This window comes from Orcinus orca, chromosome 2, assembly GCF_937001465.1.
Source record: "Orcinus orca chromosome 2, mOrcOrc1.1, whole genome shotgun sequence".
NCBI lineage: Eukaryota > Metazoa > Chordata > Mammalia > Artiodactyla > Delphinidae > Orcinus > Orcinus orca.
The window spans coordinates 92,143,847-92,287,096 of NC_064560.1; the positions used below are offsets into that span (position 1 = coordinate 92,143,847).

The 143,250-nt window shown below is 51.2% G+C and overlaps 2 protein-coding genes across 2 annotated transcripts; one reads left to right on the top strand and one right to left on the bottom strand.

The window, feature by feature from the left end:
* Nucleotides 1–21,474: 21,474 nt before the first annotated feature.
* SMAD6 (SMAD family member 6) lies at nt 21,475–96,836 on the bottom strand. The gene is made up of 4 exons (XM_004276223.3): nt 94,925–96,836; nt 87,204–87,260; nt 83,265–83,342; nt 21,475–22,269 (listed from the first exon to the last, which is right to left on the bottom strand). The coding sequence occupies exons 1-4, from the start codon at nt 95,730–95,732 to the stop codon at nt 21,728–21,730; spliced, it is 1,485 nt and encodes a 494-aa protein (XP_004276271.1). The 5' UTR covers nt 95,733–96,836; the 3' UTR covers nt 21,475–21,727.
* A 24,063-nt stretch (nt 96,837–120,899) lies between these two features.
* LOC101287570 (adenylyltransferase and sulfurtransferase MOCS3-like) lies at nt 120,900–122,969 on the top strand. Its single transcript, XM_012535397.3, is given in 2 exon segments — nt 120,900–121,318; nt 121,321–122,969. Coding segments are annotated over 2 exon segments (1,365 nt in total). The 5' UTR covers nt 120,900–120,909; the 3' UTR covers nt 122,277–122,969.
* Nucleotides 122,970–143,250: the final 20,281 nt, after the last annotated feature.

A 143,250-nucleotide genomic window follows, 5' to 3' on the forward strand; every position in this document is an offset into this window, starting at 1 on the left:
TGATCTTTACCATGTGAACCTGGTAGGGTTCCTGGGGGTAAAACTCCTGAATGTATGGTAGGCCTAAGACTGGGCCTCTATTTGTTTTTTTGTTTGTTTTTGTTTTGTCTTTAATATTTATTTATTTTTATTTCTGGCTGCGTCGAGTCTTAGTTGTGGTACACGGGCCCTTCACTGCGGTGCATGCGCTTCTCTCTAGTTGTGGTGCACAGGCTAAGTAGTTGCAGCGTATGGGCTCCAGAGCAAGTGGGCTCCGTAGTTGTGGCTCACATGCTCAGTAGTTGTCGTGTGCGGGCTTAGTTGCCCCACAGCATATGGGATATTAGTTCCCCGACCAGGGATCGAACCCACGTCCCCTGCATTGGAAGACGGATTCTTAACCACTGGACCACCAGGGAGGTCCCCCCTATTAGTTTTTTTTTTTTTTTTTTCCCCCTATTAGTTTTTAACTTTCAAGCTAGTCCACACTCAGCTTCCAGCAGTTCATCAAAATTACTGTTTAATAATAATTAAAAAATAAAGAAAAATAAAGGTAATAAAATTAAAAATAATAATAAAAAAATAAAGAGGGAGGGAGGAAACTTTGGGAGGTGATGGATATGTTTACGGCATAGATTGTGGTGATGTTTTCATGGATGTATATGTATATACAAACTCATCAAGTTGTATACATTAAATATGTACAGCTTTTTGTATGTCAATCAGACCTCAAAAGAGCAGTTTTAAAAATTACCATTTAATGTAACCGACAAGGACTTAATCTCCAAAATATACAAACAGCTGATACAACTCAACAACAAAAAACCAAACAACCCAATCAAAAAATTGGCAGAAGATCTAAATAGACATTTCTCCAGAGAAGACATACAGATGGCCAACAAACACATGAAAAGATGCTTGACATCACTAATTATTAGAGAAAGGCAAATCAAAACTACAAAGAGGTATCACCTCACACCGGTCAGAATGGCCATCTAAAAATATCTACAAACAATAAATGCTGGAGAGGGTATGGAGAAAAGGGAACCCTCCTACACTGTTGGTGGGAATGTAAGTTGGTACAGCCACTGTGGAGAACAGTATGGAGGTTCCTTAAAAAACTAAAAATAGAACTACCATATGACCCAGCAATCCCACTCCTAGGGATATATCTGGAGAAAACCATAATTTGAAAGGGGGCATGCATGCTGATGTTCACTGCAGCACTATTTACAATAGCCAGGACATGGAAGCAACCTAAATGTCCATCGGCAGAGGAAGGGATAAAGAAGATGTGGTACAATGGAATATTACTCAGCCATAAAAAAGAATGAAATAGGGACTTCCCTGGTGGCGCAGTGGTTAGGAATCCACCTGACAATGCAGGGGACACGGGTTCGAGCCCTGGTCTGGGAAGATCCCACATGCCTTGGAGCAACTAAGCCCGTGCGCCACAACTACTGAGCCTGTGCTCCAGAGCCCGCAAGCCACAACTACTGAGCCCACGTGCCACAACTACTGAAGCCTGCGCGCCTAGAGCCCGTGCTCCACAACAAAAGAAGCCACCGCAATGAGAAGCCCACGCACCGCAACAAAGAGTAGCCCCCGCTCGCCACAACTACAGAAAAGCCCATGTGCAGCAACGAAGACCCAAGGCAGCCATAAATAAATAAATTTAAAAAAAAAAAAGAATGAAATAATGCCATCTACAGCAACATGGATGGACCTAGAGATTACCACACTAAGTGAAGTAAGTCAAAGAAAAACAAATACCAGATAATATCACTTAATGCGGAATCTAAAATGTAACACAAATGAACTTATCTACAAAACAGAAACAGACTCACAAACATGGGGAACAGACTTGTGGTTGCCAAGGGGGAGGGGTCTGGGAGAGGGGTGGAGCAGAATGTTGGGGCTGGCAGACGCACACTATCCGTATAGAATGGATAAACCACCAGGTCCTACTGTGTAGCACAGGGAACTACAATATATTCAATATCCTGTGATAAACCATAGAAGAAAAGAATATTAAAAAGAGCGTATGTATATATATGTATAACTGAATCACTTTGCTGTACAGCAGAACTTAACATTGTAAATCAACTGTATTTCAATAAAATTTTAAAAATTAAAAAAACTAAAAAAAAGAATATATATACATACATATGTATGGATATAACTGAATCACTTTGCTATATACCAGCAACTAACACAACACTGTAAATCAACTATACGTCAATTAAAATTTTTTTTTAATTAAAAAAATTACAATTTAAGTGTTCCTAACAGTTACTAGCTTTGGTAGCTTTTGCTGCCGGTAAGCTGATCTTGGCTGTGATTCTCTGTATCCACCTGCTTTTCCAGATTTCAGAGTGGCAGTCTGCCCTGGGACCTTTAATTCTCTGATGGATCTAAAAGTTGTTGACTTCCAGTTTGTTCAGCTTTTTCTTGTTGTGAGGATGGGAGGGACAACTTCCAAGTGCTTTATACGTGGGCGCTGAAACCAGAAGTGCCCCCTCCTGGGGTCTTAACAGATTGGCCAAAAGCCTGCCTTCCAGTCATGGAACAGAAGGAAGGGCAGACTGTTTTGGGGGCAGTGGGGGGCAAAGCCTGGAGCAGCTAACCTCACTACAGGTCCACTCAGAAGACCCTCCCTGTTCCTTGCAAGAGCGAGGTAACACCAGGGGAAACTGAGGTTCTGGGGAAAGAGTCGTGAACCACATCCCCAGGACGCATCTGCCTCCTCATCCCTCTGCCAACTCTGACCTTCTGGATCCCCCTATGTCCTTTGAGGGACCAGCTTGAGCTGTAGTGGAGGTGGAAGCATGGGGTCATGTGAAGTGTGTATGGGACTGAGGTCAGGCTGGCCAGTCAAACCCATCAAGCACTAGCTCTATCCTTCACTAAGTGTGACCTTGGGTTGGTCACTGCACTTCTGGGACCTCAATCCTTTCTGTAAGCTAATAACCGTACCTCCCTGGTACAACTGTGGAGAGGAGGGAAATGCCTGACACTGAGCCTGGCATATCACAGGTATCATACAAACACATTTCCTTCTTCCCCCCCACAGGAGCCCCTGTCACCTTCAGAAGCCAATCCAGTAGCCCTGCCTTGGCACTGACACCTCACAGGTCAGCCCCACCTTTCCTCCATCCCATTCCAGCCCAAGGGCCAGCCAGAGGAGGGAAAGAAGGCAGGCTGAAAGCAAGTAGCTACTGTTCATGGAGTTACGTACCAGGCACTGTTCCTAGTACTTTATGTGTATTCACAGATTTAATCTGCACACACAAAATTGTATGATCTAGGAAATATTGTTACCCTATTTTACGGAAAAGGAAAATCAAGGCACTGAGAAGTTTACAGCAGTAATCCCAGTAAGTGGCGGAGCCTGGGTTTGAACCCGGAGTGCACATTCTAGGAAGAGAGGGGAAAGGAGTGAAGATCCTGGAACCTGAGAAGCGGGCTCCTCAGAGGGAGAGTCCCTCCCACTGTATTACTGATACCTTGGCTGTGGGTTTTAAGGGCTGGAGGCTCCCTCCAGGGTCTTCAGGGGATGCTTGTGCTAACACGGGGGCTGGAGCCCCACAGGAGCTGGGCTGAGGCTGGTGCAGATCCCAGATCCTGTTCTCCTGTCCCTCTGTGTGGCAGGAAGAGGCTGGGGCACATGGCTGTGTGCCCCACCCCATGCTTCTTCAACCTGAATGTGCACACAAACCCAGAGGATCTTATTAAAATGCAGATTTGGATTCAGCAGGTCTGGGGCAGGATCCTAGATTCTGAATCTCTAACAGTCTCCTGGGGAAGTTAGATCCTGCTGTTCCAGGGACCACATCTGAAGAAACGAGATTCTATAGGACCCTGCATCTCAGGCCCATCTTCTTTCATCATTCTTATTTCTCACGCTCCACCTGCCTGATTCCCCCTGTACTCCCAGCTCTGGAGTGAGAGTTCTCCCCACCGCCACCTCTTATGAGGCAGGGCAGCCTCTGAAGGGCATTTATGAAAAAGCTACCCAGGGAAAGGTCAGCCCCGTAAACTAGTTCATCAACATGGGCCAAACGAGAGTTGGGCCCAGCATCTCCCATCACCTCTGAGGTCCCAGAACACTGGCTTCTGGCTGAAAAGCAGCACTTATGTCACCTGTAAGATGGAGAGGTGATGACAGCCTGAGCTCACAGGGTTGATGTGGGGATTAAATGAGTTAGCACGTGGAAAGCGGTTAGCCTGGAATCTGGCGCACAGGCGGCACTCCTTAAGCATTACCTCTGAATTTTGTCAATAAATAACCAGCAAATGTGGGTTTGAAGTTGACTTACCGATAATGAAGTGCAGCGGTCCTCAAACTTGAGTGTGCATCAGAATCACCTGGAGGGCTTGTTCAACCACAGATCTCTGGACTCCACCCCCCAGAGTTTCTGATTTAGTAGGGCTGGGGGGTGGGGGCTGAGAACCTGCATTTCTGACCAGTCCTCAGGTGATGCTGATCCAGGCGCCAATTTTGAGATCCTCTGATCTAGGGGAACTCCTGCCCCTGCCCCATGACGGGAAGCCTAGAGGCCAGGCCAGAGCTGGCAGTGCCAGGGCAGGGCAGGCCGAGAGGTAGGAGCCCTCCCGGCAGCCTGGGCTCCGAGGACACCAGAGAGGGGCTCATCTGAGGCCCAAGGCCCCTCCGCAGGCCTCTCCTCCAGGCCCGTTCCCTCCTGCCTGGCCCAGCGCCCCGGCCCTCCGAAGGCCCCTCCACCCGGCTCTGTTTGCATTCCTGGAGCCTGCGTCAGCCAGGGCAGCGGGCATGTCTATACGGGCAGGCCTGGCACAGTCCTGACAGCTGGCCCCGCGCTCCAGGCCTCCTGGGCAGGCGCTGCAGTGGCCACGCAGGGCTCACTTAGCAGCCCCAGTGACTCACGCTTCCTCCCAGATTCCGGGAAATGCTTTCCTCCTGTTGCTGCTGCTGCCTTTTTCTTGCTTAATGAGAAGTTCTCTGCAGACTTCCATGGCAACCTCAGGATGGGGAGGCAGGGGGAGAAGGTGGATAAATCCATTCCCAAGAGGGGCCCCAAGAATTCCCATCTCTCTCTCACACTCTCACACACACACACACTCTTGCCGGCCCTGGCCTGAGCCCCCAACCCACCATGGAGCTTTGGTCCAGGAGGGCCAGCGCCAGAAATGCTTGCTTTTATTAAAAAGGAATGGCCTCACAAAGGCACGACTGTAGGAAAGGTTGTAATTTGCCCAAATAAAACTTAATTTGATCCATGAAATAGCTGTGGTTTATTGTGTAATAGATGTGCTATGTGTTTCAATTTAATAGAAGCCAATATAATAAGGGGCCAGCTGGGGCCTCCAGAGGCCAGCCTCTTTCCCACCACGCACAGTAGGGCCACACAGCCCGCCCTGATGGCGGGACCTTCCGCCGAGAGAGGATGGAGAAGGGCTGGCCACAGACTCCTGGCCCAGACCACAGAGGCCTGTGGGAGAGACAGCCCAGGGACAGACGAGTAAGAGTGCTTGAAGACCAAAAAAAAAAAAAAGGGAAAGAAATAAAAACCACCCTTTTCCCAAAGCAAGGCTGCGAGTGTGTGAGTCTGAGGAGGGGTTGTGAAGGCTGAGTTACTTTCCTGTCCCCTGCTGGAGTGGCAGGGCCCCACCAGGAGCTGTGGGAGAAAGAAGGATGGGCCTGTCACCTGGCACGTGTAGGTGACATGTCTGTCACCTGGCACGTGCATCACCCTCTGGAGATGCCTTCAGGGATGGTCCCTGGGGAGTGGGTAGCTGGCTCAGCCCCCAGAGCCTTCGTGTGCAGGGTCGGGGTGAAGGGGAGGGAGAGCCAGGGGATAACGGGCTTACTTGGGTACGGTGGGGCCCCCAGAGATGAGCCAGTCAGCACCCCCTGCCCCCAGCCCACCCTTGCAGCCCAGAGAGGATAAGTGAGCTGCATAAGCTCAAATAGCCAGGGAGCAGCTCAGCTGGCTCTCGTTCCATAAACCCTTATGACACACTGGTGCTGGGTCCGGGACGGGGACGGGGACGGGTAGGGCGGGATGCCGGGCCGGTCTTACAGATGCCAGGAATGTTGACCAACTGACAGAAACCAGTAGAGAAGGGCAAGTGGGTAGAAGTAGCGGGATCTCACGTTCGTCAGCTCGGCATTGCTCTGAGCATGTCCTGTGCATTATCTCATTTAATCCTCTTGACAACCCTGTACAGCAAGGTATTGGTGGTCCCATGTTTCAAATGAGGAAATTGAGGCTGGGGTGGCTTGTCCAAAATCACAGTTACCCCTGGACCCTCTGCTGCCTTCTGCGGGTGGAGACAGCATCCAATTAGCTGCACCATCACCCCAATTCCCTACTCCTTTCTGGCTCCTGGGCTCTGATGCTAGGTCCAGGTTGCTCCTGATTCATTCTCCCCGGGACTGCCTCCCTAAAAAGACCTTTATTTGGCTCGGTGTGACCTTGGACAAACATCTGAGCCTCAGTTTTCTCATTTGTAAAATGGGAATAATTACACATACCCTACAAACACTGTTCTGGAGATTAAATGAGATACCATATAAAAAGCACCTAAGCCAGGGCTTGGCGTTCAGCAGATACTCCTTAAATCCAACTATTTCAAACAATTCCCACTGAGAATACCATACGCCAGGTACGTTTTGGAAATTAGTTTAGGAGGGAGAACCACCTAGCTTTGAATTCCAACTCTGCCATTTACTTCCTGAGTATCTGGACAGGTTATTTCACCTCCCTGAGTCTCAGTTTCACCATCTGTAAATTGGACACAACATTACCTGTTTCACAGGATGATGGGATAATTAAATGAGATAATAGATGGTGCTCAATAAACGATAGTTATTTCATCATCATCATCATTATTCTCTTCCTAAACTCTCTTCTATGGCATGGCCTCCAGCGTGTAGGAACAACAAGTCTAGTGCAATGCTGCCCCATAATCTTGCTTGAGCTGTGTCCCCTTTCCCTCAAAGACTTCTTAGTCTATCTGTGAACTAGGGTTTCTGCACTGAGGCTCTGAGAACCCTCTGTATCCTGAGCACACCAGAAACAAATCACACATGAATCCAATGACTGAAAGAACGGAAAGCAGTTACCCTGGAAGCATCTGCAGGACATGGTCTTCTGTTCTTCCAAGGAAATGTCCTCTTTTTGCCAAACCCACTGTTGGGCTGAGAAGGGTGGGTCTGTGGGCCATCCGGAGGGATAGGAGCCTTGTTCGTCAGGGTGGGGTCTCCCAGGAACAGTAGCCAGGAGGTCTTCTCTGAAAGTCAAATGAAAGGGGAGATGTACCCCATCACCTCTCTGGGAACTGTGGGCATGCTCCTCTCCTCCCCTCCTGTCCTGCCAGCTCCCACCTGTGCCTGTCAGATGGCAGCGAGGCCAGGAAGCCCAGTTAGAAAGCCATGCTGTGGCCTGGTCATCTAAAGCCACAGCATGAGGCTTATACGAGATCGGAGCCCTGGAGACTGTGACTCACCCGAGGTCACAGCAGATTGTGTGCGTGTGTGTGTATGTGTGTCCACATTTCCCATTATGTCTTGTCGAGTTCCCTTAATCTCAGGACCTTGCAGAGGTGCTACAGGGGTCAAGGGAGCCAGCTGAGCCAGTGGAAGTACACTATACAAATGTAAGCGTCATTTATTGTCATTTAATACAGTCAAACTTCAACTAAGCAGAACACTGGCAGATAGAAATGTTTAATTAAGACAACACCAAATCCCTTTGGTTCAACATTTACAGTGGAGAGTCTTTTTTATAATTATAATTTATAATAAAGTTTAATATAATAAAGATAATGCATGCTTATTGTAGAAAATTTGAAAAATGTGAGAATGTATTTTTAAAAAAAAAGAATGCAGAAACCACCCCTAAGTCCACAACCCAGAAATATTCACTGGTTACATTTTATATACATGTATATGCATTAATATCACAATATTGATATGTATGTATATAGTCAGCACTTTATATGTGCCAGGGACCGAATTCAGTGCTTACTGCATTATTTATGTGTATATATATGTAAATGAAGAATTTTACATATATGTAGATGTAAGCATGCTTTTTTCCATTTGGCATTATATCATAACTTTTCCAAATAATTGGAAATATTCTAAAACATGATAATTTTTCTTTATAAAAATAACACATGCTTACGGTAGGGTAAATAATTCAGAAAAATAGAAAGTGGAAAGAAAAAACTCTCCAAGTGCACTTTGATCTCCCCTCCCATTTTCTCAGGCACAAGCACCATTGACAATTAAACATGATTCTTAAAGGCTGCATAACATTTTGTCACATAGATGTACCATCATTTCTGTCATTCCTTATTTTTGGACAGTTAGACTGTTTTAGAAATTTTGCTGCCATAAAAAATGAGTATTTCTCAGGAAAGATCCCCAGAGGCAGAACTGCTGGAACAGAGGGCATAAACATTTTTAAGCCTTTTGATCCATATTGAGAAACTGATTTCCTGAAAACTGCCCCTGTTTGCAAGCCCTTCAGCATAGAAAGAGAACATTCATCTTATTCATCACACTTCATCTCAGCCCCGTTGAGCACTATTTGTTTTTTATAGTCCTGCCAAGGTGATAAGTGAAAAATAACATCTCGCAGTTTTAATTGAGGTTTTGTTTTCTAACGAGTTTAAACATATTCTTAGTCACTTACTTTTAAACATAAACTTAGTCACTGTTTTTCCTTTTGTTATTTTTCTTTTTGCGTCTGCTGCCCATTTATTTTTCTACTGAGGTTCTTAAATTTTTTTCTTTTTGATTTGCAAGTGCTCTTTACATATGTGTTGTTATTTTATATTTATGGGATGTTTTGATGTACAGAAGTTTCCAATTTTAAGCACACAAATATATACCTCTTTTTCTTTATTATTTCTTCCATTACTGCTGTGCTTAAAGAGACCCTTCCAAAAAAAAAAAGAGACCCTTCCCATCCAGAGATCAAAATCATGAACATTTTATTCTAGCTATTTCATAGTTTCATTGTTTTCACATTTTGCAGTCTCATCCATCTGGAATTTATTCTGCTCTATAGGGTGAGGTGAAAATGGAGCTATTCACTCTCCTCCCCTCCCCCCTCCTCTATCTCCTTGTTTTCCCCTGCACCACTCGTGAAGCAAACCTTCCTTTCTAGGGGACTCTATGAAGTGTAGCAGCCTTAGGCACTGGGCTGTCACCACCTGAAGACACCCCCAGTCCTCCAGCAATACCTTTAACGTATATACATCAGGCACCAGGGCTCTCTGTCCCCCACTGGGGACACAGAAACCACCACAGCACCATTACCACCCTCAAGCAGCTCACAAGTAGAGAGAAAACAGGCCAATCAACAGACAAGGACGGACATCTGGGTGCTGTGTGAGTCTCCGCAGGCAGGTTTACCTGGGCCAGGTGAAGGGATGGCTGTTAAGGGATGGGTCCCAGAGGAACTGAGAGTGAGCTGGAGCGTTGAGAAGTGAACATATTAAAGGACATAAAAGCACCCAACAAACAGGTGACCCAAGGGGGCCTGGGTGGGAGAAGATGATTCCCACCATCCATTTGTAACACATGTGTGTATCTCCTAATACATACATTAAACACTCATAAGGTGACTACTCTAAATGACAGGAAAGGAGTTTGACAATTAAGCACTGGAGCAGGTGAAGGGTATCTAGGAAGAGGGAAGAGCTGAAGCAAAGGCTTGGAGTCACAAATCAGTTTGGCCTATTTAGGGACCACTGTTGGTTCAGCCTCAGGAGCGTGAGGGGACCAAAAAGGGCCCGATACATCCCATAAGGGGCTTGGACTTTGATGGGCAGCCCATGGATGGCTTTAGGCAGAGGAATGACTTGCCAAGCTGCATTCTAGGAAGGTCCCTCTGGCCGCAGTGTAGCGAGGGGAAAAAAGGAGCTCCTGCAGGCCTGTGGAGGGACCCATTATAGGGAGGCTGTGGCAATGTCACAGAAAGATTACGATGTGCCAGAGCCATGGTGGTCTGGGGCTGCCCCTTCCAGCCTGGAAGTCTGTCCTTGAACAAGTTCAGCCTGTGCACACCTGGCCTTCAGTCACTATGAGATCCCACCCATGAGGGAGGGTTCTGGGCCCCCTCGGCCCAGGCCCCAGACTCAGCGTGCTTGGCTTCTCTGGGGGTGAAGGTCAAGGATATAAAAACCACGGAGCCCAAAGGCAACCAGAGTCTGAAGCAAGAGCAATCTCAATCGAACCCTAGCTCTATCCCTTACCTCCTGCGAGACCTTGGGCAAAGTACTGAGCTCTTCCTAGCCTCATTCTTCCATATATGTAAAATGGGACCGCCGTACCTATAAAAAGCGGTAGTGTGAGAGTCCAGTGTGAGCATTCCATTAGACCGTGTGTGTAAGGTCCTTGCCTGTGGGAGAGGCTCAGTTTATGTCAGTACAACACCACCGCCCTAAAGAAGACAAGTGTTTTAAAACGAGAGCTTAGAAAAGGCCCTGCTTAACCCAAAGGAATGTCCAGGATTTCAGGCACAGGAAGGCAGGTGGCATCACAGCCGACAAACTACAGCTTATAAAAGAACACTGGCCCAGTTTCTGTGTCTGACTAGCCCTTTCCACTCTGCTTTCTTTCCATCCCAGCCCTCTGTCGAGCCCTTACTCTCTCCTAAGTCACGTCTCAGACCACATCAATGCTCCCATCAGTACCTCTAGTTTTCCAAAGCACTTTCCTGCTCCTGAGTTCATTGGTTCCTTGCAACCATGCTGTCAAAGCAGGCCTTAGACCCATTTCACAGATGAAGAAACTGAGACCATCCCCATATGGGGAGGAGGTGTTAGTGAGCCCCTTGGTTACTCCATGCTCCCCTAGTCTTCTTAGCCTCCCAAGCATTGTGTCCACAGCCAGGGCACGGGCTGAGAGTCATGAAATGCTATGAGCCAGGGTCTGTGAGGCACCTGAAAGAATCCCAGTGCCTTGGCTGAGGGAAAGCTAGCGAGCACTGGAACAAGAATCAGACAGACCCAGTAACAACCCAGCACCACCAGTTGGCTGTGTGACCTTTAGGTGATCGCTTGACCTCTCAGAGCTTCTGGTTCTCATCTATAAAGCAGGCATCATCCCACAGATGCTGAAACACTGCCGTGGGCATGAAATGAGAGAACTAGTGGTGTATTAGTTATTTACTGCTGTGTAACAAATTGCCTTGTTTTTAGAGAGACTATCTCCCCGAACTAGTCAGTCCAACCTGTCCCGTTTGTCAGCACCACCAGTTAGATGGAATTTATCAGCCTGACCAGATGCCTGAGTGATGGGAGCAGACATTCAGAGGTGCTGACAGGTGTTCTGCATGGGAGGTGCAGCAGTTGGGGCTATCTCATGCTGTTTCTTATAACTTCTTGGTTTGGGAAGGTTAAGGGAAATGGCCATCAAATTATGGTCAGAGCTATCTGGCGGCAGATGGCTAACCAAGCAGTAAATTTAAGGCATGCGCATCAGTGTGGGAAGGTTGTACGGGGTGCTGTCCATCGTGAGGAAGATCCTGGTGTCCAAGGTGTTCCCTTCCCAGGTGCTGGGTTGCTGCTCTTCCTCCACTGCCAGAAAAGCTGCGTGTTCTCTCCCAGTGTCTATACTTTCATCTTTTCCCCACTCATCCCCTACTTGTACCCAGACCTTTCTCCCATAAGGGCCAGGTACGCTAGTGACAGGGCATTTTAATACAATTTAACCCGAATTCCATTTGAATCCCCTTTGGTCGGACTACCAAGCATAGGTTGCATTAACTAGGCTGGCCTTTCAGGGAAAGTAAGAAGTAGCCAGCCCAGGAATGGTTAGGGCAGAATCTCCATGTAAACCCCCACCCTTTTCATCCTGGTTATCACCCGGGAGGTGGCCCAGAGCGGATGGTCCCTTTCTGCGGGCAGCCACAATCAAAGACCAAACTGCCTTACTCAGGTGTATGGACCCAGTGGAGGGGAGGGAGATAAAGTTGGGAATGTTGACTTGACAAGACCATCCCTATGGATGGCAGGGAGCAGGGACAGTCATGAACACCTTGACCGACAGCCCACGGTCAAGTGCCTTCTGCAATACAGTTGCACCATTATTAAAGTGTAAATGGTCCCGAAAGCTGAAAACATGACCCAGATCAGTTTCAGGTGCCACGACGTTGAGGCCTGAATTGGCTGATCAGACTGGAAGAGCAACACCATAACCTGAAAATGTGTCAGCAGCAGGGAGGCACCCACCCACAGCCCCAAGACGGGGTCAAAGGTCCAGGGCAGTCAATCTCCCCAAAGCAGTCAGGACCCGTGCCCACTGCAAGACAGCCAGGTCAACTTTGGACGGCAGTCACAGGTCGGTGTGCAGTGTAGGAACACGGCAGCCTTTACTTGCTCAGGCCTCTGAGGGTAGTCGTGGGATGATAGGTCCAGGCAGCAGTGGGGGCAGCCTGGGTAGGGCAGGCATGCCAGTCGGTCTCATCAGAGAACAGACCTTTCCCGTAGGCGTCTGCAGGAGTAACCCACAAAGTTCAATCAGTAGGCTCAATTTGTCGTGACAGTTTGTGACCCTACGGAGAGGTGTCTTTAATCTGACAGCTTATAGTTTTCCAAGCAGTAGATGAAACAGCTAGGTCATTGGCTAAACCTCAGAGACAGTAAAACTATAGGAAGCTCCATCACGAGCAGTGTTGGCTGGAGCTGTGAGAACAGCCTTGAGATCTGCCCACTGAGGCAGAGCAGCTGCAGCTGCCCAGTAGACACATTGGGACAAACCCAACCTGCAGCAGTAAGAGCCCTGATACCTGTCCATCCTCCACCTATGGTTTCCTCTGGGAGTTTGTCTGTCTCGGGGAAATTTCCCCAAGAAGGTCAAAACTTCCTTGGAGCAGCTAGGACTCACAGACCTTTGACTGTCATCTCGGCCTGGATCTAAAGTTGGTGTGACAGACTGCAATGAGGGGCTGAGTCATCATCCTTCCCTAGCGAGTGTGACCTGTCCCACCCTCTTGTCTCCAAGTGAACGAGCCAAAGTTCTAAGAATCCTGCTGGTTTCTCCCCATAGCAGTGGTGAATTTCCCTCCTTTCTTGGCATAAGTGCCTGTCTCCCTAACTGCTATCTGAAAGGAAAGAGTGACCTCGGTCCACACAGGAGAAATCCTAGTGGTGGTTGTTTTCATGGGGGAGGAATGGAGGCGGAACACTAGACTGACGAGGAAGTCCCACCACCCGGAGAGTTAGCCACGACCAGGGCAGTGTTTTGGCAGCTGTCTTCAAACCTCCTTCCTAGTACTCAGGCTGCAACCACCTCCCCATTAAAAGGCCATAAAATAGAGGGCCATCTATTGCCCACTTGGCCATACAACTTGGGCAACCTATTTGCTAGTGATTTCCATGGACTTCCCTCAAAATCCCATTAATTGGCTTGCAAGCCCCTCCTTTTTCCTCTTTCAGAGAGCCATGTCTCTCTCAGCATCCCATCCTCATCACTGTCAAGATCTATGAAGGATGTGAGATTTTAGCCTATTTGTAAGACAATAAGTTAGCTTGCCCTGTTTCCTGAACGCTGGTGGAAGACATGAGACTCCTGGGCCAGAGAAAACAGACTTTTATTACTCACAGCACCACTGGCAACGTGAGCAATACTGGTTTTCTTGTGGTGCAAAGAGAGACAAGCGACGCCTTCACACTCAGTGGGGTGCTTTATAGGAGAGGAATCCTGAGCTTAGGGAACCCAAATCTTTTATAATGGGCAGTAAAATGATGGTGCTTTGCACAAGAGGGAGACACGATCTCTATCTTCTAAGTCTGTTGGCTATCATATATCCTTGAAGAGAGTCTAGAAGGCAGTCAGTGCCTCTGCTTGCAAGATTCTCAGAGAGACCCATGGAGAGCTGTCGCCCAACACTACAAACGTTCTCATCTGGTCCCTATGTGGTAGAGGATATCATCTGCATTTTACGTATGAGAGAATCACAGCCCAGAGGCAACCCATGAGAAGACCAGGTTCACAGAGACTGGAAAATGGTGGAGCCAAGATTCAAACATCCACACGCTTTCACTTTTCTCCAAAGCTGGCCCTGCATCTTCAGCAGCAGCAGCTCGGGCATAAGGCTTGATGGAGAAGGTGGCAAAATCTCGTGTTCAAAGATGATTTTCAGCGGCTCTGTGTCCCCTCTCGCCCCAGCCATGGCACATTCCAGAAGAGACTCACCTCAAAGGCCTTTGGCTTCTCCCGGTCGCTTGGGAGCCCACCCCTGAAGCCTAGACACTGTCACAGAAGGTGTTCGATGACATTGCCTGCTCCCTAGCGGGGCACCCCTGGAATCTCCAGGCTCAGAATCAGACAGAATGGGATCCCAAATACAAAAACTGACAATTCCTCAATTTAAAACCTTGGGAGCCTCAAGCTGGTCCTTCTTCCCTGTGAGTCGTGGCAGGGATACCCCTCAGCACAGCCAGGGCCTGGCAGAGATCCTGGCTGTGGGCCCGCATGGGGCCAAGTGGCCCCAAGGGTCAGACCTCAACCCCCTGGAGCCCCAGCGTGAGGAGAGCCTAGGAGCCAGCCAAGGCCTGTCACCAAGGCGCCACTTGGCTTTCTGGGGATCTGATGTGGTTTTTGACATGTATTGACATTATATGTTGGGCAACACAAAGCAGGGGATTCTTAAAGAGTCAAAATAGTTGTCGTCAGGTCCAGGAACAGCAACCATCCTCCCTCCATGGGTGGACGAGGAAAGGGAAGAGGGAGCAGGGGTGGGAGTGGGGTCACCATTGCCAAAGGGTCTGCTTCCAATACACACACTTCGAAAGCACCGATATGCTGCCCATTTTAGACAATTTAAGGAACTTGGCCAACATTCTATGGCCTATGGAGAAGATTTTTTTCCCCTTCTCTACAGAAACTTATGATAGATGTGTTTCTGTTGGAATGTTAAGGAAAGGACATCTTAGACTGCGTGCATGGACACAGTGTTGTTTATGTGTGTGTTTTTCTAGGCATTCCTTAAGCTCCATTTTGTGCACTGCTCAAAGATGAGAAATAGAAAGTGAAACTATTACAAATAAACATTTCCAATTAATTTGCTGGTTCAAACAAAACTGACCTCAAAAAGCTGGCAATAAACACTATTTTAAAAATTCAACAAATGCTAAATGTGACTACAAGCAGGCCCTATTCTAACTGCTTTACAAATATAAACCCATTTAATTTCATCTTCCTAACTATCCTAGGAGGTGTCCATTCTAACAAATAAGGAAACTGAGGCTCAGAGACCTTAGGTAACTTACCCAAGGTCACTTAGCTGGAGGCAGAGCTGGGCCTGGAGCCCTGGGAGTTGCCTCCAAAGCTTGTGTGCTCAGCAGCCATGGAAAGTCAAGGTCAGAACTGCTGCCATTCATTAGCAGGATTGCGGGTGAGGGAGGGTAGGAACACCAGCTCTGGAACCAGAGAGATCTGAGTGGGAATCCTCCATCTGATACTTCCTAGCTGTGTGACCTTGGGCAACGTACTTAACTCCACTGAGCCTCATCTATAAAACAGAAATAAGGATTAAATGAGATGATACAAAGTGTCTACTACATAACAAGTCCCTCAGTAAATGATAACTGTTATAATTATTGCTAAACAAAGTAAGGGTTCCGTTACTAGCAATTGTCTCAGCTCCTCTCAGCAGATCTAATAGGAAAGCCCACCCTAGATTCTGGAGTGAGCATCAGGGGCTCTCTAGAGCCCCTGGGCTCCCCCAAAAGGCACCATCAAGCCATCTGGTTTAGACCTTTCAGTTTTGAAGGGAAGTTAAAGCCCAGTAAGAGGGGTCTCTCCCAGCATCACTCAGCCAGGTCTCCCACGGTGCCCCTAGGAAGTCCAAGGAGGTCACATTAAAAACCATCCGTGTCCTCTACTCATCACATAAGCTCCCAGTCTCACCCTCAGAAACTCTAGGCATTTCATCTATACTCCACTAGCCTCGCTGTGACCTGCGTTGAAAACAGCAAGGCTGAGAGGCTGTTCTAGCCTTTATCCCGGGTGACAGTCAGCCTAGACTGGACACCCCCTTCCCCAGCATTCTCCACCAAACCCCCAACCAGGCCAAGGTGACACACAACTTCCCCTGGGTTATCCAGGTTGCCTGAAGTCAGCAAAGGCCTCACGATCCCGGGGTGAAGAATTATAAAACTTTGCCTCCATATGCCTTTTATTAAAAAGCATAGGGAAGGGCTTCCCTGGTGGCGCAGTGGTTGAGAGTCCGCCTGCCGATGCAGGGGACACGGGCTTGTGCCCTGGTCCGGGAAGATCCCACATGCCGCGGAGCGGCTGGGCCCGTGAGCCATGGCCGCTGAGCTGAGCCTGCGCATCCAGAGCCTGTACTCCGCAGCGGGAGAGGCCACGACAGTGAGAGGCCCGCGTACCGAAAAAAAAAGCATAGGGAACACAACAATGAGAATGCACTTAATGCCACAGATCTGCACACTGAAAGATGGTTAAAATGACAAATTTTATGTTATGTGTATTTTACCACAATAACACCACCAACAACAAAAGCATAGGGAAGATGAAAAAGTTCTAGGGATGGATGGTGGTGACAGTTGTACAACAATGCAAATGTACTTAATGCCACTGAGTTGTACCCTTAAAAATGATTAAACTGGTCAATTTTATGCTATATATATATATAAATATATATATATATTTTTTACCACAATTAAAAACAAACAAAACCAAAAACTGATCTGTGCCCCTACCCTTGCCTCTTGACTGCTTTGCTCAGGCTGATCCTGTCTTCACAGAAGCCTTTGCAGCATCTCTGAGAAATCAGCTCTGGAAGGAGCCCCAAGTCAAGGGTTTGGCCCCCATTGGCCACTGCCTTGGTGTGTGACCCTGGTCACCACCCTGACCTCTCTGAGCCTCAGTTCTATGACAGGGATGGAACTAGATGTCCTCTAAGGGCCCTCCCAGCTTAGCCATTCTCTGAGTCTGTGTTCTAAATCATCAAAGGAACACGCCATCAGGAATTCTTGCTACCACATCCCCAGGAGGGTAGAATAAGACTATAGGACCTGGGGCCTGAGGCTAGGGGAGGAGATGAGGGTTCTTAGGGGCCTGTAAGGAGAAGCTGGCTGGGGTTGTCATGGAGACACATGATACTAATAAACACACCCCCCTCTGGATGACCGCTCGTTCCTTTAGAGTTTATAAAACACACCCACATCTATTACCTCCATGACCCTTTCATTCCACAAACATCCAGGGAGCCTATCCTCTGTGCCCGGCACTGGGCTGGACCAGGGCCAGGGGGGCCAAAGGGACATAAGACATCTCTGGCTTCTAGGAGACTCCCAGGGAGGAGAGAGGGGACAGCGGCGTGGGCAGATCTTGGATTGGGCAGGAGGGAGCGTGGGCAGGCTCTCTGTATCCTGAGAGCACAGGCAGTCACCAGAGAGGTCACTGTCACTCGGAGGACTGACAGATTTGACAGTGACACCCACACTGTCAGATGTGGGTGCAGACCATGACTCGGTGAACAGTGGATTGGAGGGGGTGGGAGAGGGATGGAAGCCCAGTGAGAGGCCACAGCAGCTGTCAGGGGGAGGCCCTGGCGTCCCCAACAAGGGATGTCCCAGTGGCTCACCGACTATTCCTGCTGGGGAAACTGAGGTTCACACAGGTCAGCTGATGGCCCAAGGCAACAGCGACCTAGGAGATCTGGATTTCAGTCCTCATACCTGCTGAGCCCCTAACCCAGGTTTTCTTCACCAACCTGGGCTACCTTCCAGGCCCCAAGATAATACCAGGGGGCACTTGCTGACATCTTAACAGGCATTAATTCAGTTAATCCTCCTGACAACCCTAGGATGTAAACACTCTTATTGTGTTTTGGGTTTTTTTAAGACTTTTTTTTTTTGATGTGGACCATTTTTAAAGTCTTTATCGACCTCATTACAATATTGCTTCTGTTTTTTATGTTTTGTTTTTTTGGCCACAAGGCATGTGGGATCTTAGCTCCCTGACCAGGGATCGAACCGCACTCCCTGCCTTTGCAAGGCAAAGTCTTAAGCACTGGACCACCAGGGAAGTCCCAAATACTCTTCCTGTTATTCCAATGAGGCAACTCAGGCCCAGAGAGGTTAAGTATACAACTTGCCTCAGATCACCTATCTGGTAAGTAGCAGAGTCTAGATTAGAACAGGCAGCTGCAGCCAGAGGCAGCCAGAACAGCGAAGTCCCCTGAAATGTGTGTGTGGGACGGGAGCTCCCAGGACAGGTGGCGGGGGGATGGGGGGAGTTCACAGAGGTGAACAGAGGTGTGTGCGTGCCCTCCAGAGCACTGGGGGAATCCATGCCCAGACACAGAGGAAACAGCCAGACCAGGAGTCTCAAGACATGGGTGTTAGGCTCAGCTCTGCCCTGTACTTGCTGTGTGACCTCGGGCTCCTCATGGTCCTCTCTGAGCCTTGGGTTTTCTCACCTGAAGCATGAACACAAGATCTCCAGGCACCCCCTCTCCCAGCTGTGCTTCCCTCACTCGTAGATCCATCCGTCCACAGCCCCTACCCACAGACATTCCCAGAGGCTAAGCAGGGAAGGGACTGGACATGGGGGTGGGCTGTGAAGCTGAGAGGAAGGAGCAATGGAGGGACTAAGGCCTCTCAAAGAACCTAGTCAACAGAAGGAAATCCATTCCCTCTCCGCCCTCACCCCAGGCCTGGGCTTGGGTTTGGGGGCAGTAAGCCCCACCCACCTCGCTTCCCAGGGCCTGCAGGGACCAGGCTCCCACGACGCTCTCCAGAGACGGGGCCTTGTTTAGAAAGTGTCTTCTTTGGAGCCTGAGTCACTGGATCCCTGGGTGGTCTGGGGGAAACCACAGAGTTTCTGCCAGTACCACAACCGGGAAAGGGGGAGGACAGCAGGTCCCAGCGCCACTTGTGCCCTCAGCAACTCAGCCTGTTCTGTCTGGGACTTGGTTTCCCTGTGTGAACTGAGGGGCTAGAACTGGAGTCTCAGACCCCCACAAAGAAAGGCAGCCACCAGGCCTTCTTTCTTAACACTCGAGGCCACCTGAGGACCTTAGGGAGGTCCTCAGCCTCAGGACGGAGCAGGCCTTGGACCAAGATTGCTGCAAAGTTGAGGCCCCTGGGCCCCCAGAGTTCAGCCCTTCACGCTCACGGACCGTCCCCAAGGGGCAGGCCCACTCCAGCAAAGCCGACCACAACCAGCACATAAGAGGACACCCAGCCAACATCTGAGACAGAGGTTTATTCCTTCCCCCCCAGGGAGCTTGGGCAAATGACAGCATTTGTGTAAGCATCCATTCCTCCGTCTGGAAGAGGAGAATGGCAGAGAACACCCCCGCAGAGATTTCTGCGAAGACAGGATGCATCAAAGTCACTTCACGAGTAGGAAGGACCCACAAACAGTGAGTTAGTGTCAGTTGTCACTGACTTGAAAAGAAGACAGATACAGTGACTCCTTGCCCATCCTCACACAGCACAGCCCAGCTCTGCTCACTGCGCCCCAGGAGGATCAAGGCCTGGATAGTGGGGACAGCAGAAGGAGGAGGGCCTCCCGGGAAGCTCGGGTCTGAGGGTGGCAGAGTAGCGTGAAAGGGTCTGGGCTGGCCGGCTTGGGTATGGGGACAGAATTAGCAGGGGTGGGGAAGGAGTCCACTGGCATATAACTTTGGGAAACCAAGTGAAAGAGTGTAGTTCTTGGAGGATGTGGCGGCTGTGATTCCCACCTCCTGGCAGTCACACTCTTGTGTGGTTCCCCCACCCCTACCCCCCCCCCCACACACACACTGCAGCAAGAATGGTTTGTGTGATCAACAGAATATGGCAGAAGTGATGGCAGGACGCTTTTGAGATAAGGTTAGGAAAGACAGCAGCTTCACACTTGGTCTCTCTCTTTTGGATCAGTTGCCACGTCATGAGTCGTCCAATGGAGAGGCCTACGTGGCAAGGAACTGAGGCCTCCAGCCAACAGCCACGTGAGTGAGCTTGGAAGTGGGTCCTCCAGCCCCAGTTAAGCCTCAGATGACTACAGCCCTGGCAGACAGCTTGACTGCAGCCTCACGAGACCCTGAACCAGATCCACCCAGCTAAGCTACTCCTGCATTCCTGAACACGGAAACTGTGATAATAAATGTGAGTTGTTTCAAGCTGCCAAGTTTTCGGATCATTTATTACGCAGCAATAGATAACACACAGGACTTCTCAGAGCATTTAATAGGCTAATGTAAATCTCCAAGAAAGAAGATATACAATGTAACATTCCCCTTAGTTATCTGGCCAAGAAGGCCTTCTTTTTTGAGTTTTCTCGAGAGAGGAAACTGATTTAATTGATATGGCTCTGGTTAACTTCTAACCTTGATCTGTCTCATGAGCTTGTCATCTACCCTTCCAGAACCTTAACTTTTCCCTTTTATAGAGTAGAAAGAAACCACCTGCCTTTGCATCAATCATGACTACACTTCCAGATGGGCAGGTTCTGAGCTACTTGGTGGGGGGATGGGAGGGTAGCTTATCTAGGTCCTAAAAGGAGTTGCACCCTGGGGCTCAGGTGGCTTCTGTGAGGTGGTAGGTGGGTTCAAGACCCACCATCTCAGTCTTTCTTCCACAGGCCATTTCCCCAAAGTGGTGAGAATTAATATTTTCTAGCTTGCAGACAGCTCAGAGGTGAGAGGCATGGACCCAAGTCTTCCCCATCAGGCTGAGAGTTCCTCTAGGCCAGAGCATGAGCCTCCCCCATCAGACTGGAAGAGTTTACCTAGGATGGATGGCCCATGTACTCTCCCTCTTCCCCCTGAATCCTGTGGACACACTACAGCCATGGGTGGGAAGGAACAACAGAACCTTCTCTGGCCTTAAGAGCAAACATATGACCTTCCTCCCTTTTTTTTTTTTTAAAAATAAATTCATTTATTTATTTATGGCTGTGTTGGGTCTTCGTTTCTGTGCGAGGGCTTTCTCTAGTTGTGGCAGGCGGGGGCCACTCTTCATCGCGGTGAGCGGGCCTCTCACCGTTGCGGTCTCTCGTTGCAGAGCACAGGCTCCAGATGCGCAGGCTCAGTAGTTGTGGCCGACGGGCCTAGTTGCTCCACGGCATGTGGGATCCTCCCAGACCAGGGCTCGAACCCGTATCCCCTGCATTGGCAGGCAAACTCTCAACCACTGCGCCACCAGGGAAGCCCCCTTCCTCCCTTTTCAATGTAATTCCCTCTACTCTTTAACTGGTAAAAGATTGAAATCAAGTTTCGGGATGCCTGATGGGTCAGAAACCCACAGAAGCCCTGCATGTTCCTCTTTGTTAAAAAGAAGACAGTTTAAAAAAAAAAAAAACTATAATGCGAATACTTTATTATCAACGAGTGACTGGTATTAGCTTTTTGTCTGGGCATTAATATTTCAAAAACCATACACCAAACCCAGGCTCTTCCACCTAGCTCTGCTGTATCATTTTCTTTAAAAAAAAAACAAACAACAACAACAAAAAAAACCGTAAAGAAGAGGAAGGAGGAGAAGAAAGAAAATATATCTGTATTATAAGCCAAAGTGCGTCTTTCTTGTTTTGTCCATATACACACATTGCACCATACATAAATAATTACATTGTAAAAATGACTCCATAATTACAAGTATAATATATATTTCCATATAATATATAAAACTTTATATTAAATCTAGGTAGATGATATCTGGGGGGGTCGTCCGTGGGGGCTGTGTCTCTGGGCACGGGGCCCCCGTTGGCGGGGCGGGTGGCGGGCCGCTATCTGTGGTTGTTGAGGAGGATCTCAAGCCAGCAGGGGCAGGAGGTGATGAACTGCCGGGAGTAGCAGGGACCCCAGCCCTTGGCGAAGCTGATGCGGACGCTGTTGGGGTCGTAGGGGCCGTCGGCGGCGTCGGGCTCGGGCCCGTGCTGGAGCAGGCCGGAGCGCTCAAAGTCAAACACCTTGATGGAGTAGCCGGGGGGCACCTTGCGGACCACCAGGGCGCGGCCGCCGGGCGCGTCCAGCGTGGGGGAGTTGACGAAGATGGGGTGCTCGCCGCGGTTGTAGGCCCACACGCCGTCCGGCTCCTTGCTGAGCAGGATGCCGAAGCCGATCTTGCTGCGCGTGCGCCGCACCGACTCACTGCGCTGCTCCAGGTTGAGCTGGCCCAGGCAGAAGCCGCTGCCCTGAGGTAGGTCGTAGAAGATGCTGACGGCCTGGTCATACACCGCGTAGAGGCGGCCCACCCGTGTCCGGTGCTCCCAGTAGGCCACGCTGCACCAGTGGCTCGGCTTGGTGGCATCCGGAGACATGCTGGCGTCTGCAGGGCAAGCACAGGGCACGCGGGTGTTATTCCAGGGCAGCGGAAGCGGCACTGCCGCCTGGCCGGTGGGCTTTGAGGGGGGTCTCTGGCGCCCAACAGACATGGGGAGCACTACTGCGGGCCAGGCCGTCCTCAGCTTTAACCCACAGCAGGACCTCACCGCCCACCCCACCCCCAGACACACACGAAGGCAAGGCACCTACCGTGCCAGGTGCCTGTGGGTACCCAAACACGAACCACACCCGGCTCCTGCCTGTAGAATTTTACAAGCCAGCAGGAGAGGGACACACACCCACACACCCAAGGGAGGGACTGACTGGTGAGCATCTACATTGTTCCGGGTGCTGTGCTCTGCACTCCTCACTCCGCACGTGACTCACTGGGTCCTCCCATAACTGTGCGGAGGCCACCTTCTCACTTTACAGACGAGCTTCCGGGACTTGGCAGCCACCAAGCAGCCTGCCCAAGGCCACTCAGCCGGCGAGTGGCACCACCGGGATTTGAACCCGGTCAGTCCAGGCCTCAACCTGAACAGAGCGGGGTGAAGCTATCAGAGGGCATAAACCCTCCCTCAGAGGGGACTCAGGCATAGGAAGGCGCGGTGCGGTGGGGAATGTGGCCCCCAGGACCTCTTCCGGCCCAGAATGGGAATCGCGGCTGCCCGACGGCGCCCAGCCTCAGCCTGGAGCGTTACGCAGGGTCTCCCAGTAACCCCCACCCCCGGCCCCTCAAGTTGGCTCTCTGGGCAGGAAGTGCAGCTTTTCACCAGAACTGTAGCCACCTCTGTGAGACAGAGAAGCAGAGTGTCTCTAAGTGCAAAAGGAAATCGCTCCTCGAGGGCTCCAGTTTGCCAGCGGCTCCTCTCCGGGCCTCAGTTTCCCCACAGACGGCAAAGGGGTGGCCTGCATGATGACTGGGATCCCTCCGCACTCCAGCTTGGGGCATCTCTACATGTCTGCATGAATTTAACAATTTTCTGAGACCAGGCGTAATACCAGGTATAGGCAAGGGGCCCATCTTGAAGGGCAGCCCCCTCCTCACTGCTCTCGGGTGTGGCCGGCTTCTCAGATTCTGAAGCGTTTTGACATCTGGTCTCTCCTTTGAGCTCAGGGCTCTGACAAGCAGGTGGGCACCCATGACTGCCCGGTGGGGTTACGTGTTCCCACACAGGCCCCTGGCTGGGGCTTTTGCAGAGGGCGAAGGTCTGCTGGAGGCCTGATGAGGACGCACTGAGGCCCTTTATGGCTCGGCTTCTCCAAAAGAAACAGATTAAAGTCCAATCAGGGGCTTCCCTGGTGGCGCAGTGGTTGAGAGTCCGCCTGGCGATGCAGGGGACACGGGTTCGTGCCCCGGTCCGGGAAGATCCCACATGCCGCGGAGCGGCTGGGCCCGTGAGCCATGGCCGCTGAGCCTGCGCGTCCGGAGCCTGTGCTCCGCAACGGGAGAGGCCACAACAGTGAGAGGCCCGCGTATCGCCAAAAAAAAAAAAAAGTCCAATCAAACCTGAGGGAGAAAGCACTGCCAACAACTTCCGTCAGGAGCCTGGGTGAGGTCAGCTCTGTCTGCCTTCAGCCCAGCCCCGCCTAGAGGCCCCAGAGCAGCCGGGTGACAGGGCTCCTGACATTCTCTTCTGTGCTGGGAGGCCCACCTAGCAGGAAAATGTCCACCTGAGGGGCCTCCTGTGGGCTGCCTGCTCTGCTGTGGCCTGGGGCTGGGCACAGTCCCAAAGGGCATGCCCCTTGCCCTCTGCCTGGCATTAAGATCCCAGCCGCAGGTCCCCAGGCCAGCCCCTGAGGACATATCATTCTGTCTCACAGTCCCCATCCAGGCCCCTCGTGGTTCTAGCTGATGGCCGGGATGGGGGAAGAGGCCCTGCTCCCTGCCCTCAGCTGACTTGCCCCTTAGCCAGTGCGCAGAGAGACAGCTCTAGCCCGTGGTAGGTGACACAGCTGCGGGCACTAGGCCAGCCCCAGCAGGTGGACAGCTAGGAACAGCCCAAGCCATTGCCCCTTTCTCCATCCATCCATCCAGCACTGGTCTGAGAGTTTCCAAGAGCCAGGAGAGCGGCACCATCCCAGCCTGGCCGTGAAACTGCAACGCCAACCTTCTCACCGAGCGACAAGAACTCCGTTAGTGCACTAGGCACAGAGAGGCGGGGAAGCAAAGAAGCTATGCCTGGAGAATGTCGGGTGACAAGACAGACAACAGGCATCCCTGAGTGCCTTGCACGAGCCAGGCGCCTTCTTCACAATGGCCTTGGTCGCACCTGTTATCACCCCAGTTCACAGGTGTGGTAACTGAGGCCCACGGAGGTGCCAGAACCGGACAAGGGCACACGCTAGTGAGCCAGCATCAGTGCCAGGCCACACTCCCGAGGGCAGCTCTTCTCCGTACTCCGGGCAGACACCCCCCAAAACCCAGGCACCAAGCAAATGCCCCCCTTCTCGAAACCTCACCCCGTTTGTAACCACGACTGCTCTCGTGGTCTGTGAGTCCTAGAGGTGCTCGCCCACAAGCCGGTGAGTCACTGCCCACCCCAGAAATGAAAGGTCTTCATTCCCTGAAGACTCAGCCAGTCCCACTGAGCGAGGGAGTGCTGCCATCCCCTCCACCGATAAGCTCAGAGAGGCCACCCGAGTCATCAAGTGGCAGCTCCGCCCCCGGAGGGAGCCACGCTGTCGTAAAAGGCAGAGAAGCAGTTTAACAGTCAGGGGGTGGGGGTAATGGGATTGAGGGGGTGGGGTAATTTCTCCCTCCCAGCTCCTAAAAGGCTTTCAATTCAAGGCCAAGTGGGCCTTCCTGTCCCCCTCCTCTCAGTACCTCCCACCCCTGCCGAGCTAAATGCGCCCTCGCCCTCTACCCCCATCTCACAACACCTGTGTCCCCGGGCCTTGCCCCAGTCAGCGCTCTTCCCAGGGGGATGGGACCCTGTGAGTGGGGATGAACCCCAGCCCCTCACCCACCCACCCACCCCCCCCCGCCACCCTGGAGCTGCCCTAGGGCCCAGCCTGCCCCATCCGTGGCGCTCAGGGACACTCCCCGGGCCAGGCCTCACTTTCCGCGGCCTCTTTGGTTGAACAGACTGGGTAACAACTCATCAGGCCTGGGCTCCAGGCCACGTCTTCCAAATTCCAGGGGATGGACTGCCGCCTCTGAGAAGCCCTCTCTGACCTCTCCCTCCTGTGCGCCTAGAGCCTTAAATGCAGTCCCTCCCTTGGCCTGAGCAGGTGTCTGTGCCCCTGGCTGGCCTCAACTCTCAAGGAGGAAGGGGTGGGTCTTAGTCCTTTCTGCATCTGTCCCAAGTCTGCATGTATCGCCAGTGTGCTCTTGGAACACCTACAAGGGACGAAGGAAGGAAATAAAATAGATCCCAAGTGTTGGCACACTGCCCTCACCCCTACCCCCCACAGGAATCCTGCCCAGCAGGTGGGACCGATGCCCTCAGGCCCAAGGGGGTGCTGGGCAAGGACTAGGGTCTCAGGTCTGATCCTGAGAAAGCAGGCCGGCAGGTGAGCCCATCACCATGCTTGGGGCATCCCCGTCCCCACCTAGCTCTGAGGGTCTCTGGGCTCCAGAGCTGCAGGGTTCCCCCGGCATCATCTCATCCAGGGAGCGCCAATGCTTTGGGCTTTCACAAACCAATGCACTGTTTAATGGAGGGGTTGGGAATGTCATAAGGTTACCACGGTTTTATTTTGTCACATACAGACTTATTAAAAACCCCAAGACCATCTACTATCACTAGCACAAAAGAAAGTAATTTGATACTCACAAAATAGGTAGGACGTAAATCAGAAAATTTTAAATTAATACATTTAGATTATAAGAAGCTTTCTTATTTCTTGCACCATGGGCCAATGAGAACTTAGTCCGGAGGCTGGCCTGTGGGAACTATCAATTGAGTCCAATGTCCTTGTGCCTCCAAGATGGCACCTCCGGGGGTACCGGGTGACTTGCCCAAGGACACACAGCAGTGGGTGGCAGAAGTGGGACCAGAACTAGAGACCCCAGATTCTAACCTAATGCTTGTCACATGATCCAAAAGGTTTCCTAGTGAGACAGACCTAAGCTCTCACCACTGACTGGATAGGTGGCCATGAACAAGCCACTGAATGTCCCCAAGCCTCAGTCTCCCCATTTGTAAAACGGACTTACTCGTAACTGAGCGCCTCATTGCACAGTCCATCTTTGGATTTTCTGGCAACTCTGGCAGCAGACCAATCGGGAGCAGAAAGAAGCAGCTGTCTGTTTATCCGTCCCAGCGCTGGCCTAACCCTTCCAAGGCTAGGGCTCCTTAGGGGTGTCACGGGTCACGACCCAGGGTCACTCCCCAGCACGGGAAGTTACAATAGGACAATGGACGGCAATGCCCTTTGCAAACGGTAAGGTACTTTACAAATGTTAAGGTTTAGCTCCCAGCCCGGTACCTGAGATGCAAAGAGATGCTCAGTAAGCGAAGGAATGAAGGGTGAAGCAATGAATAACTGAACGTGGGGGACACAGATGAGTGCTCCTGGGGTTCTATTTACACACACACGCACCTGCGCACGTGCGCACGCGCGCACACACACACACACACACACACACACACACATATTCAGATCTCATGCCGTGTGTTCAGAACAAGCTGACCCACCCTCTTTGAGAAGGCAGGCACCCCCAAACCCAGGGTCACCTCTCCACTCCTCACAGACGCAGAGCCCCACCCGACCCACCACACCTCTCGTCTGCGGCCTGGGCTGCCACTCAGGCCGCGAGGGGATAGTCTCTTGCAGAAGATATTTTGCTTCTCGTGGCTCCAGGGCTGTGGTCCCGCCATCAGCCTAATTAGGAACCAGCTCCTTAATTGCAAATAAATACCGCGGAGTCAGACCCGAGTGAACAACATCAAAGATGACCGCGCTCTGACCGAAACTCCTGCTCACTACCCCCTGCTCAAGGCCTGGCCTAGTTCCCAGCCAGACTCTGGGTCCCAGCTGGAAGGGTTCCAGGGGAAGGGGGAGAGGAGAGGCGCGGTCTGGCGCGATGTCTGGGGCAGATCTGGTGGAGCGGCACCAGGCCGGGGGTCAGGAGGCCTGCAGCCCGGTGTCCAGCCTCCTGGCCCTGATCAGGCAGGCCATCTCCCTTCTCCTGGCCTCAGTCTTCCTTTCTGAACAATGAGCTCTACATTTCTGTGACTTCATGCATGTTCATAGCAGCTCTACTCGTAATCACCCAAACTTGGAAAGCAGCTCAGATGTCCATCAACAGGAGGATGGACGTTATGGACTAAATGTTTGCGTGTGCCCCCCCCCGCCCCAAATTCATGTTGGAAATCTTAAACCCCAATGTGATAGCATTAGAAGGTAGGGTCTTTGGGAAGTGATTAGGTCATGAACGGGATTAGTGCTCTTTAAAAGAGACCCCAGGGCTTCCCTGGTGGCGCAGTGGTTGAGAGTCCGCCTGCCGATGCAGGGGACACGGGTTCGTGCCCCGGTCCGGGAAGATCCCACATGCCGCAGAGAGGCTGGGCCCGTGAGCCATGGCCGCTGAGCCTGCACGTCCGGAGCCTGTGCTCCGCTACGGGAGAGGCCACAACAGTGAGAGGCCCGTGTACCGCAAAAAAAAAAAAGAGACCCCAGAGAGCTCCCTCATTCCACCGTGTGAGGACATAGCAAGAATACAGCCATTTATGAACCAGGAAATGGTTCTCACTAGACACCAGATCTACCGGCCCCTTGATCTTGGACTTCCCAGACTCCAAAACTGTGAGAAATAAATATGCATTATTTAAGCCACCAATTTATGGTATCGTTATTATAGCAGCCAAACAGACTATGATAATGGATAGACAAAAGTAAGCCTCATCCACACAGTGGAATACGACTCACCAATAAAAACGAACCAACTACTGAAACACACCACAATGTGGGTGAATCTCAGATGCACCCGGCTGAGTGAAAGAAGCCAGACACAGAAGACGTGCTGTGTGTTTCCATTGATACGAAATTCTTGAGTAGATAAAACTAACCCACAACGACAGAAATCAGAACAGGGATTACTTCTGGGGAGAGGGGATGAGGGAACTTTCTTGGGTGCTGGAAATGTTTGATATCTTGATTGGTACAGTGGGAACTCAGGTATAGACATTGTCAAAAATCATAACCTATGCACTAGAGAGCTGTGCATTTCATTGTACCTAGGGTGCCTTGAAAGAATTACAACGAAGATAGTGGAAATGTGCTGCTAGGCCAGCGCTCTGTGGCCATCCTGGAGTGGTCCCAGCAGGGCTCCCAGGTGGTCCAAGGGACAAGCCCTGTGTTTCCCGGCCAGAGAGGGGCGGCCTGGCCGCCTGGTGGCACCCACATTCCTGCCACCAGAGGGTGGTGATGCCTGCGGCGGGCAGGAGACTGGCCTGACAGTAGGTCCCCTGCACTGAAGCCGGCCCCTCCGACGGCTGGCGTTCCTTCCTCTCGGCCTCTCTGCCCAGCAAGGGTGCTTCGAGCCCAACGTGTAATTCTGTTGGGGTGCCGGGGCACCAAGGGGGCCAACTGCGTCTGGGGGAGGCAGGGAGAGCTGAAATCCCAAGCAAGCCTTTAGCTTCTTCAAATCAGCAGTTTTCTGTCAAAACAAAGGGCAGGAACGTTCCTGTGTGCTCCCCCGTGGGCCGCACGCTCCAAAAGCCTGAGCATACGCAATGCAGCTTGTTTTCCTTGTGATTCCCCCCTTTCCACTGGGCCAGACCGCCTTGGACTCACCCATCCTGGGAGGCAAACCAGAGACATGCCCAGATTAAAGTCTCCGATCCCTTAGACTCTAAGGAAGCTGGATGTGGAGGCTCAGAGCATTCGCAGGAAGCTGGACCCTGAGTCCCCGGGTCTCCAGGGCCTGGCTGGGCCGCTCATGCTCCTCCATGTTCAAAGCTTTTGCTGCTGCTTCACATCCCCTTGGGCCTTAGCAGCCTCCCTGCCTCTCCTGGGGCTGGCCCAGCCGCACCTCAATGAGCGATGAAACATGGGCAGACCCCATCGAGAGCTGGGAAGGGAGACTCAGAGACTCAGAGAAGTTAAGTGACTTGCCCAGGGTCACCCAGCAAGTTGGTGGCAGAGCCAGAGAGGAGCCTAGGGCTGGCTTTTCCAATCCCCTTTGCACAGGGCCCCACTGGGGCCTCCTACCCTCCTGGAAAACTCCTTTCTTCTGTCCCATGTCATGCCTGTGGCTTTAAGTTCCCATCCAACCAGCAGCTTTTTCATCTGAGGCTCCCAGGCCTGGGAGTAATTATGTGGCCCTGCATCTGGTTAACCTAACACCCCTTTAAAAGCCTTGTTTGCCCATTAGATAAGTAGTTTTTGTTATCAAACTAAAGAGGGGAAAAGAAGTTTCCACTTAACCTTCCTTTGTCATTTTAAGCTACAGAAATGGCTTCAGGTTTTGAAACAAGTCCAGAGATACAGCATTAATTAGAAGCTCTTTTTTTTTTTTTTCTTTGTTAAGGGAGGGGGAGACCAGTCCTTTATCCACTGGGATCCGGCAGTAAAAGCAGAGAAGGAATGTGCACAGGGCCATGTTAATGGTCAACAGCTTAGAACAAGCCTCTCCGCTGAACGCTTTCCAAAAGCAGGGCCCAGCTGACAGGAGTTTCCTCTTATTCGCTCCCACCTGGCCCTCCCCACCCCCACCTCAGCTCCAGCACCTTTGGCCCCCAGAGGAAGCCAGGCTTCCAAGAGGAAGTTCCTAATCGGTCATTACATCACGGGCGGTCTAGCCACCGCCACTGCCTGCACGGGGTCCACCTTGGGGGCTCTTTCAGCCGCTGGTCTCTGGGGCCAAGGACTGTGCTTTGCCACCACTTAGCAGACAGTCGACCAGCCTCTCTGCTCTGTGTGTGTGTGCGCGCGCGCGTGTTGTGTGTGGTGCAAAAGGAGAATGACAGCAAGGGGAGGAGGGAGGCCAGGAAATGCGTGATCCATGTGGCCAAAATTCATGATTCTGCAGATGCAAAAACTGAGGCCCAAAGAGGGAAGGGAACTTGCCAAGGTTACAGGGAAAATTTGCAATACAGGGGCTTCCCTGGTGGCGCAGTGGTTGAGCATCTGCCTGCCAATGCAGGGGACACGGGTTTGAGCCCTGGTCTGGGAAGATCCCACATGCCGCGGAGCAACTAGGCCCGTGAGCCACAACTACTGAGGCTGCGCGTCTGGAGCCTGTGCTCCGCAACAAGAGAGGCCACGACAGCGAGAGGCCCGCGCACCGCGATGAAGAGTGGCCCCCGCTTGCCACAACTAGAGAAAGCCCTTGCACAGAAACGAAGACCCAACACAGCCAAAAGTTAATTAATTAATTAATTAATTAAAGTACCCTTAATTTTAAGAAGGAAAGAGAATTCACAATACAGTGGCTAGGACCAGTTGGGTGTCTCCTGCACAGGGCCCGGAAGTAAAGCTGCCTGCATGTGAATCTCAGCTCTGCCACTCACTAGTGGTGAAATCTTGGGTAAGTGACTTCACCCCCTGGGCCTCAGTTTCCTAATCTGTAAAATGGGGATGCAATCAGAGTTTACTGCCTCGGGCTGCTGGGATTAATTTCAAGTGCATTGAGTAATCCCTGGTTCAAAATAAGCACTCCATAAGTAACAGCTATTATTTTTTACTAGTATTATTACCACCATCTTATCTCTATATGTTATTTGCATACATTATTTAATAGATTGACTCAGCCTGTATAGTTCATAAGGGTAGTCATATTAGGTAATAATAATACCTGCAATGTGCCAATGGAATTGAGAACCAAGGGGAAATAAGAGGAGGAGTACTAGTAGTAGTGATAATAACAATAAAATAAGGCAGCCAGTAGTAGTAGTAGTAATAATAGTAATGATGATGATTTACCAGCCAACATTTAATGAACCTTTACCAAGTGCCAAGCAGAGTATGAAGCACTTTAAATGCAGTATCTCAACATACTGTCAATCGTCTCAGTAATTCCCATTTTAAGAGGCAGCTGAGGCCTGAATGTCAGGTAGTGCGTCCACAGTCCTCAGCTAGGAAGTTGCAAAGCTGGGATTCAAGCTCACATCTATCTAGAGACAGGGGGCTTTGCATTACTCTCTCACGGTTGCAACCTATGGGCTGCAAACCTCCAGAGGCCTGCCGAGTAATGGTACAGGGACTGTGCTGTAATAACCCACCCGTGTCCACTCCAAGCTGGCACGTGGAGACTCTATAAAGACTGGATGTGAAAAGTGGCCCTTGGATGTGGCAATGTGGGGACCCCACCACACGCTGCCCACCTTCTAGGAAGACTGGGGTTTTTCAGAAACCATGCCATATAACAGCTATCTATGGTCCCCTATGCAGCCCCGCAAACACATACACTTTTTTGGTTTTTAAGTACAGTTTCTCCCATGCACTCCCACCACCCCTCCTCAACACAATGAGCATTTTCTAAATGCACTGCAATTAGGAAGGGTGACCTTGGGAAAGGGCTGCTGACCCTGGCTGAGTAACTGGAGTGTGGGAGCTGCCGGGTGCTCTGTGCTCGGCACCAAGTCCAGGAAGCAGAATCACCTCCATTCTCAGAGGACAGACCCCAGGGACAGAGGCCACACAGCAGTACAGCACGGGAACCCTGACCGACGGCCTCTGAGCCCAGCTCCTCTCTGCTGTGCCCTCGCTGCTGCCTCATCTGCTCCCTCTGCTCTTCTGGGGAGTCCATGGAACCCCTGCCCTGAGGGGTTTAGAGGGACGGGAGTATGAGGATAGTCAGTGGCCGCCCAGCTGAGTCGTAACTGGCCTTCTCTAGAGAGAGGCCTGCTGGGCCCGGCAGGAAGGCCTTTCTTCTGGCCTTGGTGCCCTGACCCCAGCCTCCTCGGCCCCAGGTCTCTGGTTGAACAAAGTGGCGGTCTGGGCTGAGGTGGGGAAGGTTTCCATTCATCTATCTTGTGCAGTAGTCAAAACAGATCCTGAAAAGACGAACTCCTCTTGTAACCCTGACATAAAACAAGCTTTCACCTGGGCCCTAATACACACAGGCCTGCTCAGTCTCCTCCACAGGTAGTTTCCCTGGCACCTACCAGGACCTAAGACTTCTATCAGCATCCTTCTCGCCCTGCCTCCCTGGCAAGATTGTTCCAGGTTCCCTGGGCCCAGTGGGCAGTGGCTTTTCTCCCCAGACCTCGGTGCTCTGTGGTCCAAGCGCCCTTCTTAAAACCACTCTGCAGACAGCTCCAGCTTCTGAGAGCCCCACGGAGGCAGCCATCAGATCACTCTCCATCAGAGTGAGAAACACTGACGAGAAACTCTACCCCAGAAACACTGGTGTGCCGGCCTGGCCTGGCCCCATGCTCCTAAAGGAAAGCCCAACACCCTAAGCCACCCAAGGAGGCAGGGCAGGGGAACCACTCAGACTTCTAACAGGGAACCAGGTCCAGGTGGGAGAATTCTGGTTCCCTGTGCCCTGGAAGGAAGGATGGTGAAAAGCATCTGTCTTTGAGGGGAGGGGAGAGCCGGCGATAAGCGGCTTATAAAATCAGCCCCACGTTTTCCAGAAGGAACCAGTTTCTGCAGCAAAAGGCTCTGAACTTTGCTCCCATTCCAGGTCTTCTTTTGTTTTATCACAGAGTCAGACTCTGAGTGTGTTTGTTTGTTTTCTTAGCCAGAGACCCCCTGGGATGGGAAAGCCTGGCTTTTCATATTGCCCCTGGAAAGATTCTAAAAACACAGTGTGCACGATAGTGAAGCTGGGTACCTCAGTCCCCAGGAAAGAGAAGGCGGGTGTGAGAAGGGAAGGGGCCCCCCAGTCCTCCCTGGCTGCGGGTCTGCCCTGCCGATGGCCAAACTCCTGAATTCACACAAGAACCAGGCCCCTGGCTGCTCTCTGGGTTCCTGTCTTGGCGGAGTTTGGGTTTTCACACCTTAGGCTTCAAGTGCCAAAGTTCACTGACTCAGCCCAAACTTGACTTCCCTGTTGAAGAAAATCGGCCCTTTGGGGGTTCAGATGGGGACAGCCTGGGCATGTGTCAGAGGTGCGTTGGGGGGCGCGATCTGTGGCAGTTGGCGGTGTGCTTCAAGGAAGCTCATTTGGGGGTACTTTCCTGCCCTGCAGCCTACCAGAGCTGGGGGAATTCAGGACAGCTCCGTTTCTCTTTTATTTCCCAAATACAATTTGAGTTTTATTGGCAAACCTCCTGCCTTAAACTTCTACTTGGACCCAATGTAAAGCCATAAAAGCAAAGTACCTTAAAACTGCCCTCAATGAGCCTGTCTCAGCAGCTCTGCGGGGCAGGAACCTGCCCTGGTGCAGAAACATCCCAGGGGAGGCACCCCTGCTACTGGGATCCCTTAGTTCCCTGTGCTTTGAACACCCCACTCTGTGTGTACTTTGTCCATCCCACTCTCTCTTGATCTGGAAGATTCCCTGAGACCACAGGCAGCAGAGAGGTGAACTAGTGCAGATCTTAACAGCTGGGTTACTGTGGGCAGGCGACTACGTCTCTGAGGGCCGGGACCAGCTACAGAATTTGGGGGGCCCAGTGCAACGTGAAAATGCAGGGCTCCTTGTTCAAAAAGTATTCAGAATTTCAGTGGTGAAAGCATAGCCTTAAATTGAGCTGAGGCCCCTTCTGAGCACGGGCCCTGAGTGGGGCACTCACTGGACACCCATGAAGCCAGCATAATAACTCACTCAAAGGGGTCAAGGGCAGGGGGCAGGTTCATGACGGGCCTAACAACGGTAACTAGCACTTGATGAACATGAGTTTCCTCCTCCCTTCCCCAAAGTTTGTCAGACTCTTACTCAACCGTCAAGACCCCGATGTCACCTCCTTTGAAAAGCCTTCCTCAGTCCCTGCGTCTGAACTGCACGGCCCCTCCTCCATGACACTCTTTGATGCCATCGTCAGGAGGGCGTGTGTCTCCACCGCACCCACCTGCAAGCTGGCTGGCCTGGCATGAGGCGTCACTCATCTCTGCCCCTCCTCCCCCTGAGACCTGGCACCCTGCCACCGGACCAGGGCGCTGTCAACAATGGGTGCTGAATGGAATTTCACATCCAAGAGCTGGGAGGGCACTTGGGAAATCATCGGGTTTTCCCCAGGTCTGAAAAAGATGCAGCAGCCGTACCGTTCCCATTGAACAGATGACACCACTGAGGCTCAGAAGCCAGGACACTGAGCGGGGGAGGGAGAAGCAGCATCCCTACTTCCTCATGATGCAGCCCCACCAATGGAATGCCGGATGAGCTCGCTATGTGCCACACTTGTTTCAGTGGCTCAAAAAAAAAAAAGCCTAAAGCCTACAGTTGTCTGGCAATGGGGGTGGATTTAATTTCTCAGACTCGCTAAGTCTATGAGGGTGAATGGAACAGGGAGCATGGCTGTCAACGGAAGAGCCAAAGAATAGGATGGGGAGCTGGTTCTCTTATTTGCAAAGCTCTCAAAAATACGCCTCATCTAACACCAGCCTGGTGTCGTTTACCAACGAGCCAGTACCATGTGACCTTTGCAAGTCAAATACACCTGCCTTATTTACATTAAAGATGCACTTTGGGATAAACACCCCCAAATTAAAGTCCCGGGGTGGGGGCACTCAAATTAAATCCTTGCATTAAATCCTTCCCTTAAAAATATCCTTTTGTAACACGAAGGTGCGTGATCCACACCTCTTTAGTGAACACAGGGTCCTACAGACTGGAGTTTCTTCAAGTGAGGGTTGCCTGGATCACATACATTTCTGGAACACACAAGAGTGCTTTATAATAAGCAAAAAGCTAATATTGACTGCAGAGACCATTAAGCCCCAATTAAATACTAATATCTGCTGTAAAGAGCACAGTAACATGAGCTTTAAAGGTTCCCTGCAAAAATGTTGCAAGATGACCTAGGGCTTGGCAGAAGCTCACGCCTGCGAGCCGGCCTCCTGTCTGTGGTTGTGCTCCTGCGTAAAACTGAAGCCGCTGAAGCTGCTCGGCACCTTCCGTGCCCAAGCTCCAAGCTGCCTGGAGAGGGATGGCTTGTTCGATATGGGGCTAGAGGTGCAGAGAAGGGAGCGCGCCAGGCGGTCCGTCCATCACATCAGGCCAGCGGGTGGACACAGCCCCGCAGACTTGCGCCCCATGCCTCAGCCCCAAGTCCAGGACCCGTTTCCAAAGCAGAAGGAGGCGAAGCTTGGTTCTCACAGCCCCTGTAGCCCAAGCCAAGAAGGTGGCTCTACCCCCATTGACAGTGATGGTAGAATACTGTTTCTAACCGTGGAAGGTTTTCCAATTCTCCAAGCCCATTTTAGGTTATGGCACATAAAGCCCAGACAGGTTGGGTGACTGCCCACAGGGGGTTAACGAGGAAGGAGGACCAGGGCTCATCCACGTCTTCGGAGGCCAAAGGTGCTCCTTCCACTGTCTGCGCGGTGCCCCACCCCCGCTCACCCCCGGCCAAGCATCTTGGGAAAATGAGTCATCAGCTCAGTAACAGTTTCTCAGAGTAATGCTTTAGTCTGTGTCCAGGTACACATGGGCACACGCTGCACGACTCAAGTCAATGCAGCGATAATGTGAGCGCAATTGTCACAACTGTCAACTGTGCTTCTGTTTAGTCTCCTATTCCCAAGGCTAACTTTTCAGCCAAGAGGGGCACAAGGCTTGTTTGCCATGATCCAATTCTTAATCCTTAATTGTCTTCTAGGAAAGACAAGGGGACCGGGGAGACCTATGGGCAGAACCCAACCGATGGCAATGCCCAAGTGCCTTCTAGAACTGCCTCCCCCTCCTGAGGGCTGTTTGCAGCCACAGGGACCTGTGTGATAAGGGGAGGAAGGAGTGCCTTTCCTGAATCATGGGGAAGCCTGAAGAGGCTCTTGGGGAAGGGAACTGAATAATCGTGTCTACCTTAGCAAGCAACACACACCTGGCATGCACGGGCTCGGCGAACATTAGCAGAGCTTTGCTAAGTAATGATCCTGCCATCGCTGGGTCGCTACCGAGGCCTCGTCTCCCGTCAGCCTGTGGGAATCCAGCTGCTATTGGCCACTGTCCGTCCACATACCCCGTCTCATTTAACCCTGAGAACAATCCTAGGAGGTGCAGAATCTTACAGAGGAGGAAATGGAGGTTAAGTCCCCTGCCCAAGGTCACAAAGCCAATTAGCCAGAATGTGAACCCAGGGGAGCCAGACTCCACACCCACTCTTCCTTCCATCCCTCCTTGCAGAGTGTGACCCAAGGGGCACTCAATTTGTAGCCTACACTGGTTCCCCCAGATAGTGCAGTCTCTCTCCCGGCCATCTCCTCCACTTGAGACCTGTACCTCCTCCGCCGCCGCTGGTGCCTGCCCCTCCGCGCCCCGCCCCCAGCCCCCCCCACCTCTACTGCCTCCCTTCCCCGTGGGCACAAATGACTCTGCGGGCCACCAGTGTCTGCTTTCCTGGAGCACATGCCCAAGTTGGGCCCACTAAGGAGGACCTGAAGTAATTCAGCCCATAAATCATGGCCATTGTGAATTTCCCTTTTAGCCACAGGCCAAGTCAAACTCTTCCTTCCCCCACTGTAGTTAACCACTCTGGGTTCACTGTATCTCTCGTGGCTGGCTCTGCCTGGCCGGGGGCCAGCGCTCAATTATTAATTAATCTGGGAGGTGCAGGTTGCATTCTTGGCCACCTAACCACTTCCTCCTCCGTCAGGAACTCACAGGCCAGGCCCTTTTAGTTACATCAAGCGTCTCACAACATCCCAGCCCTATCTTGTGGCCAGAGCTGCCAAGAAAGGACGCTTAAAACCAGAGTTAAAAATAACAGGAGAAAACCCAAACACCCAGAAGTCCCCTTTCCCAACTCCATCCCACAGAGCCAGCACTACCTGTGTGCAAAAGCAAAGCGTGCCTCAGCTGCTCAGGTGTGAAAGGGGACATCGCCTCCCATAACACACAAGCCGCTGCGTGCGTGTGTGCGTGTGTGCGTAGGAAGTGGGTGGCTGGGGAGCCCTCCCCTCTGAGAATTCTCACTAGCCAGAAAGAGAGACACCAAGACTTAAAACAAGCTAAGAGGCAATCCAGAGTCTGGGCACGGGAAGGTGCTGCCGCCGACATCACCTGCTCGCTTTATCCTCACTGGATGAAGGAAACTGATAGGCAGCTGCGTGAGCAGAAGGCAGGAGAGGCTCCAGCCGAGTTCAGGTTTAGTCAAGTGGTTCAGGCGACTTTGGGCGTGAGGAAGAGGATGGAAGTGTGAGCCTCTCCTTGTCTGGGTCAAGTCTATGGGAGGTCTTTGCATGGACAAACACCCCAAGAAATGTGGGGATCAAACAGAGCAAGGTGACCAACCTTGGTGTGAAAGGTAGCCCCCTGTGACAGTGAGGTCCAATTATGAAATCAGACCACGGCTCTCTTGAGATCGGTGCCGAAGCCTTGGGCCAAGTGGGACCACTAATTCCTGATTAGAAGTAATGCTGAAGGGTTGACGCCAATGCTACTGGGATGAATGTCAAAGGTGAGCTGTACGACCGGTGAAAGACAAAAATGATAGAGGGAACATCTCAGGTCATAAAAAGGGATAAACATCTGCTGTTGCTGGAAAGTATCCTTTGGTCACCTCCTCTCCTCCATCCCCCACTGGCCCCACACACACCCCACAGTATGTCAACCTCACCCGCAGTGTCCCAGTGTGTCCCGGTCAAGCTCCGGGGACTTAATCCCTTAGGGTGTAGTCTAGGAAAGCTCTTTGAAATCTCATGCTTTCTACTCCATGACATGTCTGCTTCCGATCAGATAAAACAAACGATTTGTCCCCCAAGCCTTCCTATAACATGGACATTCTGGGGAGGAAGGGACACTTTTGGTTTCCCTTACCCTGAGCACTGAGGCTCTTGGTTAAAGCATGCAAGCTAAATGATCGTGCACATACATCAAGTACCGTTCATTAGGACCCATAAATCCAGAGTTTGTAATAATTCCGAAAGCAGCTGGGTTGAAGTTAAAAAAAAAAAAGTTTTGATAAACAAATGCAAAATATAAATAAGGTTCAGGAGAACTGTTTATCCTACTAGCACTGTATAAACAACTGGCATACCAATTACAAATCGCTCTTATCTGTGCACTAAAGCAGATCTCCGAATGACCTCTAACGGAAAACATTATCCCCGGTTAGCATCACCGTCTATGGTATTCAAACATCACAAAATTTGGTTTCTAGACAGTAACCTTTCCAATCAGCCACCATCCAATCGCCTGAATTGATGAGTCCCCGAGTTGTCAGTGTTCCCTTTCTGTGCAACTGGAAAGGAGGCCACTTGGGCGACTGTACCTCCAGCACCCCCAGGTCCCTCAGCGGCCGTCCAGGAAGGAGAGGTAGCCCTTGGCTCCCACAGGCCAACATGCCACCCAGTTATTTCCGTGCCCATCTGAAAGAAGCAGCGTTTCCTAGGGCTGCTTTCCTAGGGTATGGCCAGGGGACCCAGCCAACTGGGGCGTTTCCACGTGAGAGAGGGTAGGGAGGGGCCCCACCCCATGTGGAAACCCCTCAGGCGTCAACTGCAGTAGGGGAACTCGGGATGTTTATGGCCTCCTTGGTGATGTCTAATGAGCCAGGCCCCATGTTTTCTCCCTGGGAGGAAGCGCACTTCACCTCCGGGGGGCGGGCTGTGGTGGTCACTGATGTTTTCTGAGAAGCAGGCAAGGTGAGGGGACCGCAGATTCAGCGCAGGGAGTCTGAGGTGGCAGGAAGAGGCCCGGGCAAGGCCGGGAAGCCGTCAAGCTGAGAGGGTGTGTTGGTCCTGGCCCGGGAGGACAGACTGTGAGGCCCCAGAGAGGCGGGCAGAGGGCCAAGCTGGAAACACCGGGGGCTGCTCCAGCCCGAGGACATGGCCCTGCCAAGTTGGGGAGGCGGCACTGACAGGCAAAAGGCAGATTCCGGCCAGGCGGGCTCGCAAGGCCACCGAGTCAGGAGCAGCCTCCTGCGTCTCTGGGCACGTGGGGGGAGCTGTGCCAAGAAGACCCGGAGCCGCCAGCCTCCCCGGGTGCCCCTGTCCCGGCGCTACCCCGGAGACCGCCCGCCTGCGGAGCCCAGAGGAAGGCAGAGCCCCTCCGAGGGGCACTGACCTCAGGCTCAGCCTCGAGGTCGGAAGATGGTCCTTCTCCCTGCACCTTCCATCTCCTAGTTCCAGAGCTGCCCAGCAGAGCCCCACTCCCGCCCCGAGACCACCGCTCTGCGGCTCCTGCCCTCTGCGCGTTCCAGACATCTTCTGGATCACCAAGACCCTGTGGGACCCACTGGGTGACGGAGCCCGCCTCAGAGGTGCTCCCTAGGCTAGCAGGGGCCTCTCCGCTACGCCCTGTGGGGAAGACTCATCTTGTGTCTTGTGGGGCAGGGAAGCCAGGTGTGCTGGCGGACGCTTTTTCTCCTCTCCCTACCAATTCCTTTGCACCCCCCTCCTTGGGCTTCACATACTGCTATCAGGTAAGACCAACAAAAATATGAAGGCTGGGACCTACCATACGCATGCATCTGCCCCCAGATGGACGTCCTGCCACAGACACCATGGCTTCTGTAGCTGACCCGCAGGTTGACCAGAAGGATCTTCACCCATATGTTTGGAATCTGGGCATCCACTTGGTTTAACCCTCTCCCTCCTCATGGCCTTTACCGTAAAACAGGCAGGCCGACTCACTTACTTATAAAGACCCACATCCTAGTAGGTCACTCACGCCAGTCTGCCATCTCTACCTTCCCAAGGTGCCCCTCCTGACCTCTCCCACCCAGCCACTGGAACATGCAGGGCCCCACCCTGAAACCCTGAAAGCAAATTCCCCGAGGGGAAAGAGTGGGAAGGATGTTTTCAAGAACCACTCGTTGTGGGTTTGGGGTCCAGCCAACAGAAGGGCCACGGAGAGGCAAGAGCAGTATTTGCTTACGAGGCAGGGCTCCGCTCTCACGCTCGTTAAATGCCTACTGTGTGTGAGGGTGCACCAACCCGGACTCCCTGGAAGAAGGAATAATCAATTCTGCAGCAAGGGGCGTGCTGGAGGCCGGAGGGAGGAGAGACTAACGGCGATGTCAAAGGAAATCAGAGAGGCTCTTGTTTCTGTAAACATCGCTGGTTCTGGTCAGTTCCAAGCTATTTAGTGGGCTACACACACATGTTTTTTCCCTCAAACCAAAAGAGCCCTCCCTAAGACTCCAGGCTCAGGGGAATTAAAGAAACAGCATCAACATTCTTTGCAGCTGGCCCACAGGAGGTGCGCACTGGCCCGGGCGTGTAACTAACTGCAAGCCTGCAGGAGAAGTCCCACTCCCTGTGAGTTCTGAGGGGCATTTCCCTGCTCCCAATTCAAAATGGTACCTGTCACTTGGGGAATCCACCCACCGCCCTGGTGGGTCGTGTGAATGTCTGAGAGTTGAGGGTGGGGGAGGCCATACCAGTCTTGGATTGGTAGAAACTCGGAAAATTATAGGGTGCTCTGGAACATACTGTCTAACAGCAAAAGCATGCTTATTTCAAAGAGAAACTTGGAGGAAGTAGGGGTATCTAAAGGATTCTTGGGGAGCTGCTCAGTGTCAGCGTTAGAACTTATTCAGCCCAACCTCCTCCCTTTACAGAAGAGGAAACCGAGGCTCAGAGAGCAGCAATCACTTGCTGGAGGTGAGGCAGCAGCAGAGCCGGGTCTCACAGCTAGCGCTCTCGTCTCTAAGGAATGACTTGGTTCTATCAATACCACTGGGCACAAGGAACAAATACTCCTGATGAGTCTGGCCAACATGAATTATTTTTGCAGAAGGGTCTGTTTGTTTGTTCTTGTGAGTTGCAGGGAGAGAGTCCTTCCTCGCATGGCTGTCAGAACAACTCCCCGCCTCTGCCTGAGGAGTGACCCGCCCTGGCTGGCCGGCACCACCACAGACTCTCAGGCAAAGGATGTGCGTTGCAAAAATGGGGCAAAGTTTCCTATTCTGAAGATAACATTGTAAGACACAGGAAGTCTCCGAGCAGAGCCTGAGTTTCCAGAAGGTCTCTGCACACCCATTCGCAACCACTTCCATTGTACAGGGTTCCTAGAGATTCGAGGCTGGGGGATGGGGCGGGGGGACAGTGCTGGGAAGGGGCAGCAACTGTGACTCAGGTTAGAGTCCAGAGAGGGCTTTTCAGGCTCACTGGGCCTCCCTGCAACGCAGACCCCTCTCCGAGGGCCGGCTTCTTCAACCGAAAAACAAAAGGGTTAAAAGAGCCAGTGTTTCCCCTGCTTTGGGCCCTTATGTCCAGATTCCCAGGCCCCGCCCCTGGAGATTCTGATTCACGGGTCCTGGGTGGAGCCCAGGAATCTATGTTTTTCACAAGATTTAAGAGGCCTCTCTTCTGGCTGATATGTCACTATCCCACGAGCAGAGGGTTCAGAAGCCTGGCACAGTAGTGAGAGAGCTGGCTTCCCCGAGGGAGGGATGACAGGGGCAGGAAGGAGACCAAACCAAATTGACTTCCTAGCATTACACGGACGTGGCGGTCCCAGTGCCGGGCCAGGAGACCAGCAGGGAAGGCGACACTCTGGAGCCGCCACGGATGGCCCTGACTCAGTGCACCTGGGCGTGTCTGAGGACAGGCCCTTGGGACAGCGTGCGCCTCCTCACGGGATCCAGCATCAAGGGCCTCGGCTCCAATCCCAGCTCTGCCACTTCCTAGCTGTGTATTAGGGACGAATGGCCTTAGTCTCTCTGGGCCTTGGGTTCCCCATATGTGAAATGGGATCAAGGGCAGCCAGGACAAAGAATCGTGGGACAGGGAACGACTGTGCTGGGAGCTGACATGTCCTGCCAGCTCACCATGTGCCAGGCACCTATTTCTCACAACAACCCTGGGGTGTAAATATTATTAATTGCCCATTTGATGGACAAGGAGGAAACTGAGGCCTCCTGACCCATCCAAGGTCACCCACTGGTAAGGGGTGGTGCTGGGATTCACAAAGAGGCAGTCCAACCTCTGCTCCTGCGAGGCAGGGGGCGTGCAGCAGGCAGGGAAGCGCTCTCTCCACAGATGCCCCCTTCCATGCACAAGCACTGCCCAGAGCCCCCATAGGGCACAATGCTGGTCTCCTGTGGGGCCAGGGGACCAGGCACACCTCTGCCCTTGGAGCTCCAAGCCAGGGGAAGAGAGGACAGGACCACCAAGAACATCGTAAATGAGGGGCAGTGAGGCAAAGAAGGTCGGGCCACCAAATCCTCCTAGGGAAGGAGGATGCTGACTGGTACCCCAGAGGGGTGGAAGGGGTGGGGAGGACGGCCAGGCGCTCCAGGGCTGAGGGACGGTCTGGGCGAAGGCACACGGGCAGAAGTCAAGGCGAAAGCAGTCTCCTAAGGCCAGATCACAGAACACGGAAGGGCTCATGGAGAAAAGAGAGTCTATAGGGGTTGGCTAGGGCTGAGCACCTGGGGTGTGTTGTGGGCATGGGTAGCCACGGGAAGGTGGTGGGCAAGGAGGGTCACGGCCTGACTGGTTCTCCACTGTTTCGTGGGCATACATCCCTACACCCCACAGACTACTAGCTCATTCAGGGTGGCGACCCCGCCTACAACTGGGTGTGATTAATACTGAGAGACAGGTGGCCATTATAAGTGGGAACTCTAGGACTACAGGAAGCACCCAATGCTGAAGATGCAGAGCTTTTTTTTACCTCATCTTGATTTGTCCAGCCCGTTTAGAGACAAGACAGACCACTCTAGTTTAAAAAATCCAAGGGGTGAGGCAGGGACCTGGCATGGTACAATGGGACAAGCACCTGTAAATACACAAATACACATATTGCAACATATTTGCAGTGTTGTTCACAAAGTTCTCTGTCTACTGGATCTGTCAGCTTCTGAAAGCACTGTGTTTTAAAGTCCCATTCTCCTGGGGGTTTGTCAAATTCCCTTTTTATTTCTATCTGTCTTTTCATTTAGAGATCTCAAAGCTATGTTGTTAGGTGTATAAAGATCCTTGATTATTATATCTCCCTGAGATATAATAATTTAGCTTTGATCTATGTCAGGCGTCAGCAAATGCCAGATGTGGCCCGCCACTTGTTCTGGGCACTACAGTTTTACTGGAACACAATCACAGGCATTGTGCTATATGCTGTCTGTGTATGCCACAATGGCAGAGTTGAGCAGTGGGACAGAGACCGAACAGCCCGCAAAGCCGAAAATATTTATCTGGCCCTTTACAGAAAAGTCTGCCAACCCTTGATCTTTGTAAAATTTGCCTCTTTGTTCCTTCTAATGCCCTTTTGTCTGGAATTATATTACCTCATATTAATACTGCCGCACTTACTTTCTCTCTGTTTAGCACTGACTTAGTGTATCTTTCCCCACCAGTTCTCTTCAGTTTCAACCTGCCTATATGATTTTGTTTAGATGTGTCTCTCCTGAAAATCCAGCATGTAGCTGGGTTTATAAAAACAGTCTGAGAGCTTTTGTGAAGTTTACTGTCACCAGCGTTCGGACTTGCCGTGTTTAAAAAATAATCTACTCTGTTTCGTTGCTGTTTTCATCCTGCTCAGCTTAAGAGTAGTTAACTGGACTTCCCTGGTGGTCCAGTGGTTAAGAATCCGCCTGCCAATGCACGGGACACGGGTTTGATCCCTGGTCCAGGAAGATCCCACATGCCACGGAGCAACTAAGCCCGTGCGCCACAACTACCGAGTCTGTGCTCTAGAGCCCACGTGCCACAACTACTGAGCCCACGCACTGCAACTACTGAAGCTCGCGCACTCTGGGGCCCACATGCCACAACTGCTGAGCCTGCGTGCTGTAACTACTGAAGCCCACATGCCTAGAGCTGGTGCTCCGCAACAAGAGAAGCCACCGCAATGAGAAGCCCGCATACCGCAACGAAGAGTAGCCCCCGCTCGCCAGGACTAGAGAAAGCCCGCGCGCAGCAACGAGGACCCAGCGTGGCAAAAAAAAAAAAAAAAAAAAAAAAAAAAAGGAGTAGTTAACTCTCAGGAGGAAAGTGGGATGGGGAAGAAAGGGAGACTTCTGCTTTACCAGTGTATTTCGAATGTTATATAAAGAGACTATAACTATATCGACTGTGTGATGACATGTTACTTTATACTTAGTAATAAAAAGGAGAGTGCTAAAGAACCCAGGGTCACGACTATAGAAGGATCTGTGTGATGAATTCTTCAGGCAACGGAAGTTCCAGACACACTTTCCTCCCACCATCTCCACCCGCAGACATACACAAAGACAACAACTTTATATAAACGGGGTCTGTATAATGTGGAGTAGGCTTCAAGGAGGGTCCCTGGCCCTCTCCATCATTTTAACCAGAAACCAGCCCCTCAGAGTCATGGGAAACTGCTTCTTGAGGTCACCCGGCCTGCCAAGGTGGCCGTCCCTCCCTCCCTGGCCCCAGCCCAGTCATCTCCACGTCTGTAGAGGGCCCGATCCCCAGTGCCCGGGTCCATCGCATTCCGCCCGCCCTCAGCTCTGTTGTCCTGCCAGCACTTCCTTCGCAGCTCAGTGGCCATTCCAGCATCCAGGGTGTGTGTGCGGAATGCAGTGATGGGGAAGGCCCAGCCCAGCGCCCTCCAGCACTGAACCGCTCCCCCACCCCACCCCACCCCCGACCCTGTGCTCCCAGCTGGCCCCACCTCCAGAATTTCCTTTAGCCCCCTCCAGCACACTCCAGAACACTAGAGCCAGGCGAACCCTCCAAGAGACTGGGGGCGAGGCCCTGAAAGGGGCCGGGATCAAGATGCACCAGCCCCCAACGTGGGGGCTCAGGCAAAGACCCATCCTCAGAGGGCTGGACCGCACATCGGGAGCCACCAGGAGTGATGCCCCGGATTCAGACTCTGCCCCTGGCAAGTCCCATGCCAGTCTGGGCCTCTGCCTGCTCTCTCCTGACTCCATGGGAGTCCCTGTCATTAAAGAAAGGGTGGCTGGAGGAGGTCCCCCATCGAAGGGAAGGGGTGTGTCCTGCTATGTCTGACCCGGATCCTGGTACCCACAGACACCAGGTTCACTCGCATGTCACACCTCTCCTCCCGTGTCTTCCCGTGGGGACCAGAGTTGGCAGTGTGTGAGGATGTTATAAAAGCATTCCCTGAACACCTGCTGGGCTTCAGGCCAGACCTTCTCACACCGACCTCCTCCATTAGATCCTGACAACAGCAGAGGAGACGAGGACTCTCACCGACACCGTACAGATGGGGAAACTGAGGCTTGGGGAGAGGAAGCAATTTACTCGGGTCACGGAAGACAGTCAAGCAGCAGAAGCCCTTCCCCACAACTCCAAGTCTCAGAACTCTTGGTGGGGTTTTTCTCCACTAGCCACAGTGCCTCAGGGAGACATGAAGCAGAACTTCCCTCCCAGCACATGAAGGTCAAGCCCAAGGCTCCTGGGGCCGGGGTGGTGGTGGTGAGTCTCTTCCTAGGGAGAAGAATCAGCCAAAATAGCCACAAGGCAAGAACCCCCTGCTCCCCACTCTCACCTGTGTCCAGAGAACCCAGCTGATGCCTCAAGTCACTATGCTCCTCATTTGCTGTGTGACTTTAGGCAAGTCACTTCCCCACTCTGAGCCTCCATTCCCTCCAAACAAGGGGGCTGGACTATAAGAAACTCTGATGCCCCTTCAGTCCAATTCCATCCATTACTAAACCTGATTGAGCCTCCTCTGGAAGAATCTGCTGTGTATGGGACCCCTCCCCTTTGTGGGTATGTGGGATGGAGGGGAGGGCAAACAGAGCAATGGAAAACAAATATTTTCAAGGATGGGAGTAAACACCACTGCTGGCATGGCAGCGCCGGTGGAGTTGCTGAACTAGAATCCTGAAACCGTTAAAAATAGGAAAAGAAACGGTACAGTTCACATATTTTGCAAAGCTAAGTTAAATCAACATCTGCAAAAAATATCCCCGTTAAACGGAATAGCAGGATTTCATTAAGTAAATTGCAAGTTGGCAAAAATTCTGAAAGAAAGGGGAAAAGCCACGGGCTGGCCTGTAATTTAAACCTTATTTTAACTGTGACAGCATGACTGCAAAGGGCTCCATTTCCAAACGAAAGGAAAAAAATAAAATAAAGCCTAAAAAAAAAAATTTTTTTTTTTTTTTGGGAAAAAGGGCCTCCTGCACGCCCAGGCATGCCCCTCCCCCTAGCTTCCAAGGACCCACAATATTTTCAGTAATTATAACATTACCTAGTTTTCCCATGGATATAACAAATGAGGGACAGAGAGAAGGGGGGGGTGTGGGGAAGAGGGAGGAAAAAGTGAGCACACAGACAAAGTCACCATTGTCACCTCTAATTAGGTTTTTTTTTTTTACCAAAATGGCTTGAAGCACAGAACTCTGGGAATCTTTTCCTTCCTCCAGGAGGCCTTTCTGTTTAACCCCACTGTGGGTTCCCCTGGCTGGGAGCCCCATGCAGAGGTGGAGGCCAAGCCCAGCCCTGCCCAGGGAGGGGGAGATTACCACCCGGACCCCACTGCGATGGCCCTGCCACTCACCCAGCCCCTCACCTTGGGCAGACTCCTCCTGCCCCGAGCCTCAGTTCCTCATCCCTAGAATGGGGTGGTAACAGCAGCTGTCCTGCCCAGGCTAGTGCTGGGAGATCAGTGGTGAGCATCTTGTAAGCCACAGAGAACCCACAAAGCCCAGGGACATGCTATGGGCTCTGCCACCTGGAGCCCAGGTAGGGCCGTTTCTACAGGTAAGCAGAAGGCTGCAGTGGCAATTTCACGGCCCTGGGGCGTCATCCAAGGATGACCTTAGCATAATAATATTCTCATCACAAGAGACTTGAGCCAGAAGAAATCATCTACTTAGTTCTGGTACAAAAAGGGGCACTGAGGCTCAGCAACAGTCAGTGACCATGGGTTGTTATTTCACGGAGGGTGGGGCCTCTGGGAAGCGTGGCCCTGCGGGCATGCTGACGAGGCCTACGAATCCATGAGGGCATGCTTGGGACCTTCCTGTGAGCAAACAAATTTCTGACAGCTTCCCAGTCTGGTGGTGACTCCTCAACATGAAGGTCACCCTCAGAGCTGGGCCATGGACCTCCACAGTCCTAAGGAGTTTTTGAAGAGTAAGGACAGCACTGGAACCAACAGAGACAGCCCCTTTCTGAACACGTTTGATGGGCTGCCGGAGTTTCCAGAAAATCCAAAGACAGACTGAATGAATGTGCAGTCCTTATATGCCCAGAGAGGGAAAGGGACTTGCCTAAGGTCACACAGCAGGCAAACAGCAGAGGGGGGACTCGGGACAAGAACAAGGCAGCCTATCCCTAGCTCCAAGTGAAGTCTTACCTCTTTGATGAGGTGAGACACACTGCACCCCCAAACCACAGAGCTCCCTCTTCCCTCCCCCAGCTCCTCACCGCTGCTCTGAAGGCAGCCATAAGGCTCATCTTGTCCTTTGCGCCCTCTTGTCTTAAATGGACTTTTTTTTTTTAATGAGATCTTTTTTTAACATGCGTTTTTTTTTCGTTTTTTTTATATTTAAGTATAGTTGATTTACAGTGTTGCAGGTGTACAGCAAAGTGACTCATATATATACACATACTCTTTTTCAGATTCTTTTCCATTATAGGTTATTACAAGATATTGAATATACTTCCCTGTGCTATACATTAGGTCGTGGTTGTTTTATCTGTTTTACATATAGTAGTGTGTATCTGTTAATCCCAAATTCCCAATTTATCCCTCTCCACCCCTTCACCTTTGGTAACCATAAATTGAGTCTACTGCTGTTCTGTAAATAAGTGCATTTGTATCATTAAATGGACTTTTAACCCCTGCGCTGTTACCTTAAGTTCACATGTGCCTTTTCTCTAAGCCTCAGTGAACCCACCTATAAAATGGGGATTATAATGAACTATACTCCTCCTATACCCAATGGTTGTAAGGATTATGGGAGACTCTATTAAAATGCCCAACTCTGTGCTGAACAGCTAGTAGGCACTTACTCTGCACAACCCTATAATGCCTAGCACAAAAGGTACCTACCTGGTAACATCATCACTGACGGACAGAAAATAAAATGGGCACGTGCATTTATTGAGCTCATACCAAGTACCACCGGTTGTACTTCACACGAGGGTTTGGGTGAATTGTGTGTGTGTGTGTGTGTGTGTGTTTGTGCGCCAGTGGAAGATAGGGAAGAAGTGAGTATGAACCCCTGCATATTGCAAACTGCAGCCAAGTCTCTCAGCAGTGCAATGAGCCAACTCCCCAGGCAGCGTCACCTGGAGCCGGGCAAACTCTGACCTTTTTGCAAGTGTGAGTTTGAGTGCGACCCCTGCCTTGATTTAAAGAGACCACAAGCAAGAGGCCGCTGTGTAAGAGTGACTGAGCGAGTCTGGAGAACACAAGAGTCAGATGGAGAGAGAGGAGGGATGAGAAATGCCCCCTTGTCTCCCAGGACCAGATAACAATATCGCCCATTCATGGAGCACTTCCTACATGCCTGTTATTAACTCAGGCCCCTGAGGTGGGGCTCCCATTATCCCCACTCTTACAGAGGAGGACAAATGAGCCCATGACCACCCACGGTGAGCGCGGTGGGGCTGACATTTGACCCCAGAGCTTCAATCCCCAAGCACCCCACGTGCTGCCTTTCAGGCCGTCTGATGGTGAAGGCAGGCAGTGCCAGGAAGCTGGGTGAGGAAACGGAGCCTCAGCATCACCTGGCTGGGGCTCTTTCCCTCAGCAAGACACATCCCCACAATTCTCCAAAAGACTAGCGAAACCCTTGCAGCAAGAGCAGAAAAAAATTCTAAGTTTCCTTCTCAAGTTCATGAGGCTCTTTGGGGTGGGGGGCCTGAGTTGTGTCAGGCGAGAAGCACATACTGGTTCCCATTAGCCATCCTATCATGGCGGAGGGCTGCAGGGTCCACCACAGTCACTCCCCACCAGGGATCACCAGGAGGTCTGGCCCAGCCCCTAATGCAGTGTGACTTTGAGCAAGTCACTTCCCTTCTCAGAGCCTCGGCTACCCCATCTGTGCAACGAAACCTTGAGTGAGGACCCCTGATGTTTCACACCCATTAGGAAGGATCCTTAAAAAAGGCCACCCACACAGCTGGGAGGGGGGCAGGCATGCGGAGGCCACTGTGGCCATACTTGCTTGCCCCTGATGGAGGTCGGAGGCCTCCTGAGGGAGCTGACGCAGGAGGGCAGAAGTGGAGAGATGGTGCCCGAGGGGCAGTGCTGAGGGGTCTGGGAGCAGGGAGGAACCCTGGGGGCTCCTTGGAGACGCCTGACTCACAGAAGGCCCAACTGTGCCCAGATCCCACAGCTAGGATGATACATGGGCAGGCTGGGGGATGAAACTGCTGGCACTGAGGTGGGCACTGGCATCGCCACTCCCAGCCTGGGCACATTGTCTTACAGGACCGCTCAGCCTCAGCACCTTTTGCAGATTTCAGATCCTGAAAGTGATGGGGAAGTCTGATTGGGCCTCGGGGCCTTTGTGGCAGTGACATGGGAGGCTTCGGAGAGGTGGAAGGTAGACAAGGGGCTTTAAAACCTGCTTCATGTGGCCCCAAATAAGCTACCTCTCCTCTCTGTCGCCCAATGACCTCGTCTGCCAAAAGAAAATAATTAAACGACCTTCCCAGGGCGGCCTGTTGTGAGAATTCAACAAGACAATACATGTAAAGCTCAGTGCATGTGGTACACGTTTGGCAAATGCTACGGTCATCCCCCTGCCCCTTCTCCCTGAAATGTGTCCCTCACTGTCCCCTGCCAGGGCTAAAGGTCACCTCCTCCATGAAGCCTTCACACACTTGCCTAGGCAACCCCCACTGGGATCCCAGAGCGATCTATTCACATCTTTATAAAAAAGATTTCTGTATGTGATTTTTAAATTAGGTGTCTGCTTCCATCAAACTGTGAGCATTGAGGGAAGAAGCTAGAGCTGGCAGGGTGATATGACCAGCTAGCCTAGGGAAAGAACTCAAAGCACAGAGGTGATGTGACTCCCTGTAGTGACACAGCAAGCCAAGCCAGAGGTGGCCCTGAAGCCCAGCCTTCTGGGCGCCAGCCTGGGGCTCTCTCCCAGAAGCCCTTCACCCCAAAGTGTCTATGGTCTGTCAGAAGGCAGGGAGGGCACCTCACAGTCAAGACTTCCGACACTGCCCCTGGCCGTCCTGACCCACTAAAATCTGTGTATGGCTGAAAGATCACTGCCCTGGGGATCTCAAGACCCCAGTAAGCTTCCCAAGGCTCAGCTACTGCAGCTTGAAAAGGGGCAATGCCTGTCTGCCCCTCAATGGGTTTCCTAAGGAGCAAGTGAAAAGCTGGGTTGTAAGCTGCATTTTTTTTAAAGGCACTATTAAATGTAAGGGATATTTATTATGTTTATAAGCAACTATAACAAAGCATACCTTACACGGCAGCTTCCTACGGAAGGAGGAGGAAGAAAGCATGCCAGCCACCTGGGACCTGGCTGAAGTCTGGTCGCCAAGAAGTCACTGTGACTCGGGGAAGTCACTGGTGTCTCTGGGACCGTTTCCTCTTCCCAACAAAACAAAGGTTTGGGCTGGCTGACCGCCAAAGCCCCTCTGGCACCAATAACCTGCTCTATGCCCAGCACGATCAAGGCGCTGAGGATGCAGCACGCACAAATCAGGGGCTCGAGTCCCAGGGAGCCCTGAGTACCTTGAGGCCAAGACCTGCTCGAGACAGGTGAGTACAGCCAGAGCACATGGCCGGCCTATCTCCTCCCCGCTCCCAGGCTGGCTTTGTGATTTGCTTTGACCTCGACACACACCTGTCATGTCGGGAAAACTGTGGCCCAGGGGGCTCAGGAGTCCCGGGTTCAGTCTTAATTCTTATGAGCCTCTGTTTCCTATCGTGAGAGGCGGTGACAGAACCCTTCCCGCCGGCCACCGCACGGCGTGTTGGAAGGGCTGCAGAAAGGCACGTGCTAACAGCCTGTGAGGGATGCGAGCGGGAGTGACCTTTTCTTGAGTATCTTTGTGCCAGGCAGCAGGCTGAGCACCGTACTTGGCTACCATTTAGGGCTCACGGTAAGTGGGCAAGGTGGGTTCAGTGGCTTCCCCAAGGCCATAGGGTACCGACTGGCCCTGCCTTCTGATTCTGGAGTAAGATGGTCTGAGCCCTCTATGCAGAGCTACAATCACCACCATCACCCGATCGCCACCATCCTCCTCCGACCCCCCGCAGAACAGAACTCAACAAGGTGCAGAGCACTTTCACCCAGAGAACCTCAAACACAGGGCCTGTCTCAGCGCTTCATCTCCAAAGGGCAGGGGCTTGTCGGGCTCTCCTTTGCTGAAAACAAACTTTGGTCAAGGTGGGGGTCTTGGGGCCACCGGCGGCCTGACACATGGAGGGTGTCCAACAAACACTGCTGGTGTTCTGCCCACGTCCCCTCAGCCTGCACCAGTTCAGGGCACGACCCAGCTTCTAAATGCCAGCACCTGCTCTTGTCCCAGGACGTGCCTGAGAGGTTGCTGGGGCCTTACTCTGCTTGAGAGCTGGAAGCACCAGGAACGAACACCCAAGGAACGGTGGATTGGAGCCCCAGCTCTCCCTCCCCTCGGCTGGGATAACTCTGAGGTGAGCTCCATATTGTCTCCCAAAGTCCCTAGCAGGATTCTGCTCCTACCCACAGAGGTAACTGGCTTCTGGCCTCCCCACCCTCTGTTCCTTCTCCACACTCCACTGACGTTTCCTGGGTCAACCCCCTGCCCCAATAAACCGTGCAATTGAATTTCTGTCTCAGGGTCTGCTCTGGGAACCCCCAAACTAAGAAAACCTTGCCTTGGCCCCAAACAAATCGTAGCTACGGTAGCTGTTCCCAGGCCCAAGTTCCTAGAGAGACGGGAAGTTCTGTGGGAACCAGAGTTGGGTCTCCTCTGCTTTGTGCCCCTACAGGAGGCCCCAGGCCAAGCTGCGGGGAGGGAGGTGCCCATAGATGGAGCGAAATGAACGTGAGATGGGTCATCACATGGAACACTCGTCCTTGTCCAGAGAAGGCCCCAGTCTAGCTGGGAAATAAGACATAAAACAGTTTGTGAAGCTGTTCACACAAAAAGAAGAGTGTGGTCCCAGGGGGTTTCCTAGGTGTCTAGATAAAGGTCACGAGTCTTACTGAGAGCTGACTTACCCAAGGTCACGTGGCTCTTCTGTCTAGGTGTGAAAACAGATTACAAGCTCCTCAAGGGCAGGGTTGAGAGAAGCCCTCTGTGTCCCCGCCACGGCAGCTCAGAGCGTGCCCTGGACGAGGTAGGGAATCAGTAAAGGGCCACTGGTTAATCTTTACGGAAAGACCAGGCGCCCCGGCCGCAGTGAACACTTGAGGAAGTACCCGTATGTGTGTCCCATGTGTACACACGAACCTCGGATGACAGCACCCAGCCAAGTCTGGAAGATGTGCTGCAGACCCATGGTCTCCCCTCGCTCTCTTGGACGCCAAACCCAATCTGTCAGCAGGCCCTGGCCGGTTCTGCCGTCCCGACATCTCAGAACCACTGTCCACACACAGAGACTGGACTCCAGGACTCGGCCTGGGGCCAGGACTTGGCCTGGGGCCAGGCCTCCTGGGGCAGGTATCAGCCCAGCCCACCTCCCACAATTAAAATTGTGAAGTCTCTAGACCCAAGAGGATGGAAGGAGGCAGCGTTCAGCAGGCCTGGTCCCAAGAGGTGCCCAGTGGTCACTGCGTCCCTGCCCTCTGGTTTCCTAGACCCGGAAGGGCCCTCAGGAGCTTCTATTCCAGGAATTTTTTTTTTTTTTTTGCAGTACGCGGGCCTCTCACTGTTGTGGCCTCTCCCGTCGTGGAGCACAGGCTCCGGACACACAGGCTCAGCGGCCATGGCTCACGGGCCCAGCCGCTCCGCGGCATGTGGGATCTTCCCGGACCGGGGCATGAACCCGTGTCCCCTGCATCAGCAGGCGGACTCTCAACCACTGCGCCACCAGGGAAGCCCCTATTCCGGGAATTTTTAACCAGGAAGGCACGAAGTGAGCAGCTGGGGAGCCCGCTGAATCAGACTGGCCATCAGGCGCGTGGACTGTGACAAAGACCTCCAGTCAGAGGCTCTAATCCAAGCCCCTCATTAAACAGAGGGGAAACTGAGTCTACGGGAGGGGCGGTGACGGACCCAGGGCTCCAAAGCTAAGACCAAGTCCCCGCAAGTAAAGCTTTTGGAAGAGCACATCCCACACAGGCCTCTCCCTATAGCTTTGCAAGGAAGCTCCTGTCCTGTCTCCTTTTCCCCGATGATCTCGAGCAAGAGTGAGTTAGGGTGCAGCAGGGAAGCGGAAAAACCTGGGGAGGGGGTGGGAGCGTGACCCCTCCCCCAAGGAGTCTTGCCATCTAATGAAGCAAAGAGAAAGGTTCAGGTGGCAGTTCAAACGCTTGCGTTTTAAAGATGAAAGTATGCGATTCAATTAAATGTTTAAGTAGTGTTTTCTCATACTAAATCACTGAATCGTTGGTGCATTCCTTGAATTTCTCAGGGCACTGTTCATTTTTATTTATTGTCGTAACCCAATGCCCTTAGCTGCGTGAATGGTGCTATTCGAAGGAAACTTGTTTTGCAACGGGGAAAGTTGTCCCAGGTCTCTTAAAAGGTTCATTATGTGCCTGGTAACTCCGTTCTATTAATAATCCCGGACTATATAGGCAGGGCTTACTTTCCATTTAGCATTATATTTTCCATAATTCTGTAAACAGCTCCTCCACACAAACCCTTTTGATATTCAATTCCTCCCTGTTTTTTTCCCCTAACCACTCTTCTCTCTGGGCCTACTCCTTATGAAAAGAAAAAAAAAAAAAAGATGGAAAGAAAGAAATCACCAAGCACACATATTTTTTCAATTAGGCCATGCTTGGTGCCAAAATATATGGATCCCACTAATAGCCATAAGTAATCTTAAGGTCTTTTCCCCAAATATTTTGATTATTTTACAAATCCCCCAAGGAATGTGCTCTTAGGGTGATTTATGGAGCCCAGGCAGGATTCATGATTCGGGCAGGGGGCAGCTGGCTGCAGCGGAGCAAGTTAGGATATGGGGGCAGCTGTGTGTGCCCCCCCCCAGACACCGCCTTGTGGGAGGGGAGAGGTGGGGGAACCAAGGGGCTCTCAGGGGGAAACTTTAGGCCATCTCTGCAGGGGTGAAAAGGGGGAGTTGGTGGCTCCTACACAGGACAGGTGGCTGCGGTCTGCCCTCTGGGGAAATGGTGGCTGGAGCAGAAGTCACCTCCACAGACATCCCCCATGTCTGAGGATCCCCAGGTCCCCTCTGTTTGCCGTGCATTCTCAGGTGGGGTGTTTTGTCCAACCTCTATCAAATTTACGCTGCTCACTTTTCAACTTTCACTAAGTATGCATGACTACGGGGGAAACCATGATGGCAAGGGAAAGCTAATCTGGAATTAAGAACTACTGTATCTGTGAATAATCTTCAGGTGAAGAAGCCATGCTGGTGGACAGATGAGGAGGTACCACTGGCCCAGTGGGCTCTGTCAACGGGGGCATCTCCAGCCCCCGACCATGAAACCTCTCTACTCCCAAGGGACAGCCAAGAAGATGGGGCCAGGGACCCTCAAAGACCAGCTGGGATCGGCAGGCTGGGTTCCCCGGCCAGAACTTCCCACTGACCAAAGGGGCCCAAATCAAGGACGAGCTTGTTAGCAGGGGCAGATGAGGCTCTCAAGTGAAGGGCAGGTATGGTGGCAAGGGTCAGGCCTTGGCAGCCAGAGGCGCAGGGCCCATCCACATCCCGACAGCAAACTGCGCAACTCCTGCCAAGCCTCAGTCTCCCCTCCTGCCAAGTGGAGCTAAGAAGCTCTGTCTTCCTGGCTGGATCCTCTCGTGCAAGATCTACTGGTTCAATTGGGTTGTTCTTTGTAAGTGGAAAATCAGGCCAGAAGGAATTTTGTATTAGGCCTGTTATACAAATAACTGATATAATAAACATCCAACTGCACAGCATTCCCCCAAAGTAGCTTAAATACCCCTTTCCCTTCCTTACGCGTTAAAATGAAATTAACCCTACAGAGCCAATGTCTTTGCATTCTGAAATCATCCTCCCAACTCTGAAGAATTCAGTTCCTCACACTGAAGTCTGACTCCAACGTCCCATGAAGCCACAGTGGGGGGACTTGCTGGATTCACTAGCGGGTCATCGTAACCGTTCACATCTGGAAGTGAGCCCTCTCTGCACTGCCTCCCGTCAGCTACCGTCAAACTGAACCTCGTCCTTGACTGGCCACCCGAGCAGTTTAATGATCACGCCCACCAAGGGCATGAAATCGGCCACAGCCAGAAGTGGCCGAGCCTCAGTTTGACAAAACTAAAGACATAAAAGCCTGGAAGTCGCTGTCTCAGCCTCCCACACAGCCAGAGGGTGTCCCCAAATGACGCTCTCCCTGAACAAGCGGATGACTCTTCATAAGCAGGTACGCGCAGATCCCAACCCCCAGCTACCCACCGCCAACACCAGGAACCCCCCACCCCAGCACAAGTCCAGAGAGGAACTTGGAGCCTCTGTGTCAGCAGCAGGAACAATAGGCTGAAGTCAGGGTCCTTGAGGATGTGGAACAAAGAGCTGGCTCGCCGGAAAGGGAGACCTTTAACTTCCAGAAATCACACACGTCCCATCCCACACGTTGTCCCGCGACCAGGAGAGAGCCCCAGGGTCACGTGGCCTTTGGAAGATCCCAGGTTTGTTGGGGCCAGAAAACCCCCAGGCTTGAAAACACGTAACAGGACAAGAGTCATCCCAGTTGCACAGCTGCTGGGGTCCCCGTCTCTCTGCATGTGCCCTGAAACCTTCACCTGTCTGAGGCCCCAGAGGGTGTGGGCAGAGGCTGGCGAGACCGGTGCCAGCCTGCCCTATCTCCCCCCACCTCCAGCACCTCCAGCTGATTCACCGGGAGCCTCGGCCTCTTATCAGGGCCCGCCAGCCAGGCACCAGCCCACATCCCCACTGGCTGCACCTTCCGCCTGGAGCACGCCTTTGTCTCTGGCTCCAAACTGGCTGCAGGAAGTGGGGCGCAAGGGAGGGGCAGGGGTGCCACAAGGCCCCGGAGGCACTGCAAGGGGCCTCCCCATCTGATGTCACATGATCCTCACCTAGAGACAGAGAAGCAGAGGTGGAAAAGAACTCAAGAGACCATCCACTCACGCTGTGTATGAGCAAGCTGAGGTCCAGAGAGGGAATGAGACTTGTCCAATGTCACACAGCAAGCTGGAGGCAGAGGCTGGGCTGGAGTCCCAGCTTTCCCAGCCTGACTGTCTGTCCTGTGCTAGGCCGCTGACAGGCCGGGTGCCCTGAGCAAGGGGCTTCGCTTTTCTTAGTGTCCTCACTCACAAAATGGATTCAGCACTCAGACCTTGAAGATTCAAGTCCAAGATGGGAAAGTGTTTTGCCGAAATAAAAGTGCCCTCCTGGAGTAGGAAGCCCTTCTCTTAGCCTGAGTAAAGGGGAAGTTTAGGGAAAGGAGTGCAGGGGAACAGAACAGGAGGGAAAAGGGAGTCACCAAAAGCTATTTTATTGCAGGGGCCCAGGAAGGGAGATGAGAGGAGATCGGAGTCAAGTTGAGGGGCAGAGGGCATGCCAGCCTGGGTGCTGCAAGAGGGGCCTCCCGGGTCAGTGGTGGGGCTGGACGGCCTGGGGCTGGAGCTCCGGACTTGAAAAGCAGGATGTTTGGCTGGGGCCTCTCCTCTCCAAATAAACAATCCACAACCTTATTCAAAACAGAGGGGCACACTGGGGAAGGGCCTGGTCACCTTATTTCCATATCCCCTCCCCAGGGGAGTGCCACCAGCTACCTCGAGGGCCCTCAGACCGGTGAGGTGGGAGGCAGCGGCAGGGACCAGGGTTGGGCAGCAGCTGCCACCCATCCAGAGGTCACCTGGGGACCCCCCATCTTGCTGGACGTGTGGGGCAAGAGTCTTGCCAACTGACACCCTCCTCGCTCCCATCCTAACCACGGGCACCCAGATTCCTGGCCTGAGAGCCAGAAAGGGGCCCCGAGAACAAAGTCTAGTCCCTCAAGAAACCGAGGTTCAGTCAGTGAGGCAACTGCCCCCAGTCACACAGGATCGGGGGCATGAAACTGGCACCCAGACTCCCTGTCCGGCACTTTCCAGCACCTACGAGAGGGGTGGGGGATGGAAGGCTCATCCATTTTCTTGTGGAGATCTGGACCAATCCTCCACCATGTTCTTGGATTCGCTTGTCCCCTGGAGCCTTGGTTCACCCAGCCGGTGTTTATAGAGAAGAGACATGGTTCTAGGCTCGGGGTGTAGCCAGCTGTGAACAAGACTCAAACCCTACTTCAAAGAGCTCATATCAGCTTCCGCTGGTAACAAGCTGCTTTTTGTTATTCAACAAACATTCACCGTAGGTCTAGTCCACGTGAGCCCCGAACCAGACGCCAAGGGCGGCCAAGGCACTGTGGCCCCACCCTTAGCCTGAACTTGTCACACGTCCTGCGCTCACGCTCCTGTGGCCTTTCAGGTAGTCATCATCTTCCCCATCCAGGTGGATGGGAAGCCACCTGAGACATGGACCAGGTCTTGGCTCTCTGCTCTGCTCCCAAATGGCTTGGCCAGAGGCAGGCCACAGAGCATCCACTCAAAAACTGGGAGTGGACTATTTACCAAATGCCTCCCTTCCTCCGGCAGGAAGTCGCTCCCAGCGCGGTGGTTTTTTTTTTTTTTTTTCCAACTCTTTCTGGGCTCGTGGTTTGGAAATAGCAAAGGGTTGTGAGTTACAAGATCCGGGCCCTCTCCTCCACCGCTGCTGGGAGAGAAAACGGATACAGCCTTTCCGGAGAGCACTCTGACCTTAAATGTGCATGGCCTTTGACCTAGCAGTCCCACTTCTAGGAATTTATCCTAAGGAAATACCCAGTGATGCGCACAAAGACGTATGTACGAGGACCCTTACCAGGAGGCAATGTTCCTGAAGTTAAAAAAACAATCATTGCAACAACCTAAATGTCCAGGCCCCGGGAGACTGGTAAGTAAATATGGTACATCCATGAAATGGAATGCTAAGCAGACATTAAAAAGCACACTGAATATGTGCTGAATTAAGCAAGTGTCCTCAATATTGCTAAGAGCAAAACAGAGCACTACAAACAGCTATATATACTTTTAATAAGTCCCTTCTTTTCATTTGGCAGTATGTACATCTATATATTCAGCAGATTTCTACTTCCCATTTTTTGCTAAGACAGAGGATGACATGAAAAATAATATTCCAAGCTAGTTAAATAATAATTTCCTTTCAGCGTGGTAGAGTTAAGGGTAATTTGTTTCTCCTTAGTGCTTTTGTTTTCTAAATGTTCTGCATTAATCATGTATTACTTTAAAAAAGGAAGAAAGAGGAAATGCTATTGGGGTGGGGCTTGGGCCATCTAATGTCTGTAGGAGCCTCCTTTGCTCATCTAACAAGGACATCAGTGACATTGATAGCTAGAAAGACAATACCTGCACAGGTGTCGTACATCCTCCCCATTCCACACTCACAAAAGCCCTTTCAGGTAGATACCCACTTTACAGATGCAGAAACTGACTCCATGCCAGCCCAGAGGCCTCTGCTCACCAAGCCCCACCACCAGCCACCCCAAGAGAACGCAGCCCACGTCAACCTTGTGGGATCGGCTGGGAGTGGGGGGTTGGGTGGGAAGCTGGGAAAAACCTGTGCCACCACAGAGCCACCAACGCTTCTAAGAGAGCAAACTCTCAGCTGCTACCTTCTCACTGCGCACTGCAGGGGACTCTCAGAATCCCACAGGGATAGGCCCTGCAGGGTCTCTGGCTGGTGGGCGCGTCCATTCACCCGCTCAGCCTTCTCTGGGCAGCTGCCACAGCAAGGCAGGAGTGACTCATAGAAGGGCAGGGCATGGTTATGTCCCGATGTGGAAACTGAGGCCCACAGAAGGAAAAGTCACACAGTCAGGGTGTGGCCTACCACATGCCGACCGTGGAGGGGCAGCCGCTCTGGAATGCAGGACTTCCAAGTGCAGGGGCTCCAGGGAAAAGAATTTCGGCGCTGAGGACTCAGGCAAGAACTCAGTAAACGCACCCACCCAAGGCCAGAAGCAGAGCCAGGTCTCAGGCCAGAGAGCCGAGTGGGCAGCCCAGAGGACAGGCCATGTCCACCGACCCACTGGACTTCCTTAAGTAAGGCTGGGGCTCCGGAAGGGGCACCAACGATGGACAGGGTCAGAAATGCCAGGCGCGACCTGAAAACCACCAGCTGCATCAAGGAGGGGGCGAAGAGCCCACCAGTCACTCCTTCCCCCGGGAAGGGTCAACCAGCAAGAGCATCGTGGCCGAGTCCCAATCTTGGGACCACCAATTACTGCCCAAAGGGCTGGCTGGACACCCCGTGGGGCGCTGAGACCACAGACGTTAGGGCTGCGGAGGACCCTGTGCGGGATCCTTTCCTGTCTGACTGTCCCATACAGAGTTCACAGGGCAAAGGCATCCACCATCTCCCCACCTGGACCCAAAGGAACCAGAAGGCCAGAGGAGATGGAGATTTTTTTTTTAATTTTTGTTATTTTTTAAATACGAATTATTTCCAGCCGGAAGGCAGAGCGAGGGGTGAGGGCCATTGGAGGCCTCTGGCCGCCGGCACCCAGCCAGCCTTGTAAATGTCTGGCAGCTGGAGGGAGACTCAGCTCATTGCTATCAAAATGAGCTCGTTACTGCTAATTTCCCTGGCTCACCAACGGATGTATCCAGTGTGTTCCTGAATCTTCAAAGACGTTTCCTAAGCCACCCTCAGGGGATCTGCCAAGAGTCATGGAGTGTAGGCGGAATTTCAGGGTGGCCTCAGTTTCCCCAACCAAAGTGTGGGCAGAAGAAAAGGGAACAAAGGTAGTTCATTCAACTGTAGCTGAGTCAACCACAGTCGAGGTCAACCATTCCCCATTGGGCTGCTCACTCCTGCGGGTTAGTGGGGAGACGGCAGGACAGTACAACCTCAAGGTGTCCACTCAAAACAACCCCACCACCCATCAAGCACCCAGCAGGCCCCCGGACAATACCAGGCACCTGGTGTATGTGATCTCTTTTCATTTACACAACAGCAAGGCAAACAGGACCTTATTACCACTCGCGTTTACAGACGAAGAAACCAAGACTCAGAGAGGTTAAAGAACTTGCCCCAAAGTACACAGCTAGTGAATACTAAGGCCTCCTCTAAAGCCAGTACTTTGCAAAGCAAGCAAGAAAAGAGACCAAGGGACTTCCCTGGTGGTCCAGTGGTTAAAACTCTGTGCTTCCACTGCAGGGGGCACAGGTTCAATCCCTGGTCAGGGAACTAAGATCCCACATGCTGCATGGAGCATCCAAAAAAAAAAAAAAAAAAAGAGGGCAGACGTGGCAGGGGCGACGGCCACCCTGTAAGCACAGACAATCTAGGCAGGATGTGCAAAGCATCCTCCTTCCTGGGAGTTGACAGAGGAGGGCAAACACCCATTGGCCACCCCAAGCTGGGGTGGCCTAAGAAGGCTTCCAAGAAGGTGACCTGGGAGAGCCACACTATTCGTGCTCAGGGCTGCCGAAGCTCAAAGGAGGGGGTGGTCGGCACCACCCGCTCGGAGGGTCCACCTCCTTGGGCCAGGCTCAAGCAGGGAGCAACACAGCCCAGAGAAGCGGTGGGTAAGCAGCAAGAGCCCTCCACACGCATGGGGTTCATCTTCCCACCTGGGAGGCCAGGTGTCCAGCTGATGATCGAGTGAATCAGCCCTGGGAGATCCATAGGCTGGAGGAGAAGGCCGCCGTCAGAAACAATGTTTACGGAAAGTGTTAACTAGGCAGGGAAATATTTACTGATGCTGAGGGGGGAAAGGCAGGATACAAAGTTGTATTTTTTTAACAGAAAAACAATTTAAACAGAATAAGCCAAAATGTTCCCAGCGGTTATCTCTGGCGGGGGAGGGTTACCTCTTTGCGCTTTTCTATGCTTTCCACATTTTCCATTAACGGGCCATATGCTTCTTTGAGAAACAAAAGCCAATGGGTGTGTTTTAAGTGAACCCAAACACCACCACTGCTGACCCCCAACCTCCTGTCCCCCATCCCTCTGTGCAGAGGATGAGGGAGCTGCTCTGGGAGACAGACAGGCCTGGCTGAGGCTCTCTCCTCCTGGAGGCCTTGGGAGTGAGGATCCGTGCCCTGGGAAGATGGACACATAATGCCACACGTTCCCCGGCCACCTCTAGTGTCCGAAAGGCTGCCGGGTTGAGCAATCCACACCTGGGTTCTGTCTGCAGCTAGGCGAGGGCCTTGGCTCCCCCCACAGGTGATACAGGACCAAGAGAGAGATGCCTGCGAGTGCAATGCATGGACTCAAAGACACCGCATCAATCGTCCCGGCGTGCACCGTCCACGAGCTTTGTCAAAGGAGTGGGTGCCCCACAAGCTGCTGAAGTGCCTGGGCTACTCCTTCTACGTTTCAGCCCCTCCACCTGAGCCTGTTCTCTGGTCCCAAATGGAGACCCTCACCCCACCCTACCCCCTGGAGGGGAAAATGGCAGAACTGCTCCCTGGAGCAAGCAGGGCTGTTCACAAACATTTGGAAGCCTTGGGTGGGGGGCAGGGGTGTGCAACACTGGAAAAGTGGTTCTAAATGACATTAGGTAAGAAGGGCAGAAAGGAAAATGTTCTCTTCTTTGCCACTGCACCGAGACGGCATGAAAATATACCCGGGAGACAAGACACTGAAAGACAGAGGGGAAACGGAGCATGGCAATTGTGTGAGGGTGATTTTTTTTTTTTCTATTTCTGAACTTCCTGGATTATCGTGAGGCTCGTTTTCATGCACCGCCACCCCCAATTTTCATGGGGGTGACATGAACAGATATATTTATGAGTGGTCCGTAGGCACCAACACCCAGTGTCCCATTCGGAGCCTGAGACAGCAATGTCCGCCCTGCCACACACGTTCATCCGTGCCCTCACCACTCTCTTTTGCCCACCTCCCTTGGACCCTTGGTCCTATCTGTCCCACAAGAAAGAGCGCTCCCTAAGGGCCAGTGGCTGTTTTATTTATATGTGTCCCCAGCCAGTGATGTGAAAATAGCCTCTCAGTCTGTATTTTCAACAGAATTTAACACAAGGCTTTAAAAAGCCATTCTCCTTTTGCGAGACAAAGGGATAGGGATGGTAGCATAACAATGTGAATGTATTTGATGCCACTGAATGGGACACTTAAAATGGTAAATTTTCTATTCTGTGTATTTTGCAACAATTTCTTTTTTTAAGCCATTCTTTTAATGCCAAAAGAGCAAGTACCTTAGGGCTCCCTCTCCTAAGTGGGGTCCTGGCTCCCCCTCCACCTCCCCAGCTCCTTCCTTAGCCCCCTTCGGGCCATGGCCCATCTCAAAAGTGGGGAGGCTGCGCTCCTCACTTCCGTGTTTATCCAGAGTGGAGTTCTGGGAAGCGAAGGCTCAGCCCAGGCTGGCTGGGGCCTGGCTCCAAGGCTCCAGGTTTGCCATAGGGGCCTTTTTCCACCTACCCAGGTCCAGAGCTGGCACTGCGCAACTTCCTGGCTCGCTTGCGTCTTTTTTTTTTTTTTTTCCTCCTTCAGGTCATTTAAACCTGTTTACCTTTGGGCTACGTGGGGCCCAGGCTCCAGGCAAACGAACTTAGGTACCAGCCAAGAGGAAGGGCGGGAAAGGGGGACCCTCCAAGGGGACAACGGGGTAAGGAAGAAAGTTGGAACCCCACTCCCTCTACAAAATCCTTCCTTCTCCCTTCAATTCAATACCCATTTACCAAGTTCCTCCCCATACCAGGCACTACCCTCGGACACGGAGTACCGAGCTAGCAGTGAAAGGGACCAGAAGACCCCTCATTCATCCCTGCTAAGACGTGAACTGCTATCACTGAGTCTGTGCCATGAGTCGATGAAGGATGGGATGACCAATTCTGCCATGGTGGCCAAGGCAGGCTCCAGAGAGGAAGTGACATGAGTTGGACCTTTGCAAGGAATCGGAGGAGTTGGCCAGGTGGACAAAGACGGCCTGGCGGTGCATTCCAAGCGGAGGGAGCAGCGAAGGCTTGGGGGCTGTGAAAGAGCCTAGCGTGCTGGTAGTTTGGGGTAGGGCCTGTGTGCCAGGCTGAACTTCTGCCTGCAGGTGGCTGGGAGCCGTGGGAGGATGCTGAATTGGGGAGGTGATGAATGGGGGCCCAGACTCCCTGCCTCACCCCAGCACATTCCTGGGCCCCAGCCAGGGCAGGCACCCTGGGTACTTTCCAGGTACCAGACCAAGGTTCCCTCTTGGTCTCGTGTATTCCTTTCCGCATTCGTGAATAATGAAAGCGGTGCGGCCCAGGCATCAATATTTTTCAAAGCTGCCCTGATTGATTCTAACTGGGCTCTGCTGTCAGGCAAGACCTTTTTGAGGCCCTAGCAAGATACTGCCTCCAAAAACCTTTTGTTAGTGCTGTACCCGTCCGGGATGAAAAATGTAAGCTTTGGTGTCTGCCCCACTTGAGTATGAATCTTAGCTTCACCACTTACAAGGTATGTGCCTAGGTAGGGTTGTCAGGTAAAATAACAATACAAGGTGCCCACTTAAAATCTGAATTTCAGATAAACCACGAATAACTTTTAGTTTAAGTATGTCCCAAATCAACTCCTCCATCTGCACCAGGGAAATAACCCAGGTGAAAGAAAGCGGTGATACGCTGAGCATAAACCCAGCACTCGCCGGGTGAAAGTTACCCTTTCCTTCCTTTCTTCTCAGAACCTGTCTCAGTAGAGATTCTTTTCCCATTATGAAAAATTTCAAGCATACAACAAAAGTAGAATAGTAATAAACTCCTATATACCCACGGAGTGGATGATGTTACGTGCCCCTCCCAGGTCCCCTTTGTCCCCAGCTACTGGGAGGTTTGGGCTGCTAATGGTTCGCAGGTGCCCCTTACTGGGAGAACTGTCCTGGTCAGGCGATTATAGTCCCCCCTCCCAGTGTGTGTGCGTGCATGCGTGCATACGTGTGTGTGTGTTTGTGTGTGCGCGCGCACACCCACCCACAGCCAATGAGTAACTGACACGGAAACAAAAGGCTGATCCCTTGCCTCAAGGTGTGACCAACTCTGGGGTGCAGTTCCCGCTCCAGAGCTCCCCGTGGACCAGGCTGAGGCTGGACTCCAGCTAAGCCCACATCCTTGCTGCCCCATTTTGCTTCCCTCACTCCCTTCTCCCGAGAACAAGCCCCCCAATAAGCTGCATGTGTCCAAATCCCCATCTCAGGCTCTGTTTCTCAGAGCCCCCCAACCTAAGCTAACTCTCACTCAGATTCAACAATTGTTAAGTTGCTACATTCAGCCCCTTTTACTTATTTGCTTGTTTGTTTCGGCTAAAGTACCTCCTATCATTTCCCCCTGCATCCTTCATTATGCATCTCTAAAAAAATGTGAGCAGTTAAGGTTCTGACTTTCCTTCCCTGATCTCCCTCCCAAAGGGGAAGGCCCTTGTGGGGGAGTCCTAACTCCCCGCAGTGCCAAGGGACAGAGACCAGAGGCCAACCAGGCGGGCACCAGGCCATTCTGGCTCCAGCCCAGCCCTGGACTCTGGCGTGGATTTGGTGGCCGGCAGACCACGGTCACCCCAGGTCCCACCTCCTTTGTGTGGTTCAAGAGCTCTGGGACAGTGTCCCAGCATCCTCTTGGGGATGCTGCCAGGGTTTAAGCATCTCTCTATTCTTAAAGAAGGGGATGGCAATGGAAAGGCCAACCCAGCCATGGCTATCTGCTGGCCAAAGCCCCTACCTGCCCTTCTACCTGGACCCTGGGCAGTCCCACCAACCAGGAGGCACAGCAGCAAGGGTCCACACTCTGCCATGCCAAGGAGTCTGCTATGCAGGAGGCAGCACGGATGGGGGGAAAGGCACACCAGGGTTTATTTTAACTGTGGTAAAATACACATAATAAAAGTTAACCGTTTTAACCATTTTTAAACATACAATTCAGTGGCATTAAGAACACTCGCAATGCTGTGCAGCCATGCCACTATCTAGTTCTAGATCTTCTCCATCACCCCAACGGAAACCTTATGCCCATTAGCAGCCCCTCGCCTCACCCCAGCTTCTGAGTTCAGAGAAAACTTGGGTTCAAGTCACAGCTCCTTCACTCGCTCCCTGTGTGACCCTGGCAGGTAAGTTCTGAAACCTCTCTGAGCCTCAATTTCTTCATCTGTAAAAATGGGACGAGGGGCTTCCCTGGTGGTGCAGTGGTTGAGAGTCCGCCTGCCAATGCAGGGGACACGGGTTCGAGCCCTAGTCTGGGAAGATCCCACATGCCGCGGAGCAACTAGGCCCGTGAGCCACAATTACTGAGCCTGTGCGTCTGGAGCCTGTGCTCCGCAACAAGAGAGGCCGTGATAGTGAGAGGCCCGCGCACCGCGATGAAGAGTGGCCCCTGCTTGCCGCAACTAGAGAAAGCCCTCGCACAGAAACGAAGACCCAACACAGCCATAAATTAATTAATTAATTAATTTTTAAAAAAGGGACGAGAACTCAAGGGAGGTGCCGGGAAAATCAAAGCTGATGGGGATAAGGTGCTGAGCTGCTCCTAGCACTGCTACATCCAGGCCAGGCTCTCTATGGCCGAGGATGCTCTTCCCCTCCACTGTCCTCTCCTCCCTGCTTGTACCCTTTAGGTTCCTGGGCTGTGTGCAGTGACGAAGGGAAGGAGGCTGCTTTCCTCTCCCGGAGGCAGGGCAACTGGAACGAGTACTCACGGGCTCCAGTGTTTTCCCTTCGCCATGCCCGGACCCGGTTCCAAACCAAAGAGTTACAAAGGCCTTTAAATTGCACACTCAGGGCGAGGTCAGCCAAAACCCGCATTTCCAAGCACCGTGCTTTTAAACGTTGAAAACAGCCAAACGTGAACTGGCCCCTTCTGAGGGTCACAGCTCCCAGCGGCCTCTTGGCGGCTGGCACTGATGGATGCCTCGCCAGCCTCTCCCTCCTTCCCGAAGGTGGAGTCACCTTCCCGTCACCACACTGGGCTGTCTTTCCCTGTCCAAATCAGGGGTGAGGGCCTGGGTCTGGGAAGAGGAGACCCGTCCTCTCATCAGCTATCGGGCAACCCCAGGCAAGTCCCCTGCCCCCTCCATTCTGCGAAATCAGGAGAGGGTTCCCTGAGGTAAGGACTCAGCTCTCTTGCCAAGCTCCCACCCTGTGGTTTCTGTGAACAGCAGGCTCAGGGCTGGAAAGGATCTCACCAGGTCATCCGATCCAGCTGTCTCCACGGCTTTCCATTTTACAGACAGGAAGCTGACACCCGAAGTCTGAGGCAACTCGCCCAAAATGTCACATCTGTCTTGGTAGGATAAATTCACACTTGACTACCTCAGGGAATGTCATGGGGGCAGAGGTGATGTTGCTGAGAGTCCAGGAGAAAAAACTTCTCCCCTTTGCAACTCTTCCTCTGAAACATGGCACCCAGCACCAAGCACCAAAGCCATTCAAACCCTATGCACACCAGGTCAATATGTAAGAGTTAATTGTATTTCTAGATACCAGTAATGAATAACCGGAAAATGTTTTACAATTTATAACAGCACCAAGAAACGTGAACTACGTTGGTATACGTTTAACAATCACGTGCACGATCCGTATTCCGAAAACTACAAAACACCAGGAGACAAATCAAATACCCAAATACATGGAGAGATACACCCTATTCATTGACTGGAAGACAGTATTTTCAAGATGTCAATTCTGCCCAAACTGATCTATAGATTTGATGCAATCCCAAACAAAATCCCAGCAGGATTTTGTAGAAATCAACAGCCGATTCTAAAATTAATATGGAAATGCAAATGCTTGGAACAGCCAAAACAACTCTAAAAAAAGAATGAAGCTGGAGGACTCATGCTACCCAATTTCAAAACTTACTATGAAGCTACAATAGTTAAGACAGTGCAGTATTGGTAAAAGGACAGACAATGAAACAGAACAGGGTCCAGAAAGAGAACACACATAAATGATCGACTGGTTTTTGACAAAGGGGCCAACATAATTTGGGTAAAGAGAAAGGGTAGTCTTTTCAACAAATGTTACTAGAACAATTGTACCTCCACAGGTGGAAAAAAAAAAAAGGAAAGAAAAAAGAAACTAGGCCCTTATCCCACACCTTGAACAAAAATCAACTCAACATGGACTATAAACCTAAATGTAAAACCAAAAACTATAAAACTTTTAGAAGAAAACATAGAAGAAAATCTTTGTTACCTTAGGTCTGGCAGGTTCTTCATACGGCACAAAAACATGAAAAGAAACAAATGACCGACTGGACTTCAGCAAAAATAAAAACTTCTGTTCTTCAAAAGACTCCATTATGAAAAGGAAAAGACAAGCCACAGACTGGGAGAAAACATTTACAAAACACATATCTTTTAAAGGATTTATAACCAATATATAAAGAACTCTCAAAACTCAATATAAAACCAATCAACCTAATATAAAAAATGTGCAAAGATCTGAACAGATGCTTCACCACAGATACAGATGGCAAATAAGCACATGAAAAGAAGTTCAACATCACTAGTCATTAGGAAAATGTGAATTAAAACCACAATGAGAGGGCTTCCCTAGTGGCACAGTGGTTAAGAATCCGCCTGCCAATGCAGGGGACACAGGTTCGAGCCCTGGTTTGGGAAGATCCCACATGCTGCGGAGCCTGTGCGCCACAGCTACTGAAGTCCACGTGCCACAACTACTGAGCCTGTGCTCTAGAGCCCGCGAGCCACAACTACTGAGCCCACGTGCCACAACTACTGAAGCCCGCGCGCCTAGAGCCCGTGCTCCGCAACAAGAAAAGCCACCGCAATGAGAAGCCCGTGCACCACAACAAAGAGTAGCCCCTGCTCACCACAACGAGGGAAAGCCCGCGTGCAGCAACTAAGACCCAAAGCAGCCAAAAATAAATAAATAAATTTATTTCCAAGAAAACCGAACACAATGAGATACCACTACACATCTATTAGAATAACTCAAAAACAAAATGACCATACCAAGGGCTGGTGAGGATGTGGAGTGACTGGAACTCTCATACGCTGCTGGTGAGATGGCTAAATGGTACAAACTTTGGAAAACAGTTTGGCAATTTTTTATAAAGTTAAACATACCTTCAGCCCTACACACAATAATCCCACTCCTGTATTTACTCAAGTGAATTGAAAACTTATGTTCACACAAAAACCTGAACACAAACGTTTGGAGCCAAAAACACTGGAAATAACCCAAATGTCCATCCATGCGACACCATGAATGAATCTCAAAGCATTATTCTGGGTTAAAGAAAAAGGTACAAAAGGCTACTTGCTACATGATTACATCTGTAGGATGTTCTGGAAAAGGCAAAACTAGAGAGAGAGAAAACACATGGGTGGTTGCCAGCAGCTGGGTAATGGGGTAAGGGCTGACCACAAAGGGGCACCAAGGAACTTTTGGGGGGTGATGGAAATGTTCTGTATCTTGATTATGTAATAATGTTACATAACTGTCAAAATTCACAGGACAGTCCGCTTTCAAACAGTTTTACTGTATGCAGACGGTATCTTAAAAAACCAAACCAGGGCTTCCCTGGTGGCGCAGTGGTTGAGAGTCCGCCTGCCGATGCAGGGGACGCCGGTTCGTGCCCCGGTCCGGGAGGATCCCACATGCCGTGGCCACGGGGCGGCTGGGCCAGTGAGCCATGGCCACTGGGCCTGCGCGTCCGGAGCCTGTGCTCCACAACGGGAGAGGCCACGGCAGTGAGAGGCCCGCGTACCGCAAAAAAAAAAAAAAAAAGAAAAAAGAAAAAAAAAACCAAACCAAACAAACCGCATGTAGTCTCACGAGGGTTCGTCTTGTTTCTCCAACCAGTCAGATAAATGTGAGGGTAATTCTGGCCCAGAGAGGTAAATTAACTTGTCCAAGGACACAAGCTCTGCAGTCAGGTGGATGTGTGTTCACAGCTCTGCCATTTATTAGCTTGTTGCCCCTGGGCAAAGTGCTTCTCCCATCTGAGCCTCAGTTTTCTCATGTGAAAAATGAGGGCAAGTAATAATAGAACCTGCCTTATTGGGACTGAATGAGCTTAAGGAATAAAAACACACGTTTTGCAGTACTCAAATTTTAGCCGTTATTATTACTTCTCCTACTGTTATTGTTATTATTATTGTCGAAGAGCAAGGACTGAGTTGCAGGGAATGACTTCAATCCACGTCCTCCTGCATGAGGTGTGCGATGCCAGGCACCAGGACCGCCAGTTTCCCTAAGGGGCAGAGGCAGGCCCAGGCCCTGCCCAGAAGGCATTCACAGTCTGGCTGGGGACAGCAGACAGACTCAGTGCAAAATCAACCCACAGCAAGAGAGTGGTGTACAGATGAAAACTACTGAAAGTTCAGAAAAGAGAGAAGCCACTCTGGACTACGTAATCCCCGAAGGCTTCCTGGAAAAGGAAGGATTTTACTGACAAGGACAAACCAGATATAATTAAATCAAAGGAGAGGCACCAGCGCCATCGGGAAAGGGAAGAACCAGAAAATCCCTCTACCCCTAACTTCTCCCCCACCCATCCCTGGCAAAAGGCATTTCCTCCCAGGGACCAGCCCTGGGCCAAGGGGAGGTACAGGCATGACAGCAGAAAGTCCGGGTATCATGCCGGGCACCCACATGTGTCCCCACATCTGGGCCAAAGGGTCCGATGAAGGGCTGCTCTGGGATGTGGGGCTTTCACTTTCTCCCCACTTTTTTCCAGGGACCTGAATTTGGGTTTGTCTGGGGAGTGTTTGCTTTAGCCCAAGTGTTTTTCCCGAAGCCCAGGTCCGCTCCCTCCCTGCCCCTCCTTGCCCGCGCGCGCGCGTCTGGAGCTCCGGGCCACGGGCGCCTTTGATGCGCCCCCTCTCCAGACTTCAATGTCGCTGTGTGCACGGCCCCTTTAATAAGTTATTTCCGTGGAAAACCCTGGTAACTCGGTCATGAATCAAGCCTATAAACACCTCCAACCCATCAAAGCACCCAAGTAAGGGAGGGGGCGGGTAGGGGAGGAAAATCTCTTACAGTAACTCACACACTGCTCCCTCAGAAAGGCCCAGCTGCCCGGCTGTCAGGGGCACTGCAGTGGCCAAGCCAGCCCACTGTAAAAGCGACATGTCCCCCAACCCTCCAGCCCAGGGATCCAAAGCCCCCGAGGACACTGCCCGTCTGTGTGTCCCCGGACGAGGCGAAAGTCCCGACCCAGCGCCCACAAGATTTACAGCCCGGAGAGGCAGACCCGACCGGCTGCTCCCGGGGTACAGGAATGTAATGTTTTGGCTACTGGTGAAAGGCCCAGTTTATTGGAAACACACTTCTTTTCCAATGTTTGGTTTCCTTTCACTCTTTTTTCCTTTTTGTTTTCCCAGAGTGCAGTGCCCAGGGTCTTCAGAAAGGATATGGACCTAGAATCCTGCCTGGGGGGAAGCGGGGAGGTGGGGAATGGGACATGAGGTCAGATGTCTGAGTGGTGGGCTGAGCCCCACCTCCATGTGGGCAGAGGCCTGGGCATGGAGTGGGGAGACCCCAGGTCTGGACCGGGCTCTGCCACCTGGGAGCTGTGGGGCCCAGGACCGGCACTGGCCCTCTCTGGTCTCATCTGTAAAATGGGTGGGATGAACCAAAACCCCCTTAAAAGTGTTTCTGACTGTCATGGTCTTGGACAACAGTCTGGTAAAGCATGGAATAAAGCTGACCACATGTTTGCTGGAGAGCCCGGCAATGCCACTTCCAGGTACATTACCCAAGAGAAGCATCTCCTTATGTCCACAGAAAGGCTTGTCCAAGAATATTTATTAGTAACATCACCAGTAGGAGCCAGAAACTGGGAACTGCCCAAGTGGCCATCAGGAGTAAAATGGATACATTAGCCTAGGAGAACCATGGCTGTGCCCATACAGTATTAGCCGGCAATGAATGCGTGATCACAGATGTTCACGATAGTACGGGATGAGCCTCACAACATCTGCTATGTTGAAGAAGAGCCCACAGGATTGGTGGTTGCCAAAGGTGGGGGTGGGGAAGAGTGGATGAAGGGGGTCAAAAGGTCCAGACTTCCAGTATTAAGACAGGCAAGTCCTGGAGATGTAATGTACAGCCTGGTGACTGTAGTTACCATTACAGTATTACATATTTGCAAGTTCCTAAGAGTAATCTTCGAAGTTCTCATCACGAGAAAAAAAACATTTGTCACTATGTGAGGTGATGGATGGTAACTAAATGTATATGGTAATCATTTCACAATATATACACACACATGTATCAAATCATTACCTTGTACACCTAAAACTAATACTATGCTATATGCCAATTATATCTCAATAAAAAAAGAAAACAGAAAAAGGAAGAGCCCTCAGTGTATGCTTCTGTTTATACCAACTCTAGAAAGAGGAAAACTAGTCAACAGTGTTCCAAGTCAAGATAGTGCCATGCAAACCTATTCTCTAAAGCACCTAGCAATCAAAAGTATTTCTGGGATGTACAGCCATGGCCCACCAGAGAAAAGTGTGGCCTTCCTTGAAGTGGTATTCAAGGCCCTCCCCTTGGGCCTCACTTCTTACTGCCCTGCCAGGATTGCTCCCCTTCCCAGAGCAAGCATCATCACATGGCCTTGCCTTTGCCCAGCATGTCCCTGGCCCTGGGGTGCCCTTTCCCCCTCCTGGTGACACACCCCCTGCCTCCTGACCCAGCCCCTCTCCCAGCATGCCCTGCAGGCACCCTGGAAAGCGGCTGTCTCCCAGCCCCGCACTATGCACTTAGGAAACAGCACTTTCCCTGACTCTCTAGGAAGCGGTTTTTTCCCCAATCTTCCCAGTTAGATTCTAAGTTTCTTGGCAAGGACCTTCCTTGGGTATTCGCTTCACACAATCCTATCCCTCATGCTAATACGTGGTTACCAATTCACTTAATTACCGCTTACAGAAAATTAAATGTCCCTCAGCTACCTATGGTACATATGGGATCTCCATGGCATCCACGAGGATGCCCAGGCCACTTGTCAGAAGTGGAGTGAGGCAAGGCTGCAAAAGGGAGGCTGAGTGAATTTTTTTTTAAATTTATTTATTTATTTTTGACTGTGTTGGGTCTTGGTTGCTGTGTGCAGGCTTTCTCTAGCTGCGGCGAGCGGGGGCTACCCTTCGTTGCGGTGTGCGGGCTTCTCATTGTGGTGGCTTCTCTTGTTGCGGAGCACAGACTCTAGGCGTGCGGTCTTCAGTAGCTGTGGCGTGCGGGCTCAGTAGCTGTGGCACACGGGTCAGTAGTTGTGGCTTGCGGGCTCTAGGCACGCAGGCTCAGTAGTTGTGGCGCACGGCTTAGTTGCTCCGCGGCACGTGGGGTCTTCCCGGACCAGGGTTCAAACCTGTGTTCCCTGCATTGGCAGGTGGATTCTTAATCACTGAGCCACCAGGAAGCCTGAGGCTAAGTGATTGAAATCACAGGTCTGTCTGGCTCCAAGGCCTGGGCTTTTCACCCTTGCCCTCTTGAGTTCACGAGCATCCCCTGTCATTCATATTCCTCACTCCACATCCTACTCCAAGGTCTAGAAGCAGACCTGGGCAGGGCTAAGTGGCTTATTTTATTTTTTTAGCAAAGCTGTTCAGACCCAAGGGAGGCAGCTGGGCAAGGAGAGGGACTCAGGGCTCAGGTGGGGCTGTCCCCCGCTTTCCTGAGCAACCACAGAGAGCACACTTTCCTGCACAAGATGAAAACGGCAATCTTCTCATGGAGGCACTGGTCAGACGCTTGCCTTTAGCTGAGTGTCTCTGAGCATCACTTTAACCACCTCCCAGACTCAGTTTTCTTCCCTGAAAACTGGAGGTCACAACTCCCACTTCACCAGGCTGTGCTGAGTAGGCACCTGGTGACTTTCAGAGGGAGGGTCAGACGTGACCTCACTGGTGCTCTCCCACCACTAACCCCCAGAACACGAGTGGTAGCTGATGGGACTAGAGCCGGGCAGCCAACTGCTTTAAGATGCCACACGCCCATCCCAGAAGTGACCAAGCTAAGGCTCCTGTCTTGAGGGGAAGATGGCCCAGATGCTCTAGATCCCTTCTAGGTCCATTTGGATCTGCGGTTCTTAGCCCTGGTTGCACATTAGAATCACCTGGGGAATTTTTAAAACCCTGATGCCCAGTCTCCCCCCAACCATTTCTAGAGTGGGGCCTGAGCTTTGTAAAAACTCTTCAGGGGACTCTAATGTGCAAAGAGGGTTGAGAACCAATGAGTGAGACCAAATGACCCATTTTACAGATAAAGAAGGCGAGTGGAAGCAGGTTGAGACCACCAAGAGATGTGGGACTGAGCCAGGACTGGGACCCGGGTCTCCTGGGCCCCCGGGCCAGCTGTGTCACTAACTTTCAACTCAGAGGAAGCCCCCAGGGCTCTGTCTGGCTTTGCCCTGAGAGGGAAGAGGGCAGGGAGCTAAGACACAGCTGGGCAGCCAGGTTGGAGGAGACGGGGTCTGTCTCCCCAAGCACCTGGACCCTCTCCTGCCCTCCTCGGCTCCTCTCCCAGGTCAAACAGCAGCAGAGGGCCCAGAAACAAGGCTCCCCCCAAACCAAATAGGGTCTCCTTGGGCTCGAGACAGACAACGTGAGCTGAGGGTCCGGGGATGTGGAGAAACCAGAGCCACTCTGTGAAATCTGTTCCATTTTGTTTTAAACTCTTTGGGGGGTGGCGGGCCTTCTGTGAATCACAAAACAATCCCAGCATCTACCGCATGCCAGGCCCTGAGCTGGGTGCTAGGTGGGGATGACCCAGGCCCTGCCCTCACAGCCAAGCCCGCCAAACCCCATTCCCAACGTCTGCCCCCTGAGAGCAGCCTTGTCTTGGAAACACCGTCGCCTCTTTTGCTGTAACCCTGCGGGTAGCTCTGGGAGTGACCCTGCACATCCCTCGGCTCAGCAGGGCAGAACTTGACCAGAGCAGATGTGCAGTTTCCGGAAGACCACACAGCTGCTGAGCGGAAGGCTGGGACCTAACACGGGGCTGGGGAGCGTGTCCCCTCAGTGCCGGACGTAAGGCGGTGGACAGGAGGGCTGGGGAATGTGGGTAGCATGTTGGGGGGGGGGGGACACAGTCTGGGACTTGCTGGGCACACACACCCTGACGTGAACAGCCTGCTGGGTGCCCCATTTCACCCCAAGAGGCTGGAGCTGGAGCCAGAGAAGCTGCACTCTGCCCCCATCCCTCTCCCAACACACCCCACTCACCACGTCTGCCCCAGCAAAGCCTCCTCCCCCAACTTCGCTGCTTCCCCGGGCTGCTCAGGAGCCATGCAGCTCCCGGCTCTGCCCCTTCCCTTCCCGATTTCAGGCTGTGTGACTGTGTGACGGGAGCCCACCTCTCCACCTTCTCCCCCCACCTGGCACAGAAGGCCTGGCAGCCCAGCTCCTCCCTGCTCTGTCCAGAGCTGGCGCTACCCTGGACGGCTCAGATGAAAACGGCTTCCAGGCTCCTATCTCTGAGTTCCCCCCTCTCCTTTTAAAGATCAATTAAAGCCTCGGCGATGATTCACCTTGCAGTCTGGGACAGTGCCTTTGATGTCTGCTCCAGACATGAGACCTCTGTTTTTCCAGAGACTTCTACCACGGGGTGAGGGTAGCGTCCCTCCCTCGGGCCAGGGCGGACCCTGCTTTGCAGAGGTGCCAGCCCCCCAGGCCTTACCCTCTCAGGCTGGGGGTGCCAGGCCCTGACTGGGGGAGGGGGGGTGGAGGGAGGAGGGGAGGGCATAGGGGAAGGGCCCGTGAACACCAGGAATTCTTTCCACAAAGGCAACTGGAAAAGCGATGCATCTCCACTTCCCTTGGCAGCCAAGGGCCACGGAGGGAGAATGTTTAATATAAAAACATCTGACAAAGTACCTTCGGGATATATTTTCTGCATCAAAGAAGGAGCTCTTGGCAACAGGTGCTCTACCCTGACAAGGAAACTTTCGAGCGCAGCTCCCAATTGTTACAGACACCCAGGGAAAGCGTGCCAGTGGGGACAGGAGGAGGGCGAGCCATGGGGCCCGGCAGACAGATGGTTGTGATTAGGCTGGATGCAACCAAGTGCATTTGCTGGAATTTCAGGTCTCCTCAGAAAACCTGCCGGTTCCCCCAGTGATGCAGGCCGCCCAAGGCAGAGTGAGGGGTAGGGGCCATCTGCCTCCAGCTCAGAGGCACACAGCCCTGGATGGGCACAGGGCTCCCCCTCAGCCCAGAAGCCCATCCACCCACCATCTCACTGATTTACTCATGTATTCATCCAGCAACCATCCGACCAGCAGAGTCTCTCTAGGACCCGGTGACAGTTGTTCATGGCGAATCTTGGGGACCCAGGAACACAAAAGCCCCCACAAAAGAAGAGCAAGAATCATTGGAGTACTGTATCTTCCAGGGGGCAGAGAGGGTACCTCGCCAGACCCTGAGGAACCCAACAGGGGCCAGACTGCCTGGGTCTGATCCCAGTTTCACCGCTTTCTAGCTGGGAGACATTAGGAAGTTACTTAAACTCTCTGAGCCACAGTTACTTCTCCTTTAATTTGGCTAATAAAAGTGGCGACTTCATAGAGTTGTTGGGAGGATTCATAAATCTGATTATTAAATGTGTTATGATCTGTCTTTATTTTTATGTGTTCTCCCTCTTTTCTAGATCTCTTTGTCCCAGGCAAAAATCCATTCATTCATTTATTTATCCCACGATGACCTCCGGCTATTGGCTAGGCCCTGTGCTGGATGCTAGGCAAGGTCCAGAGCCCCTTCAGTACCAAGTATATCCCAGAGGTCCTCTGGGCCCAGTATCCACTACCTCTCGGTTCCAGTCCATTCCTCCAGATTTAGGACATCTCTGGATTCATCTTACCCTATTCTCCATCTCTCACGTATTAACCTTCTAGCCACAAATAAACTCACAACACACAGTGCTATTTGCATACCTCTCTGCTTCTGTACAAGCTATTCATTCCTTCTATCCGACAGGCCATCTATATCCTGTTGTCCTCCTGGTGAACTCCTAGTCACCCTACAAAACCCAACTCAGAATCACTTTCTCCTTGAAGCTTTCCCTGAACACCTCATTCCCACCCCAACAGAGTCCCCTGCTCTTGTTTCTGTGCTGGTGCTAAGGCTTGCCCACATCTCCACAGCACTCAGCAAAATCATTCACCATTCTTTGCTTGTTGTCTACCTCTCCTCCTAGACTATCAGCTCCTAAAGGGGAAGGTCCTGGCTTTCTTCACTTTGTAGCAGCTGCACTGGCATGCAGTAGGCTCTTAATACATGTTCAGTACACTGACTTGTCACCCCAAAGCCTACGGTCAGAAAACACACCAGCCCTGGGATCCTTTGTCAGGGACCCTGGAGGATGTAAAAGCTGTGTGATCTCTGGTGAATCAGTCGCCTTCTCTGGGCCTTGGATTGTCATGGGTTAAGTGTACCCTCACTCTAGTCCCCAAGTTTTCATACTCTGGGACCAGGGCTGCCGGGGTAGGGGGCAGTACACCAACCCCCCTCCCTCTGCATGGCCTTGTCCCAGGCTGTAGTTTGGCTCTGAGACAATGATGAGAAGCTAAGATGCCGCAGGCCAAAAGCCCCAGCTCTCTGTACAACCCCTCAAGGCCTAGGAGCTGGTACCCTCCGCCTGGAACACATAAGCATCAAGGGGCCCCTGAGATCGGTGGCCCAATGGCCCCAATGTACAGCTGAGCAAACTGAGACTAGGGAGTGAGGAGCTTACCTGAGGTCACACCATAGGGTAAAGGGCAAGGCCAAGCCTGGAACCCACATAGGTGCACTGCTCACCACCCTACGTGCTTCTTGGCAAACCAAGTTGGCCAGGCCTCCTCCACAAATGCCTGGTCCTCTGTCATTCCTGCCTTTGACCCCCTCACTACCTCTCCTCCAGCTCCAAAAAACCAGCCCAGGAAGAACAGGTCCCCTGTGATATACCTGGGAGGTTTTAGGGAGGGAAGAAGGTTTTTTTTTTCTTTTGTTGACCAAAGCTAAAACAAAAACAAAAACACACGGCAGAGATATGATGCAAGGAACCAGAGCAGAGGTGAGTGTGCCCTCTCCCCACCCCCGCCCCAAGAGGAGGCAAGGAGTCTGGGGCTATTTCGGAATTGGAAATGGTAAGCTGGTCCCAAGAGCCCAGCGTTAGTCCTGCAACCCATCCACAAATTTCCAAGCTGGAGCCTGACCCAGTGGGTAGGCAGAGCAGGAGTGGGTCACACCCAAGACCACCTCTTAAACCATGGGGACCTACCTAGGTTCAAGGTGAGTAGTGTCAGGGCACCATCTGCCCCAAACTCCAGGTAAAACATCCTTCCTGCTCTCCAAAGCCAAATGGAACCCTCTTTTCAGCTAAAACTCAATCCCCCTGCCCTCCCACTCTCTCTTCTAAACCACTCACTCAACACGCGGCACCCCTAGACCCACAGGCTGTGAGCACTGCCACATGTTGGGACTGAGCACAGTCACGTGACAGCAATGTTATCCGGGACCTGCCTGTCACCCAGGTGCGATCAGTTGGTAAAAATTCACCAAGCTGGACACTTACTTGTGTACTCTGTATATTATAGCAGAAAGTTTTTTATTACCCAGGCCTTGGCCTCCTCATGCCTCGTCTCCCACTAACGTCAGGTACCTTGCTTCCCAACCCCTCTACCCTCCTTTGGTTTCTCAATATCAGGCTGTTTTCACACTTCCAGGCCTCTGCACTTGCTTTCCTTCTACGTGGACCGCATCTCCCACCCCCCAAACCTTGCCTCTTTGGTAGATTCCTATTCATTCTATAATACCCAATTGGATATCACCTCCTCCAGGGAGTCTTCCTGGGTCACCTCCCCACCATACCAAGAGTCAGTATGCCCTTCTTTCTCTTTACTGCCTCTTATTCCACTTCTCATTATTACTATTTGTGTCTTCACCTGTCTGTGAGTACCTTGAGGGCAGAGATGATGTAATTTTTATCTCTGCGCTTCCAGCCCAAGCACAGTGCCTGGCACACCATAATGGCCACACCTACCACATGTGTGCCAAGCCGTGGCTGATTCACTTGGCATCATTTCACTCTCACCATAAGGTGACACATTGTTATTTTCATCCTCATTTTACAGGTGAGAAAACCAAGGGTGGGAGTGGTTAAGCGGCTGCCCCAAAGCCCCACAATTAGGAAATGGCAGAGCCGGGACTTGAACCCAGGGCCCAAAGGTGCGCAGCCCATGCTCTTCAGCCCACCTTGCTAGAGAGGCTCAGCACACACTGAGGGAGCTGAATTGAGGACCTCGGAGAATGAGGAGCTCTAGGGTCGTTCTGGACCAGGGCCTCTGAGGCGAGCAAGCTTGGGTCCTAGAATCGGGAAGCAGCAGGAAATGATACTGCGCTAACTCACTCCTCTCCTGGCTTCTGTGAGCACTGACACACATCAGACAGCACTGACCACAAAGGGGAACCTCCTCAGGGACCACTGAGAGGAAAGGTGGCGGGTGGGTGGGCAGCATGGACCCATCTAGGTTATGGCCTGGCTCCACCTCCTATGCTTGCTGTGCGGCCCTCAGACGCCCTCCTAACCTCTCTGAGCCTCTGTTCCCAAACTCTGCCAATCTACAGAATGCACGAATCCTGGAGAATGATCTGTGCCCTTGAGGAGCTTAGAGTTTGGCTGGTGGAGGAAAGATACCCACATCCAGCTGAGCCCCCAACTCTCCACACTGTCCTGAGTAGCTCCTTTTCCTCCCCGGCCTTCTCTTCAAAGTGAGGGGCTCGCCCTCACTGACACTCTAAAGAAACCAGCCTGCTCCAAGGACTGAGATACTGGTACACACAACCAAAGTCAAACAAAGGGACTGTCTGGTCCCCATGACAGGCAGCTTACACCATGTCTTGCATACAGTGGGTACTTAATAAAGCACTTGAATGGTTATCCAATAGGCACTAGAATAGGATACTAGAGGGGAGTTACTGGTTCCTACAGAAGTCTGCCCAGTGCTCTACGCTCCAGCCCCACAGCACTGGAGTCAGGCAGGCCTGGCTTCTAAATGCAGCCCATCACCTTGGGCCCTGGTCAACTCCCAGAGCTCACTCAGCACCCAGCACTGAGCCTGGCCTAGCTCCTCCTACCTCATCCAGGGCAAAAAGCTCCTTGTGTCACGCTCATTCTCTTCTAGGCTGGAGCCAAGAGAACCCAGCCCTCAGAGAGGTCGTTCCCACGTGGCCCTTGATCCTGCAATTTCTTTGAATTATCGCATATCCTGCTTTTAATTTGCCAAGAAGAGTTGCCCACCAGCCACTCACACCTTAGTATGAATTTAACCAGCTAATCTTGCTTTCCTCCGCAAACTAAATCGAAATAAAGGGAATCGGGGGGGGGGGTCGGTTGGAGATGTTGCAGAGAGGAAGAGGATGCCCCTTAGACAGTCAAGGGGCAGCAGTTAGGCAAGGAAACCAGAGTGTCGAGGACCTGAAGTGAAGGCACCCCAAAAGGGGACTTCTAGGCTTTCAATTTTTCCAAATCCCACTGAAGACTCCAGGTGTAAGGGTCTTTACTTAGTGGAAGCTCCATGTTCTGGCCCCCTACTGGGTGATCTTGGTGAAGTCACTTGCCACCCTGAGCTTCAGTTTTCTTGTCTGTTTAGTGGGGATCACGTATCGACATTTGGAGCCGACGCAGAGATCAGATGAGAGGGTGTCAAGCATTCATCAGAAGGCTGAAACAAGACAGCCTCCTGTCCTGCTGCCCCCCACCCTGCCCACCGATGCCTCCTCAACTGCCCTGGCTGTGACTAAGCCTCAAAATCCCCCCATTTCCCCTAAAGTGGCCTCAGCAACAGGACGAGAAAGTGAAGCAGAGACCTTGGCGCTGGATAAAAATAGCCAGCCTCAGGTCGGGTGCTGGGATTGTCATTGTGCAAGACAAACAAGGGCAGCCTCCGTCCCGGAGCTGCAGACACCCTGCTCCAGCAACACCCATCCCAAGACGCTGAGAGAGGCCAGGCTCTCAGGGACAGCGCTGCCCACCCCCCACCCTCCAGGATGCAGGGAGACAGAGGGGGCTGCGGGTGGTCTCCGGGTGGTGGGCAAGCTTCACCCGGTGGGGACACGGAGAAGCACAGGGCCCTGTGCCTCTAGCCAGGCCCCAGCCCTGTCCCTAGTACTTCAATCAGGACAGGCTGTCCCTGGCCTCCTTTTGATCACTCCACCTGGCCAGGTGTGGCTCAGGGAGAAGGATGGGGATCCTTGCTGTGGAAGGCTGCGCAGTCACACCGCTCAGTCTCCCACCCCAAGCCTGCCACTTACAGTTTGGGAATCTGGGCAGCTGGCCTGGCCATGAGCCTCGGTTTCCTCACCTCTGAAACAGGGGGAATCAAATGTGTCTCGCTGGGTTGTGAAAAGGAGTCAGCGAGATGAAGAATGACCAGCAGTCAGCAAAGTGCTAAGTAGTGAATGTCAACGTTAAATAAATAAACGTCAGCATCAGCATCCTTACCATCTGTCCTTGAGCATCAAACGCCTGGTCTGTCCCAACGCATTCTACCTGCCTGTGCTCCTCAGCTTTCTGACCTCACCTCCTGCCCTGCCTCCCATCTTTGCAGGATGAGTCTTGCTTCACCATCCACTGAGACCCCTCTGGGCCTTCTTCTCACCCTGCAGGGCCTCCCTCCCTGAGCCTGTCCTCCAAGGTAACAGCCACCCACAGCCCCAGCTCTACACGCATCCAGGAGGCAGGGGCAGGGCCAACCCATCGGTCCTCGGATCCCCACGGCACAAGTAAGCTAGAAAAGCTGAACTGTGAGCCCGCAGAGTGGGAGGAGACCCACACCATCCCCGGGAGGGGCCTGGATGACTACAATGGGGAACGCCTACCAAGACCACCTGCAACCCAGACCAATCAACCCCCAAAAGGAAATCCCAAACTTCCTCCCCAGTTCCTTCAGTCCCTTAGAATCCCAAGGCAATGGAGGCCAGATTTTCTCATGAGAGCCACGCAATCCTCATCCACGGTAAAGAGCATCACAACAGGGCCTTCTCACCAGTCAGCACCAAAGGTCGCTCTGGGATAGCTGCATGGGAATCCCAAACACAGGCCCACTGGGCCCCGAAGGCAGCCCAACCTAATGGCCTCAGGGTCTCCGGAGACCTTCCAGCCTCCAGAGGGTGCTCTCTCCTGGGAACCGGAGGTAGGGAGGGGCCTCCTGCAGGTGCTCTGGGGTCTGCTCTCTCCAGCCTGTGTCACACACCAGGCCAGCTCTGGGATGACAGAGATCACATCTGAGGACACACCATGAACCCGTAAGGCACCTCCACACACGGCAGTTTCCGCCATTAACAATGAGGGGAAGAGATGATGAAAAACTACCCATCTGTCCATACAACCAACGCCAGCGCAATCCGTCTAAGTTAAATACACTCTGACGGTTGGCAGGGACATGGAATCTTGCATTCAGAAATACTTTTAAGCCTCTTGCTTCAAAATTGTATGTGGCTTCCAACCACGTAGGCACAGAGGAAGAAGAATGGATTAAAACGTCCACTTCTTGCGTTCATCTGGTTGGGTCTTTCAGGGAAAGACGTTTTAACAAGTAAGGCCAAAAGGCGGGGATGAAAACAAAGTGGGCCAATGAGAGGGGCCACCAGAGACCAGAAGGCAAGTGGGACCCAGAAGCCCTAGACCCCAGTACCAGCTGCGCCATAAGCTCTACTGTACCCCTGGGCAAGTCACTTCCTGCTCTGGTTTCTAGTTTCTCTATCTTCGAAACAGACGTACTCTTGTGATCTCCCACGGCTGTGATGGAACATGGAACGGATGGGGAAGGGCTCTGGACACGGGGACTGGACAGGCAGCACTGAGCAGCCAACACTGTGACACCCGTAGAGGCGTGGGAAGAGTATGGCAGGAATGACAGAGCTTCATGCGAAATAAGTTCACTGGAGGTACATCCAGCCCTTGCAGAGAAGTGGGGGACAGAACAGTGGTCAGAAGCACAGTGACATAGTGGCAAATGGCTCTGCTCCTACGCGACCCTGGGCAAGTCACTTTACTGCTCTTCTGAGATGATGCTTCTCAAGGGGCCCGAGTATAGGATGTGGCCCAAAGTAAACACTCAGTAGATAGCTACAATGACTGTTGTTGCCATTATGACAGGGTGTGGGGTCCGGGGAGGACGGCTCAGATGCAGGCAAACACAGGCCTTCTCAAAGCAGCCAACACAGGCTGCTGGGGAAGCATCTCCCGCCCGAGCGGCTGTCACCCAACGCAGCACAGAGCCAGGCCACAAGCCCCAGCTGTCCTCACAGCGCACCCTACCCGCCATGCTCCCAAAAGACCCCACAGATCTCAGCACTTGAGCCCCTCCTGGCCCTCGAAGCCCCCCGGGTCACCACCAACATGGCATTTCTCAAGGAAAGCTTGATTCAGGTGTTCCCCAGAACGTGAGGGTCCCTATTGCCAAGTCTTAAATGTGGGAAGTAGGGGAGGCTCCAAATCAGGGTTCTCTCTGCTTCCTAGCCCAGCACCCAGTGCTCAGGGAGAGACACGGAAACCACCAGCCTCTGGAAAACTCCTCGCTTGCTAGACTCTCCCCCATGATCGTTCTACCCACTCCATTTCCCCCTCTTCTGACCCTGCGCATCGGTCCTTCCCCAGAGCAGGGACAGAAGGAGAAACCCAAGAAGACAAACGTAAACAAACACGTCCATTTTGCTGCCTCTCAGCCAGCTTGGGGAGAGGATCCCTCGCAAAATCGGGATGGAGAACTGGGCTGGGTTTTTATCATGTCCACAAGAGAAAACTGGTCAGAGCATGGATTGCCAGGCACTTGAAAAGTTCTCATCCTTAGGCCTCATTCATACAGATTGTTCTTAACCCCAAGAACACCTGTGATGAAGACCCTGGCAGTCTTCTCCTCGAGGGGTGGGAGGCCCAGGGAAAAGAAAAGGAGGGGGGACATCAACAAGACCTCCGTCAGGCCCCTGCCACTTGTCCCCCTCCTATAAAGTTCAACACAATGGCAACATGCAGGGAAAAAAGAAATGCCAACCTGAGAATTCACCCGGAGCCGTGATGAGGGAGTTGGTGGCCTCCGTTTCAGTGTAAGACAATGTGGAATCAGACAGATCTACAGGAGGAAAGAGAAAGAGAACTTAAGTTGGCTGTGGGGGGTTCCTCTCGTCTTTCTCAAGGCAGCATGTCCCCCACAACTTTCTTCTGCCACTCCCCGCCCCAAGATCGCACGAGACCAGGCCAGCCAACCCTGGAACCCTTCTGGAAAATGCTGGCTGCTGCAGCCCTGGCACCTGAAGAAGTTTCAATTGCTCTGGCCACAGAAATAACCCAAGTTCAGGGGACCGAGCAAGTAGTAACTTGGAGCCTTCTTGGGTAAGGTTAAATTAAGCCCCTAAACAATTCATAGCTGCTGTACTTAATTACAACCATTAAAATTCTTGAAGTTGTTCCTTCTTGCTTCCTTCCTTCCTTCCTTCCTCCCTCTGGAGCTGGGGAAACTCTGTTTTAACAAGTTACCAGCCATCCTCACTCTGTCCCGCTTACGCCCCTCTAATTAAGGGCTCAAGCATTTGCTCCCAGATTAAATTTTTTCTCTCTCGCCTCCCCCACCCTCACATCCAAACCCACTCCCAGAGCAACTTTCAATGTCTAGACTATTTTTTTCTTTTCTTTTTTTTTTTCCAAGGCGTTCATTGTTGTTTAAATAGTTTTAAGTACCTCACATGGCGTGCGCTATTTGTTTTCCCCTGTCTGCAGTGCACTTAGATGGGGAAGGGAAATTCTTTTGCACGTTTTCTCTTGAACGCTGAGCTATTAGTGGGACAAGCGGATGCCTTGGGGGGCAGGCCGACTTGGAAAGTTTTTCCTGGGCCTCTGCCTCCGCTACCAGTAACGGGGTGCTGTCCCCGTTAAGGGACAGGTCTGTCCAGGAGATGGAAGGCATGTTCTTTCTGTGAGGCTTGTAGTATCTTTCATCTTCTCACCCAGCACAACCCAGATGTGGCTCGGCTGGTCCCACCTGGCTCAGGAGAGCCACTCCAAGCTGGGGAAGCCTGGCACAAAAACCGTTAGCCTAGGCCCTAGCTAGCTAGAATTCCATTCGATCCTGTAGGAATTTTTTCCTTCTACCACGTGGCCTGGGGAGCGGGAAGATGAAACCTTAAACAATTTGGCCTTTTTCTTTTTCTTTCTTTCTCGTCTCCCACTTGCCAGATGCTGACCGGGTGTTCCGGGTTTTATTTTGTTTTTTTGGTTTTATGTGATCACAGTGGCTTAGAAGTGAAATGACTTTTTGTTTATGAAAAACTAACAATGCAAGGAAAAGAAAATAATACAAAAAATAACTCGGGCTATTTATCGGGGCCTGAAAAAGTTATCTGCTGGTCAAATGTGTTTGGAGGAAAATAGGGACAGATGGAAAATCTCTTTAAAAGATGATAATAACCTCCGTGCTTAAGTGGGAACCTCTTTGCTTTTCAGACCTAATCTTCCCCAAGTGTTCAGGCCCCAAGTCTTGCTGCCACTTATTGTCCAAAGTAGCAACACCCCAGGCTGAACCCTGTTTCTTAGTGAACCGCTGTGGAGCCAACACAGACAGCTTGATGAACGTTCCAGGAGTGGGGGTGATGGGTGTTTTCCATCCTTCGCAGCTATAAGTCCCTGCCATGCACTCTCCAAAGGTTCACGTCTAGTGCTTCTAGTGAGGCCCTACGAGGCTGCTGTAGAAAAAGAACACTCCAACCTTGGTCACTGCTCGAGCCCCAAGGAAGAACCTCATCTGGAAGCCGGAGCCCCAGGTTCGAGTCCCGCTTCCACTCTTACTCAGCAAAATCAGGGGTCACCAGCTTTGCCTGCAAAGGGCCCCGTAGTGAATATTTTCAGCTTTGTGAGCTCTACAATCTCCATCCCAACTATCCACCTCTGCTGCTGTCCTGCGGAAGCGGCCACAGACAATACAGCTGGGTTCCAGCAGAACTTTGTTATGGACTCTGAAATTTGAATTTCATATAGTTTTCACATGTCACAAAAGACATGCTTCTGGTGTTTTTTTTTTTTTTTTCTTAACCGTTTTAAAAAGTAAAAACCACTCTTAGCTCAAGAGCCACACAAAAACAAATGGTGGCCTGTCGTTTTTGGACCCTTGAGCTGTATGACCACCAGCAAGTGTCACTTCCTCTTTCTCCGTCGCAGTTGTCCCATTTGTAAAATAACCGGGACACCTGCTGGTTTCCAAATGGTCACTTTGCCCCGCTGGATGGAGTCCTGATTTCTGTGGCTTTATCACCGGCTGACCCACGATTCCTTGGGGCAATGATCCTTGACATTCAAGCTCAGGTGCTACACTTACTAAGAATGTTTGAGGGTTTTCCTTTTCCTCTACTAGAATGAGGGATCTTCTAAGCGACTAGTGCAATTATGTTAACTTAAAAAATGCTGGGCTTCCCTGGTGGCGCAGTGGTTGAGAGTCCGCCTGCCGATGCAAGGGACACGGGTTCGTGCCCCGGTCCGGGAGGATCCCACATGCTGCGGAGAGGCTGGGCCTGTGAGCCATGGCCACTGAGCCTGCGCGTCCGGAGCCTGTGCTCCGCAACGGGAGAGGCCACAGCAGTGAGATGCCCGCGTACCGCAAAAAAGAAAAAAAAAGAAAAATGCTGAGACGGGCCTGGGAGGCAAGGATGGGGAACCGCTGAGCTGAACAGGGGCTGCTCTGGGTTTCCGCCTCAGCCCCAATGCTCATGAGCTGGGCGGTTCTCCCTGACCTTCGGCCTGATTCCTTGTCTACAAAGTGACAGGGTCCCACCAGATGATCACTCCAGTTCCCCGGAGAACTAAATGAAGCTCCTCCATCCACGGTATGACCGTACTTCAGGAAAAACAATGAGGAAGTTGCCATCGTTAAGCCACTGACTCATACACCGTCATGGGACAGCCTCTGTCCTCCTAGACTGAGAAGGACAAACTCCTGAAGGGACCCGGTGGGCACTCCTGTCTCCACAGGAGGGCCTGGAAGGAAAACTGGACTGGATGCCTCAGAGTTTATGACACTTAGAAGTGACCTCCCAGATGATGCTGACACACGCTACCGGGAAGAGGCCTTTACCAAAAACAAAACAAAACCCACTTTTTGTGGTCACTGGTGGAATGTGTCAGCATCAGTGCCACGCCATCTGACATTTAAAGCTCGAGGCCCACGGCAGCTGCCCACGGTCACAAAGTCACTCTCCCGGTACTATTCAGGCCATACTCACCCCACCACTGGGATTCTCCACTGGAGGAACCAGGAGGGCCAGGAAATGAGCCATTTCTACTTTTAAAACCACATGCATCTACCCCAGCGTACGGGCTGCTCATTTAGCCCCAAGGCTTTACAGAAAACACGTTCTACCTCTGAATGGGCCCTGCCCACAATGACACTACCACTGAGGGGTACCCTCCATGCCAGGGGCTTGGTGTACCAAGACACTTGCTTTCTAAACGTTCCAGCTGTTGTTTCTGCCCAGGTGAACTTCTTGGCTTAAAAGAAGGGGGGGAAACATATAGCTCGTCTCAACAGTGACCGTGCTCAGCCTATCTGTCATAGTGCTAATTAATACACACCAAAGGAGAACCACGTAAGGCTGGGAGGGAAGGAGAGGAAAAGAGACGGAAACATCAACCCACCAGCATCAACAAGATGTTGAAGCTGAAACCCATTCGTCTCCCACAGGCCCATGGTTAAAGGTCACAGAGAGGTTAATGATGAGCGAGGAATTTCAAGACGTAAATAGCTCGCTGCAAAGGCACTGCAAAGGCTGGGTCGGCTCTGGCCCAACCGGGGTTGTGTTTGTAAAACTTCACCCACCCCATTTCAAAGGCAACCAGGCTGGTGATCCCTCCCTCCCCTCCTTCTCTGGCCCTTCAGCACTGAGGCAGGGCCCTGTGGGAGCCTGGGAAGGAGGCACCTCCCCAAAGGTCAGAAGGAGGACACACTTACCCAGTGGCTTGTACTCGTCGCGAGGAGACAGCCGAGAGTAGGGGGGTGGTGGTGATTCTGGAAGACAGGAGACAACATGTCACTGCTGGGATGGGAGAGTTCACACATGGGGGTTCTACCTGCTTTTGATTATTGGTTTCCTCAAATAATAAACCCAGCTCCCAGGAACCCAGCACCTCTGCTGCCCCAGTCCCCTGGAACAGCACTGGCCAACAGGGAAAGCCACAAACTTGGGGTACAGACCTGGGCTCAATCCCTGCTCTGTCACCTTTGGCTGTGTGACCTCAGGCAAGTTACCTCACCTCTCTGAGCCTGTTTCCTCAGCTCTAAAATGGGGACAATAATCATAGAGACCTCCCAGGTTTGCCAGGAGGGCTAAAGGAAATAATGTATGTAAAATGCTCAATACAGCTCTTGGTACTGAAGAAAAATACCTCCACAAACAGTAACTATTGTTATTACAATGAGAGAAACAGGGGTACAGGGAAAGTCAAAGCTAAGGTGGCCTGTTAAAATACAGGATGCTTGGTTAAAGTTGAATTTTGGATATACATGGCATAAACTTTTAGCATAAGTATGTCCCTTGCAATATCTGGGACATACTTATACTAAAATATTATGTGCTGTTTACCTGAAATTCAAACTTAACAGGGAATTCTGTAATTTTCTTTGCTAAGTTTGGCAACTCTAGTCAGAACTGACTGACTGCAGAGGCCCACATAGACAGAGGAGCTCCCTTTCAAACAAACTACATTAGAGCAAATGACCTTCAGGGCAAGGAGGAGGACATGACTGGTTGGAACCCAGGAAGCCAAATCCAGCTCCCCCGATGGGAGACCTTAAACCAGTCACTGCCAGCTCTTGGCCTCAGTCTCCCCCTCTGTAAAGAGAAGGGGTGGTACACACAATCTCCGTGGCCTTCCAGATCAGACCCTCTGCGATTCTTTATTGTCTATGGTATTTTTCTTTGGGTTTCCTTTCATTTGCCTAAAATACTTGTCCTTAAAAACATATACTTTGTCTTCAGAAGAATTCCTTAGGCCTCTTGCTTTCTGGGAAGTAACAATTTGCTTAACTAAGTAACAATTTGCACGAATGAAATGACCCTTCATTTTCCTTAAAAGAAACTAAAGGCCATCAAATCGCAAACTAAAACAAACTCTCAGTGGTAGTAAAGTGGTAATAACTATTATTAGGCAGGTATCAGGAATGACACAAGGGGTAATAAGTGTTTTGCACAATTATAATAAGGCACAATTAGTCGCAGGAGCAGGCAGCTTCACCTCTTCCCCACCCCGGCTTTTCCAGCTAGAAATGACTTCAACAAAGTGAAGGCGCTGCAGTCTAAAAACAGGGAATCTTTTGTGGACTGGAGTTAGGGAGAAGGAAAATGAATCATGGATTAGCCACTGGGAGCGAAGCAAACATTTGCTGAATGTGTACCCTGTGTCTCTCTCTGTGCTGGGACCTTTCAATTTCATTCATTGTATTTTATTCTTTTGGACCTTAGGTACAGAGTGGTTAATCATGCTCATTGGGTGCCTATTTTCATTTTCTCCTTTCTTAAAAATAAATAAGATGACCATTATCATTCCCATTTCACAGATGAGAAGACTGACTTGCCCACTGTTCCCCAGCCAATCATGGTGGAGCTGGGCTTTGAGCCCAGGCCTGACTCTGCTCTACACCCCAATGAGACAGGCAGTCAAGAGGCACCCTATCTTCTACCCCTTCATCCCAGCTGGGTCTGGTACATCATATGCACAGAAAGTGTTCAGTAAACAGATGTGGACAAAGACAATGGTGACAAGGATAATGGTAAAGTTGGGGGCATCAGTGGACGAAAGTGTGGGGAAAGAGGACCTATGGGGCCAAAAGGGTGACCCAAAGGAGACCTCAAACAAGACTCAAGGAGGGGGGCTATTTGCCTTCAGTAGGAGCCCCCTTATCCACCAGTCTTGGAGGGGCTACAGACCAGACTCTCAGGACAAGAGGCAAAATACAGGTAGGGCTAGCGCTCCACAGGGAAAGAGAATTGAAGCCAATGCTCCCACTGTACAGAGGAGAAGACTGAGGCCTGAAGAGTAGAAGTGACTCCTTGAGGGCCAGACAGGGAGCTGGTGTAGAGGCAGAACCAGAGGCCAGGTATCCTGACCCCCAGCCTCATGTCCTTTCCACTACCCCACTAACTTATCAGAAGGTCTGCAACTCCTGTGTCCGGGTTCCTCTTGCAAACATCTAATTGGCTGAGGCCCAGGCCATACATAGTAGGGAGCTCTGGACATCTGCCCCCAGATCTGTCCCCCAAAGTGAAACCTGGCAGCAATGGGCTGTGGAAGCTGGAGTCAAGCCACTGTAATCAACCCCAGCATCTCTGCCTGGGGCTGCTTACCTGGGACCTGTAAAGGGGGGGCGGGGGGGGGGACGGGGGCGGGAAGCTCATGAAGATCCCCCTCACAGGAGCCGTCTGGGCCTTGAGTGACACCCACCACCCATGCCCACACCTGGGCTGGGGGCTCTAATGCATGAGTGAGACAGAAAGCAAATCTACAGACTTGGGACATCAGACACACCCGCCAGTGAGGAACTGCAAAGTTGTCAGGAGGGACTCTACCAGCACCCACACCCCCCTTCGTTCCAGCAAAACGATCTGCACAGAGATTGGAAGCACATCACTAACTTCCATCCTAGGCAAGTAAAAAAGAGACTGCACCCCAAGACACGGGGATTTAGAATGTCAGAGGTCCCCCCCAACTCAATTCCTTATTTTAACTGATGGGGCAAGTGGGGTGGAGGGAGGTAAAGGGCCCACCCAAGGCCACACAGGGAGGCAGGAGATGTTATCCTTCTTCAGCTGAACAAAGGGGGAGGCCAGTTCAGGACCAACAGCAAGTTACTTTTTAAAAAAAACAACAGAGTTATCATTCACATACCCTAAGATCTACTCTTTTAAAATATACAATTCAGTGGTTCTTAGTACATTCAGAGTTGTGAGACCAATACCACCAACTAATTACAGAACATTTTCATCACCCCAAAAGGAACCCTGCCCCATTCACAGTCAGTCCCTATTGCCCCAATTCCCAAACCTCAGGCAACCACAAATCTGCTGACTCTCCTCGCGGGCTTGCCTACTCTGGGCGTTTCACACAAATGGATCCCTACAGCAGAAGGCCTTTTGTGTCTGGCTTCTTTCACTTAGCATACTGGTTTCCAGGCTCTTCTATGCTGTCACTTCTATCGTACTTCATTCTTGTTTATGGCTGAATGGTATTCCACTGGGTGACTATAGCACACATTTTGTTTATCCATCTGTCAGCTAATGGACACTCGGACTGTTTCCCCCTTTTGGCTCTCAGGAATAACGCTGCTATGAACAACACTGAGGAAGCTTTAACTGGCACCTCGGCCTCCCTCCAACACATCCACCCTCCCTCCACAGATCTGGGAGGATGGAGCCCCAGGACATGAACTCAGGTGGGACAAAAGGTCCGAAGAGAAAGTGTAGGCTGCCTCCAGGCCCTCTGTCCACACTCCCGTCTTAGAAGCTATCTCAGTACTTAGAAAAGTTGTGTTGATTTCTAAATAATAACTTACGTTCTCTAAACTTTAAGGGGAGAACCCTTAGAGCCCTGCAGGCCTCTCAGAAAGAAATGATCATAGGCAGGAGGGAAGGAGGGAGGGAGGGAGGGAGGGAGAAAGAGAGATCAGAAACTCCAGCCCCCCCAGACAGCCAGCCTCAGGCATCAACTTCAGGAATCTCCTCCAACTTCCTTCAGAAGTGAGAGCAGTCAGCCAGGGGCCGAGTGTACCAGAAGGCTAGCGCTCAGCCCAATGCAGCTCAGGCTCTGGTTAGCCCCCAGGGGGGTACTTAGCCTTTCGGGATCTAGACCCTAATTCTAAAGCCAGAAGAGTTCACAGCCTCTCCCACTGCCTGGTAACCTTTCAGTTGAAGACATTACCTTCCACCCCGATCTGTGCAGCCTAGCATCTTGCTTTTAGGAAAGGTCCACGTGCCTCCCTGGGCCTCCCAGCTTTCACCCTCCCAAGGGGTGCCCTCCTGGGTGCCTTTCCCCTCCAGCCCCAGGACCTGAAGGCTCAACCCCAAGGCCCAGGGTGGGAAACACAGAAGAGAAGCTCCTGGTGCTTTAAGGCCGGCAGAGCCTAATTGCCCAGATTCCCCCGGCAGCCAGATAAACAGCGCGGCAGGCTGGCGCCGGCAAGAGGCACACTGCACATTATCACCCCTTCCTCACCTCCAAGGAGGAGCTCGGAGGAGCAGGGCGGGCAGGGCCCAGGGGCCGCCAGAGGGGCCGCCAGAGGAGCGGGGCGGGGGCTTGGAAGCCCAACTTGAAATTGATCTCATTTCAAAGGGATAATGCCAGGCCAAATAAAAGGAAAACTTTCTAGCCCATTCTAATTCCTATAGTCCTGGCCTGGGAACCCTGTGTTTTCCTAGGCGGCCTCCTCCAGTCGTTTAGAAGTTCTCTCTCGCTCCGTCTCTCTTTCCCTGGCGCAATTTGGATAATAGTAATTTACTGAATATAATTACAGAAAAAAAAAAAGTGGTGAAGCAAAGAGCAGGAGATTTATTCCAAAGTTAATGGATACTTTCGGGAGAAAGGATCTCTATAAACACAGGTTAGAACTGTGATTAAAGTATTTCTCCACATTTCCGTCCACATAGGCACCAAGCTCAGCGAACTGGCTTTTCCAGGGACAGAAAGATACACCAGAGGGAGGGAAAGCTAGGGCCTGACTCTCACGGGAGCGGGAAGCCCAGGGCAGAGCTGGGCACACAGGACCCCACTTTCTGAGACAAGCATGGGGGAGAGGGCAGGCCTGTGTCACCTGGAATCCTCCCAGCAGACCCTCAGAGATTCTGTTCACCACTCCCTCGCTTTACAGATGAGAAAAGAGGCCCAAAGAGGGGAATTGGCCCCAATGCCCCAAAGCAAGTTGAAAGATGGAGCAGGGTTTGCCCTGAGCAGCAGGGGGCCGCACTGCCCAGAAAGGGGCCGTCTCACTAGGGATCCCTGTGGGGGCCTGGGGGGCACTGGGGGGCCGGTGGGTGTCCCTCAGTTGGCCCGCTGGGTGTTCCAGCGTACTCTCTATGGGTGTACCTGCCCCAGTGCCCCAGCCCTCTCCCCCAGAGCCCGGGAAGGAGCAGTCTCCTTATCAGGACGCGCACGGCTGAGCTCCAGCTATGCACCCGCCCAGCTCCGGGAGCCAGGCTGGCGGCCAGGAGGCGGCGGTGGGGTGGACAGCAAAGGGCTCCCCCAGTCCTCAGTCCAGGCGGCCCAAGCCATCAGGCATGGGATGGAGCAAGAGGGTCAGCGTGGTGCCTACCGGAAACTCTTCCCAGACCACCAGTCCTCCCAACGGCCCCCGGGGTGGCTTGAACGGGGTGTGGGGGGGCGGGGCTTCGGCAAACGAAGTAGCAGGAGAACAGGCACAGTCCCTGCAACAGCGCCTCCTTCTGGGAGGAGGAGAGGAGTCACGTGCCAATGCTTAGTCTGGAATTTGAGGTGGAGAACGTTTCTAGAGCCGCCCGCACTGACCCACAGAGAGATTAAGAGGAGAGGTTACTCCTCGAAGGTCAAGTTGTCGATACCGGCCGGGCAGAGCCTAGGACCAGGTCTATGGGTCAGAACCATTCCACTGCAGTTTGCCCATCAACTTAAAACTGCTCAAGGCCACCAAACTCAAACCAAGACCCAAGCTGACTTATCCAAGGAGTATGGGCAGGGTGGGTCCTGCCTGTCTCCAGTTTTCTTTACCCCACCCCTTCCCACCCGAGCCTGCCTGGTACCCTGACTCCCAGCAGGCCCTCTCCTCCTCCCCCTCGACACCCACCTCCCCTTACCCATCCATCCTCCAAGGCCCCACTCCAGGTTAGAGCTGTGAGGCTCCTAGAGGTGCTCCTGTTACATGCACACCCCACAGTGCTCTGAGAGTTCAGACCCTCTGGCCTGGCCCTGCTCCCCCCATCTCTGTCCCAACTCTCCCCCGCCCCCCCCCCGAAGATTCTGTTTCCTGAGGGCATGGATCCTACTCATATTTCCACTCTCCCCACTACAGCACCCAGCATGCTGCCTGGCACAGAGTAAATGCTCAACAAATATTCCCTAGCAGACTGATGTGGTGAGAGAGAAAATGCCCAGCGGGGCCTTCTAGAAGAGCAGAGGGGCCCCCACCAATTCTCTCCTCCTGAAAACGGGACCAGGGACAGGGCAACCACAAACAGGGCCCTCCTCCTCAGAGGCAGGGAGGAGCCAGGGTGGAAGAGGAGAGAAAGCCACTTCCAGGGAAAGCTGTCAGAAGAAGAACAAGGAACACAGAAAGCCCGCAGAGGGCCACAGGCCAGCGACTGCCCAAAGCCCCTGAGAATCAGGCCTGGAGTCGACCATGCGGGGCGCAGGGCAGCCAGATCAATGCTGCCTCTCCCCACCCCAGCCCCCATCAGTGCTCTCTCTTCAGGAACCACCAGTGAGGCACCGTCCTTCCCCTCCAGCCACCACCCCAGACACCAACAAGACACCTGGGACCAATCCATGCTTCTAGCCCCACCCTCCCCTTCCATGCTGGGAGTCAGGAGACCTGTGTGATCTGACCCTCTTAAATGCCCCCAGGCTGGGTGCTGCCTCTCTCCAGAGGAGCCAGGCCAGAGGAACTCAGAGCCTGCCCAGGCCCAACAGTCTATAACCCTCAGAGAGTCCCATCCCTGCAGAACCCCCAGTGCCACTTAAGATGCATACACCCAGAAGATGCTACAGGCTAAAAATGTGTGATCCCTGCAGTGCAAGGGAAGGGGGCGCTGGGGGGTGTGTGTGAGGATGCAAGCTTCCGGCCTGCCTGGAGTCTCCTTCTGTCCTCACCTCTGCTACAGCACCCAGGGCCTGCTCAGGTAAGCAGGACTGGGTAGATGGTGTGTGCAGAAAAATCCCAAGAAGAGGACAAAGAAGGGGGGCAGTTCTCAAAAGTACTAAAATATCCAGCTTCCTTCCCTACCTAGACACCTCCAGGACCCTCAGCTCTCTAGAAAAGCTGGGCACAGGATTGAGAATGACGATGACAGAAGGTCCTGGCATTGGACACCCAAGGGATGCTGGCAACAATCAAGAGGCAAGAGAGCAAGAGGGTGGTCTCCACTCTGAGGAGGGTTACCCCGCAAAAGCTTTGCTCCTCAGTATAGACAGGAACAAGTAGGACAGTTTACAAACACTTTGGACTCTAGCCATGAACTGCCTACACCCAATTTCACGACATATATCTACCTGGATACGACAAAGCATAATATACCGTAGGTATAGGCATATGCACACAAATGCTACAGGCCCGGGCACGGACTGGGGGTAAATGGGCTTGGAGGAGGGGGGCGCTCAAGTCTTTGGCCTCTTCTAGACCTGCCCTCCTCTTCCACCGTCTGGAAAGCCGGAGCCTGCCTCAGGTCCCTTTAGCTGAAGAGAAAACTCCAACGCGCACCCTTCTGAGTTTGCCGGAGCCTTAAGACGAAGTTGCCGTGTGCGCCCACATCCCCACTCCCCGGCTTTCCTGCCAGCGTCAGGCGCCTCCACTGGGAGCTCCCAAGCTCCAGGGGCACCCGGGGGAGCACCCTCAGCTCCGCCCGCCCGCCCGCCAGAGGTGTCAAGGAGAGACAGGAGGCCGCGGAAGGGGGCGGGAAGGGAACCCCGAGGGCCCGCCGGGCGCGGCGCGCTCACCTGGCCCGCAGAGCCGGCTGAAGTGGTAGGGGTTGCAGCACACGGTGGGGCCGTCGGCGGCGGCGGCGAAGCTGTGGCAGCCGCACAGGGGCTTGAGCTCCACGGCGTGCTGCAGGTCGGGCCAGCGGAAGAGGCGGCCGAGCAGCAGCTGCGGCGGCGCGGGCTGGCCGCCCAGGCGGAGGTCGGCGCGCGGCACCAGCACGCAGCCGCCCGGCACGCCGCCGCGGGACTCCACCGCCTCCAGCAGCGTGTCCAGCGAGCGCTCCTTGAGCCGCTTCAGCAGCGAGTACGTGACCGTCTTGAGCTCCTGCTCGAGCAGCAGCAGCCGCGAGCGGGCTTCACGACTCCGCCCGCCGCCCGTCGGCTCCAGGGCCGCCCCGGCCAGGGGGTCGCCGGCGTCCCGGGGCGCGCCGGCGGCGTCCCGCTCCGAGAAAAGACAGCAGGTCACCGTCTCGCAATCACTTTCGGGCAGCCAGCCCCGGCCTCCCGGCTCCGCCACGTCCAGCGGGGAGCCCCCAGAGCCGGCCCCCGGCTCCGACATGGGCCTCGGGGGGCCCCCTGCGCGCCGGCGCCTCCCAGCGCCCTGGGCGCCTCGCTGTCCCACCGCGTCCCGGGGCCGCCTCAGGGCTACCGGGCGGACTTCGGGGCGGCCGCAGCCTCCGCCTTCTCGTGCCCGCGGGGCCGGCTCAGCTCGGCTGCCCACGCTCCCATCCTCGTCGCCGCCGCCGCCGCTGCCTTCCTCCCGGTCGGGGACCACACGACTTCGCCAAAGTCGCCGCACCAGCCCCGAGCGTTTGGACCTGAACATACGATATCCTTTGGCGCCGGGGGTGGGGGGGAGGCGGTCTCCGGTTACCGGGGGTCCGTTTCCTCAGCGAGGCGCCGGCTGCGCGAGCCGCAGCCCCACATGAAGCTCTGCCGCCGGGCGCCGTGCAGACCGCGCACAGCCTGTCGTCGAAGGGGCGCCGCAGGGCTGCAACATGAGGGAGCTCGCCAGGGCAGGACGGCGGGGAACGCGCGCACGCCGAGCCGCAGTCCGCGCTCGGCCCGCGACTACATGGACCCCGGCGCCCGGGCAGCTCAGCAACTCCAGCCCCGGCGCTTCAGAGGGACTGCAGACTGCGCGCCGCCAGCAAGACCCCGCATGGGCCGGAGAGCCTTCAAAAGTTACGCGGCTGGTCCATGAGCACAAAGCGCTCGCGCCGAACCCCCCAAATGTGTCTGGGAAGCCCTGCCTTTAAAACCCAAGCACTTCACTACATGGGCTTTTCCTGCAGGATCCGAAAGGCAGGCTTGTTGATACCCTCGACTTCCTTCTTACTCCCTGCAGAAAGAAAAAAAGAAAAAGAAAAAAAGGAAAGAAAGAAAAAGAAACCCGAAACAAAACCAAAATCCCTGGAATTGCATGCACGAAAAGCCAACTCCGTCTCAGGTCCCAGGCGCTAGATGCACTTGGAGCGAATTTCTCCAGAACGCGGGTGTCAACACATGAGTGGAAACTGTAAAAATCCCAAAGAGCTGCTGGGAATCCTTAATTAAAAATGCAATCCACCGAGGCAGAGGTCGTAGCCCGCCCCACGCTGCGCTCGGACGCCCCGGACGCTGCGGCTGCAGAGGTCGCCCCCCTCCCCCCTCCACAAAAAGTGCCTCCCGGTGGCCCCGTGGTCCCGGCGAGGTCTGGCGAGGCAGCGCCCGGCGGCTCTTTCTCTCGGCTCGTCTCCCTCGCTCGCTCCCCCGCTCGGCTCTCTCTTTTTTGTTCTCCTCAAACGCACACTGAGGGCCCCCGGAGGAGCGCCGCGGAGTCATTGGCTGCCTCCCATCATATGCCAGTCTAGACACTTTGGCGGCTCCGCGGCGCTGATTGTTGCGCAAACAAGGTTTCAAGTTTCTTAACTCTTAAAGGAGAACACGTCCCATTGCAGGGCCCGAGGCTCCGAGGGGCCGGCTCCCGGGGCGGGCCGAGCCCCGGCCCCCGCCCCACGCTTGCCCCAGCCCCCCCGCCTCGGGCCTGACAGCGCCCACGGCCTGCTCTCTGGCTCGCGTGCGCCGCGGGCACGGATGCGAGCGCGCGCTCGCACACACACACACACACACACACGCGGTTACACAAACCACGGGCGGGCTGCTCGAGGGCTCGGCGGACTCGCTAAGACTCGGACACAAACGGGGCGCTTTGCCTCTCCCTGGCTTGTGCACAAACTTACAAACACACATTGCACTTTAGAATTGGTACAAACCCCCATCCCAGGGAAGGCTAATAAAAATGGGTGTGCGTGTATGCTTTCCTGGCTTGCGTCTCTTGGGAGCAGGGGGCGGCTGATTTGTTGGAGTAGCGGGAGCTAGCGTGATAGCACGAGGTTTCCACACCCCCTGCGCGAAGTCAGGGGTTGGCCGCCCGGCCAACCGAGGGGCGTGGAATGCCTCGCGCAGCGGGATTCTAGGCTTGCTCGAGGTAGGGGAGTTGCAGAGGGTGGGGTAGAGGCGGAGAAGGTCTTCTCTCGGGCTCCTCTCGGTCGCCAAGTCTCTTTACCTCGGAGCTAGGCGGGCCGCCAGCCGTCCCGGGGCTGGGCGACTCCTCCACCCCCTTCCCTTCCCCAGTTTATTCTCTGCACCACGAAGAGGGATGTGGGTAGGGCTCGTGATTTCCCCAGCGACGTTTCACCATGGCAATGGGGGTGGGTTGGGGGGCCGGGGCCCGCCTGATCCGGGGCGAGCTGGTGGGAGCGCGGCGGCAGCAGCGAGCCGCCCGGCGAGGTAAGGGTTAAGGCCGCTCTTGCCCCTGGAGCCGGCGCGGCGGGGTACCTCCTCGGGCGCTCCTGCTAGTCCGAGGGTGGCAAAAGTTCAAGCTTGTAAAGTCGGGATTGGCCCCGCGCGGAGGGAAAAAAGGCCTGGTCCCCCCTCCCACCCCGGGCGCGGCGCCGATTGGCCGGGCCACTGAGCGGGCACCGCCCTCTCCCCGGCGCGCGGCGGCCCCGCCCCCGGCGTGGTGTCCCGCCCCTTTCCGGGCAAGAACCAGACCAGCACTGAATGAAAGAAATTCCGCTACTCTCATTGGCCCGCGGCTGGACGCCATTCCCCCCGCCGGGGCCGAGGGTTTGCAGGCGCGCGGGTCTCCCTCGGGAGTTCCCACGTGTGGGACTGGCCTTGTGAGCGTGCTGCGGTGCTAGTCCCCGGGCGGGCCCAAGTTGTGTGTGCGCTGGGGGAAGGCCGGTGTTTGCAGGAAGGACTTAGAACCCTTTGCTGAGCTTTACCTGGAGCCAGGTACTGTTCGCTCCGCTCCCTCTGGGAGAGGCGTTTACTCTCGCGAATGGAGGGCCGGACTGAGAAGCTTCCCAACCCTCATCCCCTTCTTCTTTGGCCCAATCAAAATAGCTGTCTTGGCCTCCGTTTGAAAAACGGAGATGATGATGCCTGCCCTGCCTTCTTCACAGAACCATGAGGATCCTAGGAGACAGTGCCTTTTAAGTGCACAAGTCCTAAGCAAACAGGGTGAATTTTCACAAGTGAACAAAACACCTGTGTAAGCAACACCTAGAGGACAACGGATCTTGTGGCCCCTTTTCAGTCACTTCTGACCCCTGGGGAAATGAATGCGTCTTAAAATGCAAGGAGAAACTTAATGTGATGTAAAGTGTTTTCTTTCATCAGGGTATCTGCTGGTTTGGCTGTGGATTACAATAATAGCTTGTGCTTACTATGGGCAAGGCTATGTTCCAAGCAAGCATTACAAAGATTTTAGTCATTCTCACAACAATCCTATTAGTACTATTATCTCCATTTCACAGATGAGGAAACTGAGAAACAGGAACTTACTCATTTAATTTGCCACTGAAATGAAGATAGTCTTGAAACTGCTAAGATACTAAAACCAGAGAGGCATAAACCAGTATGTGCTCTTACCCCAACAGCTAGAAAGTGGTGTGGGTCTGTGTTGCCGGAGCACACCCTTCAGGACACTGCTTTCCAAAATGTGGTCCACTGGACCTGCTGAATCAAAGTGTTGTGGGCTGAGGCCCCAGACTCCATATAACAACACTTTAGGGGTAGGCATGGTTATTCACCACTAATTTACATTAAAGGACACTGAGGCACAAAGACCTTAAGTAACTTGCACAAGCTTGTAGTTAGTGGCAGAGGTTGGATTTGAACCCATTGGCTAGGGGAAGAGGTATGTGTGTGTGAGGGGAAGCAAAAGGAAAAGGATAGTAGGTGGATGGATTACCTCTCAGGGCTTCCACAAATGCTCAGCACCCCTGGATGCAAATCTGTGAACTGTGACTCCTTCCCCCTCCATTCCCCCACACCTCCCTAAGGTACCAGGGCATCCCTTTCTGCAGGGTTCCTGGTGGAGCACCCTGAGGGATGTCAGGCCTGTGCTTGGGGCCTCAGGCCGAGGAGAGACTGAAGTAGGAAACTTCCTGGGGAGGGCTGCCTTCTTCCCTGGGCAGTAATTTGGACAAAGTTTGCCTTCTGCTCCTGCTCATCCAGAGATGTGGCATTGAGGGTGGGGTGCCATTAGGTGCCAGCTGGATGACACCTGAAGAGCATGAAAACCAGAGTCTAGTAGGCCTGAGTTCAGTACTGACCCTACTTAACCTCCCTCGCCTCTATAAGCCTCGGGGTTCTCATCTGTAAAATGGGAATAGGAATCATGCTACAGTTGGTTACCAAAGTTAAATGACATGAGGTCCCGGAGTCATCCCTCATTCCAGGAAGACCAAGTCTCAATGGAGATAGTATCTGGAAGAGAAGGATGGTGACAGTCAGTCCCACTGTCCTTGGATTCCAGGGCCCATCCAGCCTAGCGCCTGCCTGTGTTGTGACCACTAGAGGGTGTGTGTGGCAGTGCCCAGAGGGCAGGGCCTCAGAGCTTCAGCCTAGGGCACCCTCCTAAACTGCCCCTCTGGAGAACAAGCTCAAATTCCCTGAGGGTGCAGGAAAGGAGAAAGGTAGGGTCCCAGCTGCTGCTCCTCAGGTCTCTGCAGCCAGGTTATTCACAAAGTAACTCACAAAGAAATAACTCTAACCCCTGAGATTTAAATCTGCCCCCTCCCCATTATTCTAATATTCCCCCAAAGTACCCTGTGTTTTCTCACAGTTCATAAACCCATGCAACCCCGTGTCCATTCTCCTCTGCCTCTGGAATGTAAGCGCCACGTGGTTAGAGATGGTGAAACTGTCAGGCACAGGCCACCCACAGACCCACTGAGCGAGTCAGAAACAGGCCATTTGATGCCACTCTGTCTGTACCATCAAAGAAGCTAATTCACACAAGACAGCACCTGCCCTATTTCTTCTCCCCAGTCCTTAGCATAACACCTGTCACATAGCAGGCACTTAATATTTGTGACATGATTGGATTAAAACCCCTCACTTCACCAAGCTCCATGCTCATCATCATCCCATACCAAACACTTATACGCACTATCTCATCAAATCCCCCCAACAGCATAATGAGGAAGTTCTTATTCTTAAACAATCCATTTTTTTAGAGAAGGAAACAGAGAGGTTAAGTAATTTGTCTTTGGTCACACAGCCAACAAGTGGCAGAGATGGGACTTTAACCCCAGGCTGCTTGAGTTGAATGTTCATCTTCTGAATATCTGACCCTAGAAAAGAAAACATGGTCTTTTGCCCTTGGGATGTTTCCACATTATCTGGGAATTCACAAGGTATGAAACAGCAGAAATAATACAAGGCAGAACTTGCTTCTTGGTGGTGGGAAGAGGCAGGCTCTAGGGGCCACTGCTTATGAACAGAGGCATTACAGAGGGAGTCTGGGCCACCTCTTACTATGGTGAGATGAACTGGCAGGGAGACTGACTCATCCTAGCCCACTTCACAGAAAACGAATGGATAAACCAAGGCTTCACTTATTAACTCTCAGGAGAAATACTATAGGCCCAACTGGCTAAGTGGTATTGTCTGCCCCTTTAGAAAGTAAATCTAATTGGCCAACATGGTCCCAAATGGGGGAGCTGGGGTACCCTTTGGTGGCAGACAACCCTTCTGAGACTTTGATGAGTGCTTTGGACCCTTTCTCTCTTGAAAAATGCACATGTGCACGAATGGAACTTTGTATTCACCCACATGACATGTACTCATCGAGCTCCTATTGGGTGCCAAGCCATGTTCTAGGTGCTAGGGATCCTGCAGCAAGCAAAAACAAAAATTCCCGAGCTCAAGGAGTCTAGTGGGAGGACAGACAGACCATAAACAAAATCATCAGGTATCCAGCATCTTGGAAGATAAAGATGCCAAGGTTAAAAATGGAACAGAGAAGAGGAGACAGAAATGCCAGGAGAGGGTAGATGTGGTTCAGAAAAAGTGGTCAGGGAATGCTTCTCTGGGAAGGTGACATTTGAGCAAGGTCTTGATGGTGAAGGGAACCTCTCTGACACTATCTGGGGGAAGAATGTTCCAGGCTCAGAGAACAGCAAGTGCAAGGGTCCTGAGGTGGTAGCATGCCTGGCATGTCCCAGACCATCAAAGAGGTGATGAGATGGGAGAAATACTAGAGGGAGGGGGCATGCAGATTATAGGGTCACACAGGCCATTGGTGGGTCTTTGGCTTGTCCTCTGAGCTGGGAGCCCCTGGAGGTTCTGAGAGGGGGAGGGATATATCTGCCTTCTGTTTTAACTGGCTCCCCCTAGTTGCCATATGGAAAACAGACTGCAGGGGCAGGGCGGGGAGCGGGGCCTGGTGGGAGACTGTTGCAGTGGCCCAGGAGAAGCCATGCTGGCGTGGGAGAAGAGGTCAGATCCTGGACATATTGAAGATAGAACCAGCATGACTTACATTACATATTTGAGAGTGCGAAAGAACATCTGAACAGTGTAGACATGTTATTGACACTTATTTACTTAATTTTTAAAATCAGTTCACCACTTTTTTTTTTTTTTTTTTTTGCGGTACGCGGGCCTCTCACTGTTGTGGCCTCTCCCATTGCAGAGCACAGGCTCCGGACGAGCAGGCTCAGCGGCCACGGCTCACGGGCCCAGCCGCTCCGCGGCATGTGGGATCTTCCCGGACTGGGGCACGAACCCGTGTCCCCTGCATCGGCAGGCGGACTCTCAACCACTGCGCCACGAGGGAAGCCCCAGTTCACCACTTTTATTTAGCCTTGTCATAAGCAGTAATAGCCATGGAGTCACAGATGTGCTAGTTATATTTATCACTTTTAAATAAATACATAAAATAGAAAGTTTATCTGTGTATCACCTGAAATTATCCTAATATCCACCTGGATATATGCAATGTTGGGAACACCAGTTTAACCAATACCTACCCTCACCCACTTTTAGGCTTTTTTGTTTGTTTGCTTTTTCCTACACTCTCTCAGAGACAAGGATTTTTCCTGGTCCTGTCTATAATTATGGGACCTATTACCATAGCCCCTATGAATCAAATGCCGATTTTACTATTGCCACTCCAGGCAGCCTGTGCTTGGGTAGCACAGAGTAATGGTTCTTAACCATCACTTTATTGAACCAAACAGACCTTGGTGCAAATCCTGTTCAGCTACCTCTTAGCTGTGTGACCTTGGGCAACTTCCTTAATTTCCTACAACAACCCCCAATAGGGGCCTATTATTATTCCCAGGTTATGGGGAGCCTGAGACTTAACTGGTAATAATAATATTGGGAGATTGTTTTGAAGATTCAAATGCTTAGCCCAGTGTCTGGCACCTAATAAATGCTCAGTAAATGGGAGCTATTATTATTGAAATAAGCAAGGAGTTAGTTGTTACCAGGTTAAGCCATTCAACTAACAACCAACTAACCTCAGGGAGACTCAGTTTCCTCATCAATAAAATGGACCTGCTTGGGGACTTGCCTGGCAGTCTGGTGGTTAAGACTCCGCGCTTCCAGTGCAGGGGGTGTGAGTTCAATCCCTGGTTTGGGAACTAAGGTCCCACATGCTGCACGGCCAAAATTTTAAAAATAAATAAATAAATAATTTAAAAATTTAAAAAAAAAAAAAGGACCTGCTCGACTGTGGTAGGAGTTAAATAAGGTCCTGGCACACTGTAGGACTCAGCAGCTCCAGAGAATCGAGAGAAACTTCCCTTCTCAATGCTATTGGTCACACCCCTCGGGCTGCACTTAACCCTCCACTATCTAAATAGCCTAAATAGCTCAAAGCAGAATAGGGCAGGGAGGGGGGCCAGGGCAGATTCTAGAACCAGGAAAGGAGGGTGATTTGCCCAAGATCACAGTGCCGCTTGGAGGGAGCCGGAAGTTGATCTGAGGTTTTCCAGCTCCCAGGGCTCTTTGCCTCTTATCCCAGTGCTTAAAGCTTCTCATCCCAACTGCACAGTGTACACAGTACAGGAGGTAAAAGGGCAGCCTTGGGGTCAGACTGCCTAGTCTTAATCCTGGCTCTGCTGCTTCTAGGGTGGCCTCTGTCACTTTACCTTTAACTCCTCTCTGAGTTTCAGTTTCCCCGTCTGTAAAATAGGTTTAATAACAATAGTACGTACCTCAAAGGGTCATTGTATTGATTGAGATCATACATGCAAAGCATTTAGAGCCGCTACTGTTATTCTGCTCCTTGTGGATGTCATAGGAGACGGCAACGCCCTGCACATTATCAGGTTTCAGAAATACCAGGTGAATGAATGAACAGAGGCGTGGATGAGTGAAGTGCAGCAAGTCTCCTGGTGGTTAAGAGGGCTGAAGGCAGTTTACACAGAGACCAGGGTGAGGACTGTAGCTTTGCTGCAGTGAAACTGGATTGCCTGCATCCATCCTTCTCAAACTGGGCGGACCCCTCGAAATCAAAGGATTTTTCTGGAGGGCTAATTTGACTCAAAGCTGTTAGAAAAACTTACTTGTTTAAAAATAATTAATTTATTTATTTTTGGCTGCGTTGGGTCTTCGTTGCTGTGTGCGGGCTTTCTCTAGTTGTGGCGAGTGGGGGCTACTCCTTGTTGCAGTGCACGGGCTTCTCATTGCAGTGGCTTCTCTTTGTTGCGGAGCACAGGCCCTAGAGCACATGGGCTTCAGTAGTTGTGGCATGCAGGCTCAGTAGTTGTGGCTCACAGGCTCTAGAGCACAGGCTCAGTAGTTGTGGCACACGGGCTCAGTTGCTCCGCAGCGTGTGGGATCTTCCCGTGTCCCCTGCATTGGCCAGCGGATTCTTAACCACTGCGCCACCAGGGAAGTCCCGAGAAACTTACTTTATATTATATTTGTAATACATCCCATTTTAATGTTAAAGCTAACCTAGATATATCAGGGAATAGTATGCAAAATGGAGGCTTTTTTTTTTTATTTTTGCGGTACGCAGGCTTCTCACTGCTGTGGCCTCTCCCGTTGCGGAGCACAGGCTCCGGACGCGCAGGCTCAGCGGTCACGGCTCACGGGCCCAGCCGCTCCACGGCATGTGGGATCTTCCCGGACCGGGTCACGCACCCGCGTCCCCTGCATGGGCAGGCGGACTCTCAACCACTGCGTCACCGGGGAAGCCCGGAGGCGTTTTTTTGAACAGAGATGAGAGACTTCTAAAGAATGTCACAGTCATTGTGAGCAGCATCAGATCATGAGCCCCGGCCTGAGCCCAGGCCTCCTGGAGGAAGCTCACAACCCTCAGGAGCCCTCATTTCAGAGACAATGCCAGGGAATATGGCTCAGTTTGGTTCTTGGCTATAATTCAACTGCCTGTTTCTACACTTGCTATGGGCTAAAGGCCTTTAGTGCAGGGAGCCTGTCCTTCAGGGACTGGGAGTTTACTGGAAGAAACATTGGCATTCAATCATTCCTCCACACCACGGCCAGAGAGAGGCTTCTAGCATTTCTCTCACCATGAGGCTACCACATTGAGAACCCTTCAATGGAGCCCCATGACCAACAGATCAAAGAGTCACTTCCCAGCCCTGTTAGGTGCAGGTTCCATCTCATTTCCCCTCCCACCACATGGACCCTGAACAAGAGAAGGCCTGCTCCCCAGCACACCCCAAAGTTCCCCTGTGACACCTGGCCTTTGCACATGCTGGTTCACCTACCTGCAGTGCCCTTCCTTCTTTTCCTCCCAGCAAACATTTTCTTCCTCTTCCGAGTGACAGGCCCATGGCTGTCTTCCTTGCACTGCCCTGGCATCTGTCCAGCCCTCCTTCCCAGGGCTGCAAGTGATCTGTCCCAACCTGAGAGCCCCCGAAGAGCAAAGCCTGAGTGCTCCTCACCTCTGTACCCCTAGCCCAGCACCCAGGAGGTGGTCCAGAAATTGTTTGGGGAGGAGGGATTTAATTTAGATAAGTATGGCCACATTGGCCTCCCCATGGAGGTTGTACCAACTTCCCCTCCCTGCACAATGTCCACATCTCTTGACGCTGTGATTCCAGACATACAGATGTGCTTGCACATAGTGAAAAAAGTATATATACAGTTACTTAACGCACAACTGGAAGAGTGGGGAGTTATGCTCCGTAAGGTTACTTTATAACAGAGATTGGAAACAAACTTATCAATAGAGGATCTAGTTAAATCAATTATGGTATATCATCCAGCTGTTGAAAAAGAATGAGGCAGCCCTCAGTATGAAAAGATCAAAATATTAAGTGACCAAAAACAAACAACTCAGTGAAAAAATGGGCAGAAGACCTAAATACACATTTCTCCAAAGAAGACACCCAGATGGCCAACAGGCACACGAAAAGATGCTCAACGTCGCAAATTATTAGAGAAATGCAAATCAAAACCACAAAGAGGCTATCATCAAATGACTTTCATTAAAAAATCTACAACTAATAAATGCTGGAGAGGGTCTGGAGAAAAGGGAGCCCTCCTGCACTGTTGGTGGGAATGTAAATTGGTACAGACACTACGGAGGACAGTATGGAGGTTCCTTAAAAAACTAAAAATAGAACTACCATATGATCCAACAATCCCACTCCTGGGCATATATTTGGAAAAGATGAAAACTCTAATTCAAAAAGACACATGCACCCCAATGTTCATAGCAACATTATTTACAATAGCCAAGACATGGGAACAACCCAAGTGCCCATCAACAGATGACTGGTTTAAGATGTGATGTATGTATACACACACACACACACACACACACACACACACACACACACTGGAATATTACTCAGCCATAAAAAAGAAAGAAATATTGCCATTTATATCAACATGGATAGACCTAGAGAATATCATACTAAGTGTGGTCAGACAGAGAAAGACAAATTTTATATGATATCACTTATATGTGGAGTCTAAAAAATAACATAAATGAATCTATATACAAAACAGAAACAGACTCACAGACATAGAAAACAAACATGGTTACCAAAGGGGAAAGGGAGGGGGGAGGGATAAATTAGGAGTATGGGATTAACAGATACAAAACTACTGTACATAAAATAGATAAGCAACAGGATTTACTGTATAGCACAGAGAACTATCAATATATTAAATATCTTATAATAACCTATAAAGGGAAATAATCTCAACAACATATATATATGTTTTATATATATATATATATATATATATATATATATATAACTGGAAAAAACGACCTTAAGTGACTAACAACGTGTACAGTGTGCTACAATTTGGGTAAATGTTTTAAAAAACATATATGCTTGCATATGCATAAAATGTCTTTGGAAGGATCCATGGTAACCTGGGAAAGTTGGTTGTCTCTGGGGTGGTGGGAGTGACAGGGAAGCTGGAAACTGGGTAAGAGGGAGATTAACTTTTCAACACATACCTGTTTGGGGTTTTGTTTGCTTGTTTGTTTTCAGCCGTTCTATTAGATAGGTAATGCTCGCACATGGCACAAACTAAACAGGACCAAAGGTTCAGAGCAAAAGAAACCTCCCTCTCTCCCCTGCCTTCAGCCTTCTTCAGTACCTTCCGAATTTCTGCACCATGGGCTGAATTACCCATTCAATTAAATGGACAATTAAATCCAATATTTTAAAATAACAAATATATTATTAAAATAGTAATTTTTTGTTGAAGAAAGGGAAAAAATCCACAAAAGAATAGTTGATTGAAGTATTAAATAGATGAAACAGTTCAATAACCTGCAAAGCAGGACATAACTAAGTGACGAATAAAATGACAAAAATAAGAAGAGACAGAAGGGACTTCCCTGGTGGCGCAGTGGTTGGGAGTCCACCTGCCAATGCAGGGGACACGGGAAGATCCCACACGCTGCGGAGCAACTGAGCCCGTGCACCACAACTACTAAGCCTGTGCTCTAGAGCCCGCGAGCCACAACTACTGAGCCCACGTGCCGCAACTACAGAAGCCCATGTGCCTAGAGCCCATGCTCCACAACAAGAGAAGCCACTGCAATGAGAAGCCCGAGCACTGCAATGAAGAGGAGCCCCCACTCGCCACAACTAGAGAAAGCCCACGTACAGCAACGAAGACCCAATGCAGCCAAAAAGAATAATAATAAGAGAGAGAAGTAAGAACTGGCCATGCAGCAACCAAGACCCAACGCAGCCAAAAAGAATAAGAAGAAGAGATAGAAGAACTGGCCACACTGGGAAAAAGCATGCTGTCTTGTCCTGCTCTTGGCTTCCTGTGTGTACATTGTCTCTTCCCAGCCAGACCAGGACACACCTGTTGCTCTTGTTTACTTCCCAGAGCTCTCAGCATGCAGAGGTGTGTAATAAACATTTCTTGCCTCAATCCCCACTAGCACTGGCTGTGCTCTGGGAAGGGCTGGGGGACACAATGGTCAGTGCCTTCCAGGGCCCAGGACTGTGTGCAGGGCTGCATTGCGAATTCCATAGTCCCTAGACACTTTTGTCTTCATGGGTCCCTTCTTCCATAAAAAAATATTAAATAATATATTTTACAAGTATATTGGCATAAAGACAAGTGTAATCCAGGCTGGATTCATCGTTGTATGTTTATCATTATTATTTCTTTTCTTCTGATTTCAAACAAAATGAAAATTAAAGCATTTTGTAGGCCCCCTAAAATTACCGTGGGCCCTAGACACTGTGTCTGCTGTGCCTAATGGATCAATGGGCCCCAGGCCTGTGCCCTGGGCATGGCCGGTGCTCAGTAAACAGGCACTGCTTCCAGGAGCAGCCTGGCCAGGGAAATGCACGTGGGCTTTGGAGCCCTAAAGGCCTGGGTGTGATCCCAGCTCCAGCACTTACCCACTGAGGCTCTGAAGGCAATCACTAAGGCTTCCTGAGTTCTGTTTCCCTCCCTCCTGCTAAAATGCAGTGTTGTCATGAGGATTAGAAATAACATTAGATGCTTAATAAATGCCCAATATTATTAGCTGATTTGTCCCCGGGATGGAGCGGGTGCTGTGGAGGTGGACCAAGGACATGGCTGGAGTGGATGCCACCAACCCCAGCCAGGAGTCCTGGCCCCTTCAGAAGAAAAGGCAGAAGGAAGGCAGTGGGAGGAGGTGCAGCCACCTGGCCTTATATATACTCTTAGTATATATGTACTCTTAGTATAAGTCTGGAGCAGATAAAGAAAGATTAAAATTCAGAGCCAGGCCTCTGCTCAGGTATTCTCAGCCTTGACTGTGCATTAGAATCACCTGGGAGCTTAAAAAATACTAAAGCTCAATCCCTACCCCAGATCAATTAAATCAGAACACCTGATGTGGGGCTGGGTATTTTTTTTTTTAAAGCATCCCCAGGTGATTCTTATCCGGAGCAGGGCTGAGCATCCCCGTGGCCATTTCTGTGGGTGGAAGGAGTGAGCTGGGGAATGATCTGTCCCGTCCAGCAGACAGACTTCTCACCCTGACAACATCTAAGACCATGAACTCTTAGTGGTTGCCAGAGGTGGATTGAAAGTAGGGTAAAATTCACTTGTAGGAGGTACTTCCGAGGCCCCTCACCCAACAGAGTATTCTTTTTCTCTGGGACAGCCTCCCAAATCGCCTAGCTTCAGGCTGCACCAGCCTGGATCCACCCCTGTGGATGCCACTCTCGGCCCAGAACCTTGCTGGGTCCTGAGATGAAGGGAGCAGAGCATGCCCCCATCTGACAGGGGGATAACAAAGAAGACAGGGGACCTACCCCAGCAAGCACTGAGTGCGTTTCTCCAAGGGTGGGCTGCAGACCTCCTCCACCTGAAGACCTGAGTACTGTTCATCTGCCGTCCTGGGCCACCCAAGACCCACTGAATCAGCATCTCTGGGTTAGGCCAGAGGCTGCATTTTTCACATTCTCCAGAGGGGATTCTCATGCACAGGAACGTTTCTGAGTTAAGAGAGGACCTATATTCCATATCTTGATTTGGGAGAAGATTACACAGTGCACACATAGGTAAAAAATCACCAAGTTTGGGGGCTTCCCTGGTGGCGCAGTGGTTGAGAGTCTGTCTGCCGATGCAGGGGACATGTGTTCGTGCCCTGGTCCAGGAAGATCCCACATGTGGCGGAGCGGCTGGGCCTGTGAGCCATGGCTGCTGAGCCTGCGCGTCCGGAGCCTGTGCTCCGCAACGGGAGAGGCCACAACAGTGAGAGGCCGGTGTACAACAACAACAACAACAAAAATCACCAAGTTTTACACTTAAGATGTGTACTTTATGTGCCCAACTCAAGAACAAAAACAAAAGAGAACTAACCTACCATGTGCCTGGAGCTTTAGGAAGAAAAATCGGGGGAGGCTGCCTGGAAGAGGGCCTCTTTGAGGTAGGCTAGACAGGGAGAAGAGAAGGCAACAGGGCAGAGGGAGTTGGGAGGCCCATTGGGGAAGAGACTCTTGTAGCCACAGCAGTGGGGCAGGCAGGTAGGAATGGGAAAAGGGTTGTTTCTGAGGCCTTTTCAGGCAGCTGCCTCATCCCCACCCAGCAACAGGGTGTCCTTAGAGGCCCACAGGCCGCTGTGGTCAGCGTAGGTAGCCCATGTAAACTCCCAACTTGCCTCCAAGTGCATCCAGGTCTTTCTCCCCAACAAGACGGCATTGTTTGGGGCTCCAATGGAGGGCAAGAAAAACAGAGAGCCCAACTGTCCCTGTCATAATGGTATATAATTTATAATAATGTCAGCTATTAAAGGATTTTTGGTAATTAACTGACAGTGGTGTGCTATTTCACTGCATTTTTGCCTGTCATAATGATCTTGAACTTTGCAAGACGGTTTTGAACTTGCTCAAAATAAGTCCTGAATACAAAGAAGGGCGAGATCATTCCAAATAAGGGGTAAGAGACATTGGACAAAATGGGGCTGTTCTCCTCCCAGAAAGAGGGCTGAGCTGTACAGAACCAGAAAGATCTCAGGCCCACTGTCTTCCCAGGGAGCTATACAACCAGTAGAACGCCTGCCAGGCCACAGTGGTGAGTAAAGCAAGTCAGCTGTTTCAAAAGAGTGTATTAAGTTGCATTTTTTTCAATATACCTTGTTTGCACGATACACAGCTAAGAATATTTTTCTCTTCCCCAGAGAAATATGCTTCCACTCTCATTTTTCTTGAAGCACATGATTCTCTTGGTATAGTTTTTACTCTTTTGATTTTTAACAGAGACATAGTATAGGAAATATTTCTTTCTCCTCTTGATTCCACTAAGAAAAAAAAAAAAGTCAACACAAGCCCAGTGATAAATAGTAATTGACATGGAGTGCTGGAGAGGCATCAGGGAGTGGTGGGGTCTGTGGGAAACACATGAGCTCAGGCCCAGTGTGAGTGAGGCATCTGCTACTCCACTCCAGACAATCAGGACTGCAGGCCCCTGGCAGAGGCTGTTAAGTGCCAATGGCAACCTTGATTCTTCCCCTTTCTCTTTAATAGCAGAAAGATGATTTAATTTTAGCTGGGCAAATTTCATCCTGGGGAAAAAGACTACTTTGGCTTGAGCATAGTCACATGACTATGTCTATCCTCCCTTGCCCTTGGTATAGCCATGTGACTATCTAGACAATAAGTTGTAAGTAGAAGCTTTGTGCAGGAATTCTGGGAAGGCTGTATAAAGAGAGCTGACTCCCTTTTTGCCTTCAATTTTTCCTTCTCTGGCCTAGAGTGTGAATGTGATGGCTGGAGCCCTGGAAGCCACCATGGGCCACAAAGCAACCTTTGCAAATGGGAGCTATACACTGAAAACAACAGAGCGGAGAGAGAAGCCTAAAGCCCCTGATGGCTTTTTGAATCTACCTACCCAGTCCTGGGCTGCCTACTTATCTCCTGGCTCCTTCTATATGAGAAAGAAACATGTATCTTATGTAAGCCACTGTTATTTTGACATTTTCTGTTATAATCTGCCCAACTTAATCCTAATTAATACACCTGGGCTCACTGTCACCAGATAGTTCAACTTTTCAAATTTAGCCAGATTATACAGATTTGTATATGGCATAGATTGATGTCATACCTGTTGGAAACCTTATAAAATTATTTAAGATACTGAACAGGCCAAACAAATCATGTCTGAGCTGCATTCAGCCCAAGCCCCGCTCTGGCCTATACCATTGATGGTAGGTATTAAAACTGTTGATAAACAGTCAGTTCTTTCATTTCTGGGAACATAGTAGGATTGTACTTCTCGACCCAATTGAACTCAAATGTGTCCATGTGACTTCCTTTGGCCAACACTTCTGGGCAGGTGATTTAAGAGCCAGTGTGTGGTTTGCCATATTCTCTTTTCCCTGCTGCTGTCATTATGGAAGCATATCAACATGGAGCTTCCTACACAGCTGGATGGTTGAGTGACTTTGAAGAACAGACCACCCTGATAACTCACCATGCAGTACCTAAACATGGCTGTTGTAAAGCCACTGGAATTTGGGGGATGTTTGTTAGCACAGCATTATTTAGCTTATCCTGACTGATCTGCCATCTGCACCATAGATATTGATCAGTGGAATTTTATGAAGTCCTCCTTCAACGTTTTTCTCTGTGGCTGAAATTTCCCCATTTTTTTAGCCCTCTTACTCATTCTTTTTCTTTCATTTACTCTTTCATTCATTCATACATTTATACATCAAACACTGGGGGGGGGGGTAGGGAGATGCCCTCTATGTGGCAAGGCAAGTCACTGCTATCTGGGAGCTCACATTCTTCTTTTGATTGGGTTGCTTCTCTTGCCAATATCCCTTTGGACCCTTCCCAACCTCCCTCACACACAATCCAGAGGTGGAAAGGGATAGGAAGGGAGAGAGATGAAGTCCTTCGAGGGCAGCCTCTCAGGTCTAGGATTTGCATTAGTGTTTTCTGTTTTCCTTTCATCTAATTCAAACCTTAACACATCCAGTGAGAAAACCAAGTCTCAGAGAGGTTAATTAACTTGCCCAAAGTCACACAGTTAGAAAGCAGCAGACCTAGACCTGAAGCCAGTTCTGACAACCTGCAAGGCCTATGCCATCCAGCTACCCTATACCACCTGCCTCCATGGAAGTCTCTCTACTGTGGTCATTGCTACCACCAGGAGCCATCTGTAGCTACAGGGCAGCATAGCAGATAACAGCCCATTGCCCACTTCTGACTCTTTCTTTCATCACAGACCGAAAAGCATTTGAGGGCTTCCCTAGTGGCGCAGTGGTTAAGAATCCGCCTGCTAATGTAGGGGACACAGGTTTGAGCCCTGGTCCGGGAAGATCCCACATGCCACAGAGCAACTAAGCCCATGCACCACAACTACTGAGCCTGCACTCTAGAGCCTGCAAGCCACAACTACGGAGCCCGCGTGCCACAACTACTGAAGCCCACGCCTAAAGCCCATGCTCCACAACAAGAGAAGACACCGCAATGAGAAGCCCGTGCACCACAACAAAGAGTAGCCCCTGCTTGCTGCAACTAGAGAAAGCCTGCACGCAGCAATGAAGACCCAATGCAGCCAAAAATAAATAAATAAGATTTATTTAACAAAAAAAGAAAAGCATTTGAAACTCTATTGAATCTGATGCACACAGTATAAGCCTGTGGTCAGCAGAAGAAAACAGGAGGGTTTGGCCTGCAGTCTGTGGGAGCCAAGAATGCTTGCACACAGGCTTGGAGATGATAGATGGCAGCTGTGTCTATTAGGAAGCCTTGGGCTGCAAGTAACTGGAAAGCCAACTCAAAGTGGTTCAAACGATAAGAATCTTACTTCATTAAAAAAAAAAACAGAGCTAGAACAGATTCTCACAGCAGCTCTGCAATGTTGTCAAGGACCCAGTTCTTTCCATCTCTTTTCTCTTCTACCCTCTGTAGGTCAGTTTTACCTTAGACTGGTTTCCCTCACAGTTGCAAGATAGCTGCTGCAGTTCCAGGCATCACATCAGACACAGTGAGAAACAGCTCTCTTCTTGTCTCCTTCCTAAAAGTAAAGAACCTTTCTCCAGAAATTCCCTAGCAGATTCCCCTCAAATTTAATTTGCCAGAACGGAGCCACTGATTGACTTAAAGTAGAGAAATTTCATTTGCTATACTTCAACAAATTTTTTTTAAAAAGAAAAAAATTTCAACTGATAGGTGGCTGGATATCTTCCATTCATCCTTCCCCTTCTCCACCTTCTCTATGTCCTGGGAGGTTGATGTGTCTGGGCTGCAGCAACGGGCAACCTTGCTCTCTGACTCCCGGTTGGACCCAGCCAATAATGGACACCAGAAAGTGCTCCCAGAACAGGAAGAGGGAGCAGTCAGGGTATTTAATCTCCTGTGTCCTCCTTTCTCAGTCATCTGTATCTTCTACCAAAGCCCACAGCTCCTGCAATGCAGCCCTCTCCATACCAGGCACTCTCCTGGTTCTGGCTCCTGCTCCCTCCCTTGGGGTCTTCTCAGTCCTAGGGGGTGATAACAGCTCCCCACCATTGCTAGCCTCAGGCTACTTCACTACTCCTCTCACAATACCAAACCCTTCATGCGCCTTTGTAAATAGTCCTTTATCCATCTCTCTTGATTGCCCAGTCTGAATGTGCTATCCTCTACCTTTCCCTAGAGCTGATGATACACTGGGCTGGGGATAAATCTCCCTTTGCAGTATTGAATCACTGTCTCTGGGCCTCTTACCAGAAGGTCTTTTTAGCACTTGACCCTCTGTTCATCCCAAATAGCATGCATCTCCTTACCCCCCATGCTGACTTGCCCATCTCTGTCAATAGCACCACCAACCATTCAGTCACCCAGGATCAACACCTGGGTGTTGACTCCCACTTTCCCATTGCCCTGCCGCCAACCTAATCCAGAGCAGGTTCCATTGATTCTACCTCTGCTGTCTCCCATTCCTCACCCCTACCCAATTTCAGGCCTATCGCTGCTCATCTGCTCACTGACGGCAGCCTCCTAATGACCCCCTGCCTCCGATTCATGCCTTTCCCTGCTGCCACAGGAAACTTCCTTAACCACAGCTCTGATCATCTTAACCTTCTGCCCAAAAACCTGCTCCTGTTGCCTGCAAATTAACATCAAATTCCTCCTCATTCAGGCCCCTACCCAGCTTCTCAGCCTCAGTTCCTACTACATCCATAACCCACTGGCAATACAGGTTACATCAGTCAGCTATTGCTGGGTAAAAAAAAAAAAATCACCCCAAGACTCAGTAGCTTAAAACAACAACGTCTATTATTGCTAACAAGTCTAAGGTCAGCAGAACTTCTGCTGATCTGGGCCAGGGTCGGCTGATCTTGGCTTGGCTCACTCACATGTCTGCAAGCAGCAAACAGATTGGCTGGGGCCTAGCTGATCTGGGACAGCCTCGCTCACATGTCTGGTGGTTGTATGGCTGTCGGCTGGGTGAAAGGAAGTGACTGGGCCTGATGTCACTCAATCCAGCAGACAAGCCTAGTGGTATATTAGTTATCTGTTGCGGCATAACAAATTACACAGCTAAAACCAACAAACCTTTATTTTCTCAGTTTCTGTGGGTCAGGAATCCAAGTGCCACTTAGCTGGGTGTCTTTGACCCAGGGCCTCTCACAAGGCTACAGGCAAGGTATCAACTAGGACTTCAGTCATCTCAAGGCTCAAATAGGGGAGGATCTGCTTCTCAGCTCACTCCCGTGACTTTGGCGGGTCTCGGGTCCTCGCTGGCTTTTGACCAGAGACATCATATCCATGCCGTGTGGGCTCCTCCACAGGGCACTCACAGCACGGTGGCTGGATTCCCTCAAAGCAAGGCAGCAGGAGAGTAAGAAAAGGAGAGCAAGATGGAAGTCACACGGTCTTTTCATAACCTAATAGCGGAAGTGCCAACCCGTCTCTTTTGCTGTATTCTACTGATTAGAAGCGAGGCACTAGGCCCAGCCAACACCGTGGGGTTACAAAGGGCATTAATCCCAGGAGGTGGAGATTCTTGGGAGCCATTTTAGGGGCTGCCTGTCACACCTGGGCTTGGTCATAAACTGGTGGCAGGCTTCCAAGGACAGCAAGGTGAGTCCAGAAGTGTGCAAGGCTTCTTGAGGCCCAGGCTGGGAACCTGCATATGTTTGATCAAAGCAAGTCATAAGGCCAAGCACAGATTCAAGAGATGGGGAAGTAGACTCTATCTCTCGATGGGGAGAGCTGCCTAGTTACACTTCCAAGGGGATATGGACTAGGATGGAGAATTGTGTCTGTGTTTGCAAAGAACCACACAGGGTTTCCCACTGAACACAAAAATGCCTTGTGCTTTCTAGCCTAAAGGCCGCTGGGTATACAGTTTCCTCTTCCTGTGTGTCCTAGCCCCACCTCTGCCTATTATATCCTGCCAGTCTTCAAGGACCAACTCACATCCTGTATCAGTTTCCTTTTGCTGCTATAACAAATTACCACAAACTTAGTGGCTTAAAACAACTCAAATTTTATTACCTTATAGTTCAGGATGTCTGAACCACACGGGTGTCACTGGGCTAAAATCAGAGCACTGGCAGGGCTGCATACCTTCTGGAAGCTCTAAGGGAGAATCCATTTTCTTGCCTTTTCCAGCTTCTAGAGGCAGCCCACATTCCTTGGTTCATGGCCCCTTCATCCATCTTCAAAGCCAAGAAGTTTGTCACTCACATCACTCTGACAATGACTCTCTCTCCCTCCTTCCTCCACTTATAAGGACACTTGGGCTTCCCTGGTGGCGCAGTGGTTGAGAGTCCGCCTGCTGATGCAGGGGACACGGGTTTGTGCCCCAGTCCAGGAAGATCCCACATGCTGCGGAGCGGCTGGGCCCGTGAGCCATGGCCACTGAGCCTGCGCGTCTGGAGCCTGTGCTCCGCAATGGGAGAGGCCAGAACAGTGAGAAGCCCGTGTACCGCAAAAAAAAAAAAAAAAAGGACCCTTGCGATGGCATTGGCCCTACTGTGATAATCCAGGATAATCTCCCCATCTCAAGGTCAGCTGATTAGCAACCTGAATTCCCCTGTGCCACATAACCTGACACAGTCACAGGTTCCAAGGATTAGGACATGGTCGTCTTTGGTCCAGGGGAGCATTATTCTGTGTACCACTCCCTCTCCCACCCCCAGGAGCAATGGCAGCAGTATTTATTGAGCACTTACCATGTACCTGTCAGTGCACCCTCCCTGCCATCTCCACACCCCATCCCGCCCTCATCCATCTGAACAATCTCATCCACTCTTTACAACCCTATAAGGAAGGTTCTATCTAGTGGTCTCATTTTACAGACTCAAAGAAGTTAAGCAATTCCCCAAGCCTACCCAGCAAGTAAGGGCTGGATATTGGAGTTTGAACTCAAGTCTGTCCAACTCTGAAGCCAGAGTCCCAACCATATGTGTGTCCTATGAAGCCACCCAATCCCCTCCTCTGTGTTCCCATAGCTGAGTGGTCGGGCCTCTCTTTTTAAATGATACTCCGCTAAAGTTTCCACTTTCAGCAGGCCACCTCCCCACCTCAGCTGTCACAGTAATAAGAGTAGTTATTTAACGAAAATCTACCGTGTCTCAGACCCTTCACATACAACATCTCTGACACCCACTGCTAAGGCCGGTCCTGTTTCCACTTTCCACAGAAGGAAGCTGAGACTCAGAGAAGCAAGGGTCAGCCTCAGGAGTCATTAATGGCAGTTCTGGAAGTTGAACACAGGCCTAATTCCAGCCAGTTCCTGCCTCAGCCAGGCCACCTTTGCAGTTGTAAACGCCTGCTGCCTTTGTAAGCCAGGTAGAGACATATACATATCATTAGCTGGCTTTAAGGTGGCAGTGTAGTCCAGTGGTTAAATTGGAGATGCTGGAGTCATCCTGCTGGGGTTCCCAGCCCTCCCACTTTCTGCCTGTGTGACGTATGCAAGTCACTTAACCTGTGTCTGCCTCAATTTCCTCATCTGTAAAACGTATAATGATAGTACCTACCTCATAAGGGCTGTTGTGAAGAGTTAACATATCTCAAGTGCTTTTGATAGTCACTGCCACACAGCAAGCGCTATGTAAGTGGTGGCTTTTATTGCGGGGTGACCTGGTCAGCTGAGGGTCATGCAGAGCCCCTGCCCCAATGTCTGGTCACGTCATTGGTCCTCTGCTCCAGTCTTGTTAGGCATCTTTCTTCTGTGAAACTTTATGACCCCAAACTACCTAAATGGAAGGTTATCTGGAAGACCAAAAAAGATAAATGTTGAGAATACTTTATAAACTGTAGAGAGAAATGCCCAAGTTGGCTATCATTGACCTTTATGAAGTGCTTAACAATCAGACCAGGAAACCATAGACCCACCGGAAGACCCAGTGTCAGCCTTCTCAGTGTGGGCCCCAGGGGAACAGAGGGCCGGCAGCTGTCATATGTCCTCCTCCCTCCCATCTCCACACCCCATCCCGCCCTCATCCATCCTGGGGCTAGGAATGCGATGGTATCTCAGCAAACAGACAGTCTGTTCCCAGAGGAGATGGGGCCGCCCCCAGGAGGCCCCACTCTCCCAGCCACTGTAAACACAAGGGTCTGTCCTCTTTATCAGCCTGGCTCAGCGGCAGCGGAGACAGTCTGCCTGCTGGAGAGTCACTGCACAGCGATAAGCCGCGGGGCCCCTTGTTGGCTGCCCTCCTGGGGCTGCAGCCGAGCTGTGCCAGAATAGGAATCTTGGGGCTGTCCTGGCTCGGGGCCTAAACACCTCGTCCAGGGGCTGGGGGGCTGGATGCCTGTGCTCTGAGGATGTTAGCCACTCAGAGGAAGGAAGCAAAGGCCCAGAGCCGCCAAAGGGCCAGGGCACACAGTCTGCAAAGCCCCCAGGAGCTCCAAGACTGCTGACTCTTGTTAATTACATTGCTTTGCAAGATAGCTTTATCCTCCTCCTCCCTCATCATTGTCATCTTTACAGACCATACATATTGATGATGTTACCAAGCCCCATGTTTTCCAATCCACACTCCAGTCAAAGAATTAATACACATAAAGCACTTAGCACTGGGCTTGGTAAGGGCTCAGAGAAAGTCACCTTGCATAGGCACAGTGTAGTAGCGTTCTTGTGGTTCAGGCAACCCCCGGTCCCTTAAAATAATAACAGCTAATTTTATCCGGGACAGTCGTACCCATTATGTCCTCAGTTTCTCCACTGACTGGACGTGGGGAATACTGGAATGAACATCATTCCCATTTGACAGAGGAGGGAACTGAAGGGCCCAGAGAGGTGAAGTGATTTGCCTAAGCTGCACAGTCAGGACATGGCACAGCTGGGACCAGCCCCAAGCCCAGCCCAAGGAGTCAGGATAGAATCCTGGGAGCCCCAGGGGCTGGGGGCTGGGGGCTAAGGCCGCTCTCACTGAGTCTACAATCCAGCCATCACCATCACCATCACAGGGACTTCTGCTGCCTTCTCCCTTCTAAAGGCACCCCCTGCACCCCAACAGGTACCCTCTCCTAGCCAAGGGACCTCCAGGTGGCCTTTGATTCTCATGAATGGGTCCACCATCACCTTCCCCACAAACCAGCTGGGCCCTCGAACCTCCCCTCCCACACATCAACAGGCTCTGATTCTCAGGGTGACAGAGGAAAGGGATGGACACTGAGCTGGAAATTGGGACATACAGAATGGCTCCCCAGATGTCTCAAGTTTCCTCCAGGCCATGTCTTCTCCCTGTGCCCACCGGAGTGTCCCGCCTCCACCACCCACATGTCCACCAGATCCCACATCACAAGGTGGCCCTTTAGTCCACTGCTGTAGCCTCAGACCTCCGGCTACTGCCCCAGGCAAGGTCATGGCCCCTCTGCCACCTCCCCTGAACACCCAGCCTATCACCATCTTACCCACGGATACTTACTGAGTGTCTTCTCTGCACCAAGTACTCTTCCAGGCACTGGGGGGACAGCAGTGAACAAAACAGACAGGGTCCCTTCCCTCACGGAGCTTTCACTCTAATGAAGGAAGCGAGGGAAACAGACAGTTAAACAAAACAAATGAGTAAACTATAGGGCATTTTAAGTAAGATTTATTATAGATAACTTTACTATCATTGAAAATAAGGGCTTTGGTTAAAGAAAAAAAAAGGGATGGGTTTGGGGAGTGTGGGGTGGAGTTGCTGTTTAAATGGGGTGGTCACGTAGGCCCCCTTGAGAAGGTGACATTTGCTCAAAGAATTGAAGGAGGTAAGGGGGTCTACCTTAAGGATTCCGAGGAAGAGCATTCCAAGCAAAGGGAACAGCCAGGGTGAAGGCCCCTGTTTGAATCCATGTTGCCTTTTCTGTGCACCCACATTTTTCATCCCTTTATTTGGCCCTGAGCAGAGTCCAGGAGCATCAGAGGAAGTTGCTCACTTGGCCACCTGTCCTGCTGTACCAGGAGCTCCTTGGGACAGGGACCCTGTAACGGTCAAGTTCACAGTCACCTCAGACCCCACCCTGACATGTCCAGACACACAGACACAGACCCAGACCCTCATGCCCAGACATACACACCCAAACTTGTACACAGAGATCCACACACTATGCCAATAGAGAAGGCCTCAGTGATTGTCTATTGAGATGAACTGAGTGAAGAGGAAATCATAATTAAGTACACTCAGCCCCATCTAGTTTACAAAGGTCTCCCTTGTGCCTACTCTTTGAGCTTGAGAACTGGGTGGTTAAAAATAGTGAGGCTCTGGGGCTTCCCTGGTGGCGCAATGGTTGAGAGTCCACCTGCCGATGCAGGGGACACGGGTTCGTGCCCTGGTCTGGGAGGATCCCACACGCCGCGGAGCGGCTGGGCCCGCGAGCCATGGCCGCTGAGCCTGCGCGTCCGGAGCCTGTGCTCCGCAACGGGAGAGGCCACAACAGTGAGAGGCCCGCATACCGCAAAAAAAAAAAAAAAAAAAAAATAGTGAGGCTCAGAGAGACCAAGGTGAACGGGCTTGTCACTGGTATTTGCAATACTGGAACCCAGCTCTTCTGATTTCCATCCAATATATGTTTTCATTAAAAAAACAAAAAACTAAAAAATAGGTCAGATGTGAACATAGTACAAAATTCAAAATGTCCATAGAGGCAAGTGTCCCTCTTTTCCCCGCCATCCCCACACCCCCGCTCGGCACACAGCTTCCTCCCTATAGAGTCAGAGTGCACTTATCAATTTACTTCCAATGGAGACTTCGGCTCTCCTCTCTCTGTGAAGAGAATCTGCACTGCACATACATCTGACATTATGAAAACAGGCCAGGAGTCCCCACTCTGGAAGCATCTCCTCTTTGCTCCTAGAACCTAGGTTGTCTGGAGCCAGGCTTGGCATCCTCTTGGTTTCCCCAAACCCACAAGCCTCTTGGATCCATGACATGGTCACTGAATAGTTCACATCTTCGTCCCTGGGGATGATCCAATCATCATGAGGAACGCTTCGTCCTCAGAGAGAGGAAACGGATTGAGGGAGAAGAGGGAAGGAGTAGGAAGGGGCTTGGGAGGGGGAAGTTGGGCACTGCAGGAAATCACACTGTGCTGCAGTTTCTTTAAAAGTAGGCAGTGGTGCAGTGGTTGAGAGTCCGCCTGCCGATGCAGGGGACACGGGTTCGTGCCCCGGTCCGGGAAGATCCCACATGCTGCAGAGTGGCTGGGCCCGTGAGCCATGGCCGCTGAGCCTGCGTGTCCGGAGCCTGTGCTCCGCAACGGAAGAGGCCACAGCAGTGAGAGGCCCGCGTACTGCAAAAAAAAAAAAAAAACTAGGCCCCCGGACAACTTCCCAAAGAGGCTGCAATGGCGGCCAGGGAGGAGGTGCTCACTTTGGAGGCTGAAGTTGCCCAGCGTGAGGAGGAGCTGAGTTCCCTGAAGCAGAGGCTGGCGGCGGCTCTTCTGGCCGAGCAGGAGTCAGAGTGGTTGGTTCCGGTGTCTCCCCTGCCGCCGAAGGCCGCCCTGTCGCGAGATGAGAGTCTGCGCTACAGCCAGCAGCTCGTGCTGCCTGAGCTGGGCGTGCAGGCACAGCTGCGCCTGGCGACCGCGTCTGTGCTGGTCGTGGGCTGCGGGGGACTCGGCTGCCCACTGGCGCGGTACCTGGCAGCGGCCGCCATCGGCCGCCTGGGCCTTGTGGACTACGATGTAGTAGAAGTGAGCAACCTGGCCCGCCAGGTGCTGCACGGCGAGGCACTGGCCGACCAGGCCAAGTCTTTCCGGCCGCCGCTACACTGCGCCATCTCAATTCGGCGGTGGAGTGCGTGCCCTACGCCCAGGCGCTTACGTCAGCCACGGCGCTAGACCTGGTCGGCCGCTATGACGTGGTGGCTGATTGCTCCGACAACGTGCCCACTCGCTACCTGGTTAACGACGCCTGTGTGCTAACCGGCCGGCCCCTCGTGTCGGCCAGCGGCCTGCGCTTCGAGAGCCAACTCACAGTCTACCACTACAGCGGTGCGCCTTGCTATCGCTGCATGTTTCCGCAATCACCTCTGGCGGAGACGGTGACCAGCTGCGCGGATGGCGGGGTGCTTGGTGTGGTTACCGGGGTCCTGGGCTGCCTGCAGGCGCTGGAAGTGTTGAAGATCGCTGCAGGTCTGGGCCCCTCTTATAGTGGCAGCCTGTTGCTCTTTGATGCCCTCGGAGGTCATTTCCGCTGTATTCGGCTGCGGAGGCGCAGGCCCGACTGTGCAGCTTGCGGGGAGCGGCCCACTGTGACTGATCTGCAGGACTACGAAAGCTTCTGTGGCTCCTCAGCCACCGATAAGTGCCGCTCCCTACAGTTGCTGAGTCCGGAGGAGCGAATTTCTGTCGTCGACTATAAGCGACTTCTGGATTCCGGGTCACCCCACGTGTTGCTGGACGTCAGGCCTCCAGTGGAGGTGGACCTGTGTCGGTTGCCTCACTCCCTACACATCCCTTTGAAACGTTTGGAACAGAGGAATGCGGACAGCCTGAAACTCTTGGGAGAAGCAATCCGGGAAGGGAAGCAGGGCACACAGGAAGGGGCATCTCTCCCCATTTATGTGATCTGCAAACTGGGCAATGACTCCCAGAAAGCCGTGAAGATCCTGCAGTCCTGGACAGACTTAGACTCTTTAACATTTCGGGATGTTGTGGGAGGCCTCATGGCCTGGGCTGCCAAAATCGATGGAACGTTTCCGCAATACTGAGATGGCCGGTAGAGTCTGACCAGCGAAAGATGTGGGTTGTCATGTTACCTAAAATTTTTTTGCCTTTATGAATGTATTTGCATTTTTTTCAGTAATGTACAGAAGAGCCTGGGATTCTCCAATATCTGCGGATAGGTGGACTTCTTTTTATAAGGAGCTTTTTAATTGTAACTTACTGGGTGATGTAGCAGTTAAGGGGTTATAACACTGTTCCTCTGAACTGCCTTGTGTTTGCAGCACTTGGATGGTGTGTTGAACAGGTGGGATAGAATGTAAGTGACAGGACTTTGTGTTTTGAACTGCAGGTCATTTGCGTGTCCTGCCTTTTTTTTTTTTTTTAAATTCCCAATTAAAAAGCTCTTTAAAGTTGTCCATTTTATTGCTTGGAAAGCTGTCATACACTTACTGAATTGATCACGGATGATACAGTTAAGATAAGTTTATTGTTTACTAAGACATTCTTTGGGTGTTATTTCTAATGCAAATGATGGAACATGCCCTAGAGAAATCAGTGTTTAAAATGTAAATTGTTAAAACATTAAAATGAAAATTAGCTGGGAAGTGGTCATTCTATTAAATATTTTCAATTAATAGCCAAGTAAGATATTTACAGTCTAGCAAGATAGAAACCACCTTTGTAGCATGTCATTTTCTTTTATAAATTGCTGATCTTTTCTTAGACTTAACTTCAGGGTCCACCTTATGTTGGACATGTACAGAAATTTCTAAACTGTATGGTTTGTCTTGCTTTGGAATCTTCAAGTTCCAGGTCCCAGCCTTCTGCCCTCCCCTGTCCTTTTGTCCCTGTCCAACGTGTTATTTTTGTCTTTACTGTATGGCCAGAATGCCAAATACAATATTGAATTAAAGTGGAATAATGAACATTCTTCTCTCCTTTGCAGTTTCAGGTGAAGAACTTTGAATATTTGACCAATATTACTTGTTATTGCTTTACTGTAGATAAATACCTCCTATCAGATTAAATAAATTTCTGTATTAAAACAAAACAAAACAAAACAAAACTAGGCCCCCATTTAAGGACCTCTGGATTCTTCCCCAGAGGTTTCAAAGCTGATGGACCGTAAGTTCCCCATGAAAAGCATGGGGCTGGAGTCACTGGATGACCACCCCAACTGAACCCTAGCACAGTGCCCCAAACACACTCAACTACAACTGTGGTGTCCAGTGTATGCCTTGCCTTTACTAGGAGCAGATGAAAATGCATCAGCCATGGACCTGCTGCCAGGAGCTTACAGCCTAGGGGAGACACACACATACATCCCAGTGGGACAGTACTCAGGGAGCCTTGGGGGACCAAAGGATGCTGCTTCTCCTGGAATGAGTGAAGGAGAGAGAAGAAGGAATACACAGGAACCCCAGCGGAGGGGCCGACATATACAAAGAGCAGGGACACTTAAGAAATGCTAAGGGGAATTCTGGTTTTGGGCGGCAGAGTTCAAACAGGAAGGGTCAGTGGGGGCGGGTCAGAAGCAAAGGGCCTGGATGTCAAGCGGATGTGTTTGATTTTATTTTCTTAAGTGGAGGTTTTCAAGCAGGGTTATGGCAGGATCTGACTTGTGTATTATCTGGATCTCTCACAAACTGTGAGCAGTGTAGAGGATGGGGTGGAGGCTTCCAGGGCATGGGATATGAAGGTATGATTAAAGTCGAGCAGAGAAAATGTATTTATAATGCTTTATTTCTTAAATAGGGTGATGGGGACACTGTTTCTACTCTTTTTTATATGTCTGAAATAGTTCATAATGAAAAGGAAATTTTAAATAAAAAAGTGAATTAAAAAAGTCAGTGAATAAGCTCCAAGAGGGTGCAGATAACAACAGCTAATAATGAAGCTTGTTATGCTCTTAGTAAGACTGCTTAATAGGCACAATTTCCAGGACTTTCTAAGTATACAGTCATTTAACCCTCACAACCCTAGGAGGTGGGTGTTTTACTCCCCAGTTACAGATGAGGATAGGGAAATATAGAGAAGCTGAGTATCTTGCCCGAAGTCACCCAGTCAGTAGGATGGAAAGCAGCGATTCAGGGATTCATCACACTCTTCACCAAGGCTTGTATTACCACATGGCTCCTGTTCACTACCACATCCCCAGCACCTGGCACCTGGCCTGTAGTAAATTTTCGTTGAATGCATGCAGCCCAGAGAGGTTCAGCAAGTTCCCTTAGGCCACACAGCAGTGCCCTTCAAGATTATGCCCCCATGGGGAGCCCGGTTGTCCGGCTTCCGGTCCAGCGCTCCTTCCCCGACCTGGCCGCACCCCTTTCTGCCTCTCCTGTTCCTCCTCGCAGTCTCCAGTCCCAGCCATCCTGGGTCAGTATACCGGCGGCAGCCTAAGCCTGACTCAGCCAGACCAGCGGAGCGAGAGCCGCGTAGGACGAGGCTGCGGGGAGGCGGGGCCGCGGGGCCAGCAGTGGGCGGGGCTACGTGGGGGCAGGACCTGGGTGGGCGGGGTTAGGAGGGCTGCGCCGACGCCGGGCAGAGGCAGAACAGTCCTGAGCAGACAGGAAAGCACGGTCTTCTTATTCTGTCAACAGTGACTAGCTGTCACTCGCTCGCTCTAAGAGACCCCATTATGTGGAGCCTGTCTTTCAACCTCAAATGGCTGTGCTCTCTCAAGGGTCCAGGCCGGGTGGACCGGGAGGAGGTACCCAAGGAACCTTTAGGTGCAGAGCGCTGGGTGCCATGGAAATGGAGGGCCAACTGGGGAGCCATGGCAGGCTTCTGAGCAGTAAGGGGGTCGACAAACTTGAACCTGGACGATGACCGACCGTGGAGGGGCGGTAGGAAGCTGCCTCAGCCTACCCATACCCCTGCCTTCGTAACTCCATCCCTTGCCACACTTCCCTTGTTTTCTCCTGACCTTCTTGCTCTTCTTGGAACATTACAAACCCTTTCCCACCTCACGGCCTTTACCCTTGCTGTTCCCTTTGCTGGAAAAGGAGAAGGAGAAGAAGCAAACACTTGCAGCCCTTACTAACGTGCCAGGCACTTTCTAGGCACTTCACATGTATTAACTCATTTAATCCTCTCCACAACCCTATAGGTAAATACTATTCTTATCCCTATTGTGCAGGTGAGCAAACTGAGGCATAGAGAGAAGTGGCTTGTTCAAGGCCTCATGGTAGTGGCAGAGCTAGGACATGAAACTCTGGGATTCAACTCTTATTCCATTCAAATGGTTTGCCCGTCCCTTCACCATCCAGTATAAAAAAGCTTTCTGTGCAAACCTCCCACCAATGCTTACCCTCTGTGGTTTTCATCATGGGATTTGTGTCCCCTTGACATTCTGCATTTCTTTCTTGGTCTCTGTTATCTGAGTTGTCCATCAGATTGTGAGGTCTGCTGTGTGAAGGCAGGACTTTGTCTCATTCACAGCTGTAACCCTCACTCCCAGCACAGTGCCTGGAACATAGAGGAATTCATTAAAGTTTTGTTGAATGACTAAAGGAACAGGAGTGTGGATGTGAGATGGAGAAACTCAGCTCAAGGCTCCGTGGACCTCTATCCTTTCCTGAACCCCCGATCCCAAGAGAAAGGATCCTTCCCTCCTGCTTTGTGTTCCCCATCCCATCCTTGCACTTGTTAGCTCACACAAGTGTGTCTTCCCACTGGATTGTTCACCACCTAAAGACAGCAACTATGTCATAGTCATCTGAACAAAAATAATACTAATAATAACTCGCGTTTTGGTTTTTTTTTGGTTGCACCGGGTCTTAGTTGTGGCAGGCAGGCTCCTTAGTTGTGGCATATATGTGGGATCTAGTTCCCTGATCAGGGATCAAACCCGGGCCCCCTGCATTGGGAGTGCAGAGTCTTAACCACTGCACCACCAGGGAAGTCCCAGTATATATTTTTCTATCCTTTTACATTTTTTAAAAAATATTTATTTATTTATTTGGTTGTGCTGTCTTAGTTGCAGCAGGCGGGCTCCTAGGTTGCAGCCCACAGGCAGGCTTCTTAGTTGTGGTTTATCGGCTCCTTAGTTGTGGCATGCAAACTCTTAGTTGCAGCATGCATGTGGGATCTAGTTCCCTGATCCAGGATTGAACCCAGGCCCCCTGCATTGGGAGTGCAGAGTCTTAACCACTGCACCACCAGGGAAGTTCCTACCCTTTTACTTTTAAGCTATTTTTTTCTTTATATTTAAAGTGGGTTTCTTGTAAGCAGCAGATGGTTGGGTGTTGCTCTTTCTTTTCTTATTTTTTAAAAATTTAAACAGTGATATTTTATGTTAAAATTAAATAATAAAAGTAGTTGGGGAAACAAACATAGTTTGCGGGGGTCTTTCTCTTTTATCCAATCTGACAATCTCTGGCTTTATTTGGGGTGTTCACATTTAGTCACATTCAATGTGACTATTGGTAGGGTTGGGTTTAAACCTATCATTTTGCTATTTGCTTTCTAATTGTCCCAACTCTTATTTCTTCCCCTTTTTCCCCTTTTCTGTTTGGGTTTTTTTTTTTTTTGTATTAACTGTGTAGTTTTTTATGGTTCTATTCTATCTCCTTTTCTAGCTTATTAGATGTAACTCTTTTTGTGTGACGTTTTAGTGGTTTCTTTGGTGTACCTCTTTAATTTATCACAGTCTACCTTCAAATAATACTGTACCACTTTAGAGTACACAAATCTTATAATAGTATAATTACATTTGTCCAAGCCTTTGTGCTATTGTTGTCAGATATTTTGTTTAAATTTGTTACAAATTCAACAATACGTTGTAATTATTTTTCCTCTTAATATTCAATTATATTTAAATATATTAAGCAGTGATAACTGTAGTTACCATTTACAGTGCTCTTTATCCTTTGTGTAGATCTAGGTATCCGTCAGGCATCATTTTCCGTCTCTTGAAAAATTCTTGTAGGACAGATATAACTGGTGATGAATTCTTTTTATTTTTATGTGTCATAAAAAGTCTTTCCTTCATTTTTATTTTTGAAAGATGTTTTTGCTGGGTAGAGTTTTTTTTCTTTTTTCTTTTGATACTTTGAAGATGTTCCTGTTTTCTACCTTGCATCGTTCATAATTTAATATCTGCTGTAATCCTTAGCTTTGTTTCTCTGTATGTAATATGTCTTTTTTTCCTCTGGCTGCTTATAAATTTTTCCCTTAATCACTAGTTTTAAGCAACTTGATTCTGATGTGCTTTGGTTCAGTTTTCTTTATGTTTCTTTTGCTGGACTTTGTTGGATCTCTAGGTTTAGAGTTTTCATCATATTTGGAAAATTTTCAGACATTATTTTTTAAAATCATTTATCAGTGTCCTTCTCTGTTCTCCTTCAGAAATTTCAGTTGCATGTATATTTGGCTTCTTGAAATCACCCCCACAGTTCACTGATGCTCCATTTATTGTTCTTAATTCTTTTTCTTGCTGTGTTTCATTTCAGATAGTTTCCTTAACTATGTCTTCAAATTCACTATTCTTTTCTTCTATAACATCCATCTAATCTATCCTTAATCTTACACAGTACTTTTCTCATCTCACACATTGTAGTTTTCATCTTTAGAAATTTGATTTGGATTTTTTTGTCCTATATGTCTCTAATTAACATGTTCAATTGTTAGCTTCTTGAACTTACAGTATACCAGTATAATACCTGTTTTTATACACTTTCTTCATTATGCATTAATGACCCTCTCTTTGTTCTTTTGTGGTTTTGTTTTGTTTGGGTTTTTTTTTCTTTGTTTGGTTGGTTTTTTTGCCACACCGTGCAGCATGCAGGATCTTAGTTCCCCGACCAGGGATCAAACCCATGCCCCCTGCATTGGGAGTGTGCAGTCTTAACCACTGGACTTCCAGGGAAGTCCCGTGACCCTCTCTTCGTTGAGTGTTGGATTTTCCTTCTTTGTATGCCTGGTAATTTTGATGAGATGCTAAGCATTGTGACTTTTACCTTTTGGGGTAAAATCCTTTTGTATTTCTAAAATTATTCTTGAGATTAGTTCTGGGACATGGTTAAGTTACTTGGAAAGACTTGGATCCTTTTTTTTCTCTATTATTTTTTTTGGCTGCGTCGGGTCTTAGTTGCAGCACACAGGATCTTTCATTGAGGAATGTGGGATCTTTCATCGTGGTGCACGGGCTTCTCTCTAGTTGTGGTGTGTGAGTTTTCTCTCTCTAGTTGTGGCGCATGGGCTCCAGGGCGCGTGGGCTCTGTAGTTGTGGAGAGCGGGCTCCAGAGCACATGGGCTCTCTCATTGAGGCGCGCAATCTCAGTAGTTGTGGCATGAGGGCTTAGTTGCCCCACGGCATGTGGGATCTTAGTTCCCCGGCCAAGGATCGAACCCGTGTCCCCTGCATTGGAAGGTGGATTCTTTACCACTGGACCACCAGGGAAGTCCCTGGTAAAAGTTTGAAGAGTTTCTAGGTTTTGATTTTAAGCTTCATTAGGCAGGACAAAAGTAGCATTTAGTCCAGGGTTAAGTGTCCCCACTACTGAGATGAGACCTTTCACAGCACTCTAACTGATGTCCGGTTATGGGCATCTTATGATCCTTTACACTCTGGATTTTGGAAACAGGCACTATTCTGAGCCCTGTAGAGCTCCAGGTACTGCTCTCTCTAACCTTCTGGGGTTCTTTTCTGGCCTTGGGTAGCTTTCTCACACTGAATACTACAGGGAACTCTGACTTTCTCTCCTTATGTAGCTTTCTCCTCTCTAGTATTTTTCCCTGCAAATTCTAGCTACCTTGGCTTTTTTGGACTCTCAGCTCCATCTTCTCAAGATGACATCTGGGCTCTACATGAGTCACTCTCCCTTTGCTGTGGATGGAAATGCTCTCCAGGAAGTAAGCTGGGGCAATCATAGCTCATCTCGTTTGTTTTCCATCACTGTCCTCTATTGCCTTATATCCAACATCTTGAGAGTCACTGTTTTCTATACTTTGTCTGGTTTTTCGGTTGTTTCAGATGGCAGGGTAAATTCAGTTCCTGGATTTTTTTTAAAAAAAGTGAAAGTGTCAATAATCGGAATTTGAAATTGAAAACAAAAACAGTACTACTTAAAATAGCGTTTAAGGGAATTCCCTGGCAGTCCAGTGGTTAGGACTCTTTGCTCTCACTGCTGAGGGCCCAGGTTCAATCCCTAGTTGGGGAACTATCGATAAAACCCCACAAGCTGTGCAGTGCAGCCAAGAAAGAAAGAAAGAAATATAAATAAAATAAAATAGTGTTTAAACATTCTCTGACATAAATCGTACCAATGTTTTCTTAGGTCAGTCTCCCAAGGCAACAGAAATAAAAACAAAAATAAACAAATGGGACCTAATCAAACTTACAAGCTTTTGCACGGCAAAGGAAACCATAAAAAAATGAAAAGACAACCTATGGAATGAGAGAAAATATTTGCAAATGATGAGACAGACAAGGGTTTAATCTCCAAAATATCCAAACAGCTCATACAACTTAACAACAAAAAAAACAAACAGGGCTACCCTGGTGGCGCAGTGGTTGAGAGTCCGCCTGCCGATGCAGGGGACACGGGTTCGTGCCCTGGTCCGGGAGGATCCCACATGCCGCGGAGCGGCTGCGCCCGTGAGCCATGGCCGCTGGGCTTGCTCGTCCGGAGCCTGTGCTCCACAACGGGAGGGGCCGTGATGGTGAGAGGCCCGCGTACCGCAAAAAAAAAACAAAAAACAAAAAACCCAATCGAAAAACGGTCAGAAGACCTAAACAGACATTTCTCCAAAGAAGACATACAGATGGCCAGTAGGCACATGAAGAGGCTCAACATCACTAATTATTAGAGAAACGCAAATCAAAACTACAATGAGGTATCACCTCACGTCAGTCAGAATGGCCATCATTAAAAAGTCTACAAATAACAAATGCTGGAAAGGGTGTGGAGAAAAGGGAACCCTCCTACATTGTTGGTGGGAATGTAAGTTGGTGCAGCCACCGTGGAAAACAATATGGAGGTTCCTCAGAAAACTAAAAATAGAATTACCATATGATCCAGCAATCCCACTCCTGGGCACACACCTGGACAAAACTATAATTCAAAAAGATACGTGCACCCCAATATTCATAGCAGCACTATTCACAATAGCCAAGATATGGAAACAACCTAAACGTCCATCAACTGATGAATGGATAAAGAAGATGTGGTACATATATACAATGGAATACTACTCAGCCATAAAAAAGAACAACATAATGGCATTTGCAGCAACATGGATGCAACTAGAAGCTATCATACTAAGTGAAGTAAGTCAGAAAGAGAAAGACAAATACCATATGACATCACTTATATGTGGAATCTAAAATATGGCACAAATGAACCTATCTACAAAACAGAAACAGACTCACAGACATAGAGAACAGACTTGTGGTTGCCAAGGGGGAGGGGAGTAGGCGTGGGAAGGACTGGGAGTTTGGGATTAGCAGACGTAAACTATTATATACATAGGATGGATAAACAACAAGGTCCTACTGTATAGCACAGGGAACTATATTCAGTATCCTGTGATAGACCATAACGGAAAAGAATATTAAAAAAAGAACGTCTGTATGTGTATAACTGAGTCACTTTGCTGTAGGGCAGAGACTGGCACAACACTATAAATCAATTAAACTTCAATTAAATTTTTTTAAAATTAAACATAAAACAGCGTTTAGAAATATGAAATACAGATAAATCTGACAAAAGCTGTGCAAGATCTGTAGAGTGAAAAATACAAAACATTGCTAAGAGGAAATTAAAGCATATATAAACGAATGGAGAGCTATACCATCTTCATGTATCAGAAGACTCAACATTTCTAAGATGTCAATTCTATCCAGATTGACATATATTCTCTGCAATCCCAATCAAAATTCTAGCAGGCATTTTTTTGTTGAAATTGACAAGCTGATTCTAAAATTCATACAGAAATGCAAAGGACCTAAAATAGCCAAGACAATTTTGAAAAAGAAAACAAAGTTGGAGGATTTACACTGCCTTCCCTCAAGACTTATTGCACAGTAATCAATGCACTGTAGTATTGCCCTCAAGATAGAGATCAATGAAGCAGTATAGAATCCAGAAATAGACCTCATGTAAACGATCAATTGATCTTTTGACAAATGTTCCAAGGTAATTCAATGGGGAAACAAGAGTCTTTTCAACAAATGGTACCGGAATAAATGGATATCTATATGCAAAAATAAAAACAGAACTTTAATCCATACCTTGCACCATATATAAAAACTAACTCAAAATGGATCATAGACCTAAATGTAAAACTTAATACTATAAAACTTTAGAAGAAAACATAGGAGAAAATCTTTGTGACCTTAGATTAGGCAAAGATTTCTTAGATACTCATTAAAAACACAATTGATACAAGAAAAAAATGATAAGTTGAACTTCATCAATGTAAGAACTTCTGCTCTTTGAAAGGCACTAGTAAGAGAATGAAAAGATAAGCCACAGCCTGGCAGAAAACACTTGCAAATCAGATATTTGATAAAGGACTTATACCCAAAACATATATAGAACTCTCAAAACTCAATAATGAGAACATAAATAACCCAATTTAAAAATGGGCAAATGATCTGAACAGACACTTCACCAAAGAAGATATGCAGATAGCAAATAAGCAAGTGAAAAGATGCTCAATATCGTTAGTCACTAGGGAAATGTAAATTAAAACCACAATGAGATTATCGCTACACACCTATTAGAAAGTCTAAAACAAAAAAGACCAATCATACCAAGTGTTGGCAAGGATGTGGAACAACTGGGATTCTCTTTACACTGCTGGTTGGAATGAAAATAGTACAACCTCAGTGGAAAATAGTTTAGCAGTTTCTTTAAAAAGTTGAACATACATCTACTATATGACTTAGTCTTCCATTCCTTGGGTATTTACCCAAGAGTAATGAAAGCTTATGTTCATACAAAGACTTGAACACAAATGTTCACAGAAGTTTTATTTATAAGAGTAAAAACGTGGAAACATCCCAAATGCCCATCAGCAGATGGATTAACAAATTGTGGGAATGGAACACTCAACAATAAAAAGGAATGAACGACTGATATACACACAATATAGATGAGTCTCAAAATACTTGTGCTGAGTGCAAGAAGCCTTACACCCAAGAATACATACTGTCTGACTCCATTTATATACAATTCTTGAAAATGCAAACTAATGTAAGTGACTTGAAGCAGATCAGTGGCTGCCTGGGGACTGAGGTAGGGGGTGGGGAGACAGGGAGAGAGGGAAGGATTACAAAGTGGCAGGAGGAAACATTTGGCAGTGATGGACATGTTCATTTTCTTGATTATGGTGATGGTTTCATGACTGTAAACATATGTCAAAACTTATCACGTTGTACACTGTAAGTACATGCAATTTCTTGCATGTGAACCACATCTCAACAGAGCTGTTTTTAAAACATGAAAGAAAGAAACACAGAGATAAGTCTGACCTCGACTCTGCTTCTAGCACCCTGATGGGGAGGGGGAGGAGGGCTGTGCATTGTAACCTAATCAAAGGCTGAGGCTGGAGGGTGAAGCTGGAAGGGCGGAGTTTAAGCACAGAGCAAGGGCGGGAATCTGAGCTGGAGACACAGAGCCTTCTGAGTTCCTGAAGTCACCCTCCCACGTGAGAGGCTGGCTCTGCCTTATCTCGAATGCCTTCTCCTCCAACATTCTTTCATCCTAAGATGTTTCCAGCCAAAAAAGACTTCCTGAAATTGGGCAGGGCAGCCTGAGGAGGCAAGAACAATAGCAGAGCCCCAAGTATGTGGCCAGGCTCTCTTGCACACTTTATCGTGTTTAGCCCTCCCATCACCCCAGTATGAGCTAGTTATCGCAGTCCTATTTTACTAATAAAGAAACTGGGGCGGGGTGGGGATGGGAAGCAGAGGCTGAGAAAGGTGAAATGACTACTGCTCTGAGGATAAGAGCTGACAGCATCCCCTCCCCCGAGGCACAGCACGCTCGTGGGTGTTACACACACACACACACACACACACACACATACACACAAGGGCTCGAGGACCAGTGGTTGAGGGGCCCTTTGAAGCCTTTTCTCAACCTCAGGCACTCTTATTTTTGAAATCCCACCCCACTCCGTATAAGGCATAGTAAATCAATAGATCCTATAGTGATTATGATTTTTAGTGTGCTTATTCATTTTATTTGCAGTGTTTTGTTGCATTTGAGAGCCAAAATATGTTCTTTTCCCCAGTTTCGAACATTTTCTTAAGCTCTAAGTTCTAAGGGCAAAGTGGCCCTATTTGTTGGGGGTGTGATGAGGGTAGTAGCTTTGTGGAGGTGAAGACCCAGGAAGAGGCTCTGGGCTCCAGTACAGGCGTGCCTGGCTCCTGGGGACAGCGGGGGCAGTGGGGGCAGTGCTGCCAGGAAGCCTGGCTTGGCACGCAAGCTCTGGAGTCAGTTGTCTGGTCCACATCCTGGCTCCACTGCCACTCCTGTGTGACCTGGGCAATGTCATCTTACCTCTCTGAGCCTCACTTTCTTCTTCTGTGAAGTTGGGATCCTAATACCTACCCGACAGGGTCAATGACTGTAACATGTCTGGTTGGATGGTATTCAAGGTCCTTTGCTTGTCTCACATGGAGACATGTGAGGACTCAAAAACTAATGTCTGAACAGGTGCCAGAAATCTTGTTCTGTCGGCCATTTAGGCACCCCCTGGACTCCGGCTGATTTCCTTTGGAGTCATCTTACCTTATCAAGTCACAAGTCCCTGAGTCACCCCCAGCCCTGCGGCCAGCTCCCCGGCTGTCCCTGCCATGCTTCCTGTGGCCCTCCTCCGCCCACCCCATATTGTTCCTTGCCCCACCACATTCAGGGACGTTTTGTCTCCCTGGGCCTGGCGACTGTGAGCCGCTGGGAACAGGAACTGCTTAGAGGCCCCTGGTCATTCCCAGGAAGTCCACGTGGAATGCAAGTGGACGTGTCTAGCGGCAGGCCTGTCTGCTCAGCCTGGCCTCCAGCTTCTAGCCACTGCCTCCCCGCCCCCGGCCCCCATGCCAGAGGGTGGTAACAAGATCAGAACAAGGGACACCAGCCTGGCCTTGGGCCCCCCTCTGAGCCTTTAGAGTCACAATGTCACCCACCATTCTATCAGGGTCCTGGATGTGCCATTAAGGTTTCTGGATCTGGAGAGGTCTAGGGCCTGGGGGATGGGCCAGGCAGCCTGAGCACTGGAGGGAAGGGGACCATATGTATTTGCAACACATATATAAGTGCATCAATATTTTAACCACTGGTATGGCCATGCCCACACAAGCCAGCTGAAGGTCAGCCCTGCAGGTTCAATCCCCTCTGCCTACTCAAGGTGACACCCCTTCCAGGAAGTCCTCTCTGACTACACCAGCCAGTATTAGGGGTCCTTTCCAGTGGCCGTGCTTACCCCTATCGTGGCACTTGTCACATCATGACCCCCAACACCTATTCCCTTATCTGTCTGTCCCTTGAGATATCCTGGGGAGAGGAGTTCAGGCTGTCTTTCCCATCTTTACCTCAATGAAAAGGGCTGCACTTTTATGTTAAATGAATAAAAGGCATTATATATGTCCAGAACCCATCAGGGCTGGGTTTACATCCCTGCCGTCCCCTCATAGTTATGTGTTCTTTGGTCTCTGTAAACCACCTTGTGCCTCAGTTTCCTCCTCTGACAAATGGGGTTACCAGTGGCTGCCTAAAGCATCAGTTGGAACCATTTGGGCAAAGTGTCCGTCTTTCTCTTTTTACTAACCCTTAGATGAAGCTTGAGCGACCACCTGTCACAGGCCCAGACAGAGAGGTAGCTTTGGCTTTCTGGTTAGAGGTCTCCTGAGAGACCTCACCTGAAATTGGCTGCTGCCCAATCCCCTCCCCCTCTGCTAAATGCAAGCCCCATGCCCCCTTTGTGAACTCCCAGGCCTTGAATTGTGCCACTGACGTATGTGCTACACTGTCATCATCATGGGAACAGCTTACATTTACAAGAGCTTTGGGGTCACAAATCCGATCTTTATCTCCACAAGCACCTTGTAACATCAATCATGGGAGTCTCCCATTGGACAGATGAGAAAACTGAGGTTCCCAGAGTCCCACAGCATGAACTACGTGTAGATAACTAAGAGTGCTCAAAGATCCTGCTCACACGCTTTTGCATTTGACCTGAAGGAAAGCCCAAAGTAAATGGAATGATTCCCTAATGGTGGGATTTCAGGCCAAAAAAGTGGGATAGGAAATTGAGGGATGGCAAGGGGGCTTTCCCAGGCTTTTGAAACCCTATCCCACAGGTGATCCCGCCCCCTCTACCTGTAGTTAGACTTGGAAAAGCAAACAAACATCTATCCCTTGCTGCCTCCCTGGCCAAGGGAGGATGCAGGGAGAAACTTGGCCCTGGGTCTGTACCGAGCTGGCTCTCCACCCTTCGTTTTTGTAAGTTCAGGCAGAAGAAGAGGCTGGGAGAAAAATCTGCTACTAATAAGGAAATCAATTAGTTGGTGTGCGTGTCACGAAATGCTTCAATAAAAATCTGCCTTTCGGGGATTTTTTCCTCCCCCTTTAGTTTTTTCCCCCAAAGAGACCTGGCTGGGGCCAGAATGTGTTTCCAGCGCCCTCCCATCAGAGGGTGGTGACGCTGCTGTGTCTGGAGCTGATTACAAGAGGGATATGCTCTGGTGCCATGCTGGCATCATGGGTGCCTATGGGGTCCCCTCCTCTACCTGGCCTGACTACACCCATGGGCATTCAAGGAGGAGGGGTCGTACCCACCCCGTGTGCTGATCAACCAGGCTTAGTAGAGGCTTCACGGCCCTCCAATACACACAATGACACCCACACAGTCATTCCAGATCTCTCACACATATACACACACACACACACGTCCACATACACACATAAATCTCTCACAATAACATACTCACAGACACACAAATTGCACCCAGACCCACATGTCACAACCCACATACATGTACACACACAATTACACACATCCACTCAGCCCCGAATACACACATACACATTCATAATCATCCTTCTCCATACACATACATAATCCCACACACACACACTCCAATCACACACACCCAGACACAATCACGCACACATAATCCGTCTACTCTCACACATGCAGTTATACCCACATACTCACCATCCCCCACATCCAATCACACACCTAACCACACACAGCCACTCACATAATCACACACACACACCTAATTGCCTACAATCATGCCCACAATCACATGCATATACTTGACGTGAGAGTCCAAGAATATCTGAGCTAGGATGGAACGTCCAAGTCCTCATTTCCAACCTCCCCTCACATTACCAGTGGGGAAACTGAGGCCCAGAGAGAAAGCATGAATTGCACAAATGTGCCTCTCTATCCTTTCCCACCTGGTGAAAGATGTCTTGGGATGAGAAATATTGACCAGGGGATCCAAGGCTGAGAGAAGGCAGGAAAGAGAAACTCACAGGGAGCCCAGCCCCCAAAGAACATCAACTAAATCTTCTAATAAGGAAATGTAAAAATAATAATCAGGAAGGAATCCACACAGCCCCGTCATTCCCCTGAGCCCTGCCCAGCCTGGAGAATAGCAAGTGCTAAGACCGCGGGCTTGCTTACTGGGGAGACAGATCAGGCTTCCTGAAACAGGCTCTTAATGGCTGTGCCATTCATTTGCTGGGTGACCTAGGGCAAGGTAATTCATCTCTCTGAGCCTCAGTTTTCTTAATTATAAAATGGGAATAAAACTGACCTCAAAGAGTTGGAGGAAGGAATAATGTCTCCAGAGCATCGAGCACTGTACCTGGCAGGTAGCAGGTACTCAATCCATCCTAATTCCTTTACTCAGACCACGTTCCTGCCATGTGATCTGTGTGAGTCCCTTCCCTCTCTAGCCTCCCCATCTAAAGGGATCTCTAAGGCCAAATAGTAATGAGCTTCTTGGCCGAGCTGAGCAGGCCTAGGTGGTAACCCAGGCGATGGTCTGGAACTTGCCCCTGAGACCCCCGGCCTCCAGGTTCGAGGGGAGCAGGGCTATTGCCCCTCAGACAGAAGGCTCTGAGGGGAACTCAGCCTTTGTCAGACCCTGCCTGGGGAGGCTGGTATTTGAAATATTCTTCTGAACAGTTAAGAGACGCTGGGAGGTCTCAGGGTAAGCTGGGAGGAGGGATGCAGTTGCCTAGGAAACCATGTGTTTTCACTTTTCTGAGAGAGGGGGCACCCGAAGAGGAAGGGCCTGGGGTGCACACAAGTGGAGGGGAATGGGGGTAAGTTGAGGGGGAAGGGAGGAAGCCAGCCGACAAGGGGCTCAGTGAGAGGCTGGAGGGAAACATTTATGGGCCCCAAATGCCTGTGGGCAAACGGCAGACCCAGAACCACCAAAATGATCGCCAAAAATACAGATTCCTAGGCCCTGCCTAGGACTCACTAAGTAGGAGGGCAGGAAGTTGGACAGGGAGATGAAAGTCTGCCTTATTAACCAGCTCCTGGATTGGGAACATCAGGAGGATATCAGGGGTGTCAAATTAGGAAGAAGGACCACGGGGCTAAGCCTGGCCCCTCTAGGACCTGGGTGTTCTCATTCATAAAAATAGGGCGGGAGGAGGGCAGGACAAACAGAATCAAAGGCCTCTCCATAACTCCAATCCCCCGAGGCTCTGGCAGGAAGGCAGCAGCCTAGGCTTTTGCAACAGGATGGTCTGGGTTCAAAATCCGGTTCTCCCAGTTACTGATGTGGTCTTGCCCCAGTCATTTGCCTGAGCTGCTGTTTGCTTGACTATAAGATGGGTATAAACCTGCTATTATTATTTATCTTTTTTGTGTGTGGTAATGTAACAGTCATGTAATATGAAACCTGTTCTTCTGTCCTTGCCTTGGGGTGTAAGAAGCTCCTCAATCTGGCTCCTTTCATCTCTACCTCGCCCAGCCCCCCTCCATCTTTCCACTGCTGGGCCTCCAGGTCTTTGCCTGTGCTGGGCCCTCTGCCTTCCGCCTCTCTACCGTCTTCCTCTTAACCACCCCAGGTGTTCCCTAGCTTCTCTCCCCACCACAACCCACCCCCGGACTCCACAATGCCTGCTCCATCCCTGCTGGAATTCTTCACCACTGCCTCTCAGCTCTGCATACCCCTGGTTGACACATGGCATTGGCAGTGGGCAGGGGGTCCGTTGTTGGCTGCATGAAATCTGTACTCAGACTCTCCTTCAGGTGTCCCCTGCAGGGCTGACCTCACTTACAGCCCCAGAGAGCAGGTTAGACCACCTGCCCCCATCCCAAGTGTCTTTACCTGCAACCTCCTGGGTTACTTTGGTTAACTGCAGCAGGGAGGGGGCAGAGAGGTGCCTTCTTGTTCTGCTTTCATGTGTAAGGTTCCCGTTCCCCCATGACCTAGGGGCCAAAGGTGGTCTTGGGTGGCACCTTAGAGAGACAGGAGGATTTCTGTAAGCTAAGATGAAGAGGGCATTCTAAGCAGAGGAAGCAACCGGAGCAAGGGGGTGGGTGTGCTGAGAACAGAAAGACCTGCTAGGAGAGGGGACCCAGCTATCTCCATCCCCACTGCTGAAAGAACCCAGCCATTTTTGCTATGTCAGGGCCTGGGCCCCTGCAGACCTCACTGGTGGTTGGCACACTGAGGGGCTCAGCTGGCCCTGCCTCTTTGCCATTGGCACCCAGCCACTGGGAGAAGAATGACTTTCCAGACCCGGTATGGGGAAGATCCTGATGGGGGTCGTGGGAGTGGCTTTGGGCCTGTTGTGTTCTCTGGGCCCCGAGTATCTCTTCTATAAAATGGGGATGGGGCAATCTCCCAAAAAGCCCCTCCCGGCTCCAAGTTGGCCAGTTCCTCCCACAGCCGCTGCCAAGGGGGCGTTTAGGGCCTCCCTGCCCGCTCAGAGGCCCCTCCACCCATCAGCAGCCCCATCTCCCATACCCTCCCCGGGCCCAAGGGGCTGGGGACAGGCGGGGCCCCTTGCTCTGCTCTGGGACACCGCCACCCCAGCTTTGCCCTCGGGGAGCCCAAAGGGACCGGCCCGCCAGCGTGGAGCCGGGAGAGCGGGAGCCGGTGGGGGGAGAGGCCGGCCAGCCCGGGGCCGACGGCGGGAGACAGCGCGGAGACAGGGCGCGATAAAGCGGCGGCTCCGCGGGCGGCCCCTCCCCGGCCCCGCCGGGTCAAGAAAACCGAACTCCAGCGTCCGGCGGCGGCGGCAGGCGGCGGGCAGGCGGGCGCGGGGAGGGCTGGCAGGGCGGGAGGCTGGGCGGGTGCGGTGCACAGGACTCCCTCAGTGGTCTCACTCTGTTAGGACCCTGCCCCCGCCTCCGAGGCTGGGGGGTCCACCCTACAGCATCCCACTGGGACAGGCCGGGGACAGGGGTCTCACTCTTGCGGATAGTGGGGTCCAGGAACTAGGGCGGGCAGGGGTCGCGAGGAACTTTGAATGGAGGGGCCCGAAGCCAGGAGGTCCTAGCACCCCACTGCCAGCAGGCTGTCCTCAACTGGGGGAAGGAGGGACTGGGGTCGAGAGAGCAGTCAGATTGGGGTGGGAGTCGGGAGTGGACTCTTTCTGCCCTGGGGGACTCCCCATCCTGAAATGATGCTCGATGGGACCTCCCCCAACCCAATAGGGGTGCACTTTAAGACTGTGGAGGTTGGCAAGTGTCTGGTTATCAGCACTGACTGACCACACACTGTGGCCAACAGTTATTATCATTATTATCCTTTGAAATAGACTGAGAGACATGGCTTGACGAAGGCCCCTGTCCCCTCCAAGGATCACGCTCCATCCTTGTACAAGTTCTTGCTCAATAGGCTGCCCTTGCTTCCTATCTTTCTTTTCATCCTTTTGTATGTGTTTTCATTCATTAATACACATTCATTCAAATTTACCAGGCACTTACTCCATGCCAGGCACTGTGCTGGTGTCGCAATCTATGGAGGACACAGCAGAACTGGCCTCTGCCCCCCACAGTACGTCACATTCTAAAGAGAAAGACAGATAAAGAGCACAATTAAAAACTTATTTGGAGCTGTGAGGAGTATTTCGCAGTGGGGTACAGTGTATGCGAAACAGGAGAACTGCCCTACTTTGGAGCGGGGCGAGGGGTTCAGGGACACTTCCTTTAGAAGGCAGTTTGCCCAGAGATCCGATGACTGGGCAGACCCAGGAGAAGACGGCAAGGGTGTGGGCCATAGGGATCTCCCATGTGGAGGTGCTGAAGCTGGGGTGGGGGACCTCAAAGGTCGGAGAAGCTTGAAACATGCCCCCTTTTCAGAGCAGGGGCCCCAAACATGAATGGGGAGGGGGCAGAGGCCAAAAGGCATCAAAGACTGGTGGTCCATGGTCAGGACGGTGATGGGATGGCAGAGAGCATTAGAAATCTGGGAGCGCCATGACTTGGGTGTGTTTTTAAGAGCGCTTTGGCCACCGTGTGGTGAATGAACTCGAGGGGTGAGGACAGAGTAGGGAGACCAGACAGGAGGCTGTGGTAGGTGCCCGTGAAAGAGATGCCAGGGGCTTGGCCTCAGCTGGTCCATCCAGCTTCTGCCTCATCCCTCCATTGAGTTACTTTTGACAAGTTCATAGGTGACCTCCACGTAGCCAAACCCCACGTGGTCCTCTGTGCTGGCCACTCCCTCCCTGAATGCCTCCCCTGGGCATCCTGACACGCTGGCTTCAGGCTCACTTTCCTCTCCCCGCTCTGTCAAGGCCGCCGCACCCATGCTCACGGACTCAACCACCGCCTGGACACAAATGACTTTCATACATTTTCCCCCTCAGCTCCAGATACCTTTGTCTGCTGCACAGTGGACACCCCACCTGGCTTTCCTTGGTCTCCCTGAAGGCATCCTGCCCGCAGAGGACCTGTTTCGATTCTCCTGCATCCCCCCCCAGCCAGACAGCCAGAAACTTAGAGTCCTCCTTGACCCCTCTTACTTTCTCTCTCTCTCTCTCTCTCTCTCTCTCCCTCTCTCTCTCTCTCTCTCTGACACACACACACACACACACACACACACACACACACACACACACGACCCCACCCATCCCCCTCCTATCTCAAATTCATCCACTCTTCTCCTCCGTAGCAACTACTCTTCTAAAACACAGATCTGTCCCCAGCTCTCCTCTCTGTGCTGGTTCTATGGTTCCCCATCAGCCCCAGAACAAGCCCAGGTTTCCTGGCACAGCTTCCATGGTCTCCAAGGTCCAGAACTTACAGTCCCATCTCCGGCCAGCCCTCCACATCCCTCACACTGCCATTCTCTAGACACACATTTGCACAAGCTCTTTCTTCTGCGTGGTGATTGGCAGACTCTGCTCAGAGACCCCCTCCTCCAGGAAGCTTCCCCTGACTCCTGGCTCTGCTTGCTCCCTGTATTTCTCCAACTTGGTGTTGGTGGTGGATGGGAAAGACAGAACTTTGCCCTTCCTATATGGTCAGGACTACCATGAGGAAGAGGGAGTCATGGCCACAGAAAGATGGGACATCAGGGACAGACAGAGAATAAGTAGCATAGCCCTAGGCTAGACACGCAGGATGATTGCAATGGGAGCCTGTTTAAAGATGGAGACATCCCCATTGGCCCAGACCCCTTCATGCCAGCTGGACTGGCTTACACGGAGGTGCTGTGGGAACCACAGGAAGACATCCCGCATTGCCTGTCCCTCATCCCGAAAATCCCCTTAGATCTCCACTCCTTTCTGATAAGCATTGTCCTCCTATCTTCCCTGATCAACTGCAAACCATCCAAGAAGGGATATATACGTGGAACAGCCACTTCGTGCTAGATCCCCCTTAGAGATCAACCCCCAAGACAGCATCCAAACCCGATAGGCTGGTGAGCAGTCTAGGGCTGTATTATAGGAGGGTATTCACGTTTCAATCCTCTATGTACACAAAGGAGGACCCTGAGGAACTCTGCGCTCACAAACACACATTGGAGGGATTACCTAGTGGGCTATTACCCAGAGCAAGTGGCCTGCTTTGCTCTGCGGGTAGCTTGGCGGAGAAAGTAATTTGAAATTCCTACTGTTAGAGAGACTGGGATAACTCAGGGTGCTTGAGTCTCTGCCTTGGCTCTGGGGTTGACAGGACGCTCCTCCAACAGGGCTGTAAGGGCGTGAAGGTCCTCAGAGCTCACTTGGCACTTTGACAGATGGAGAAACTGAGGCCCAGAACTGGATAAGGGCTTGCTCAGGGCTACAGAGCAGGGTGATGGGCCAGAGCTCAGGATCCCGGGTTCCCAGGCCAAGGTTCTCCCTAATGCCTCGGCACCTGGGTGTGGAAACGTTCAGAATTAAGTGGGAGCTGTGTTTTCAAAAGGCACCAGTGACTTTACAGTTGGTTAAGTTGTGGGGAGGGAAGACTGAAGGGCCTCTCTCTAATAACTTTTGGAGTGGGGCTGCTACTTAAAGGATGATACATCTGGCCTGGAGGAGGGTGTACAGAGATGCCCACAGACACTCAGAACTGCAGAAATTCCCCGTTATTAGTTTAAAATCACTAAAACACACTTAAACACACACACATACACAACTGCTGTTTTCATTTAGCTGATTATTATACAAGTATTTCATAGTCATTGAAGCAAAATTAGAAAACACAAATCAACAAAAATCAAGCAATGTAATTCAGCCACAAGTTCACCTTGAGCAACAAAGAGGCAGTATTGCCAAGTGGTCAGGGGTGCAAGCACATGAGTCTACCTAGATCTGAATTCAGTCCTGGTTGTAGTGCTTAGCAGCTGTGTGACCTTCAGCAGGTTGCTGAACTTCTCTGAGCCACAGTTTCCTCACTTATAAAATAGACTCTATTCTAGAAGTGGGGCACTTAGCCTCATGCCTGACATGTAACAACCACAAGACAAAAGGCAGTTATGGTGATACTCTCCTGATGTGCGGTTTTCCAGACACCATCCCCATTTTTTAAGACAAGTGTTGAGAAAAAGAATTCATAGAATTGGACCAAGTAACCTTTGAGATCCTGTGTCTTTCAGCTTCT

Excerpts from the sequence above, each read along its gene's own strand:
- SMAD6 (XM_004276223.3), bottom strand. The coding sequence starts at position 95,732 with ATGTTCAGGTCCAAACGCTCGGGGCTGGTGCGGCGACTTTGGCGAAGT. Across the intron at positions 87,261-94,924 it reads CAGCCGGCTCTGCGGGCCAG|AATCACCACCACCCCCCTAC; the intron begins GTGAGCGCGCCG and ends CCTGTCTTCCAG. Across the intron at positions 83,343-87,203 it reads CGACGAGTACAAGCCACTGG|ATCTGTCTGATTCCACATTG; the intron begins GTAAGTGTGTCC and ends TTCCTCCTGTAG.